The sequence below is a fragment of the Maylandia zebra genome, linkage group LG20 (assembly GCF_041146795.1).
Source record: "Maylandia zebra isolate NMK-2024a linkage group LG20, Mzebra_GT3a, whole genome shotgun sequence".
NCBI classification, from domain to species: Eukaryota; Metazoa; Chordata; class Actinopteri; order Cichliformes; family Cichlidae; genus Maylandia; species Maylandia zebra.
In genome coordinates this window covers 4,349,825-4,460,903 of record NC_135186.1, presented here as the reverse complement: position 1 = coordinate 4,460,903, position 111,079 = coordinate 4,349,825, and the positions used below count along the sequence as shown (strand labels likewise).

At 41.4% G+C, this 111,079-nt stretch overlaps 11 protein-coding genes across 15 annotated transcripts; 5 read left to right on the top strand and 6 right to left on the bottom strand.

The window, feature by feature from the left end:
- Positions 1-2,885: 2,885 nt before the first annotated feature.
- On the top strand, positions 2,886-12,177 carry spsb1 (splA/ryanodine receptor domain and SOCS box containing 1). Of its 2 annotated transcripts, none has more exons than XM_004554227.5 (3): positions 2,886-3,117; positions 6,593-7,473; positions 10,630-12,177. In XM_004554227.5, the coding sequence occupies exons 2-3, from the start codon at positions 6,780-6,782 to the stop codon at positions 10,755-10,757; spliced, it is 822 nt and encodes a 273-aa protein (XP_004554284.1). In that variant the 5' UTR covers positions 2,886-3,117; positions 6,593-6,779; the 3' UTR covers positions 10,758-12,177. The 2 variants fall into 2 exon arrangements, with proteins under 2 accessions (XP_004554284.1, XP_076734346.1); XM_076878231.1 differs by lacking the exon at positions 2,886-3,117 and adding an exon at positions 3,301-3,417.
- Positions 12,178-16,048: 3,871 nt separating this feature from the next.
- slc25a33 (solute carrier family 25 member 33) lies at positions 16,049-23,517 on the top strand. Its single transcript, XM_004554228.5, has 7 exons — positions 16,049-16,281; positions 18,019-18,192; positions 19,328-19,405; positions 20,521-20,621; positions 20,818-20,884; positions 21,582-21,862; positions 21,975-23,517. Exons 1-7 carry the CDS (start codon positions 16,241-16,243, stop codon positions 22,172-22,174), a joined length of 942 nt encoding a protein of 313 aa, XP_004554285.2. The 5' UTR covers positions 16,049-16,240; the 3' UTR covers positions 22,175-23,517.
- A 4,450-nt stretch (positions 23,518-27,967) lies between these two features.
- Positions 27,968-35,689, top strand: LOC101477188 (uncharacterized). The gene is made up of 8 exons (XM_004554229.6): positions 27,968-28,432; positions 29,008-29,046; positions 29,128-29,436; positions 29,576-29,884; positions 31,945-32,259; positions 32,380-32,529; positions 32,631-32,703; positions 34,789-35,689. The coding sequence occupies exons 1-7, from the start codon at positions 28,399-28,401 to the stop codon at positions 32,672-32,674; spliced, it is 1,200 nt and encodes a 399-aa protein (XP_004554286.2). The 5' UTR covers positions 27,968-28,398; the 3' UTR covers positions 32,675-32,703; positions 34,789-35,689.
- Positions 35,690-37,843: 2,154 nt separating this feature from the next.
- LOC101477476 (emerin) lies at positions 37,844-44,798 on the bottom strand. The gene is made up of 7 exons (XM_004554230.5): positions 44,458-44,798; positions 44,224-44,322; positions 43,654-43,685; positions 43,261-43,286; positions 43,078-43,131; positions 42,924-42,986; positions 37,844-39,051 (listed from the first exon to the last, which is right to left on the bottom strand). Exons 1-7 carry the CDS (start codon positions 44,537-44,539, stop codon positions 38,841-38,843), a joined length of 567 nt encoding a protein of 188 aa, XP_004554287.1. The 5' UTR covers positions 44,540-44,798; the 3' UTR covers positions 37,844-38,840.
- Positions 44,799-45,845: 1,047 nt separating this feature from the next.
- si:dkey-183p4.10 (uncharacterized) lies at positions 45,846-51,292 on the bottom strand. Of its 3 annotated transcripts, XR_013094834.1 has the most exons (10): positions 51,144-51,292; positions 50,919-51,065; positions 50,748-50,836; positions 50,581-50,667; positions 50,368-50,489; positions 49,801-49,913; positions 49,521-49,678; positions 49,345-49,441; positions 48,826-49,261; positions 48,597-48,735 (listed from the first exon to the last, which is right to left on the bottom strand). XR_013094834.1 is itself a non-coding variant. In XM_004554232.3 (7 exons), exons 2-7 carry the CDS (start codon positions 48,593-48,595, stop codon positions 45,977-45,979), a joined length of 2,148 nt encoding a protein of 715 aa, XP_004554289.3. In that variant the 5' UTR covers positions 48,596-48,735; positions 48,826-49,185; the 3' UTR covers positions 45,846-45,976. The 3 variants fall into 3 exon arrangements, 2 of the variants coding, with proteins under 2 accessions (XP_004554289.3, XP_004554288.3); XM_004554232.3 differs by lacking the exons at positions 49,345-49,441; positions 49,521-49,678; positions 49,801-49,913; ... (3 more) ...; positions 50,919-51,065; positions 51,144-51,292 and adding exons at positions 45,846-46,093; positions 46,179-46,298; positions 46,390-46,459; positions 46,536-46,602; positions 46,705-48,438 and having other exon boundaries at positions 48,556-48,735; positions 48,826-49,185; XM_004554231.3 differs by lacking the exons at positions 48,597-48,735; positions 49,345-49,441; positions 49,521-49,678; ... (4 more) ...; positions 50,919-51,065; positions 51,144-51,292 and adding exons at positions 45,846-46,093; positions 46,179-46,298; positions 46,390-46,459; ... (1 more) ...; positions 46,705-48,438; positions 48,556-48,595 and having other exon boundaries at positions 48,826-49,185.
- Positions 51,293-53,338: 2,046 nt separating this feature from the next.
- Positions 53,339-58,995, bottom strand: traf3ip3 (TRAF3 interacting protein 3). The gene is made up of 14 exons (XM_004554234.3): positions 58,837-58,995; positions 57,850-58,260; positions 57,598-57,742; positions 57,396-57,513; positions 57,267-57,294; positions 57,003-57,032; positions 56,413-56,508; positions 55,708-55,779; positions 55,320-55,460; positions 55,001-55,138; positions 54,775-54,910; positions 54,546-54,691; positions 54,119-54,235; positions 53,339-53,853 (listed from the first exon to the last, which is right to left on the bottom strand). Exons 2-14 carry the CDS (start codon positions 58,225-58,227, stop codon positions 53,653-53,655), a joined length of 1,746 nt encoding a protein of 581 aa, XP_004554291.2. The 5' UTR covers positions 58,228-58,260; positions 58,837-58,995; the 3' UTR covers positions 53,339-53,652.
- A 503-nt stretch (positions 58,996-59,498) lies between these two features.
- atp5pb (ATP synthase peripheral stalk-membrane subunit b) lies at positions 59,499-64,645 on the top strand. Its single transcript, XM_004554235.6, has 7 exons — positions 59,499-59,658; positions 60,233-60,269; positions 60,367-60,512; positions 61,045-61,208; positions 61,388-61,513; positions 63,813-63,992; positions 64,389-64,645. The coding sequence occupies exons 1-7, from the start codon at positions 59,631-59,633 to the stop codon at positions 64,464-64,466; spliced, it is 759 nt and encodes a 252-aa protein (XP_004554292.1). The 5' UTR covers positions 59,499-59,630; the 3' UTR covers positions 64,467-64,645.
- A 128-nt stretch (positions 64,646-64,773) lies between these two features.
- On the top strand, positions 64,774-75,949 carry eps8l3b (EPS8 signaling adaptor L3b). Of its 2 annotated transcripts, none has more exons than XM_004554237.3 (20): positions 64,774-65,053; positions 65,717-65,815; positions 66,071-66,183; positions 66,269-66,333; positions 66,435-66,593; positions 68,427-68,576; positions 68,661-68,746; positions 68,859-68,983; positions 69,180-69,301; positions 69,402-69,534; positions 69,639-69,724; positions 69,856-69,930; positions 70,767-70,912; positions 71,981-72,152; positions 72,576-72,619; positions 72,744-72,837; positions 73,444-73,560; positions 74,468-74,556; positions 74,652-74,784; positions 74,865-75,949. In XM_004554237.3, the coding sequence occupies exons 2-20, from the start codon at positions 65,778-65,780 to the stop codon at positions 74,904-74,906; spliced, it is 1,989 nt and encodes a 662-aa protein (XP_004554294.3). In that variant the 5' UTR covers positions 64,774-65,053; positions 65,717-65,777; the 3' UTR covers positions 74,907-75,949. The 2 variants fall into 2 exon arrangements, with proteins under 2 accessions (XP_004554294.3, XP_004554293.3); XM_004554236.4 differs by having other exon boundaries at positions 74,456-74,556.
- A 108-nt stretch (positions 75,950-76,057) lies between these two features.
- LOC101479547 (glutathione S-transferase Mu 3-like) lies at positions 76,058-79,201 on the bottom strand. Its single transcript, XM_004554238.3, has 8 exons — positions 79,117-79,201; positions 78,069-78,144; positions 77,917-77,981; positions 77,738-77,819; positions 77,496-77,593; positions 77,312-77,404; positions 76,560-76,670; positions 76,058-76,365 (listed from the first exon to the last, which is right to left on the bottom strand). Exons 1-8 carry the CDS (start codon positions 79,150-79,152, stop codon positions 76,279-76,281), a joined length of 648 nt encoding a protein of 215 aa, XP_004554295.1. The 5' UTR covers positions 79,153-79,201; the 3' UTR covers positions 76,058-76,278.
- A 7,029-nt stretch (positions 79,202-86,230) lies between these two features.
- LOC101479823 (glutathione S-transferase Mu 3) lies at positions 86,231-90,686 on the bottom strand. Its single transcript, XM_004554240.6, has 8 exons — positions 90,526-90,686; positions 88,078-88,153; positions 87,933-87,997; positions 87,760-87,841; positions 87,534-87,631; positions 87,338-87,433; positions 86,766-86,876; positions 86,231-86,617 (listed from the first exon to the last, which is right to left on the bottom strand). The coding sequence occupies exons 1-8, from the start codon at positions 90,559-90,561 to the stop codon at positions 86,528-86,530; spliced, it is 654 nt and encodes a 217-aa protein (XP_004554297.1). The 5' UTR covers positions 90,562-90,686; the 3' UTR covers positions 86,231-86,527.
- A 6,715-nt stretch (positions 90,687-97,401) lies between these two features.
- Positions 97,402-107,902, bottom strand: LOC112434020 (low-density lipoprotein receptor-related protein 1-like). The gene is made up of 8 exons (XM_076878232.1): positions 107,839-107,902; positions 102,117-102,276; positions 101,766-101,867; positions 101,591-101,661; positions 101,407-101,500; positions 101,240-101,278; positions 100,425-100,569; positions 97,402-99,330 (listed from the first exon to the last, which is right to left on the bottom strand). Exons 1-8 carry the CDS (start codon positions 107,885-107,887, stop codon positions 99,193-99,195), a joined length of 798 nt encoding a protein of 265 aa, XP_076734347.1. The 5' UTR covers positions 107,888-107,902; the 3' UTR covers positions 97,402-99,192.
- Between the last annotated feature and the right edge of the window lie 3,177 nt (positions 107,903-111,079).

Sequence of the window (111,079 nt, the reverse complement as noted above, 5' to 3'; positions counted from 1 at the left end):
ATTGCTGTGTAAGGATTTCTGCTTTACAAAAATGGACTCTGCTCGTTTTAAATTGCAAGCAGTCCTCTGAAACTTGAGTAGTCTTCTCACCTACAGCCATGAATCTATTTAAGTTCTCAACCTCCAGTACACTGAAAGAGGTGTAAGCAAAAAAGCCATCAGGAGAGCTTCATCAGTTGCAAATCTTTATTTACTCTCTGTGCACTTTTGTGAGCCGGCTAGGAGATAGATTTTTCTGCATGAAGTATTTAATAGCTACAGAAGCTTCATCAGTATGTAGTCTGCAACTGCATCCAAATGCTTTAAGACAGCATCCACCCACCGGTCCTCCTCAGAAACTGCACCTCGGAGCGAGTGAGGAGCAGAGTGTCTGACGCAGCATGCGATCATTCACCTTGACTGCGTGAGCCACTCGCTCGGACTTGCCTCGGCGCAGCTGTCCGCACACACAGAGGCAGAGCACTCCGGCAGCCATGGTTTGAGTGGGACGTACTATCGATCCTGCTGAAATGATGGTTTCTAAAAGGGAGGCAGTAAGCATGTCTGCACGCCCCTCCTCCACTTTGGAGGGGCCCTGAGATATCACCGAGCTCAGCACATTGCACCATCACCGTATGGGGAAAATGGGATTTTCACAGGGAGACGAGCTGAGGGGAAGGTAATTCAAGTCGCCACGCTATGCTCCTCACCAAGGATGTAAAATGAGCCATGTTACCTTCAGACGCCTCACAGAGTGGACAAACAAGGTCATTTTAAAAAGTCCTATTAATTCCAGGCCTTGACATATGCACAAGTTCTGAAGTTAACAAGGAAGTGAAGAAAAGGAAGATGGTTAATTAGCACTTTCATCCACGCAGCTTTTAGTGTGCAATCAGGACAAGCGCCACTGTGTGAATTATTATTCTGAATAAGGTGTAACTGATGTGGAGTTTTGTGCAGACTGTGCGATGCTCTAAACCTCATCCAGAAGGTGAGTATTCAGAGGATCCACTAGATGGCAACACTGTCCTTGTGTTTCCCAACATTTGCGCATATGTTTGCTCTGACTTTCACATTATTAGGAAATTCTGTGCAGGCTGTTATAGCAGGTCCGCTTCCACTCCATTCATAGGTGGCATGCACTGTACAGGAGCTTTTCAGAGATGTGAAGCTACTGCACCCTTTGCGTAGCAGATGACGGTTGTATGAAGAGCATACATGTCATGTTTGGTACAAATCAGTCATCAGTCGACACGCACGACTTTCCTTGGGGGGGGTCAGTGTGTCAGTGAGTTGAGTATGATTTGCGACCTACTGAGCGACACTGACTGATGGCTCCGAGGACCGCAGCTTACCTCAAAATCATTAGCTCCTTTTTGAAGCTGTCCAAGTGAAAGACAGCCTGAAGGTCAAGGTGAAGAAGAAAATGCATCAGTATCGTCATGACGGTCATATGGTGTCTGTGCATACTTACTAACTGTGTTAATCGCCATCACTGTTACATATCCACGCATAAGGACAAAATATTACATCATAATTAAGTTCAACGATACACAAGTGAACACAAAAGCAGAAATATCCTATTATTCGTGTTTGGTGTAGCCATTATAAAGAAGTATTTAGACTGAATATAAAACCTCCAGCACATACATGTGAAAAATATGCCTTTCTTTTTCTGAAAAGTCTATAACAGCAAATATAAGCTCTGAATTAACAATAAAGGACTTGTCTACCCTCCTTTTTTTCACTCTCTGTTTCTGTCTCCTCTTTATGTCGTTAATGCTTCTCTTTTTCCAACTTGGAACTCATAGCATGCCAGCTCCGGCACTGTATAGCTACACAGATAATGTGGATAATAACATAAAATGAAAAGAAAAGAAAAAAAAAAGACTAAGAAGATGAGCCTATAGAGAGTCTACAGCGCTCCTCTTGGCAAAGTAAATGTGTTTGGCACAACAAAGCATTCAGACCGTGATTCTGCTTAATAAAACACCCAAACAGGACAAGAAAAAACAATAAAAGTGAATAAACAGTTGATGTGTGGGGTCCTACTTGACTTCTTATACTGGAACATTTCAGTAGGTTTTCCATTTACAGCAATGTGTAAATTTTGTTTTCAAGTCCATGATGAGGTGTATGATTGTTTAGTATCTACATATGGACTCACTGCCACTTTGTTAGGTACATGTTATTAGTACTGGATTGTTCTTCAGAGCTGCTTTACACCTGGTTTATGCTTCGGCAGGAAATCTACCTCATAAACTTCCATGTGTGATCACAATCATCTGTTGTCTACTTTTGGGAAACCTGGGTGAATTGTTGCTTCAGTTTTCTGTTCTTAGCTGACAGGATCTGCACCAGGTGTGGTGTTCTACTGCTGTAGCCCATCTGCTTTAAGGTCTGATGTGTTGTGTAAGATGCACTTCTGCACACCTTGGTTGTAATGAGTGGTTATATGATTTAATTTTCCCTTGCTATCATCTCAAACCAGTCTGACTATTGTACTCAACAAATATAGTTGCAAAGCTCGTGATGAGTGTAAATGCATTTGATAAATATTTTTATATTTGTACACATCTTTGACCACATGCACAAAAAATTTAAAATAATTTAACCCATGATACTGGACTGTAGGACCATTTAAAAAAAATACATATATCTTCGGATTCATTTTATGAAAAATACACCTTTTCACTATCTTAAGACGCCAGAAAGGTTAGCATAACAAAACAGTTCTCTAGAAAGTGTTCATATCAGCAGTGAAATGTATTAGAATCTGATATTATAATTGGGTTTACATCTTCACTTCGGATTAAATATCGGCACCGCATATTATTTTAGATTTTTCGTGAATACATTTATGGCCTAAAGAAAATCAGCATAAACTGCATTACCAACACGAAGCCATCTTTGCTGTAGCTGCAGCCGCTCTGTGGGGAGGTCCTAATCTGGTCTAGCAGCTGGGAGCGTTTGACCACGTGACGCGAGAGCTGCTAGAGAGCAGCCATCACCATTTCACCTAATTCATGCCCAGCCTGGGAAAAAAGGTAAGAGCACAAGGAAGAGGAAAACTACGATGGAGTAGCTGAAGCCGTGCCTGGTCTCATCCACTGTGCTGCCGCCTCACAACTTAACAAGGTGTGTTTGCCGTGTGCTTTTCCTCTTGTGTTTTTGTGCTTACTGTGTCGAAACGTTTGTTTCGCTTCTAGTGTTTCTCTTTACATCACATTTAAATATCTGATATAAAAAAAATAAAACAACGCCTGCAAAGCCTCCTCCCCCAGTTTAGACATAGCGACACAGTTTACTGGTTACTATCTTCGTCCCCCCCTTCTCTCTTTTATTAACATTAGCCATATTGTGTAGCTGCTTCAGCTAACGCCGACGGTTTTTGCTGTTTGTCGGATAACAAATGTTTCGCAGGCGGTCGAGTTTCAGGTAAACAAAGAAAAAAAAAAACCGAAGCTAAAGAAAGGCCAACCGTAAGAAACGGTTGACTCACGCGCTTCTTCTGTTTGTAGTTGCGCGTGGACGGTTCCACGAGCTCGGACCACACGGTCGCCAGGTCCATTTAAAACTATTAAGCCCAGGCTGCTTTTACGGTAGCTAGCATGGCAAAACTCTGAGGAATAAGTGTCCAGAAGGCCTACATACGCTCATTCACACCCTGCTGCTTCAGCTGCCAGCACGCTTTACTTTCACACAGTAAGTTTAGTTTTTATTCGGGCTGTTGTAGATGCGTGTTGGTACCAGTTTAGTCAAGGCCTGGAGGTAGAGGCACTATTGTTATACCTGGCTTCTCTTATGCTAATAGTCTGTCCTCAGTTTCAGAACGTGTGTGCTGTCTGTTTAAAGCTGTTTAGTTAGACATGAACCAATCAACAAAACCTGGATATTCTAACTTGAAAGGCGATCTTCATATGCCTGTGTAAGGTTGCATTAGCTATAGCGTTGTGCTAAATCGTGGTGATGACAAACTACAAAAAGTTAAAACTCAAAACAAAGCAGACTATATTAAATTCTTGAATGCACTCCTGTGCGACACAATGACTGTCTTTATTAAAGCTTGACCTGTATGTATTCAGGAAATCAGAAAAACAGGCTGTGGTTTAAGTTCAGGTGGGCCTGGTCTAAATTGAGCCTTACAATAGAAACAAGTGTCTTGATGCATGTTCAGTGATGTCCAGATGAACAGAATCAACTTTCCCGGATAGAAACAAATGTTTCCTTGGCTCAGGAAATCCGGCGAGGCCTGTCCTTCTGCATTTTAATCAGCTTCAAACCATTTGGGGGGCCCACGAACCCTAAACAAACCCAGGCTAGGATCCCAGCCCAAATACACCCCTCCACAAGCCGTCTTTTATACTCCCTGTGGGTATGTTTGTTTTGAAGTCCAAATGAAATCAGGGACGACTTCTTATTGTTCTTGCATTTTTGATTTGCCTGCTAATGTTGCATGCGTTGTAAGGTGGCCCTGTGCGGTGGGAGGGGGGGATGGTAAACTCCTGGCACAGAGAGTGTGCAAATTAACATGTTTCACTCTCCATGAATGCTGGACAGCCATCGAAAAAGAGATTGTTTACATTCAGATGCTGGCCACCCACTGCTTGCTTTTTCTTCCCTCCTTGCTTTCCAATCACTAAAGAGACATGACCCATTTAAATGGTTGTTTACTTGCATTAGAAGAAAGGCCAAAGCACTGCTCAATGAACTCTTGTCTACAATTCAATTAGAGTGGCCTTCCCTGCAGCACCATTTTCCACATTACACAATGCTCTCTACAGCTTTGCTGCAACATGGGCAGAAACGGGAAGCCCAGAAAGCTGCAGCTGTGACACCTGGGCCCACAAAAGTCACATATGTCTTTGGGATATTATTTCCAAACTAATCTTGCTACTGATTGCTTCTGGGCTTATTAAGGGAAACCTGCTTCATGCTGTAAAAAGAAAAACTAGTATGAAAATTAAATTTGAAGACATAAATTCTTCATTTTTCTTTAACAGTAATGAGAAGGTAGTCCATCAGGCTTTTATTGTCCAGTTTCTCTGCTGAAACTATTTCTGCCTCAAAAGAGCTCCTGTCCAGCTGTGCTTCTCTAAAACTTTTTTTAAAACCAGACATTTTATTACAGCTTTTCCTGTTGCCCTCTGACTAGACAGCAATATAATAGGAAATGGCTGGAGTTTTTCCTGTCTTTTTTTCCCCCTGTTTGTGGAGGTTGTGGGAATATTTCACTTTCACATTTGATGCGTCATGTTATCCTGTGGAGAATGCTGCTTTTTATGCTCTTTTAACATTTCCAAAGCCAGCACTATTAGAAGATTTAATCGCATTTGTAATGCCGCAGAGCAAAAACTCCTGTTGATTTTATTACATACATTTTGTTGCATTCAGGGTTGGCCTATCAGCCACTTGATAAATGGTCGAAATTGGCAACGTCAAGTTTTCGTGAGTTCTCAGATGTACTTTTCTTTTTCAAGAAATGTTGGTAAAGTAATGCATGAAATTGAGGACAACTAATCAAATAAGACTTGAATGTTTTTCATGTTGTTTGTGCAACGTAATCCCAAATTAAATTACTTAGCCAAAAGGAGAACACAATAACATGGGTGTTTACCACTTACACATGCAGAGCTATGTACACTGCATGGATCTGGAGCTATATTTTATCCAGACGGTTAAATTTATGTGAAAAAATCAAGTTTTGTCGGTCTGCACAACCACATCGAGCCACAGGCATAGTCGGATTATGTGGTTGTTTTTCTACATCTATAATAAATGAATTCAGTTAAGCAAAAATTCAAAGCTGATTATCACAGTTTATCTGCTGCAGTGTGATGAACGTTGACTTCTGGGTAAAATAAAACTGAAGCATACATTTGTGCTCATATCAAAAAGAGTTTTAAGCAGACACATTCCTAATAGTATAAAGTGATAACACCAATAGGATAAATTTCCTGTCATGGATTTTATGGGATGCTGCCATCTCGCCCAAACCTATATAGCCATTTGTTTTATAAGACCCTGAAGATGGCATCTATAATCTGTCGGTTATTAAATGTTGAGCTGTAGCTGTCCAAACTGCCACTTTAACTAGGTCAGCCTATTCTCTGTGACGAGTCTAATCCATTATACAAAATCGTTTCAATCTAGCAAATACACTGTTGACTAAGTGATGAGAACTCGTTGGTCTTGTCTTTCTTGGCTGGCTCAGCATAAGAACTGAAACTGTTGAACTGGTTTAAATGGGGGGGGCGGGACTCTGCCTTGGTCTCACTGTATGAAAGCTGAAGAGTTTTAAGTTAAAGATAAATGAATGGCAGTGATGTCTTTTGTTAAGGTTGTAGAAATGTGGCTGTGGTCAACAGATGCCTGCTTCCTGTTGTATGATGATGTTATCTTGTACTTGGTTTTATATCTTTGGTCATATGACAGTGCCTTCTTTATGTTAAATGCAGTCAGTCATGAGAGCAAAGTCACTCTTGAGGGTACATAAGACTTGCTGTTTTCCTTATACGGATCCTGATGATGTTTTGTTTTATCTAATGCTGTCATTGTCTTAAACAGATTAGTTTGAACTTTGTTCTGCTTTCATTTCCTCTGACCTCATCAGGTTGGCTTCCAGCTCGTCATCTGGCCTTGGCTGTCTGCATCTAACAAAGCAAAAGGACAAACCTGCATCTTAGGTGACCGCAGGACACTGGAATAGAGGGTCTGTGGCTGATTACTCCCCCCATTAGTCTTTGAGGAAGCGGGGGGAGGAAGAGGAGGAAGAACGAGCTGCTATATCTACCTGTAGCATGGGGCAGAAAGTCCCAGGTGGCATTAAAACCATCGATATGCGGGATCCAGCATTCAGCCCCCTGAAGTTGGAGCTACAGGCCCTGAATCACACTAAGCCATCACGACTGGATCTGCTGCTGGACATGCCACCCGCGAGCCTGGACATCCAGGTCCAACACTCGTGGAACAATGATGACCGCTCCCTCAACGTCTTCGTCAAAGATGACAACAAGCTGGTGTTCCACCGGCACCCTGTTGCGCAGAGCACGGACGCCATCCGGGGCCGTGTTGGCTACACAAGGGGACTGCATGTGTGGGAGATAAGCTGGGCCATGCGCCAAAGGGGTACACACGCTGTGGTCGGAGTGGCTACAAGTGACGCACCTCTACACTCAGTGGGCTACACAGCTTTGGTAGGAAGTAATGCTGAATCCTGGGGCTGGGACCTGTGCAGGAGTAAACTCTACCACGATGGCAAAAATCACCCAGCAAAACCCTACCCGGCCTTCCTTGAACCAGACGACACCTTCATAATACCAGACTCTCTCTTAGTAGTCTTGGACATGGATGAGGGGACTCTTGGTTATATAGTAGATGGACATTATTTAGGGGTGGCATTCAGAGGACTTAAAGGCAGGAAGCTGTACCCTGTGGTGAGTGCTGTGTGGGGACACTGTGAAATACGAATCCGGTACATAAATGGACTTGATCGTAAGTATGAAATTTAAATTAAATATTACTCCCGTTCAGATTGTCTGTCATGTTCAGCTGTGTCATTGTGATCTCTTGTTTACTGAGCTCACCTAACCAGTGGGAGGATTTATTGATGCAATAAAAAGAGGTTTAACAGTTAGGGCTTGTCCCAGTGTCTAAACAGGCCATGTTACCAAAGAGTAGCATTACTGTATTTGTGTGGCTACCTCTCTAAATGTTATGTAAAACAGTACATATATCATTACACAGTGTGTTATCTTGCTGTTCAGTCCAGATTACTTAGAAATTTATATATAGATGCCTCTCTGGCTTAATTTGCCTGATATCAGACATAAAATGGAAGTTAAATCACTATTAAAGTCTGACATTGCATCCACTCTGGCAGCAATAGGAAATGTCTCAGTTTTGGTAAACAATTTTGGATCACTCTAAAGTAGAAATGTAATATATTTATATATAAGTATGTGGTGTCTCTCTCTCTCTCTGTCTTTGTCTACTTCAGAAGAGGCACAAGCGCAGGTTGTCTTCAAATCACAGGGCTGGTGTTTCAATTCCTGGTCCCTTTGTAGAAATACAGAATCATCCTTAGACAAGCCACCAATGTCAAGCTGCTCAAAGTATCAGGCCCTGCATGGCAGCTTCTCGACCATTAGTGTGATTAAAAAGTAGTTACCAGTAGTCAGCTATCACTAAAAAGGTGTGGTATATGCTTAGTTCATTCATTTATTGACTCTTTTTTTGTTTGTTCAAAAGAAGGAGAAAGATTTGTAAACACTAAGTGCAAACAAAAGCAGTCAAAGGTAACATTTTTTTCAAAGGTAACAAAAGCAAAGACAGGAGAGTGAGGACTTGTGAGACAACAAATAAAAAGTTTCAGAAGTTCACTTTAAGCAGTTCTTTGTTTCAAATGAACTTTGACCAAAATTAATTTTGTGACAAGTAAACTACATTTTGCCCTCTTCATGGCCAGATTTTAAAGAGACGGGCAAATAAAAACTTAATTCCAAGCGTATCATAAGCTACATGTTGCATTGTAAGAGGAAATCTGTTTTATATTAAAATTGCAGGTTTCTCAGGTTAATAGAGTGCATAGCAAACTCCTGTCAAGTCCCAGAGCTCTCTCCATCAAGTTAACATCTGTCTGAGGTTGCCTTTGTCTTACTTTCAGTTTTTAATCCTCCCTCTTTGCCAGCTCAGAATGGGGATTTTTTTTTTCTTCAATGTTTTTGGTTTGGTACATTTTCTGTAGGTATTCTAGTTGTTCCGCTGTCTGCCATTTCACCTACATGGGGAAACCTACTAATGGGTATCGGGGAAAATGACAACACTGTCTTCGTGTTTTGGTTGTTCTGTCTACTTCATTTTCTTGGTAAAGGTACCCTGTGTTAGGCTTTGCAGATTTAGTCATTTTTCTAATCCGCATTTCTCAATTATGGATTAATGGTTATGCCTGAATGAGCGAATGGTATCATATTTGACAAAATCAGTTTCTTATGTATCCCTTGTCTGAGGTGTTGTCTTGAGATTACCTCAGACAGCTGTGTCCTGTGCTGAACTAGTGCATGAACAGACATGCTGCAAACTTCCCTTTCTTGTCATTGCCTGTACTTTGGCTTGCTTTTAATCAGAACCAGGTGATCCTTTATGTAAGTGTACAAAAAACAACATGCTAGTTGTCCCATCAGACAAATAATAAGAAATGACTCCAGTTGGATTAATCCCAGTTATTCCTTGGCTCATGAGGTTTCAGTGAGGAAAGATGGTGCTTATTGAAACATGTTGTACTACCCGGATGTCCCAAGTGTTCTGTGTTCATTAGATTTTTATGTTGAGCTCAGATCTCTTGACCTAGTTTCAGCCTGAATAAAAGAAACTGTCATATACATAAAAGCCTCTTTGAAGTTGATGATTTTTTTTTTTTTTTTAACTGTTGTATTTGGAGCAGGGAGATCTCTAATCTTAAGTAGTCTTGTTAAACGCACTTGGTATCATTATATGTAGTTAATCTTGTGACTTGATCCAATGTGCAGAGCTGCCACAGCAGCTGAAGTCCACACTTTTTGTTGTCTCAAACAAGTCCAAACCTGGAGAAAATACGTATACTAGAGTTGCAAAGTTGAGATGAGATAGCCTTTATTTGTCAGTTGCAGGTCTTTTGCCCATCTGTTCCGCACATACACATTTTATGTTCTACATTTTAAAATATGACAAAAACTGTAGTGTACCAGTATTTGGCACTGAAGACTTTTGTCTTTTAAATAAACTGAGACGGCGTATATGTTGTTGCTCACGAAGTGAAATGTAGGCAGTAAAGTTAAATAACCTAGAATCTTTGTATCAGAAACTTCATTCTCCTGCTGCTACCTCCATTACTCTTAAAAAAAACAAAAAATAAACAAATAAACAAAAAAAAAACTGCCTGTATTACCAGATGATTCTTATGGGACAGGCATGGTTGTGCATTGGTCATATGCAGTTTTGCATGCACTTATATATTGTAGCTGCTTACTGTCGTCAGAGGGCAGTGTCATAAATGTGGAACAACTTGTCTGTGGGCAACTCTTGTTTGCATCAGGCTTTCTGACAGATTCTTGACTTCTGCCTGCAGAAGTGGAATTGAGCTAGCCCTACAAAAGCCAAATATGTGATCAATAGATTATTTTTTTTTTTTTTTAAAGGAATATTTTAGATGCATTATGGTGTACTCTACTATTTAACTTGTGTAAGCTGTCATATAAACAGCTGAACTGCATTTGCAGTGTTCTTTTGTCCATGGGGCATGTGTGGATCCCAGATGTGTTAATACTGTGTTAGAAATCATCCATTTTATTTCAGAGTGCATGTTTTGATGGTGTGAAGTGCCTTTGAATATCTCAAGCCTAAAAAACTTAAGCTCAAATGTGGAACATCATAATGACTGATGTATGGAGACATAATTAGTTTTTGAGGGGGAAGGTTAGAGCTCAAAATTTGGCTACAGTCCACTGAACCTGCTGCCTTCTCTAGAGCAGCAGCCTCCGGTTAAAACAATGTTATTGGACATGACACGATATGCACGCTGCCTTTTTGCTCGACTTATACATGCTCCTGAAATTAGCTTCTGTCTCTGCAAATGCATAATTTTAACTTTATCACCCTCTTTCTCTCCCCCAGCTGAACCGCTCTCTCTGATGGACCTGTGTAGGCGTTCAGTGAGGGTGGCATTAGGAAGAGAGCGTCTGAGTGAAATCCATAGACTACCCCTGCCAGCCTCTCTCAAGAACTACCTGCTCTACCAATGACGCCGCCGACAGTCACAACATTCTGAGCACACCCTCATTTCTTTATGTTTCTCTGGGATCATTCTCGGGTTAAACCTGTTTGACAGCATTGCTCAAGCCTCCAGGACTGAATCAGCCTCATGATTCTATGAGTACGCTTCCATGTCAGTGGCTGGACTCCTTTTCAGTTTCTTATCTTGTTTTTAATGACTCTTTCTCAATTGTATTATCTAACTTTATCAAATCAGGAATCACTGAGCACTATGCACACGCTGATCCAGGCGATGCCCTGGCAGTCACCAGTTTGTAGGTTGCTGTGGTCAAGGTAGTTAAGTGGTCAGTACCTCTGCTGTGACCTCCAGACTTTCTGATTTATGCATTAATGGCTTGCAGGCTCAGAAATGTGATACGCTGTAGTACTAAAACACCTAGTGATGAATTGGCTCAGCAATGCATTGCCTGTATCTGACCACAAGGTGGCAGCACATATCAATCTGTAAAACAACTTAAATTGAGCATTATAACAGAATTGTTTTTAGAAATCAGAAGATTTTAAAAGTGGTAGTGGATTAGAAAAAGGAAAAAAAAAAAGTGCTCCAGACACAACACAGAAAAGAGATGCTTACCACTCCATAGAGAGCGTCTGTAGTGCAGTGCGGTTAGTGCACTGTGAGGCCCCTGAGCTGCTCTGACCTCTCACTGTGCTATCAGGTTTCTGTGATCTAAAAGGGCCGCATCACTAGCCATCAGGCATCCGACAGGAATGCGATCAGCAGTAATTTTAACAGAAATATAATGTCACTGTGATTATTTGTAGCATGCATCTGCAGGAATTGTTTTCTCAATAGAGTCACGTCTTTTTATCATTTATCACTCCTGCTTTCTTGTAGTGCAGTAGTTTTCAACCACATGCCGTTGAGGCCCAAGAGTTTTTTTGTTTTTGTTTTTTTTGTTTTTAAATCAGTCTCTTCATCGGATGACTTCACTGGTTTGCACAAATTAAGCCAGGTAATGGGGAAAACAAATGAAATAGCTACTTTAGTGTAACAGCTGACTGACTCTTGGGTCCCACTGGCTCATAGCTGAGAACCATTGATGTAGTGTTTGTGTTTATTACATTAAAAAAGAGGGGCAAGGGGAGTTTGAGGTAATGGGCTATGTAGATGCCTGAATTCACAAGCTAAAGTTTTAAGGCACTGTACTGAGATAAAAAATGACAATCTTCAACGTGCTGCACAAATGTAATAAAAGGTCAAATTGCCAACGCAAATATCATAGACCTGTTGTCGCTAGTATTTTTAAATGTGCAAATGTGACACACATTCAGGAAGCAGCTGAACGTGGACACACTTCACTTTTCCTTGCTTGCAGCTTCCTTTTTTATTTGTACTTCTTGTTGTAGATTTGTTTGTAAGTATCTATTAAAGATGATTTCAAATTATATAGTGTGCATTGTTTTAACTGCAGCCAAAGCAGTACAATCTCCTGTACAAACTCCCTGGCTGTGTTCACAGTATGGAAACTACATTAGAAGTACTGTAACTAATGGTCATTATTAGGTCTCTTTACTTTAATAATTCTTTAAAAAAATTTTTAATTTTTAAAAAAATTGTTTTTTTAAGAATGAGACCGTTTTAACACTTAGATGACAGAGTACTGAGATTTGCTGTCTCCAACTCATTTGATGGAGATTAACCATTAAAATAAAGGGAGCAGAGATGGTGTCATTATAAACTGAAGTAGAGTTGTTTAGTTATTCCTATCTAAAATATAATGGATTTGTAAATAAATCATTCAGTCATTTTGGAATAGCTTTGTCACTGGATGCTTAAGGAAAGAATAGGAAACAAACGGATGCTACATTACCATCATCCTCCCACACAGGTGTTTTCACTGTTTGGTCTCAGTGTGTGGAGCAGTGCGTGGGTGTGTCCACTGAGTCTATGTTTGGACCTGTTTTTCTGACATGAAACAGGTAATTGTGTTACTAATCACAATAATTAATGTTTTGTTCCTAAACAACAGAACCTTCATTTATGTCATTAATTAGGGTTTCTCTGTTTAATGTTAACATAGCTGCTGTGACTCCAATTACTGAAATGACTTGCAGATATGAAAGAACACTTATGTCCTCCCAGTTAGATTTGAGTATTCCATTGATCCTATACTTTTTATGCCTAGTAGGTAAAAATACTACAAGCGGCAAATTTGATTGTATTCTTATGTGCTGGCTTTCAGATGGGACTGATTTTAGTGAACAGGTAGGAAAACATGAGTGTATATAATGACATTAATAATGGCTGAATTCCATTTCGCTGATTCAGAGAGAAGTAGTTGTGTGTTGAGCTAATGTCACACTGCGATGGCTTCCTGGGCGACATGGATATCACGAGCCTTTATTAATGATATTAATTACAAATGACTGCATCAAGGCTAAAGATTAAGAGTATTTTTGTTTGTGTATTTCTTTGTTTTTGTCTTTGTTTTTGTGGCAGGAAGTGTTGCACTCTAGTACTAAGTAAACAGACTTTTGTGACCTCACTGGACCAGATGTGAAGTCTTATCAGCCGGATAAATGGAAATCACCTGTGTGGAACAACAAGAAAAACAAGTTTACTTGTGTAAGCTTTCAACAACGAGGCAATTCAAGATATGAGCTAAGATAAAAAAAAGAGTGTTTAAAAAGTTTTTAATCTTGAAGTTAAACTGAAGATTAATAGTTAAATTAACATTGTACACTATGACAATCCAATGCTAGATAAGAAGAAGAAGGTTTGTTCTGCATAACCTGAGAGATCCAGAAACTGACTCATGGATTGTCTAAGTTCTTAGAAAACAGGATGCCATTATAAGGATCTGAGACACTGGCTCATGTGATCCACTGTCCTGTCTTTAGTGAGAATGCTGCCACAGCTCAACACTGGACTTTTGGTAGAATCCAGCTCATCCACACACACATACATACTGTATATCAGCGGTTTCCAACCTTTTTTGCGCCACGGACCGGTTTATTCCTGACAATATTTTCATGGACCAGCGTTTAAGGTGTCGCGGATAAATATAACAAAATAAAACTAGTACCGGTACCGAAAAAAAGAAAATTTATTCATAACACACGTGAAAAGACCCAGGAAAACAGAGTAAACGATAAAAACGATAACAAAATAATGCTGAAAACCGATAAAAACCCTGAAAACTATACATTTCACACCTGAGCCTCAACTCTCGCGGCCCGGTACCGGTCCGAGGCCCGGGGGTTGGGGACCGCTGCTGTATATGATAAACCATGGGGGACATCTTAAGCTTCTCCTAAAATTTGCATTTAAAGCTAAGTTACTGAGCTGATTTATTTGAAAGATTTTAGCCATACTATACAAAGACCATGGGGAACATTAGCTTTTACAAACTGGATCCTTTGACCCACAACTTTTAGGTACATAAATAGCACGAGGTCTTCTGAATGTCAGTGAGATGCAGAGCCACATTTTGTGGCTCCTGACACTGCATGTCCTACCACATTTCACAGCCTTTATTTTATTCCTCATATAATAAATACCAATTAAGAAATATATAGGTGCTGGTTTACAAGTTTAAAAAAAAGGTAAACAAACACACTCGGAGTGCTTTAAATGGTAATGGGTAAAACCAGTAAAGTCGGGAGCAGGCAGTGGTGGGATGGGTGTGGGTGGGATTTAACTTTCAAGACTGCATCAGTCTCCGAGGCCTGTGACCGTTTCTTTGACGCACAAACCGAGACCCTCCAGTGCATGAAGAGGTTTTAATTTAATTTAATTTTTTTTATACAGAACATACCTTATTAAGCAGCTCTTTTAGCAACAAAAGAAGACTGATTTGTGCTTAGAATGCTTAGAAATGCTAGAAATGTTAGTGTGATAGTGAACAACCTGTTTTAAAGATTAAAGTAAAATTGATTAGAAAAACCTGAAATAAAGAAATCAAAGCAAACATGGGTTTTATAGCTATGAACAGCCACACCAAATATGCATTTATTGCAACTGGTCACTTGATGTCAGCATTCGCAGTACTTAACTAACCATAAAAACAGTTGGTGGTTTTGATTTTTTTTTAAAAAACTTCTCTAATGAGACTCATTCTAATTCAAAGTATCAGATTGCACAACCCTTTTAAAACTACCTGTCAAAGTGGGTAGGCCAGAAGATGATTTATAGGACATGAAAGAGGAAAAACAAAACGCTCCTACGCAAATGTGTTCCTGTGTTCCTGCACTTTGGACTGAATCTATGCTTGTGCAATGAAAACTGATTAATCTAACTTCTCTGGGCCCCAACTGTGAAACGGTAACAGACCTAAAAAAACTAAGGCTTTCCAATAAATTCAGCATAGTAAAAATATATTTGTCTGTGAAATTAGACGTAGGAAGTGACATGATCTCCAGGGCACCTTGTGCCAGAGGCTGCCTCATTTTCTTCCAGTCAAAGTTAGCATGATTTGTTGATAACCCAAATGAAATAATAATACATATAAGTAAATAATAATAAGAAGACTAAAAAAACATGGAAATAGCAAGTATAAGCTAAGTTCCAGTGTCAGTGCTCTCACATCAATAACAAAAACATGTCAATACAGGTTTGCAAAAGCAATTTAAAACATGACAAAATGTGCCAGTGAGTCTGGTTTGACGACGTTGCGGCAGAGAGACAAATGTTGTTGCACAGACAAACAGCCCGCAAGGTGCAAAACAAGGTTACAAACTCTCTCTGCTACCTGTCCTCAGTGTAAGAACAGCTGCAGTAAAGTATTACTGCACACTATAACATGGGTGGATGGCTCATGCCACAACGCTGCATATCTATAGTATACAGCCATTAAGTGATATTTTGTCTTGAGTTAACTCAGAGGTCTTCCTGTTGATAAAGACTTGTTGTTTTTACTTTTTATATCCCTCTTTCCAGGCTCGTTACAGGCACATGTGCAGAAGCTTGAGGTAGCAAATGTTAGATAATTGGTCTGTGATATGTTTACAGATTAGCATGTTCGGTATTTCTGTCTTATGCCTTGCTTCTATACTGACTTTGATTCCTCTTTTTTTCAGAGCATACCTCCACCTATGCACCCACTAAAGAGTTGGTTTGAGTCATAAACTATATGAAGAGCAAAAGTAACACAAAAGTGTTTTTGTTGGAGTCAGGAGGCATCGATTTCTGCTGTTGATGCCAGTAGTAGGACCAGTACTTATGTAATAATAATTTGAATAATAATAACTTGAAACAAGCAAAGGCGCAGGGAGGGCGAACACATGGGCCTACGTCACGGACAACACCCACCAGCCCGCCCTCTGACGTCAGCACGACCGGCTCTTCAGGTCACCCTGTCGCTCCACTAAGCCTGTAGAGGGACGCAGGAAGACGAACAGGAACAGACTGGGAACATAAAACCATAGCAGTGTGTTCTCCTCGGTACAAGCGCGACTTTGTTCGAAAAAGTGATAAAAATATGTTGGACTTCTGAAAACAAAGAAAAATATGGCACAAAAAGACACGCTGCTGCATCTCTTCGCCGGGGGGTAAGTCTCATTAATGCTTTCGCTTCAAATTCACGGTATTAATAGCTCACATGTTAATACAACACGAGAAGCTTGGGCAACGTGTTACTTAATAGCTATATAACTACTTTAAACATGATTAATTTAAGGCATTTGTTATATGTGAGAGCCCACAGCCACAACATGCTGAAACAGAAACGGGAGCTAGCTCGTGTCGGTACTTCGTGACCATTTAATTATAGTCGGACACGTTTCTATTTTCACTTCAGCGGTGGGGCTTTTTGTGTCTTTTAGTAACTACATAAAAGAGGCGAGCAACGTTTGTGTTACCAATCCATATCTTAGACTAATAATCCAGGTAACGCCGCGGTGAACAATGAAAACCCCGGCTTTTATTCCCGTGGGTGAGCTAGCGTGCAGAAGTTTGCTAATGCCGGTTAGCTACCGTTAGTTAGCATTAGGATGTTAAAACGTTTGGAATTGTGGGATGTCGTAATATTTTTGAGGATGATAACATCGTGTTTAAAATTTTACACTGTGTAAAAACTAACATTGTGAAGCGTGTGTCGATATTGTGAAGTTGCGGCTATATGTAAGCGTGTCGTCGCGTTTGTGACGCCTGTGGTGCAGTCACGAGAGGAGAGCCTTTAGCTCTGTCATGTCCTTCTGTGCTATGTAATCCTGAAAAGCTGGACATACATCAATACTAGCGATGCCAGCACCAGCTGTTCAAATTCTGAGTATTTTTTTGTAATTAGGCTGATAATATTTAAGATTGAGAAGCCGTGTAGCATCGGCTTAGTGTTAAGGTCGCGTGTAACATCATTGGCTTGTTTTTTTAATGACGCCATTTTCCCCTTGAAATTGTTACGGCTGGCCTTAAGGGTATTTACTGATCTTGGCTTGTGAAATGCCCAGTGATACACATGTGGTCTTGAAAACACAATGAAAATTGAATTTACATTAGACATTATACATTAAAGTGGGGATGCCGGCTGAGCTTTTAAGCCAGCCTTTTCTGTTTAAAGTCGAGCTGGTAATATCAACTGTGCGCACTGTTCTATCCATTTCCCTGGGTGGCTCATCTTTGTGGTTATGATCGAAGCAGCTCTCCAACGCTTTATTTCAACAGGGTTGCGTGTATGTGTGTGTTTGTTGATTACGTAACGTCTACCTATGCAAGAGTAGATTTTTCTGTGCAACCCCAACAGGGGAGGATGAATGATTAGTGAACAGAGAATGCACAACTGGGTCAGGGGTTACTTTTGCTAAGATGTTTGACTCTGTCCTTCAGACACAGAGAAGCTTAATCTAATCTCTTCTAGACTTCTAAGCTTGTCAATGACAAGGTTACACGTTTAATAAAGCTGCACCAGAGAATGCTATAAAGACCTAAATAAATAGTTTGTGCAGAAATTAATGAGAATACTGTGTGCACTTTTCCAAGTGTAATTAAACAGTCTGAGCTGTAAAACTCCTTTGCCAGATGTGTCGGGTTAACGCACAGTGTTTCCACAGCAGACTAAATGACCTGTTCTTTGACCGTAGATGTTCATTGCACTTGGCCCAGTAAGCTCTTAAGCTGTTTTTATTATAAAAACACTCTACTCAGTCAAAGTATGGCCAAAAAAAATAGACTCTCACTACTCTAAGCAGGTTGGCTGTCATTTAATAGATGGACTGAGGAAGTATCACCTTCTCTGCTCTGCAAAATATTAAACGTCCTAAGGCCAATAATCCTGATTTTTCTATGTGCAGGTGTAGTGGTACAATGGGAGCCATCGTGACCTGTCCCCTGGAGGTGTTGAAGACACGGCTGCAGTCCTCAGGCCTCACCCTCCGGCCTGTCTTCCAGGTTCAACTTGGCACCCTGAGTGGCACGGGGGTTATCCGACCAGGGGGTGTCACACCTGGACTGCTGCAGGTCCTAAGGTAAGATGTTTGTGTTGTTGTCAGGCAAATGGAGCTGCAGCAACCTGTCTGAGCCATTCCCTGCGGCATTTGAATTTCCCTACCTGCAAATTAGGACAGTGTGTTCCTTTGTGACGCGTTGGGTACTTTATTATTATTTGTGTTGGCACACAACTGTTGTGTATTTAGGCTTGCCTGACCTGTCGATGTAAAGTGTTTGTGTGGTAATGTTTGAGTCAAATAGTTGTATAAACTCCTGTGAGGTTCTTATGTGGTCTGTGGAAGTGGGTTGGGAGGCTGTCATTTGCTTTCTGCTTTCGTAGTCTTAAAACGATGCCTCTAATCCTGTCCTATATTAAGTGGGGATTAGGGGCACTGTATCCTGCTCCTATCAACTCCATTTTACCAGCTTTTTGAAGAGACAGAACAGTCCTTTTCTATGAAGCTTTAAGATATGGATAAAACCAGTCTTTATGGCGTCCATTAAAGTGGTCCTTTAATGAATATGCTTGAGGCTGGGAAAGACTAGAAGCAGTTCCAGTGGGGAGGTTTTAACCACAGTGCCATCAACTTTATATAACACTCCGAGGACTGAACAGGTCGAGACTGGTGTCGCCCTCAGCAGTAGGCTATAAAAACTGCGTATTCTGTAAGACATAAACATCTCTTCTCACTGAGTAGAGGTTTTGAGTGTTAATGAGAGGAGTGGAATGCATGGACCCTGCTTGATTGACTAGGTTTACATTACAGAAAATAACCCACACTGAAGTTGTAGCCTCCCTCTTTGGTCAGTCCCACACAGAGTAGACTGTCACATAGAGATCAAATTTCCTTCAAAGAGTTTAAAAAAAACACTGGGAACACCGTCGACGTGACAAGTGAAACGCTGTCAGATGGACTGGGTTCAGTACCAGCTCAAGTGAACTGGGCTGGTGTAACACTCAGAGCGATTGCAGGATCACGATTGCAGCTATCAGATTAAATCCCCTAATAGAACCTGGAACAACCCTGCACAGACACTTGCTGCAGCAAATATGGAGACAGTTTAACATGTGTGGCAGTGCAAGGTTTTTTTTTTTTTTTGTTTTGTTTTTTTTTTAAAGGTCATTCAATAAATCTGTCTTTAATGTCTGGTGGTCCTTTGCTTCTGTTTTAGATCCATTCTTGAAAAAGAGGGACCAAGATCTCTTTTCCGTGGACTGGGTCCGAACCTTGTGGGTGTTGCCCCTTCAAGGTACAATGAATTCAATGTTAACCGTTCACATGTTAGTGGCTCTTTTTCTTTTTTCTTTTTCATCTGTCACCACATTCTTTCCATTTTTTTTATTTTATTTTAAAGTCTCAACAAAAAGTTTCTGTATTAGTGATACTTCCTGTTGGCAGCTAAACGCACAATGAGATGTTTTCTTTTTCAGAAACAATAAACAAAGCAGAGGAAGTAAAATGGAGCAATTATTTCTGAGTTTGCAGTTTTTAATGAGCATAGACACTTCAGAGTGTTTTAAACCACAACTTCTAACCAAAAACAAAAAGGAGGAGACCCTGCTTATGTTTCTCTTCTCGTGGTTGAAAACAAACTGTCTATAAACAGGAAGCCGTTATCATGCCAACAACTTCCGAGTCTGTCTGCCCCCTGCCTCGGTTTCGTGACTGAGCTGTTTTGCTCATCTGGGCGGGCTGCCTATACATTAGTAATTGTTTAAACTCTAGATAAATGGGCTTCTGTGAATGAGGTTTGGTATTAACAGATGCTGTGGCGAGAATATGTTGATATTGTTGGCTGTGAAACAACATGCCATTTGTTCTATTTTTAGTGTCAGCAAAGAGTCAGTACTTCTTCCTGTTTCCCCGGAGCTGATAGTGTTGAATGTAAACTTTGCTACACAACAGCAATAAAAGTGTGAAATGAATCGTCATAATACTTATGCCCTAAAAGCCGATTAGACTTTGGGACTATGTTAAAGTGAAAAAGGTTATTGATTAGTACAGGTACTTTTCCCTGTTGGTTAATTAGTAACCACAGGATTATCCTTTGGTCAGTAGTTCCACTGTCTCTCCACTCTTCAGGCCAGCTGATATTCAGAGCAGCTCTGTGGGCATATGTTGTGCCCAGTGCTTATTCAGCTCGTTCTGGTGCAATGACTGTGTGTTCCAGAAGCCAAGCAGAGAGGGCAGGGAACAGATTGCTCTGGATGCGCACTGTCAAAGGCTCACAGCAGCCTGAATGGAGTCATTACATAATTGTTATGAAACCACATTTACTTTTCTTAAAAAAAAAGGCATCCATAAATAAGCACGTTGATGCCTCTGTGCAGAGTTCTTAACAGTCTGTGTTTCTGTGTTTTTTAGAGCCATCTACTTTGCTGCATACTCGAAATCTAAAGAGCTGTTCAATGGGCTGTTTGTCCCTAATAGTGGATTGGTACACATGTCATCTGCTGGTGTTGCAGGTGAGACTTCTAAATTTGACATGCGTGTCATTAACATTAGTAAAATGTAACGCACTTCAGTTCTGTGCAAAAATGTTATCACTTATATTTGTATATCATGTGGACAGCTTCATCATTGGCTGCTGTTATGGGATCACTTTCATATATTATTGTCCAGGGATAATACTGAATATCCTCATTTTGCTCCTATTTTCAGCTTTTGTTACCAACTCTCTGATGAACCCCATCTGGATGGTCAAGACCAGGATGCAGCTGGAGAAAAAGTAGGTGTACAGTTCATTTCTTCTATCTCGTATGTATAAGATTTATTTAGTTTTTCTTTAGACACCGTAGTGTTCAGTTTCAGATCTGTGTAAAACGGTCTGGCCTATTCCAGAGTCTCAGTGGGTATGAATGTACTCCATATACCGTGACCTTAACAGAAACCTTTAAATTGAGCCTACCTTCTTGGTACTGTCCTTGGGTTCTGCAGTGCACGAGGCTGAGTGTGTGACCCAGCTCCATAAATACACACTGCTGACGCACTGACCTGCACGCAGAAGAGGAGTCCATATTTGCATTGCCAAGTACAGGGCAGTAGTATCATGTGAGGTCACAGGAGCAGGTCTGTTCAGGCTGTCTTTGAAGAGAAAACTCATATCTTGTAACACAAAGAGCAGCTTGTTGAAGGAGGGTTTAATAACTTAAAGCAACATTCAGTCAAGGTTAGACCAGCTGCTTGTTCATCCCAATAAGGAAACTCGATGATGCTTCAGTGTACAGTTGACTAAGCATTCACACAATAAGAAAATTGTTCTTTTGTAACTTTACATTATGACTTCAACTTTTTATTTATTCCAGTTCTTGGCCTCTGGTGTCTTGTGATACTTGTAACGGATGACTAAAAAAACCATGATTGTTCCATTAACCCCTTCACCACATGTGATTTTTGTCACTAATGAGCATGTCTTAACTTTTCAGAGCCAGAGGAGAGAAGAAGATGAATGCACTGCAGTGTGCTCGATATGTTTACAAAACAGAGGGAGTCCGGGGCTTCTACCGTGGCCTGACTGCGTCCTACGCTGGCATTTCAGAAACAATGATCTGCTTCCTCATCTATGAGACACTGAAGAAACAACTCGCCAAGAGGCAGTTCAGCTCGCCTAACGGTGAAAAGGAGAAAGGAGCGTCAGACTTCCTCAGCCTCATGATGGCAGCTGCTTTTTCAAAGGGTTGTGCATCCTGCATAGCCTACCCACACGGTAAACACACACACACCCACACCCATTGTTTACCTATTACAACATAACTAACGTCAGAGAAGAGGAAACTTAATAGTTAACCTTTTCCAATTCTTCTTGTGTGTCCCCACAGAGGTCATTCGGACAAGGCTGCGCGAGGAAGGCAGCAAGTACAAGTATTTTTTCCAGACAGGGAGGTTAATAGCAGTGGAAGAAGGCTATGCAGCTTTTTATAGAGGACTCGTTCCACAGCTAATTAGGCAAATCCCTAACACAGCCATCGTCCTCTCCACATATGAACTCATTGTCCATCTGCTGGGAGACTCCAAGTAAAGACATGTTTGAAACTGGGGATTTTCCTGACGAACTGTGGATGTCACGCAGAACCCAAAGCACACTGGGCCTATAGACTTTTGAAAATGCAGCACATAGTTTTTTTTTTGATGTGGTGCTACAAAGACTCTCAAGATGGAACTAAAGCAGGTTGTACTGTCGTCCAAAGAGCTAAACACAACATTTTATTGACATATTGTTAGCTTGTTAAAAATACACAAGAGGTCATGGTACTCATTGAACCTCCAAACCTGTGGAAAAAGGTCATCTTCTCTGAGGACTAACTTTAAGTTAATTAAATTATTTTTGTTCTGTTATTGTTTTTGGATCGTGTTTGTTTCCTTGTATCAGTGGAAATTCCACCAGCATGCACGATTTGACAGGTTTGAAGGAATATTATTGAGAAGCACTGAAAAGTGCAGTTCTAGATTATTTTCGGTTCTTGTTATACTTTGCCACAATCTGCTGGGTTTAAAGTTTAAGTTAACAGAGAAATGTATCATATTTTTTCATTAATATATTACACATATACAGACTTAACTGTATGTTTTCTTTTGTGGAAAAGAGAAAATAGGCACCTTTTGCAATATAATGAAAACATGGATGGTTAGTTGACCAGTGGCTCAATAAAATGCATCAGTTGGCTGACAAAATAGTTGTGTTGTAAAAATCTGCCTTATCTGTTAACGAGGATAAAGCATGAAGTATGAGCATTTTTCTGCGCAACGATACAAAAAAATCCCTCAAACTAAGTGGACTGAACGAGGCACTGAGCCGACTACGAGTAAACACGAAAGTGTCGCTTTATTTAGTCTACCCTGTGTGCGATCATCTTGTGTTTTATTGTCTACGTGTCTGAGTAAAGCCTGATGTTGTGTATGTGTTCATCCATAACAATGGCCAAAAAGCGTCACTGGTGTTGACTAATCAGCCAGTGAGACTGTTCTGTGTGATGATAGATCTAAGCAGTGGTTCTCAAACTGTGATGGGGAACAAATGCGAGTGGGTACACAGAGAACCTGGGGAGAAATAAACAAGTTTGTTTTTAATTCAATCTGGGCAGTTTTTACATTTTAGGTTTTTTTTTAATTGTTATTGACTGCCAAAAATTCTAGTGTGTGAACAGAACAAGTTTGAGAACCACCAGTTTAGGGGAAGTCTGCATGCATGTGGTTTTTGGGTTTTTTGTTCTAGTTTAGTTCCCAGAGTGTGTTTGCTTGTTTCACTTTTGAAGGTGTTTAGTTTTATTTATTTTTATATTATAAAAATGAGAGCGTTTAACGAGCATGTTAAAGACATTCAGAACAGATGTTGAAACACAAATAAAGCACTACTTAAAGGCAGTGAAATTTAAGTCATGTACACATCAAGATGTTTACCACAGCCTCATTGGGCTGGATAAATAAATTGACCAAAGAGAGAAATTCATGTCATCAAACTATAGCTTTTATTTAATTTCAGAGAACTCAAATTGGATTTTTAGTAAAAGTACATTCAGTGTAAAAGCAGAGCAGATGTTTGTGGGTTCAGGCTGATCACTGCTCCAGGGAATGGGAAATATCCAGTAGAAAACATGGGTAACGTATTAGCTGCAGGTGTACGAGTACCTATTTTGGAAACTGCAGTGTAACAGAAATGGCCCATTTTTGTAAACAGGACACAGATCAGAGAAGTTGTGAAATACTTAATAGCCATCAGCTGTGAGCAGCCTGCTTGTTACGGCTGGTATGATGATGGTACTGCACTCTGGTCACAGAATTATCAGTGACTGCGAAGTTCAAGCCTAGTGCCTAAAAGAGTTCAACTTTTAATTGAAAAATAACCATCAGGGTTAGTTTAAGGCCAGAATGACTGAGCTGGTGGTTGCTGCAGTCCCTCTACATATGTGAGAGACAGACATTTCCAGCAGAGCTTTTACAACTATTGACTTTTTTAAGAGTCAGCTTAATGTGTGAAACGTGTGTGCTCCTTCCCCATACATCACCCATTATCATGAGATATCATTTCCAAAAAATGGCATGTTTATTATTGAATAATAACAGGCTTTTATATCTCTTTATCAACATAGACAAAGGGTATTGTTTCAAAATGAAAGCAAATATTGACTTACCTTACCTTTTTATTTTTAGAGTCCACACAGGCTTCAAAAATAATTGAGTAAGGTGGCCTTGACTGCCATGTTGCATTTGGACTACATGACAACTGCCATCGCAAATTCTTGATTGGATGAAGTTCATTTCAAGGTCATTTTAAGCCTCTACAAGTAGTTTTGGATCTGCTTTGGCTTTAGCTCTGTTTATATCTGCATGTGCTGGGATGGGGTTGTCATGTGTGGGGGACAAAACCACAGCCTCATCATCTAAGACATCTCGTGAAATGAAAGAAAAATGCCATAAAAGCAGGTATTTGTTAGTCACACGTTTTGGGAAACCATCTGAGTGCTCAGTGGTGAATCATCAAGAACTTGTCCTTTCTGCTGCATTTTGTTTTAGTTGATTCACTCACATGGCCCTCTCCAACCAGCACAAACAGGTTTCTGACCAAAGGACTGCGGCTAAGGCTGTCATGTGGAATTCCCATTCTAGGAAACGTATACAGGGTGTGACTTCCTGATAGGTCACCCTTTTATAAAGGCTTTAAAAACTGTTTTTATATTTACTAGTAAAGCCCTTGGTAACTCACGATTATTTAAGTTAATATTTAAATTTGAGAGAGAGGGAGTTGCTCTAGCTCTGTTTTGCATTTTATCTCTCAAATACACAGAGCAATGAAAAAGTATTTTCTCCCTTCCTGATTTCTTTAAAAATCTTTCTCACAATTAACAAATTTTAATATTAGTAAAAAATAAGCAGAGTAAATAGAAAACGTAGTGTGCAACCTGACAACGTGATGCAGATCTCCCAAAGCAACATATCATATATCATATAAAAATGATAAAATCTGATTGAGTTGCTTTGCAATGACCTTAAACAGGTCTTCATGCTCGAAAACTGTCCAGTGAGGCTGAATTAAAACAACTGCAAAGATCCACAGTGATGTGAAAAACAAATACTTGATTGCAGTTCTTGCTCCCATGGGTGCCAAACCGTTATTAGACTTAGGGAACAATTATTTTTATTTCACACAGGGCCAGGTAGGTTTGCATTTCTTTTTTTCCCCCCTTAATAAATGAAACCATCATCTAAAAACTACATTTTGGATTTACTCTGGTTATCTTTGTCTAATACTACAATTTGTTTCGTGATCTGAAACAAGAGGCCAAATACTGTTTCACATCATTATATATACACACAAGAGGTAAGAGACTGTCAACAACATGTCAAACTTAGACGCAGATGAGCTACAGCAGCAGCAGACCACACTGGGTGCCACTCCTGTCAGCTAATTAACAGGAAACTAAGGCTACAGTTTGCATGGACTCTCTAAATTGGTACAACAGAAGACTGGAAACCTGAAAATCTGCTGTCACATTAAACCAAATTTTGTGTTTTGTATGTACTGTGATAGTACAGAGCCTGGCATTTCCAGGTATCTCTACAGCTATGAGTGGGTGGTTTGATCCAAATATCCATAGTATCAATATCAACATGGGCATTGCAACTAGATCGTTACACATTCACACACACTTCAATTTCAAAATGAAGGGAGATGCCTGCTGTGCTCTATTGTGTTTTGTAGTGTGCGATCATATGACTCAACAGTGCTGAGCAGACAGTGAGTGAGAGCATGATGGCAGGAAAAAAAGGAGACTCCTGTGGAATTATTTTGTGGCTGTAAATGAAAACACAGCAGACAGTGATGCGTGCAGGAAGGATTTTTTCTGCTATGACAACATTTTATACAAACATGAAAAACTGTGAAAATAAGAACTCGGAGCAGAAAACAGAAAATGAAGAGACGAGGAGGAAAAATACCCTTAGCACACTGGCACTGTCCTTCCAGAGAGGAAACGAAGATCCAGGAAACTTATAGCTGTGGTCAGAAGTTTGCATATTCTCATGAGCATGAATATCATGTTAATTTTGGGCTTTTAATGATTTCTTTGAACTGTTTTTTTCCAGGGTGGAATGATTGTACAGCAAACATCTTTAATGACTTTAAAAAACATGAACTGGGTGCAAAGTACAAATTAATTTGGAATTTTCTCCAAAGTATACATACAGGCTCAAGTATATACATACATTCCCACTAATAGTGTGTGAATGTGTGTGTGAATGGGTGGATGACTGGATATGTAAAGCGCTTTGGGGTCCTTAGGGACTAGTAAAGCGCTATATAAATACAGGCCATTTACCATTTTTACCATTTAATATTTAGTTGACATGTTGCACCTCAACCAGATTCATTTTGTAGTCACCAACAAGCTTCTGCCATACTTTTGGCTTGATAATTGATTGCTCTTATTGGCAGAATTGGTAGAGTTTATTTGAACTGGTTGGTTTCCTGGAACAGACTCTGCTTTTAAGTGTAGTCCATATATTTTTTAACAAGGTTGAGGTCGAAGCTTGGGAAGGTCAGTCTAAAAGCTTCATGTTAACCTGCGTCAGCCTTTCCAAAACCAGTTTTGATGTGTGTTTGGGAATTTGGAGGTAGTCGTCCTCCATCATTCTATCCACATTGTCCAATTTACCAGTCCCACTGGCAGCAAAACAGCCGCAGAGCACGATGCTACCACCACCGTGCTTGACAAATGATACAATGTTCTTATGTTTGAAAGCCTCACCTTTACCTTACATATTTTTTTTAATTGTGGCCAAATAATTTTTGTCAGCAAATTTCAGTGGCGCTTGAAGGCATCAATTTGGAGCAGGTGATCCTTTTTTCTTCTCAGCAAAGTGAAACTTTCTTCACTGTGGACAGAGACTTCTGGTGTTCCAGCAATTTCCAGTTCATGGCAGGATTGAGCTTTGGTTGTTCCTGAACATCCTAACCAATTTCCTTTCATCTGAGGGTGACAGTTAGGGCCTTCTTCCAGAACTTGGCAACGTGGTGACACATCTGAATAACTTGTACTTATGCACAGTTTTTTTGAACTGATGACCTTAGAATCTGCAGTTGTTTGGAAATGACTCCAAGAGACCTTCCCAACATATGTAAATCTATAATTCCTTGGACTTTGCCATTGTTCTCAATATTGGTCAGTCCAGTGACTGACCATTTGTAGTAAATCCTAATCACTAACAATAATATAATAACGCTTGGTCTTGTCAATTCAAAAGACACTGTAGAACCTTCAGCACCACTTATTAAAAGACTTAAGTGAGTAATGTACATATTAAAATCTGCTTGTACATTTTGGACCCTTAAAGATGAAAGAAAATCCAAAATAAAATCAAACGTGTGCACTCAATTCTGGTTTTTAAAGTAAAGTAATGGTGTATGCTGCACAATCAATCCATCCTGGAAAAAAGAACAGGGATGAATGCCCATTATGACTGTTAAATCAATGGGAAAGCAAAAATCCAAATATGTAGTGGTCATTAAAACGTATTGATTTTTAGCATATTAGTGATGCATTCATGCTATAAATCCTGACACCGTGCTTTACCCCACAAATTCCGCCTTCATAAGTTAAAAGTATCGGTATCTGTACTTGGTGATAATGGTTTTTGCAGTCCACCACTTCCAAAGACGAAAGGTGAGACCAGCGTAGCACTGCGGCTGGATGGTGACCCCTGTCTGTGGTAGAGAGAAGGAGCCGAGGCTGGGAGAGCAGCTGTGCTGTGATTCGTTAGTACCGTCTGGATAGGTTGGAGGATTGGTTGTTAGGAATTTGTTTGGGCGGGTCGCAGCAGAGCTGATCCAATCTAGCAGGGCCTAGCACGAGCGAAGAACTCAGCACCTGGCTGGCTAATATCACCGTTGACGTGAGTACGGCAGCCAGAAGGCACGTAGGTAGCTATGGACGTTGCAACGCTGTTTGCAACACCTGGATTCGTCACAATGAACAGCAGGAGACTCACTTGATCTGTGCGCAGGAATCCACTGTTCACCACTCCATTGTCTGCCACTGCTCATATCTCGATAATGTTTTTATCTACGGCCGCTGCTGCCCCACTGTTAGCTGTTTACACTCGGTTAGCCGTTAGCCCTTTCTTCCTCGTGAGTTTCTGCTTGGTTCAGTAGCCCACCCGAGTCTTCTTAGCCGATGTGTTTCAGCGGCTGTCTGCACCAACAGCAAGACAACGGGCTCCCTGCACAGCCGATGGAAGGCTGAGGAGAAGATGCTGATGGGATTCCTTTACATCCTTTTAACGGGTAAGCTAAAAATGCCTAGCTTGGCCTGTCTTCCAGCTGTATGTGAATTAGGTTGCTCTGAGGTTGGTGGCTCATATTCTGGTGATTATAAGATAACCAGGTAGGACTTTGTCGTTGGTTACACATTATATATGTATTCACCCACGTGAAACTAAAAAAACTAACAAAAAATCTGCTTAAAATCATATAAGTGGGCAAACTGATTTCTAACGTTACAAAACTGTTTCGTTAGCTTATATAAACAGTAACCACTATGGTATAACTTTTACTGCGAATTGCATCGGAATTGCTCAGCTAAAATGTTTTTCAATGTGACCTTCATGAAGGTCTTAGTGAGTGCTATTTTAAAATGGACAGTTATTGCAACTTTGATGAATTGTTGGGTGACATCTGAGGCATCTAGTCCACTGAAATCAGGTAGAAAGCCTATCAGGCACATCTTTACGGCTTCACAAACCATTAACGGATCACAAGGTTGTAGCTGTAGTTTCCCACTCCCACCAAAACTGGACTCTCTAATAATGAACAAGCAAGAAAATGGCTACTATTCTTTTGTTTTTGTTATTTCCTTTCAGGCCTGCTGGGTGCTCTGTGGGATAGAGTGACCGCTTTCGGTAAGCCTAGAACTGATTTAAACCTCCTGCATTCACAGGCTTGCACTTTGTATGTCTAAGTAGTTTCCTCCTGATCCTCAGGTGGGGTCAGACTAGTGGATGGGGACAACAATTGTTCTGGCAGAGTTGAGGTGCTTCGCCACAAGGAATGGGGAACTGTCTGCGACTACGGATGGGATTTCCGGGCCGCTGATGTAGTGTGCTTGGAGCTAGGTTGTGGCTTGGCTGAAAATGTCCATAATGGTCTAAGATTTCGTAAAGCCAGTGGACCTATCTGGCTGCATCAAGTCCAGTGCTCTGGACAGGAGAGCAGTTTATTACACTGCAGTGTTGTCCTCAACAGCAACCTGCACTGCACCCATGAGAACGATGCAAGCGTGAAGTGCTCAGGTGAGATCGAACAGTGCTGAGAACCAGTGCTGAGTCATTTCTGCTTTGTTGATACATAAAGACTCTGGACTGAGTGTCAGTGTCATAACTGAAAAATGTAATGTAATGTTGTGGTTATATTTTTTTTCTATTCTCTCAGGTACTCTTTTAACACCCATCCTCACCCTGATGTCACCCCACACTGTGTTCTTCCCCGGGGAGTCCGTTCGCTTTGTCTGCAGGGTTCTGTTGGGTCATCACCTCAGTGACTTTCACCTGTACAAAAATGGAGTGTCCACACCGCTGGTTACACAGAGAGCAGACCAGACCCAGAATATGATGGAGCTCACCCTGTCCGATGTAGAGACTTTCCACCAAGGCAGCTACAGTTGTGGGTACAGGATCAAGAGTGGCTTTCCTACAAGGCTTCTCAGTTCCCCACCCAGCAACGCAATCAACATCACTGTAGGTGAGTCACTGCTGCTTTGACAGTAACACTATTGCGCCATTGCCCTTTTCAGTTGCACATTATGTTTTGTGCAATCTGCTGTGGTGTGAATCTGAAAACTCAAGAACACTTCAGATGTCTTTTGTGTCTTTTTTTTTTATCATAAGAGCCTATGCAAAAGGATCAGCATGAACAGACTCGCAAAATATTTTCTGCACTCACAGAGTGCACAGAGGCACCTCGGTGGGAGACATCTTGATAAGGAAAACTGACCTTGAAGATGTACAGAGTGTTAGCAGGCAGACTGGTTCAGACTGGTTAGTCACACCCAGCATGTCTGCCATAAACAGATGGGTGCTCACACAGCAAAAACAGCATTTTAGAAGCGTCTGTGCAGATTTCTGTTTCCATTGTACGACATCTGACTGTTTATTAATGTGTGTCAGATTATTAAAATGTTATTGATGACTGAGAATGAACTCGACCTCAGTTCCCTCAACTGGCTAGAAATGTTCAGATTAGATAGGAAAATACACTATATTGCCAAAGTATTCACTCATCTGTTTACACACACTTAAAAAATTGAGTGACACCCCATTAAAACCCTCTATAGGTTGTAATATGATATCAGCCCACCATTTGCGGCTATAATGGCTATTCTGGCAAGGATTTCCATAAGGTCCAGGAGTGTGTTTATGGGAATTTTTGATCATTCTTCCAGAAGGGCATTTGTAGGTCAGACACTAATGTTGGACAAGAAGCCCTGGCTCGCAGTCTCTGCGCTAATTCATGCCAAAGGCATTCCTTTAGGTTGAGGTCAGGACTCTGTGCAGGCCAGTCAAGTTCTTCCACACCAAACTTCCTCCTCCATGTCTTTATGGACCTTGCTTTGTGCTATGGTGTACAGTCATGTTAGAACAGGAAGGGGCATCTGGGGGCCACTGTTCCCACAAAGCTGGAGCATGAAATTGTTCAACTTGTCTCGGTACGCTGAAGCATTAAGAGTTCCCCATAATCCCCCTCCATAAAACTTTACACTTAGCACAATGCAGTCAGACAAGTACTGTTCTCCTGGCAACCGCCAAACCCAGACTCATCTATCAGATTGCCAGACAGAAGCGTGATTTGTCACTCCAGAGAACTTGTCTGTATAGATCTAGAGGCTAGTGGCGGTGCGCTTAACACCACTGCATCCAACGCTTTGCATTGTGCTTGGTGACGTGAGGCTTCGATGCAGCTGCTCAGCCGTGGAAACCCATTCCGTGAAGCTGTCTACATACTGTTCTTGAGCTAATCTGAAGGCCACATGAAGTTTGGAGGTCTGTAGTGAATGACTGCAGAAAATTGGTGGCCTCTTCCAACTCTGCGCTCAGCATCCGCTGTCACTCTGTGACTTTTTACATGACCTACCAGTTTGTGGCTGAGTTACTGTCTTTCCCAATTCCTTTAATTTTTTTTATAATACCACTAACAGCTGAATTTGGAATATTTAGCAGTGATGAAATTGCAGGACTAGACTTGTTGCTCAGGTAAAAAGTCCAGTACCACACTGAAATTCACTGAGCCCCTGAGAGCGACCCATTGTTTTACAGCTGTTTGTAAAAGCAGTGCCTAGGGCAGTGGTTCTTAACCTTGTTGGAGGTACTGAACCCCACGAGTTTCATATGCGCATTCACTGAACCCCTCTTTAGTGAAAAATAAAATATGATTTATTTCAAATTCAAGACATATGTTTTTTATTGGTGCACAAAATGAGCCATGCATGTCACGGTGGAGGCTCTGCCGAACCCTTGAGACCGACTCACCGAACCCCTAGGGTTCGATCGAACCCAGGTTAAGAACCACTGGCCTAGGGGCTTGATTTTACACACCTGTGGATGTTGAAGTGATTGAAATACCCAAATTCAGTGATTGGAATTGGTGAGTGACTTCTTTGGGGAATTTTGTTTTTTAAAGTATTTTGACCAAAACTGAAACCATGTTGGATTTTTCTCCATTTGTCCATCTTTTTTGACATTATTTTAAAATTCTGACATTGATTAACCAGTTTCACCGTTTCATTTTTATTGGCTGGTCTACAGTGGAGCTCCTGACTCCCCAGCACTGGTACAACACGTCCGCTGAGGCCCCGGCTGGTTCTGTCATCAAAGGCCAAAGTTTTAATATCACCTGCTCCACCCTACAACAGTACCCCGGGGGTTCCTTCCAGCTGCGTTTGATCCGCTCTAATGGCACAGTGCGCCAGACTCTGCCCGCACTCACCCCGTCCGTCACTTTCACCTTTCCTAACGCCCAGAGCTCCAACGAGGGCTACTATTACTGCCTGTACCGGGTCCAGCTAGGCGGGCGTACCTTCGTCTCCAGAGAGAGCCAGCCCCTGCCTATAGCTGTCAGAGGTGAGACTTTGTTGCATGTCGATATAAAAAAACATGTTTTTTTGTTTTGTTTTTTTAAATATTCGTTTTATTTAGATATACAAGTTACACATACCTACAGAAAAGTCCTCTCGTTCTCAGATCCAGATCCCATCCTGAGTCCAATGGGTATCAGCTGGCTCGTGTCTGGTCTGACATTTGTGGTGGCTCTCATCATCATAGTCATTGTGGCCAAGGTACTGTGTAATAAGGAGAGGAAGCCCTCAGAGCTGGAGAGAGAGACCAGAACCTGTGAGTTCCTTTTTCACCTGCAGCAGAGATTTGAATAACTCTCTTTTCTGAAAGCATCCTGTGTATGTACCCAAGGGTAAGAAGTGTGCTTCTGTTGGCAGGTGTGGACAACACTTATATTGCTTTATCGACAAACAAGCTGTGATCTGGAATGCAGGCAGCAGATACCTGAAGGTATTTCAGTACATAATTCTTGCACGAACCACAAGGTGCACCGGATTATAAAGCGCACTGTCGATGAATGGGTCTGTTTTCATACATATGGCGCACCGGATGCTAACATAGCTGTGTCGCTAGCGATCACGTAGCACATCATTATATACCAGCTAGCCCAACTTCAGTAACCCTACAAATATCACTGTTGTTAAGTTTTCTGTCTTCATTTATGTTGGAAGTGATAGCAGAGCTGTAAGTTTTAAGTTTTTCAGAAATCTCTCAGTCAGAACATGCTATATGATGTTTAGGAGGAAACTAGCGAGCTAACTTCCTGCTAACTTCTAACTCCATTAAATTTTATACATTCTGTTTTCATGGATGCCTGGATGTTAAACTTAATTGTTACACCCGGTAAAGGCAAGGCAAGTTTATTTGTATAGCACAATTCAACAACAAGGTGATTCAAAGCAGCAACGCTGATCATTTTATTAAAGATGAAAGAATTTAGACAGTTTTTAACTCTCAGTGATGCTGCAGTGTTTTGGACCTGAAAGGGACGGAGTTTTGGACCCAGATTACTGTGCGAGGCTCCTGACTACGGTAGCCGTAATGCTCCGACAATCCGTCAAGCGGTGCGGCTTCGTAGCTTACCAAAGACATACTAAAACATTTTTTGACAGATTTTTGAGCGCCGTGTACCACATAAAATCGGTTCAAGGTCAGTACGCACAACCAGAATTCATACATAAGGCGCACCGGATTATAAGGCGCATTGTCGATTTTTGAGAAAATTAAAGGATGTTAAGTGTGCCTTATAGTGCGGAAAAATATGGTAACAATTTATCTTCTGACAGGGATAGAAGTTTATTAATTTTTGCCATTATTTGTTTTAAAAAACAGTTTAATGTGGTGTTTTTTAGTATATAAACTAGCGCTGTCGAAATTAACCGTTAACGCAAACTAATCTGCCATTACGGTCAACGAGATTAAATTTTTAATGCAATTAACGCATCTGGAGTGCAGTATGTCAAAAAATCTGAAATTTTTCTGTCAATGTATTTTGGGCAATTTGTCCAAGTGGAGGTACCCTGGCACATGTGCAAATGGGGAGTTGTTCTGAAAGTGACGGGCAGCTGAACCAATCAATTCAATATTGAAAATGATAAACGCACATTGGCTCGCTCAATGGGAAATTTGAGTATTAAAAAAAAACAAGACGGAACAGTCAACCGACATAAAGTATTATGCACATTGTGCAAGAAGGAATTTTCTTTTCACCGAAGCACTTCCAGCTTGAAATATCTCATCGACGTGAAGCATACATTAGCTGGGGATGCTGCTAGGACTTTGGCTAAAGCGTCACCCAGCTTGCGACAGTACACTCGCGCAGCATTGGGGACTCAGTAAGTCTACCTCGGAAATATTGACTGACACAATTGCCAAGTGGATTGCAACAAACTGCAGACCTATTAATGTCATTGAGAACACGCGCTTTACATATCTTTGGTTCCTCGTTTCAAAGACTTGAAGTGCCTCCCCAAGAGTGGCAGAGAGAGAGTGGATACATGTTTATGGAGTTTTTTGTTAACACGAATGTTCAAGATGTTCAATAAACGTGTTAAGTGTGTATATTTCCCCTTTTTTTCCGAGTCTGTTTGCACATGCAAATTTAAATGCAATTAATATGAATAAAAATGAATGATATTTAATCGTGATTAATCAAAATTAATCCACAGTAACCCTGTGATGAATCTGATTAACCATTTTTATTGTTTGACAGCACTAATATATATATATATATATTATATATTAGTGTATGTTGAAGAAAACTATTCAAATTCTCTTTGGATTTAAGCATACATTCTTTGTGTTTACTCTGCATTTACTTGATTATATTGCATAAATGTCAGTTACAAGCTTAAATACAAAGTTGAAAAAAAAATGTAATTGCAACCAGGCTATTGATCAAGTAAATAAAATACAAACATGAATTTCATGTGCGTTATAGCCACTCTAGTAGTTTAATTTATTGCTTATATGCTTTTGTAGAATTTGTGTCTTGACTGACTTATTGGAGAGTAATATATATTTCCCCTTTTCAAGCCAATTTTCAGGGCTCTCCGTGTGTCCTTCATGGATCTAGATGGCAGGAGATGTAAAAACAGAACCAACCAGCTTGGCTCCTAATCTACCACACCTTTTGGAAAAGGTGCCAGCTGGAACCATTTCACTAAATCCTGGATGAGACAGTCTTTACTTGTGATTACCACCGACCAATCTAACGCTGCGTTACTTCGTTCGTCTTTGTTACTGTGGCAGAACAAAAGACCTGAGTGACCATTCAGCGTTGCATCGTTGTGACACTACCACAGAAGACTGTGTCTGAAATCCCTCACTATAAAATGTATGGGATCACTACATGCTATTTAGCGGACTCATTCAACCCCACAATGCACTGCAAACAAGCCCAACACGGAAGAAGAAAAATGGCTAATATGAGAAAGGAAACAAACTGCCACAGAAGTATGTGCATTAATCATTAGGGGGAAAAAAATCCTTGGTGTAATATATATTTATCACAAAAATGCATGCCTGTATTTATTTAGTCGACACCTACCCATCATATTTGAGTAGCATAATCCTCTACACAGGACTCAATGACTGTAGAAACTATTTCTGGATCCAAGTCGATAAAGACTCAGAGTAGCTGTGAGATTCACTCAGACATGACTATTGCTGTGATGTATGAGGTGGAAATTGCTACTAAAAGCTAAACTGGGGAAACTGTGACGTAGGTATCTATGTATATGTAGTTTTTTTTAAAAAAGTGACGCTAATGAGAGGCATTAAAGGCTCGATGCATACTTGCCTACAGATCAATGATCCTTAAAGAATAAATTGCCATTTTTGTATGTAAAGTTCAACACTACTATGCATCTTATGTCATTAACAATGTAATGAAGAGGTTGCTGTTTCAGAATAAACCGTATTCTGTTTTGGATAATACTGTGCACGTCTAGTTAGCCCTCTGCACTTTTACTGCATTCTTTAACATTTGCACACTAGAAATCATAAACTTGCACATGACAACTTTTACGAATTTGCTGGTTGTTTGAACATTTTGACGGTTTATGTGTGTGACTGTCTTGCAGGCGCTTGAGCAACTGCTTAGATAATGATAGCCCACGATGATTACCATGCAGCTTAGAAAGTGTGTGTAAATGTATTTGTGCATTTTTATTTTTATTTTTTGTAGTAAGTGGGAGTGCTAATTTTAGTGCAAAGTGGATTTGTGGGGTGGGGTGTGGTTGAATAGTCCACACAATTACCTCCTACCTTATTTCACGGAACACTTTTCCTTGAGTTTGTTGGAAAAAGTCAGGAGGTCAAGGAAAGGTGTGAAGGAGATTGAAGGAGGGCTTCTAGCAGTACTGTGCAGTGCTGAAACTACAATATCCAAAATGCACTTCTTAATTCACCCGCATGTGTTCTTTACCATGTCGTTTCATGCAGGACTTATAGCCTAACAAAATGAGACTACATCTTATTTTCTTATTTCATAGCTGGATGGAGATGCAACACTCCAAACCTTCCAGCTCCCTGTTCACTTATCCCGGCTGACATAAAGCTCCATGATGATCCAAAAGTGTGGCAGTACAGACACTGCAAATGCAAATCGAACTGTTGTGTTCCTTAAAGATCTAAACAGCTCAATCTTATATAAATAAACCTGTTCTTCATGTCAGGTAATTCCCACCAAAACATACCTAGAAGCAGATTTTATCACAGTAGCAATCCTATTAGTTTGGGAGTGATAAACAGCCTGTTGTTGAGAATTCAAAAGAAACTGGTAATGGAAATGGACATATTTTAATATTTACATGATCTGTGCCAGGTTGTCACTTTTCTTAACTGTTTTCATGATGGTCGTATGATGCATCCCTATGAGATTAACTCAGAAGCTTGGTCTAATCTATCCTATGCCAAACACATGAAGCACTGAAGCACCTTTCCTTAGTATTCAGAGAATTTGAGTAGCTCTTATTAAAAGCTGCCTCACAGATGCAGATACGTCTGGGTCACTTCCCTCATGCAAGAGCGCTGCTAAGCAAATCTGACTATTCAGCTGCACCCTAGCATTCATGCACCTGTTTTTCTTTTCCTTGGTCCCTTTCAGTGTGCTCTGCGTATGTGTCCCCTGGGGGTCTGAACACTAAAGGTTTCAGTCAGCCAATGGCACAGTGGCTTCATAGTGTTATGGAGGTCACTATGCTATTGATTGAGCAACTCTTCCACACCATTGTTTCTTTTTGGTTTTTTCAGTGGCCTAACTGGGATTTCGGGATTATGTTTTTTATTATAGTACAAAAAATTAATTTGCCATAGTACTAGAAAAGAGGAGCAGGAGCAGCGACGTGTAAAAGCCTGGCTGATGCCCAGTTAGAGTATTGTGCTGGTGATTGTGGAAACCAAATAAGTACACTAAACTCATGTTCAAGAAACCAGCTGGAGATGATCTGAGCTTTGTGCCATGGTACAAGATTATTATATGCTCATGTTACTTGAGCCAAATTCTGACCGTACCACCCAAATACTGAAGCAGAAAATTGAGACTTGTGCTTTTCCGGTCTTCTTTTGTTGAATTTTAGCGAGCCTTTGTGAATCCCAGTCTCAGCTTGCTGTTCTTAGCTGATGGGAGTGGCACCCAGTGTGGTCTGCTGCTGCTGCAGTCCATCTGCTATGCATTCAAAGTTGCTTATCTACATACCTTGGTTGTAATGAGTGGCAATTTGAGTTATTCTTGTCCGACTATTAGCTCAAAGCAGACTGACCATACTCCTTTTACCTCTGGCGTCAACAAAGAAAACTGCTGCTCACTGGATATTTTCTTTTTGCACAATTCTCTGTAAACCCCAGAGATGGCTGTGTGAAAATCCCAGATCAGCAGTTTCTGAAATATTCAGACCAGCCCATCTGGCACCAACAACCACGCAGTCACTCAAATAATCTTTCTTCTCCCATTCTGATGGTCAGTTTGAACTTCAGCAGGTCAACGTCTACCTACCATGTTATGGGCTAATAAGATATTTGCTTTACCAAGCAGGTGAATAGGTGTACCTAATAAAGTGACTTCAATAAAAAACAAAATACCTAAAGCTTTAAATGTTTACATATATAAGCTTCGTTTTTAATAGTTACAATTTTGAAACAGGAATACAAAACAAATCACAACAAACCCGGCTGATGTTAAAGTTGGATTATGTAGTACAAAAATATGATATCCAGCTTAATTATACTGAATCAAATCATAACACTGGGGGCAACAGCTCGTCTAGTGCACCTTTTACATTTTTAACCCCACCCAAACTTTTTTTTTTAAAATCTCCAAATACACAGAGGCACTTGCATTACAGCTGGTTTGAAAATGTCCAAAATATACTTGATAACTGAAAAATGGAAACATTGTTGGACCCGTAAACTACAAATATTTAAAAATACACAATGAATTCAAAACACCTGCATTACTAGCAGTATGTTGAGGGAAAAGGGTACATACTGAATAACTAAGTGGATATGCAGGTTGGGTTGACGCAGTGCCACGAGTTTTTGTTTTGAGGGAAATAGCCTGTCAAAAAATATTGAGAGAAATGTATGCATGTTGTACAAGTTTGATGTTTATTTAAGAAAAACAAAACAAAACCCTGCCACCCAAATTTTGGTCATGCAGACAGATTCACTGTGAACTGCAGAGGCTAAAAGAGACAATCAGCTGAAGCTTTAAAATATGAGCTTCAAAATCTTGCGTGATACTCTTTGGATGTTTTATGGTCAACTGCGGCCATATTTGGACTAAGCTGTGGACGATCATCTCTTAAAACCTCGACAGATCACTTGAAACTGCAGATGGAGGGACAGTTTGTGTCCAGATAAAAAAGAGGAAGATTTTAGTGTGTTTTAAAGTGGTGGGCTGGTTGATTCGAGTAGTGATAATGTACTGAAGCTCAGTGACAAATAAACATTTTGCCTAAAAGCATAAGCAGAGAATGTACTGCTGTTAAAAACACAATCTTGCATAAAATGTCTAAAATGCATGCATTTAATCATGTGCATTCCTTAAAATTCAATATAAGGAAATAATGGTTTTAAAAAAAAAATCATTTTATCCCTTTGGGGGTTTCATTTGTCTCCATAGTGGAAAAAACTAAGTAGAGGAAGACTGCCACAGCCAGGAAGAACACAAACTGAACCCACAGTGGGATCAGACGTGATGACTTTGGTGCATCTGGAACATCTTGACCTGATTTCATGGGTGGCGATTTAGCGTAGGTGCTTCTGTAAGTGGACGGAGTGTCATACATGTCGGGTCTGGAAAGGAAATCGGGGGAAATCATGCATCAGCACATAGTTAAAATTCTGCATCTCAAACTAGTATGATATCGCTTGTTTTTATCTGGCATGAAAATTGCTCCCACAAACTTTCAGTTTGATAAGAGGTCAGTGCAAAATAATTAGAGCCTCCTAAAATATTACTGGTGTGCTTTTGGACTGATGGTAAGACAGAATAAGATGCTATGCATATTCTAAATTAATGCTAAAGGAAATGTTAGATAATTTTCTGACTACATTACAAGTTATTACTCTGCATCAAAGATTAAAATTCAACTTTAGTAACGTGTGAACTTAAAAGTTTCAAATTAAAATGAATTGTATTACCAGTGCATCAAAATGTTACATTGTAGCCTGTCTAATTACACTTTCTTTTATACACTGTAATTGGTTCACTTTTAACAACACATCATTAAACACCAGAGGTGGGACCAAGTCATTGTTTTGCAAGTCTCAAGTAAGTCTCAAGTCTTTATCCTCAAGTCTCAAGTCAAGTCTCAAGTAATGTCAGGCAAGTCAGAGTCGAGTCTCAAGTCACTGGTGTAAAAGTCCGAGTCAAGTCACAAGTCTGAAACTTTGAATTTCAAGTCCTTTCGAGTCTTTAAAAAAAACAAAACGAAAAAATAATGTTGCAGTTATATGCTAAATGTAAATATTAGACCATGTAATTTTAAAATCTGTGTTTTTCTCAACACATGACAAAATAGTGAACTTAGAAAATATACACAAATTGTGAAATTGCACCTCTTTAAAATGCAGCTCAATTAAACCTAGCTCCAAGAATAATTTTCACCGACAGTTCTGAGATAAGCTGCATGTTATTCTTGGATGCGGTTGTAGGACCGGCTTTAAAATCGCATGACAAAAATATCATACACATTAAAAAAAACTGTATCACCAACGTAGCCTGGACAACATTTGCTAGTTAGATGAAGTCAGCTATCTCATCTTAGCATATTTATATGCATATTTATAATCATACGGTTCTTGGAGTGAGTGCATACACTCATGAAGTTTAGTAACTTCAGGTCACTGCAACAAGCCCAGGTACAGTTTACCGACGGATGGGTGCAGGACCTTGAAATGCACCGTGTAGAACATAGGTGTCAAACTCTGGCCCGCGGGCCAAATTTGGCCCGCAGCCTAATTACATTTGGCCCGCGAAGCCATACCAAATTACTTTCAGAGCTGGCCTACTGGTATTATACAGCTAATATATATATTGTTTAGTATTAAGCTTTGCTTGTTCCATATTCAGTTTTTCAGCAAAACGTGTTTGAGTCCATAAGAAAAGATTCATTCAATAAATATTAACGTTAGCCCGCGACTTTGTTCCAGTTTTGAAATTTGGCCCACTGTGTATTTGAGTTTGACACCCCTGGTGTAGAACGAAAGACCATCGTACGTATCATAAGTTTACCAGTCTCACAAATCGTCGTCATAAATACACATTCGTTAACCGTTTATTAATAGGACCTTTGAGCTCAACGGTAATTAATTAGTAGTGGAAATAATTTCTGGTACCCATCACAGAAATGTAGCAGTGACAACAATATTGTATGCTGTAATCGTACTGGGCAATTAGTGATACAAAAAACCTGTTTTATCCTGTGAATAAAAGTATATGTTTTTGTCAATGTACCATAATAACAGAAGCGAAACGCAATATTGTGTCAGGACAATTCACTATTTATGCACAATAAACAAAGGAGCATAGCGCGACAATTTCTGTTCAGCGCCAGACTTGCTTGTAACCTATATCACTAATTATGTTATGAAAATGACGTATTAACTACAACAGCAGACTGACCTTCGTGTAAATGCTTGGAGCAGACTAACCTATGAGCTGGAGGGTTCTGGGACGTTATATTTGATCTTTGAATGGCTGCAATCCAGGCCATCCGTCGCGTCTTTGTTACTTCGGAAACATGGCTCGAACAATTTCTCTTCAACGACGTAATCCGATAACAACCGATCTCTTTACCCGTCGGCTTCCCGTGGCTGTCATGCGACCGGCTATTGCAGTTAATAATACAACAGCTTCTTGACATTTTTGTGTTTCTTTTTATCGCTGTATAACTGATTTCAATTGAAAGCCTGCGTGCGCTAGTACCGCTTGCCACGAGTTCCCAGAATCCTTTGCGGTTCTACCCGTGAATGATGTCACATTTTCAATCTCTATATAATATGCATGTTAAATTTTATATTTGGGGTAAAATATCAAGTCTTTTCAAGTAAACCGGTTCAAGTCCAATTCAAGTCCCAAGTCATTGGTGTAAAAGTCCAAGTCAAGTCACAAGTCTTAGAACATTTTTTCAAGTCAAGTCTAAAGTCATAAAGTTAATGACTCGAGTCTGACTCGAGTCCAAGTCATGTGACTCGAGTCCACACCTCTGTTAAACACCATATCTGCCTCTGAACGAGGAGGAGGTGAAAGCGTAAAATAGCAAGAACACTCAAAGAACAAATAACCAAAATCATAGACATAAGGTTTGCCCTGAATATAAGTTTCTTTCTAAATAATAATATATGATCCAAGAGTTTTGATGCGTATGGGTAGTTTCTAGGAGGGTTGGGCATTAAATGCAGCTCAATACTGTACACTATGGTGGCCTTATAAACACAAGTCAACCTCTGGATTTAACTAAGTGAATAGCAGAAACCTTTCACTAGATAATTACTGCAGTTATTAATGTGTTTCTGCTGGGAGCAGGTTATTTAGTCCTGACTGAAGCACACCCATGTCAGAAAACATATCCTGTGCTTGTGAGAAAAAACAAGATGGACCTGATGGGCCAAATTATTAGCCCTGGAGCAAGCAAAGAGAACAACTAAAGAGACTGCTGAAACTATTAAAGTTGGGTTAAAATTATTCAGAACATTATTTAAACCTGGAAGTTTTGCTTGGGAGCATAATTTGCATAATTTTATCCATGATTTGTAATCGTGGATAAAGGTCAAGTGGTTTGATGACTCCAGGTCTAACCTGCTCTCGAGGGATTGCTCATCAGGAAGAGAAGAGAGGAAGCAATGCACCCATCATGCCTAGTGCCTCCTGTACAAGCCTGTGGGGGCATTGTTATGATCTGGGGTCTAGGATCAGCACAGTTATGTGCCCAAATTAAGAGGTCAGCTGACTATCTGAATAAGTGTTATGACCAGATTTTTCCATCAGTGGATTTCCCCTCCCCTGATGACAATTCCAGTTCATCACACTGAAACTAAAAGAGTAGTTCAGGGAGCACAAGACATCATGAATCCTGACATTAACCCCACTGAGACTCTTTGAGCTATGCAGAGAAGACTTTACGCTGTGCTCCAACAATACTGTCATCAATACAGGATGTTGGCAAAAAATTAAAGCAACTCTGGATGGAAATAAATGTTGTGGGACTGCATAAGCGTATTGAAATGATGACACATCCTCACAAGGGAGCTGCCATATTAGACCATGCAGGAGGCACAGCATGAGATAACCACTCACTCCCTGTGAGCCCACGGGACAATTACCTGTGCTATTCTCATAAAAGCGCAATGGGACATCATACAGACTTTGCACTAGAGAGCTGTCAGTCTAAATGATTCTTTAATGTGACATGGATATTTTGATTTCACAACTTCAGAGCTGCAGATTCTTAAAACTAAAACCAAAGCATATCCTTGTTTTTAAAGAAGATGAAAAAAAGCAATGATTTGAAATTCATTTAAACTCTTAACTCTTAAGGAGGTAATGTATTTTGAATGAAAAAGCATTCCGTTGCTATTTGCATTTACCCGGTGGCTTAGCATTTTGAGGTTGAAGTTTGTCTGCAAAAAAAAAGAGGTATGACCATAGATACAAAAATACTTACTCGTTACCATAACTGCTTCTGTTGTATTCAGGCTTGGGCTTCGAGTAGTTCGAGTAGGATGTCCTGTAGAGGGAGAAAAAGGTTAAAAAACAATTGTTCATGAAGGGTTTTTGTGTTTCTCCCAGAAACAGCAGTTTGTAAGACTTTCACTCACTCGTGCTGATAATCTCTCTCATTCCACTCTTGTCTGGCCCTTGGGTAAGCCCCCCTGGACAGAGACACGCAGCAGTTACTAACTTAAGATTGTTTTGTTTATTTAAATGACTGAACAACAGGGGGGATAAAAGCAGGAGAAAGGGAGTTCACAGGATGGTGGAGGATTTGTGAGAAAACTGACCTGTCACCTGAGGCTTCACTTTTGGTCTGCAAAATAGAAACAAGAAAATTATGAAATGAAATGAGTACTGTTCCAGGTCAGACAGGTATGGCATTTTGCTACGTGTAAGTACAACTAACACATTTCTGCTAGAATCAAAATGCGTCTTTTCACTCCAGAGTAATGCAAAACAATTGAGGCCCCACCTGAGGCCTGTACTACGAAGCAGCATTTCATCTTATCTACCCAACCTCAGGGTTAACTTAGCAAGCTGATAACTAGCTTTGTGTGACTGGTTCTCCTGGCTGCTGATGTTAGCCTAAATGAAGTCCAGATAATGGGAAGACAAGCATAATATCTTGAACTCGCTTTTGCAGTACAGACCTCTGGAAGGAGTGCGGAAAAGATACTTACGGGTGTCCTGTAAACATAGGTGACTTCCTCCTCTGAAAGAAAACACAAATATCATGTTCACTACACTGTTTCCTGCACATTCTTAACTCTGACTGTAGTGAATGACGTGATCAACAACCTCTCATTTGAAACAGAACAGTAAAAAGCCTAGCCAGCTGCTTGGCTTGGCTAGGTGTTTCTTTGTGTGGAAGACAAAAAACAACAACAAAAACAACTTAAATATAAATACTAAAATGAATTATTAAATGCACTAAAACCCTACAGATAAATACATTTTTGTACTGAAAAAGACCCCACTCTTACTATCTAAAATTAATTATGAAGCTACTGTCAATCATTACCTTTTTATTTGTTTATGTCTATATGTTCAATTGCTTTAAACGAGCTTAGGACATTGTATCTTACTGGCCTGCCTTTAAATAATAAATAATATTAATAATTACACAGAAATTACTACGATGTAATTCCTTTACTAATTTATAGTCTTTGTAATTACGATAGTATAGAGTTTCCACGCCTTTTAAAGGACACGAGACAAATTTGACACATATATGAAAATGTGAATCGCACCCTCTTCTCTGTAGTAGGTTTTGTCAGGTGATGGTTTGGCTCTTTTGCCTTTAGCCATGGCCTCTTTCAGTTTCTTCTCATACAGGTTTCTCGTAGATTCTGTGAACAAACAGGACACGGGGAACCTTTATTACAGGTAAAACTATTCATCTAGGAAAGAGCTGTAAAGTTAGCTGACACGGATACTGATTCAAAAACGGGCGCATAGGAAACAGTTGTATCTGTGCCACTCACCGACCACAGGTCCGTGCTTTATTCCGTATTCATCGAGCAGGTCGCTGATTTCCTGCGCAGATTTGTCACTCAGGGAAGACATTTTCGCTTTGGCTTATTTAAAAATGTGTTATTTATCTCTCTCTGGGCTCTCCTTTCGGTTATGTTTTGCTTGTAGTTAGTTTCAGTTACCAAAAAAAGAAAATAGATAGACCTCCTCCCAACGATTATGGCTGAGCGCTCGTTTTGTTGCACGATTTGGCGGGAAGAGCCTCAGTAGAGCGTGCGGAGTCGAATGTTGGCGTGGGAACGTGGAACACCTCAAACCCCGCCCTCGTTTATTGAGCCAAATGTTTTAAAAAAATCGCACCTTAACTAAACTTTTACATGTTTCCGTTTCCGTTTGAGGAACTCTTCTTTGTTTATTTTTTTCTTCCTTTTAGTCGATTTTCTTTCCAGAACCGAAACAGCGCCACTACTGGGCTAATGTTAATAAGACTACTGAGACCGAAGTTTCTGATATAAAATGTCGACTTTTTGTTACACGAAACAGTTCACAAAAATAGAAAATGATAAAAATCTAATGATAAATAAATAAATAAATAACATCATAATATTTAAATATTTAAACTAGTCATGTCCACATGAATTATTGAGGAAAATCTAAACGAAATCTAAAATCTTAACACTGACAGACACCAATTAGAAACTATATTCATGAATACGAATCAGCCCAATTTACAAAGAAATACAAAGAAAATATAATGTATATGATGTGCCTTAAGGTACCTTATATATATATATATATATATATATATATATATATATATATATATATATATATAAATATATATATAAATATATATATAAATATATATATATATATATATATATATATATATATATATATATATATATATATATATATATATAATATATAAATGTTTTATCTTGTGAACTATAAACATGTAGGATTATAACTTCCACCTGTGTAAAAAAACAAACAAAAACAACACTTTCTTCCACTGTGAAAAACAACAATGAAACAATTATCAAACGCAAAATCGTGTTTAAGTTCTTGAGCAGCACCACTTTACAGATAAGAATCTCCAACAGGACTCACATGAACCGGAAACCATAGTCAGAGCCCAACTTTAGCTTTTGCCTCTAACATATCTTTGTACTTCGTTCTTTTCTGGTTTATATTTGTAAACTAGAAACCATTGTTACGGAGTAAAAGGTCCCACAGGATTTCTCTCTGAGATGTTGTGGAATGAAGTTCTTTCTACTAAACTTAATTTATTCCAGGCATGGTTGTCTTCACGAAAAAAATGGAGGACTGTTTAACCTCAGCTCAGAAAACATCACTGTGAGCATACCTTATCTGGAATTCATGCAATTTAGCATCATTTTGAACAAACACAGCTCTTTATTAAGCAAAAAATCTGCACAACGACACATACTTAACTTTACACTGCATTCTTTACAAACATGTGCGAGCACACAAACAAGTTTTAATGACCAAGGACGTTCCATAGCCCTAAAAGAAGAAAACCTGGTTGAGCCATTCTCCTTGATCCGTAGCCAACCAGAACATCAGCAGTCCCATTCCGGTCAGCACACCCATCTTCAGTATCAGCTTCATGATGCTGCCACCCTGTGGGACCAAAGTTTAAGCACGTGAACTGAAAATAACCAAATCACACAGAGCAGACATTCAGTAATGAGCTGTGATTTCACACCTTGTGTTTTTCTGTGCAGGTTTGTGTGTTGCTGAGGTCTGGCTCACTCTCTGCTAGCTGAGCTTTGGGAGGATCACAAGCAGGTTTCATTGGCAGGGTGTTGTCAGGCTCCCTTGGTTCCTGACCACAAACGAAACAATTAAGTCATGTGTTCATTTATGTGTATGCGTGCATGTCTCCACAAGCAAAAAAAAGAAGAAGATTTTCTTACATCCGATGACTCTGTGGAGCTCAGGTCCTCCCTCCCGCCGTCTGTGGAGCTGCTGAGTGACTCTTCATCACTGCAGGGAACAAGAGGAAGCAGCGTTTTGGTTGGGACGGGAAAAATAAGGTTTACACATCAGGAATTCTCCTTACCTGTCACTTTCATAGCGAATGACTTGAGACAATGGCTCTGCACAAAACTGAACTTTTATCTGCCTCCCTGAAAAATGCACAGGGGAAAACAGGTTAATTTATGAAAACGCTTTCAAAATGTTACAGAACTTATTCTGATTACATTTAGAGACTTGTCCTCAGCACTCACCTTCTCTTTCATTCTCCTCATCGCCATAAAAATCGTTGAAAGCTTTGATTCTCTTCTCTTCTTGCTCCCAGTTCCTTTCTTCTTCATAGTCCTCCCCTTCCAGCTTTCCCTGCTGAGAGATGCCAGAGGCCTCAACATTGTCAAAGAAGAAGCTGTCATCGAGGGATCCCTGGTAGGAGGGGCTTTTAATTTTGAGAACTTCACTCTGTACCTCAGAGTAGCTGATGTATTCTGGGTGGTCCTGGTTAACACCTGTGGGAGTTGTTTCTGTCATGTCTCCTGTGGTTAACAGGTATTCAGTCAGAAGGCTATCAGTATTTAATACATCAAATTCCCAGTTGAGGATATCTGCTCGATCTGCTCTGCTCGTGCCATATATCTGACTGTCGGCCGGCTGCTTGTTGTTTTCAAGCTCTTGAAGGCACCTACGAGCCCCGTCGTCATCACTGGAGCTGTAGTCGCTCTCAGATGTGTCTTCTTCATCGTCAGACTTGGTCGCGGCTGTGCTGCCTCTGTCTCCAGCTGCTACGTCCATGCTCATCAGATTCTCAGCATCCATCTCTAGATCTCTGCTGTACAGATACCCATCTTCCTTCTCATCGCTGTACTCGGCGTGGTCCATCTGTGTAATATCTTCCACAGGTCCTTCCATGAAAGCATCCTGCTGCGTGTATGAACTGCATTCAGATGTACCGGGCCCAAAATCTGGCCTGCTTTCCTGATTTTTTGTCCCATATTCTGCATATTCACAGGAAGAAAAGTCTGAGGGGTAATCTGCAAAGCTCTCACCTGCCTCTTGGTGCTCATCCCCTGAGAAATCTTTCATTTTCTCTGCATATTCCCCTTTATCACTTTCACCAGTGAGCTCCTGCAGATTTTGCAAGGATATGCAAGGAAACTCTGAACTAGCTTCCTCAGGATCATCCCCGTAAATGTTTTCCACCTCTTCCTCCTCCTCAAGAGGCTGTCCGATAATATTTTCCTCCTGTTCGATTTTCATGCCCTCACACTCAGAATCAGATGATGTGTCTTCTTCTTCTTCTTCTTCTTCTTCTTCTTCTTCTTCTTCTTCTTCTTCTTCTTCTTCTTCTTCTTCTTCTTCTTCTTCTTCTTCTTCTTCTTCGCTTTCTCCCTTGTCCTCTCCTACCTCTGCAGCTTTTATCACAGTCTCATTGCCTCGGTCAGGGAATCTTTCCAAATAGGACACGTCCCTGTCGCACTCAGCCTCACCTCGCTCCTCGTTTCTAACTTGAGGGTTTTCAGCATCCTCCGGGGCCAGAGGTTGTCCCTCAGCAAAGATCTCGTCCTCCTTATCGCTGTCGTTGAACTCATCACTGCAGCGCACTGACATCAACAAATCCCCTGATGTCTCTGCCACTCCTATGTCCTCTTCCACACCCTCATCATCTTCTCCAGAGACGGAGCCTTCGTGCGCAGAATCTCCATCTGAGCTCATGTAATCCTCCTCTGCTGTTTTGCCACCGTCCACGGCACCGATCCCCTCACCTTTAAAATCCTCCTCATCTGTTTCATTGTCCGACTGCTCTTCGTAAACATTTTCAACCGTCTCTTTGGTTTCAAACAGAGCTGCCGCTTCACCTGTTGCTTCCTGGAGCAGTGCCGCCTCTTTATTGTTTGTTGTTAGGTTTTCTGTCCCGTCTTCATCAGACTTTTCTTCAAAAGTTAAATTCTCAAAGTCCAAATCTTCGTCCGGGAATGGAGGAACAGATGTCTCTGTAAAAACAGCATAATCTGAATAGTAATCTTAAAAACAAACAAACAAAAAAATGCAAAAAAAGTAAAATATGTGTATCTATAAATGCCAGAAATAACCACATATGTATATCTTACCTGAAAATGCATCTGTTAGGAGATCAGTAAAATCTTCCATCTTTACAAAGACAAAACCAATAACTTATCTTAGAAGTTATATCGAGACAAAAAATTAATGCATTGGCACAGATAATCTCTCGTCTCAGAAAGGAAGAGCGCACGAAGTAACTCTCATCTGTTGTAGCTACAAGCAGCTTCCTGTCAAACAGACCGTGCAGAGGTTACATATTTAAACTGAAACATTCAGTGAAATGCACGACACAGAGTCTCCACGTGATGTTTACCTACCATCAAGGATGAAGATTTAAGATGATTTTCTCAGGTTCCTCTGGAAAGCAAAGTCCAAAAGTGATGTTTTGTGTTTTCGCGTTGCTGCAGGAACGTACCTTCATGAGCTCATGAAATGATGTCAGCTTTGATGTGGTTTTGGTTTCAGGGGCAGAATATAAACTCCAGCAGTGAAGCACGCAGTTCTTACTTGCTGAAAAAACTCGAGTTTATTGGTGCAACTGAGAGGAGTGCAGTGCCAGTTTAGGATCATTATAAAAAACTAAAAAACAAAAACATAGCTCTGTATTTTGTTGGTTCACATCATCCACTCATTAAAATCAAGCAAAACACTGCAAAAACATTAGTGATTGGTTTACAGCTCATGGCGGAGGAAGTAGCGGTGGTTGGCCTTCAGGTCAACTTCTACAGGAAAATGGTCGCTGACCTCAAGAGCCTGAAGTGTCAAAAGAACAGAACAAAAGGTGAAGTTAAGTCAGAAAATGAACTCGAGGGAGGGGTTTCTTTTGAGAGGTTTACCTCTGCCTCAGTTAGATGGAAACGCTCTTTAAAGTTGAAGGGCTGAGCTGAAGCTGGGACTACACTGGAAACAACCTCCGGTCCGTGCACGATGATCCTGTTTCACAATGAGGAAACTTTATAGTTGGGCATAAGAAACTCCAATATATGTGCACCAAGTCACTGTAGACACCGACCTGTCGTAGGCACAGTGTGTCTTCTCCCTGACGGTGGTGTCTTGCTCGTCTCCGATTAGCCAGTGAAATTTGGGGTCACTCCTCAGGCGCATGGCTCTCCATCCTTTGGTGGTGATGTAGCTGCACCCAGCGTTCAAGTCACCTAAGATGATCACATTCTGAAAGCACGCCATTAAAGGGAAGTTAAAAAAAATCATGAAAATTCTTACAAACAACATGATGAGGAACCAAGATCTTGCTAAAGAAAGCAAAAGGGATTAAACGATGTGTTTCAACCTACATCTGTCTTCCACTTCTTGTAAATCCTTTTGAAGACAGCGTACAGTTCATCGAGCTCCTTCATGGCGGTTTTCGGACTGGTGTGCTGCCCTATCAGGACAAAATCCTTCACCACTGAAAACAAAAAACATCACAAAGCGCCGCGGTCCAGTCTGACTGTGTGTCTCTCATTCAGACCTCCAAATTCAACAAAGGTGCAATTTCTCTGTGACGTTGATGGCTGCGTGAACTTTGCTGGATCTTTATTCACCTTTGATCAAGGTGAGCTTTAGTAGCAGCACAATTGTTTACAGTGTAACAAGATTCACTGAAGATTAACCTACAAGGTTATAACCCAACACTAACAGTCTGTGACACCTCTGGAACAGTGGCTCATCGTTAACATTGTTGTGAAGCAAATAATTAGAAAGCAAAAATCATTTAGAAGCCAGAGAACCTAATCATAAATCATTAAGTCGTTTAGATTTGCCTAGAGAAAACGATTCTGGATGACAAGTCAGAATCATTTTTTATTTTTGCCAGCACAAAGCTCTTTGAAGTTTCATGTTTTTCCCCCTTTTAACCTTACATGTAGTGGGGGAGTGAAAGTGGATGATGAAGGGCCCTCTGGAGAAAACATCAGTTTCATTGGTCCCCTTTCCTTCGAGTTTAGGGTACTGATAATGCTCTTTGACCTTCAGCACATTGCTCCTGTAAGTCATGGGAGAGGAAAGCACACTAGGTTTAGCCTGATCATATAAGGAAACGGCTCAAATGCAATGGGAAATACAGCATGAATTACCTGTAAATGTAGACATATTGCTCCTTATAGGCCTTCCTCCCGAGCCTTTCACTTTCCACGTAAGAGTAGGGGTTGTATTTGTCAAACCTGGTTAGAAAATAACATCAAAATTAAAGTTGGTCAGTGTTATTAAATGACACAGAAGATTCACCACATAAGCCTTGTACCTGTTAAGATCCTTAACCAAAGCTTGTATTACTTCTCCTTTAGAGTCTCGGACCTCCTGAATGAGACACAAGTCACACCGAGAAAGAATCTTGGGAGCAAAAGCAGAAAAAACAAAGATCCATCAGCTTTGTTCAGCTATCAATCTAGGTGTTTTTGTAGACACATAGTACCTTTAGCAGAATCCCCATAACCTTCTTGTTGTTTGCCTTGGATTCTCCAAAGCTCTGAATATTAAAAGCACAGATTTTAAGGGACGACGTGACATCCAGCAAACACAGCCCAACAACAAACAGCAGCCCTGTGGTCCTCATCGTGCTCTGCAAGCACAAAGAAAGTTTGCAAGAGCCTTACTTGTCATGTTTTAAAGTACGCTACAGAAATCTTCAGCCCCTTACCTTCAGTACGTTTGTCACCGGGAGACTGATCTCAGGCCAGCAAAGAGCCATCTCTTCAGTGACCACGGGAACATACAGGTAAATGTGGGCGGGGGAGTCAGGGGGTGCAGATGTGTGGTGGATATGCTGTGTCAGCGCCTACTGAGAATGGAGCTGTATCTGGAACAGTTAAAAGCACCATAATGAACAATGACTCCGTCCAACTCAGAGAGCTCAGCTCTGAGTGCGTTTTGTCTCCAAGTTTGAGCGTAATCAGACAATAGATGCGGTCATGTGTCATGTCCGCTTCATGAACATGTGTGTAGAACAAATCCTCCTGTCAGTTTGGCAGCTGGTAATTACCACACGGTGCTGTTAAAAAGAACATTCTGATGACTGGTGCAGTTTTTACTGTGATGGCTCTGCCAGTGTGAGGCAGAGTGTGCAAGAGCACTCTTATAGGTGTAAAATAGACAGTGTTTTCTTTTTCCTTTTGGGACTACAGATGAAATCCGCATAGAGTGCCATTAAAATGGGATGAGCACTCTTAAAAATAGCACAAAGAAAACAGTTTATGTACGTTTTGTGTGTATGTGTTGTTATATTTTAACATTGTTTTGTCTTTTGTGGCTTTTCTTATTGTTGTTGCTTTAGTACCTTCCAGTAATTGTTCTATATTACACAGCAAAGCATTTAATATGATGCAGTTAACATTTACATGTATAAAATGGGCCAGCGCAGTGCAGTGGTTAGCACTGTTACGTCCCACCATTTAAATTCCTGATTGAAGCCTCCTGGTTGCCCGAGGCCTTTCTGCATGGAGGTTGTTCCAGTGACTCGGGCTTCCTCCTGCAGTCTAACGAACATTAGGTTATATGTGATTCTAAATTGGCTGTGGATTTGAGAATGTGTGGGATCTGTTCAGGGTTTTCCTCCCCCATCGTCCCCATGAGCTTAAGTGGATAAGTAGCTAAGAAAATTAGCCACAGATTTATAAAATCATTTTTTTTGCTTAATATGATGCCTTTTATAAATTAAACAACCTGAGAATCTGAAATAGTTTTACAGCATTGCACATCAATAATAATGACCCAGTGTTTTATATAAATAATGTAACTGGGAGGATTCATTTTGCTGCAGAGTGAATACTTACATACTTGCACTCTCTGGCCACTTTATTAGGTACACATTGCTAATACTGGGTTGGGCCTTCTCTTCTGTCTAGATCTGTAGTAATTCCTCATGGCACAGACTCAACAAGGTGCTGGAAACATTCCTCAGAAACATGATGACATCTACATTTGTTGGCTGTACACGCATGATGTGAATCACAAGTTCCACCACGTCCCAGTGGTGACTGTGGAGCGTGGTGACGCTGACATCTCGTATGTTCAGAGATGCTCTCCTGTATACCTTGGTTGTGTGCAGAAAAATCCCAGTAGATAAATGGTTTCTGAAGTACTCAGACCAGCCCATCTCACACCAACAACCATGCCACAAAGTCACTTAATGCCCTTTCTTTGACATTGTGATGCTCGGTTTGAACTTCAGCTGGTTGCCTTGACCATGCCTGCATGCCTGAATGCGTTCAGTGGCTACCATGTGACTGATGTATTACCACATGTGACTTGGAAGATTAGATATTTGAATTAATGTGCAGTGGAACAAGTGTACCTAATAAAGTGGCCAGTGAGAGTATATAACTAATGAATGAATATGCTCTTAAGTAAGATGTGGTGGTGTTACTCTCAGTAAACTGAAGGACCTTAAAATGTCCTGCTGAATATATTAATTTAAAAAATAAACTTTAATGAAAATTATAGTTTACCTACAAAGTAGCTCATTGCTGTCAAAATAGAAATGACGCTCATTCCACTGACACACAGGTATGAAACTCACACTCCTGTCATCCTCTATGATCTCAAACTGGTTATAATCTGCACCAGTGACTCCATCAAAAATAGCTTACATTCTGGTTAACCACCTCTTCTCTCTCAAACCTCCCAAATACAAAAAATCTTGTGTGTTCTCTGAACAAAAAACAATTATATGTATATATATATATATATACTAGTGTAAAACACTGTTTAAGGTCGTGACCTGAGATCAGTTTAATGTATCGTGATTTACATTTGCCCTTTCTTGGGGGCACACTGCATCTCACGCTATATATGCTGTGACATGTTTCAGTAATTCAAGACTAAATAAATCAGTCATTTACAGTATAAAAGACACGTTTTATTTTCCGCTGTTCTCATAGTTAAACTCACAGTCTCTTAAAATGCAACATTTTCCAACAGTTTGGGCAAATTTAAAATAAGCATTGCCGAGTTTCTTTACTTGCACTGGAACTTTTTGCTCACTTGTCCCCAACACCAACCCGACGCAGCCTCACAAACATCACACAAACACCGAGTTCCAAGTCGAAAGAGTTTTTAAATACAAAAATGTCAACAAATTACATTCTATATAAATCTAATTTTGACATAAAGCAACAAAACGTCAACAAAAAACAAGATTTGGAGCAATGTCATATTGGTCTGAAGCAGCCCGAGTGTCGAGGAGAGGCCATTTTCATGAGATAATCTTCAATACGTGTCTCTATGTCTGAGTACAGGTCCTCAACTTGCTCCCTGAAAGGCGGATGCCACAGCCACAGCATTACGACCCCTGCTACAGTGAGGAGTAAAAGGAAGAACAAGCACAGCTTCCACCAGGATCCACACGGTGTCTAAACAGGAAGAAAAGAAATAATTTAGTCAGGTGGATATTAAATCATCAGCAGGCAATGATAACTCATGTGCATGAGCAGCTGCTCAGCTGGTTACTGCAGGGCAGCTGAAGCAAACTGATAGTGTTGAAAAGCATAGTGGGGCAGAGTGTTAGAATTATGTAGTGGTTTAATTACTGGCTGATAATATAAAGGCAATGAGAGCTTTCGAGTGCTGCAAGGGCATTAAGTCTCCCTTAAATGATCTCACACACACTCTACTCACTGGTCCCCTGCGGCGGTGGCTGAGCTGCCGGAGTTCGTCTCTGCACTGCGACAGCCGGGCCTGGCTGGACTGACACTCCTGCTCCATAGCGTGCAGCTCTGCCTGCAGCTCCTCACACTGCACGCACACAATAAAGAGCGTGAACATGCAGAAATGCTCAAAATGCACTCTAAATGCTGGTGATCCTCAGACAGGCACTTTTCAAAATGTACTTGCATGTGTGATAGCACTGTGGTTGGAATGCAAACATACTGCACACGATTACCTTGTATATAAGACAAAAACAAATAATAGGGGTAATATTTTTACCTGCGCCTGTTAGTGACTTTGTGAAACACCTAGCTGGGACATTCCTTGTGTGGCAAGCTTGGATTAAAGAGTCAGACTTGTGAATGAGCTACAGTTTACTGTAATGTCCATGTTTTACCTCTCTCTCTTTGAGCTGGAGTTTCTCCTGAGTGTGGCGGAGCTGGTCCTCCAGCTGAGAGTCTCTCCTCACCGTCAGCCGAGGCTCAGGTTCCTGTGACGCCAGACACTCCTGCATCATGAAGTCTTGACTCTCCTCTTCGCCATCTAGGGCACCGAAAATATTATAAACATATTGAATGTGCACTATTTAACAATAATCCTAAAAAACACCAAACGTGATGTCTTGCCTCTGAGTTGCTGGATTTCTTCTCTTAGGGTCTGGTTGTCTTCCTCCAGCAGACAAATGTTGTACTGTAGGTCCTGCTTTTCTTGTCTCAATGAAAGCATCTCATCTCTCAGCTCACGCTCTCTGGCTCTGCACAGCTGATAATTCAAGAAATAAATTCACATTTCTAACATTTATAATTAAACTTTTGACCGCGCACTCATGCACGTTGTCACAACCTAACATACCTCCACTTGGCTGTGCAGCTGTTGCAGCTGTTCATTACTGAGGTGCTGGCTCTCCCTGAGTTTTCCAGAGCTCAGCTTCAGCTCCTCATGAAGGCTTTGCCATTTCAGGGCCTCTGCCTTTGCTGTAATTAGCGCTTCCTGTTGACACAAAATGTAATGTTTTTAAAAAGAAAAGTCATCTGCAAATACTCAAATTAGGAAACTTGCTTCCAGGTCACCAGATGCTGAGTCTATCAACTAAAAGGCAAACAAACTGAAACCTCAGTGACATTTGTTTCTTTTCTGCGTGGTAAAACAGAGAAAAAAAAAGATTTTTGACCTGCAGAGTCTCAGCCTTGCTGAGGGCCTCAGTTTTCTCCTGTGTGGCCTTCTGCAGGGCAATCAAGGCCTTCTCTTCATATACCATCCTCTGCTTTTCCATCTGTACCACCAGCTTCTTTACACCATCTTTTGGAAACTTCTGCAGGGACACAACACTGCTGAGTTAGTTGTTAACACCCAGTGAGATCCAGATCAAAACCACAGAGACTCACACTTAAGATGCTACACTATCACCCTGTGACAGAATAATGCCAGAGCAAGGCTAGTTACTGGAAAGAGTAAATGTCTGACTTCTTGGACAGTAAATAAATAATAACAACAGCAACAAATCACCACCAAGATATTGTAAAAATTAGTGTGGTTTTTACAGACTAAATTACACTCACCTGCAGACAAGCTTGCAGCTGCGCCTCCAAAGCCTTGATCTTGTTTCTCAGCAGATCTTCACTGCAGCGAGACTGTGTGGGTTAGAGAGGAAATGAATGACTGTCACGCTCTAACCTGCAGATGGAAAATTAATGGTTCATGTGCCAAAAAGCTGTGACAGCGCGTTGTTTCTCCGAACGCAGGTGCATAAGGGGAACTCGAAGCAACAGTGAGCCTCAAGGGAGATCACAATATCTGCGTGTGATACAACGCACTTTGTTATAAGTGCAAAAAAGACCCCTCATGATAACATACCTCAGTGAGAAACAACAGGTGGAAGACCTAAATAAATGAGACTGAATAAACTGTAGATCAGGTTAGCTGCTAAAACAAAATCTAAAGAGGAAACAAAACTAAAAACAACATCAATATTTTCCTTTCATTCATTGCAACCAGAGTAGCCAAAAGAGATGTAAAGAGGATGCATAGCACCTTTAACAGCTACTGAGTGGCACACCCTTCCTGTATAAGAACGACAGCTTGCACTCGTCCTATGCAGTATAGAATTGCGCGGAAGCAGGAAGCTCCAAACCACAGACTGCACAGGCCTTCCTGACACAGCCGTAATATCAGCCAGTGCACCAGAGCAGAAAGAAAAACAGTGTGGCCTTATAAAGTGCGAAATGTGTGTTATTCGATGCGTGTAAACAGAGGGAGAGCCTTACTGTCCATATTTTGTTGGATGAGTTCACGAGGTTTGTCGTGCTCTCCTGGAGTTCAGCCAGCTTCTTCTTCATCACATCTTCTCTCCACAGAGCCTCCTGCCAGAAACCCAGCAGCAGCAGAAAGAGTTACACTAACGCACAAAGACAGTTTTCATCTGCTTTGGACTGCACAGGTCATCGGGTCCTTATGTAGCATCAGAGCACATTAATAAATGTATTACTTAATATTGAAAGCAGTAGTGATGACAGATCAAATGTGATGAGAGCTTAACCGTTTAAAACCAAGCGTATTATATCCGATTAGTGAGTTTTGTGAGTTTTTGACTTCTACATCATCAACGTGATAATTTTTCTTCCCCCCAAAAATAAAATAAATTGCACTTTACAGTTTTAAGGAATAAATTGCAAAAATAAGCCTAATGTAGCTAATATGATACAACTTTAACCTCTAATTATTATTTCTTATTTCAGAAGGGCCACTAAACACAAAAAATTTGACTTTTCTGGCATCTATTCCTACGTTCAGGCTTTAAAACCTTAAAGGATTCATGAATCACAGGATGATTTTAGGATAAATATTGTTTGCTTACCTGTAGGTAGTCAGCTAATTTCTGAATATCCTATTAGGAGAGAGATAAGAGACAGTAAAAACAGTAGAGCTTTATAATTAAAGAAAAAACTTTTGCATCAGATTATAGAGCATCTATTTCCCCTCAGATTAGCCTAAACTTTATTTCGACTAATCATGTCGTGTGACGCTTACCTGACTCGACCCTAGCCCTCACCTGTGGCCTGTGCTCCCACGCCTTTTAATCTGTCACCTAATTCTAAAACAGCAGGACTGTGAAACTTACTGATTCTTTAACGGTGATGAGTCCGGACCTGCACAGAGGACAGTTTCTCATCAGAGAGAGAAGACATCAGAGATGCTTTTGCAGTAAAATCGCGGTTTAAAGGTTAAACTAGAATTAAATGAGACTCACTCTGTCTGCACGCCGGTCTCTCTCAGTATCTTTTTCTGAAGAATGCTTTCAGTTTGTACAGATGATTTCTGGTAAATCTTCTCTGTTTTGATGAGTGTTTTTGTGGTTGTCTTTTGTGCTGTATGTGGAGAAAAACAAGGCATGATTCAACAGTCCCTGGTCAAGATGTTTTGCGCTTGGCACGATGATTTATTCTTTTTACCGTTTACACTCGTGTCCTTTTTATGAATACTCTTCACCCTGTGCTGCTCTGATTCCTTCACAGATGGCGTGGAGGTAGGTGATTGCTTCTTTGCATGACTTTTGTCCTGCTTCATCACTGTTATCTGTTCTGACCACAGTGAGGCCTGAGGGAATGAGAGGAGAGCGACGGGGAAGGCATTATTCACAGCAGACCTATGAAGACATAAATCTGATCTGGTGATAAATGTGCCAAATTGATGCAATCTTTTACCCATGTGCTGGTGCTTGGATCACTGCTTATGCTGCTGTTTGGTGTCAAAACCATGGGCGGATATCCTTTAGCATTCTCGGTGTTTGTTGAGCTTGAACTGTAATACTTCATTGAAAATATCTGTGAGGGAGAATTTCTTCTCGATGAGCCTTCACGCCACACTGGGCTCACCGATCTCCTCCTCAGAAACTCCAACTGCCTCTTCTCTTTCAGTTCTTTCTTTATCTGCCAGGTGGTACTGTCTCTGGGAGGGCTGCGGCATGAAGTCACATTGTTACGTCCTCGCAGGTACTCACGCTTCTCTGCTCTGATGTCCAATATTCGGTCAAAGTGTTTCTCCGGCGAGAGTTGGAATCCACTGATGGTCAGGGCGTCCATGGCAGCTCCCCTGGCTGTTATGTCGCCTCAAGCCTGCGAGGACAGCGTGGCTTATCAGGAAACTGGTTACAGTCATTCACAAAGATCAAATTCATGGCATGTTATTAGCTGAGTACTATCAAGTGATGTTGCGAGTAGCTAAAAAACAGCTTTCTTTTAAGTTGCAGAAACATTGTGATGGCTAAAGGTTATAAATGAAGAAACTCAAACTGCTACTTACTTTAAAGAAAAGGTCTGAAATGTAGCTTCCTACCAGGGTTGGTGTAAATGAGAATTTTTCAAGTATTTATGATATTTTTATTCTGGAGAGACTTAAACAAAGAAAAGTTATGTGTATGATGAGGTCATGCTGCAAACTGATGTGAGCCGTATACGCATTAAAAGTAAACTGCCAAAAGTGCCTGATGTTTAGAAAGCTGTGTGTGTGGAGCAGAGGCGGTTGCAATAGTAGCTCAGAAATACTAATGCAGAAGCTGAACCTTACAGGAGAAGCCCCTTAATTACAGGGTGAAGCACTTCTCATCGATAGACTAGGCCCTGGCACCTGCAAGATGATAAAGCGAGGACAAACTGCTGCTTATTAAGCAGGAAACCATGGTTGAGCCTTACCTACTGGGCCATCTCATTCAGTGGGGAGAGCGCTTCATGAGGTTGTTGATAAGTCATCCATTTTCTCACTCTTCTGAAATAGTGCCGGGTTTTTTTTCGTGCCTGTGTTTCACATGTAGCTGTTTCTGTTGAGCATAGTTTTTACAGGAAGTGAAGAGAACCACAGCGTCATATGTTCCTCTATCTCACCAGCCACTCACACAAAACTGATGCCATACACGGGTGGGCCTCAAGATTACAGACTACACAACTAATTCCCCCTGTGTGCAGCCTGGGATAAAACACTTGGGAGATTGGTGTGTGCGTGTCCTTTATTAGATGAGTAATTTTATTATTAGCAAATGATGCATGTGGGCTTGAACACTTTCATTAGTTAGTTTTCTTGTGCATGCTTGTGTGTATGTAACAGTTAACTTACATAACAATAACACTAAATAGCAGTTTGGCTTCATATTCTGTGTGGTGCCGTTTTTGTTTAAAGTCAGCAACCTTTCAAGATGAATTGATCCAGAAAACTTGATCTTATCATAAAAAATGACCCCAAATTCTCTGCATTAACTCCTTAATCACTTCTATTAATCCATTTTCAATTTCAGGGCAGTGTGTGCGTGTGTCTTTGCACGCAGTGCCCACTAGAGGGCGTTGACTCCACAAGCGCTTCTGTACTCTCGCGTTGTTTCACGAGGATTTCTCCTGTGTCCGCCATCCTTACGGCTCTTTGCAGAGAAGGGCACAGAGAGGCCGAAACAAGAGTGCCCCGGTGTTGTAGGAACTTGGTACTTCATCCTTCAGACATGCTGTCCAGGCTCGTTTTTGTCTCAGGTATGCATCAGAACAGCTTTTAAAATGACAATAAAGGCCACTTACTGCTGGTGCCAGCAGACTGTCAAGCAGGAGGCAGGAAAGTTTAAAGTGAGCTGAAGGGTAAAGTGAAGGCCGCACATTGAATGAGACATGCTAATGCTAACTGTCAGCATAGCTTCAAGCTCCTCGGAAATGGTAGCAATTTTATTGGCTGCAGATTTATATCAGACGTTATCAAAGGTAATCCTGGATATTTCAGTGTTTCTGTATTTTGTTGTTTTAATTATTTGGTCACAGGCAAGTTAATCGACGCTACGTTAGCTAACGTTAGCTCTGCACGCCTAAATGTCACCTTATTGACAGCTAGCATCGGTCGGCTTTCTGCCCTTTCTGCGATGTTTTATGGAAAAGTTTGTGTTAATTTTGATGACCTCACAAACTGATCGCCCGAAGCCCATCAAATAGCTACCAACACTAAGTGTTATAGTTCTGTGTTGGACTGCTTACACCGTTAATGTTTTCAGAAGTTTGTTGTTAATGGTGTTTATTGAGAAAACAGTAATTAACACTTGTACTTTTTTGTGGGTTTCAGCTAGTGCCCTGAAAAGCAGTGGCCCCATTGGAGCTGGGTATGTTTCATTGTAGTGTTGAATGTGTGTGTTTTAATACCAATATTCAATAACATATCAGAAAGAAATGCTTAGTAATCGTGGTTTTCTCCCTCAGTGTGGTCCATGCATCTCGCTGTCTGCACACATCATCCCAGAGTCTTGCTCCGGTGCCCCCTCTGCCAGAGAAGGGAGGGAAGGTCCGCCATGGCTTCATCCCAGAGGAGTTATTCCAGCTGCTGTACCCCAAAACTGGAGTAACAGGTGTAGTCTTTAATCAAAAATGATCATTTAATATTATTCATATGTTGTCTTAAAGAAAGTGAAAAGTCACAGAAAATTGATTGTGTGGACACAGTATTTTCACTGAATCAACTGGATTCTTCAACTTCTCTTTTTTGCAAGGACTACTTAAAGACTGGTATGTGATTATGAGCAAACAGCAATTTGCTTCCACTGAAAGCATCCAGATGATTGGTGAACGTGCTTCATTTGACAGAAACAGAACTTTTGAAAACTCCTGTTTTTGTGAATGCATTCACAATAAGTATTTGTTTAAAAAAAAAAAACCTGCAGCGTGAATGTTTTTTTTTCTTCATACCTTTACAAAAAGAAATGAATAAGCTAATCAAAAGCAAGTAAGAACAAAAGTGAAAAATAAGTCTAACAATTAAACTTTTTTCATAGATGGTTCTTAAGATTCTGTTTAAATATATCAACAGTCTCCAACGATCTTAAGTGCAATGGTAGTTACACATCTCACTTTTACTTTGTATTTCCCCTCCTCTCTCAATAGGACCCTACATGCTGGGTGCTGGCCTCCTCCTGTACATGCTTTCTAAGGAAATCTATGTCATCAACCATGAGACATTCGCTGCAGCCTCCATAGGAGCTGTGATCATCTATGGTGTGAAGAAATTTGGGCCAAGTGTTGGAGCTTTTGCTGACAAACTGAACGAGGTAGGCTGATAACCACTGCTTTTCTTTCTTTCTTTTTTTTGTGGTTTCATATCCCTTTTGTCAAGTTTTATTTATTTATTTTGTTTGGACACAGTGGAGAGAGTACTGTACCAAAGGACTTTTCTCTTGTGCACGACCTTTCCAATGACCCCAATATTTTCTGCTGCTTTTGTCTTCAGGAAAAAGTGGCCAAGGCTCAGGAGGTGAAGGACGTCGCCATGTCCAGCTTGGTTCAAGCCACTGAGGATGAGAAGAAGGAGCAGTGGCGAGTAGAAGGAAGGGCGATGCTCTTTGATGCCAAGAGGGTAAGCATCACCATCCTTTCATTTCTGTTTTTATATTCCAGTATCTTAACTTAAGTATTCCAGTTAACATCATTTTGACAGCTGCCACCTTCAGCTCCAAGAGCAGAAGAATTATAACCTTGTGTGGGTCTGTAGTGTAGTGGTTAACACATTAGCCCTAAGCAGTCACCACAGCTGGTAGCTCTGTATGTTTGATTTAGCAGATATTTTTACACCTGATGCCGTTTCTGATACAATTCGAAGTGAAATCTCTCCTACTGGGATCAAACCAGGGAGATTCTGCTTCTTAGGCAAATCCATAAACAAGTACACCGTGCAGCAACTTTTCCATTAGTACCTACTCACGCCGGCTTGGCTCAGTGCGTTTTTTAGGGTTTTTCCATTAGGTCATAGTACCTGATACCGGGACCATTAGTCCTTAGTACCTACAAAAATCAAAACTGTCATCTTTGAAACTCTGCAAGGGAAATGGCTACAAAAACCAATGCCGGGTTCCCCGACTCTGACGAAAAGCCACTGACCAAGCAGCAGGTATCACATCACTTTGACGTACACCTTTGTTGTGGCGTTCGTGTTGCGTACAAATGATGTCACGGGACGTTTAGCCGTGTTGCAATAACAACACGGTGCATATAGGTGGTACTAGACAAGTACTAATGGGTAAAGAGGCTTTAATCTGCCAGTGTCTACAACAGAGACTACGCCTAGTGATAAAATAAATGATTACATCAATATTTATTTATTTTTTGATCCTTGGTGAACTTGATGATCGTGGCTTGACACATGACTAATGGTCATTTGTAACATTACTCTCGTCTTATTATACAGTGCTCCATTTTCTTTTCAATGTCAGTTTAAAAAATTTTTTTCCATCAGTTTCTCTGATAATTTCTCTGATTGAAGTAGGCAGTGCTCAGATGGATTTATTGTGGCTGAAGTAAACACCCGTTTGTGAGCGCATGTTGATCCTGAAGCTGAAAACCTGGGTTAACAAAGAGTTGATACCAATTATCTGTGACTGGGTTTTAGGTTTTATCAAGCAAGCTAACACAATGACGGCCCGGCTGTGTTGAACTTGCTTTGTAGTGTACCCCACAGTACTCTGTGGGAACCAAACGGTCTGTGGCGAGACTTATTTTTTTGTTAATGTGAGTTGCTCATCACTCTGGGTGGCTATACCAGTGTTGATAATAACTGGGTACTTTCAAAATGACATTTTTCAGTTTAATGATACCACTGTTTGAAATATGCTGAATAATATGTAGGTTAGACTCGTTCTCTCATGCAATTTTAGTGTAATTAATTTGGCAACAAAAGGAAAAATAATTTGAGGCCATTCCTGGCTTATTATTCCATCCATCCATTTTCTGCCGCTTATTCAGTTTTGGGATGTGGGGGCAGCAGTCTGACAGAGATGCCCAGACTTCCTCTTCTAGCTCATCTGGTAGGATGGTGAGATGTGTCCAAACTCTTTGAGAGACATCTCTCCGATGTGTCTTGGGTCTTTCCTGGAGCCTCCTCCCTGCCGGACATGCTTGAAACACCTCACTTAGGAAGGTCCAGCAGGCGTTCTAGTCACATGCCTGAATCTAAGTTGGTTCCTTATGATGTAGTGGAGTAGCATTTCTGCTCCCTCCTGAGTGACTGAGCTCATCACCCTATCTCTGAGAGAATCCAGCCACCCTTCAGAGGACGCTCATTCTTTCAGTCACTGTCCAAATCTATTAGCCACGGGTGGGTGTAGGAACATGGACTGACCGGTAAATCAACAGTAACCGTTAGTCCTGGGCCTAGCCTAATATTTATCTAATTTTAAACAATTTTTCAGCATATTTATTTATTTATTTATTTGTTTGCCTCCTCCAGGAGTAGTCTGTGAAAAGAAAATGTGTAACTTGTTGAATCCAACCACATGATGGTGCTCATTCTCACACAAATGGAGAATTTCCACTCAAAATAAACTCAGTATACAAATGTTGCCAGATTTCGGACTGACAGTACCATTTTAACATATATAGCTAAACTATCTTGTATAGATGTCACAATAGAATGAATTTAATTCTTTAGTCTGTATATAAATGCATTACAAATGTCACAGCCCTAATTTGTTTGGGACACAGCACTACATGATTGAAGTCTATGTCTGAACATGTCCTGACTGAAAACACATTTTTTTACTTCAGTTATATCTTTTGTTAAAAGTTTTTTTTTAAATTATTTTGAAAAAGTATCCCTAGAGCTGGAATTTCACATTAAAGCTGTTACAGTTAAACATTCCTATCTTCTGTTTTCCTCTCAGAACAACGTGGCCATGCTGTTGGAGACCAACTACAGGGAGAGGCTACATATGGTGACCAATGAGGTGAAGAGGCGCTTGGACTATCAGATTGCGCTGCAGGACCTCAACCGTAGGCTGGAGCAAGAGCACATGATTAACTGGGTGGAGAAGAGCGTCATCAGCAGCATCACACCCCAGCAGGTCAGTCTTTATTTTTCTTATTTCTTTTCTAGCTTAGGGTGCTGACATCCAATAAATAAAAGTTATTAAAGAAAACCTTTTTATTTATTTTTCATGAAATGTCAAAAAAACCAAACAACAGAAATCTTTAAGGATTTAAAAATAAAAGTCTCATATTTGGGCCGTGATGGTTTAGTTTGTCAGATATTTCATGTTTACTGATTTGCTTGTGTTTGTTTTATATCGGCAAAGCTCGTGTTGGCAGAAAAAGTCTTGGTGGAAGATTTAAAAAATGTCAATGTTTTTTCTCTAATTTGTTATATGCATATGTATTTTTACTGTCTAATCAATTCACTTCTAGACCAACTCCTTGTATGTTTCAGAGTTTTAATATCTTTTTTTGTTTTGTTTTGTTAGGAGAAGGAGAGCATTGCCAAATGCATCACAGACCTGAAGGTGTTGGCCAAGGCCACTCAGGCCAAAGCTACAGCCTAAACTGTCATCGCTCTACAGAAGCCTCCTCTAGTCCCGGACTCATCGCCCGAAGACGAGACGTCACCTTTCTTTGCAGAATAAACTATTCTTTCTTTATAGATTCTCTGTCAGCGTTATGGGTGTGTACAGTATTTACACGTCAGCAGATGATAAAATAAATGGTTCTCTTATCATCTTCAGCTGGTTGTGTCTTTCTTATTCAGAGTTTGCTCTATTTTGTGAGTGACATCACAGTTTTATATCCATGGATAGTGGCACAAGAATAGGAACACTTGAGACCTTTGATCCCCCTGTAGGAAGAGGAGGAAATGCTGCTATGAATAATTTCAAAACCTTTGGCCTCATAATGTGCCACTACCTTTTTTCCATGCTTCAAATACTTATCCTCAAGTGACAAATTGGGCCGGCCCTTGCGATCTGTCACTCCCATCACGTAGTTGCACTTTGATCCTGCTGCTTTCACGAGGAAGTTAAGGAAATTTTTCTCGAAGCTGTTTGTGAGGAACACACCCGTTATGAGACCTGTTGGTGCCAAATTCGTTTGAAAGAAGGGAACGATGACACCGGAGCAGAGCTGAGGCTACAAGGTAAAACGGCATGCAGCAGTTATGTGAAGGTCAAGTGACAGGTTATATAGGAAGTGGTTTAAAAAGGAAAAAGCTGCTGAGAACAGCACTGTGTCCTGCTCTGAAATGTGACGTTGCTTTTACAGAAAGTGTGTACTTGTTGCCATGAAAGCTCATCACCTTCAGTCATAGCTTAAATATACATAACCAAATAAACTAGTCTTAACCACTCGATGTGTTTAGATTCACATCGAGTGTATTCATGGTTTGTGTATTCATGAGTCTTCAAGATAAATTATTATTGAGACTGTTTGCTAATTTAGTCCTTGGACTTAAAGCAGTTCTTGTAATTGATTTACTTTATATTAACCTCTACTTGCTTGATTTGTAACTCTGCGTATATTTATATTTAATCTGTGTTTAATTTTTAATGGAAAAAAAAGCACTACCCATGATAACATGGTTATAAATAACAAGAAAACAGGCCTCGGTGGTGTCACTTGTATGGAAAAGCCTTGTTGTAGTTTTCTATGCTGAAGCAATAAAAGCACACTGAACTGAGGAAGTGTTTCTTTGCTTATCAAATCAATTTGAACTCTAAGTGCTAAGAAGAAATCTTTTGCTCCAAGCTGTGAGAATCTGAAAACTTTCCAACGTAAACAAATCATTTTGTGTTTCTTACAGGTTCAAGTGGTTTCTGTGTGATTCCTCCCAGTCTAAAGTTTAAAGCCGGGGTAGACTGAAGATGTTTGGGAACAGTGCCCCCTTCTCCTATTTCCCAAAGTTGGTTGATTTAATTTTCCTTTTCAAGTTCACTAGTTATGTTTAATATGCTATAAGACGCTGATTTGCGGTGTTTCTGATACATACCCGTTCACACCCTTACATAATAAAACAGCACAGTGCCATAGTAACCCTGAAGCTTACTTGAGCTGTGGACTGCGGATAGCTTATCTTCATATCGCTGAGCTTTGACTGAGATGATTTTATGGAAGTGGAAGGAAACTGAATGTTAAGGAATCATTTCTTCTTCTTCAGGGGCTTCACATCGGAGGACCTCCCTCCGAGGCGGGCTTTCCAACAAGATGAAATTAGGGAGAGTCCGCTGAGGAGAAGTGACTCAACCAGACCCAGTGGAAGATCTATTTACAGTATGTCCAGGCATTACAACACCTCATATCTAGGTATACATATTTTATGATGATATTGCACAAAATCGAATGTTCTTTACATCAGTACAGAGAAAGGAGTACTCGGAGACACTGAGCAAAAATCCTGACAGCATCAATGTCAGAGTGGAGGTAAATGAGTATAAACTCTACATCATCATGGACACATACACCTTACTAACAGCACAACATTTAGCTCTCATCATCACTGACCCTCCTAATTGAACCCACAGCATCTTTTCACCTGTGAGATTGATGGCCAGGAGGTGAAGACCGTGGACGACTGCGTGGCTAAGCTCAAGAACCTGGATGCCAAAGGTCGTCTGTGGCATCAGGAGATGATCATGGAGGTTCAGGGACCATATCTTCTGCTCAATGACATTGAGACCAAAGTAGGTTCATCACTTCTAGAAGAACAATGAAATGTCTGGAACGGACATTATAGTATGATTGTTGGACAGAGTTTTGAGTCAGCACACCACCACAGTGGATTTGAAACCCTCAAAATGTGACTGAAGTGAGGATTTTCAGTTTTAATTCAGGGGGTTTAAAAAATTTGCACTGATATTATTGATATATATATATATATATATATATATATATATATATATATATGGACAGGTGATTCCCTAACGTGTAGAACTCATGGACATCATCAAACGCTGTGTTTCACCTTCAGCTGCTGCTTGTTTGTGGGTCTCTGCCTTCAGTTTTGTCTTTAGTGACTGAAAAGTTGGTCGGTTGAAGTAAAGAATATTATTTATTTTCCTCTCTTGGTTTGCTTTGGGTCCATTTGCACTGTGAAGTGCTGTCCAATTAACAGTTTTGCAGCATTTGGCTGAATCTGAGCAGAAAGCACTTCACAGTCCATCCTGATACTTCCATCAGCAGTCACATCATCAATAAACACTAGTCTATTGGTGAGGGATCCACTGGCATCCATACATGTTCACGCCATAGCATTGCCTCCATTGTGTTTAACAGATGTGTTATGTTTCGATCACGAGCTATTTCTCTGTTTTTCTCTGTTCCATCATTCCAAAGATTTTTCAGAGCTGTGCAAGCTCTCTAAGATGTTTTCTGGCAACGTTTAATCTGACCTTCCCGTTCTTAAATATAACCAGTGGTTTTGTATGCCTAACTTGTGGGGATAGGTTAATTGGATAATCCAAATTGCCACTAGGTGTGAATGTGCGAGTGAATGTGAGTGCGAATGGTTGTCTGTCCCTGTGTGTTGGCCCTGCGACAGACTGGCGACCTGTCCAGGGTGTACCCCGCCTCTCGCCCTATGACAGCTGGGATAGGCTCCAGCGCCCCCCGCGACCCTGAAAAGGATAAGCGGAAGCGAACGGATGCTAAAATAATTAAGACATCAATTAACCGATGCTAAACCAGATTGTTGTGGCCACTACTAAAGTTGTTGCTGTCTCTGATTATTGGTTTACTTTGTTTTGTGATCTTAATGATGGCTTCCCACATTTACATTGACTCATAATTAAAATGACAGTGAAAAGCTATAAAACACAAATTCATCCCTTTGAATTAACTTGAGATATTAAGTCTGCTTCATTTGTCATTAACTAACATGGGAGCAGGCCTCACCTGTTAGCTGTCCAATTAACTTTGGGCCTCTCCACATGGGGCACTGTGTGTCTGTAATTCCTAAATATTTTATGCAGCACTTTTATTAAACCTCTCGAATTAAAGCGGAAAGTCTGCACTTCAATCACGACTTTATTGATTTAAAATCTGCTGTGGTGATTGATATACAGCAGCAATAATGCAAACTTGTCTGTGCAGGAAGTGAAATGGTATAGTAATGTTACTTCATTGTCTCAGTTTGTTAGTAAAATTATGTAAGTTTGGGATTTGAGGCCACTATTTAATGTTATTGTTCCACTTCATCCCAAAGGGTCCTGATGGGTTTGAGATTAAGGTCACTTTCTTCAACAAAACTAAATATAATTCTGTGCTGTAGCAGTAACACCAAAGAGTATATAAAAGTGCAACCAGGTGAAGCGAAACCGTTACACAACCATAACTGTTTAAAGCGCTAAGCTGTGTGTGAGAAAAATTCTCTAATTATGAAATGGAAACATCTGAAAAACATGTAAAATATGTATGAGCAAAATAAAATGCCAGACCATTTTTAAAATTCCCCTTTTCCCTCTTTTTAAAGACTTTCAGTGTTGGCTATTAACGTTCGATCAATCTGATTTTGACAGACAGAACTGGACTTGGTACCTTTGAGCTGTATCGTGCAAATCAAAGCTGTGCTGGACAGCTGCGACTTCAACTCTCTGCTGGCGATAACTGTGCAGGAACGCAGCAAACGCAACCGCCAGTGCTTCATGTTCCAGTGTGAGGAGACTGGGGTGAGTTAACTTTGACCTCCTCAAAGTCGCCAGAGATCTGATGATAATTGTAATGTCGATTTTTCTTCCCGTTTGCTCTATCAGGCCGATCTGATCAAGAGCGACCTAGATAAGGCAGTCCAAAGAGGAGGTGGTAATCTGGACCAACACAGAGAGCCTCTGGATGTCAGGTAGGGTGTTAAAAAAAACGAAAAACCTAAAACATGGGTAAGATTTAATTACAGGGAAGCAGGAAGGACAAATGTGGAAAGTACAGTACATTCATTAATCATTTCTTTCCAGGAATGAATTTGAACCCATGACACAACATAGGCTGGGAAGTTTCCGTCAGACTGCGTCCCCCTTTATGCAGGAAGAGTGGAGAGCTCCAACCTCAGACTTCATGGCCCCATCGTGGCGAGAGCCGGGTACAGTAGAAACATAAAGAAATTATCATTATTATCCAAGAGAAATTCAATTTATTTAATGAATTCACTGCGACTGAAATTCACTTTTTACATTTCTTCTCTGCAAATAAGAAATAAACTCAGTATTTTTAGTATTCCGAGTTTAAGTCACACCAGCTTCTGTTGAAATTTTTTTTCTCTCTTTGTTGCAATGCAGATCATATGCCTTCCTCACGTCCCTATAGTCCACAAGTAGAACCAATGAACCATTTAGACCCGTATGACATGCAGAGCAACCCAGAGATGGACCGTGATAAGACAGAGTCACAGAGGAACACGGTTAGTGCTGTGAAAACTTCTGTATTTTCTATGAATTATTGAATCTTCCTGTGGAATTATCTGTCTTATCTTGAGAGTTTCATATGATGCTTTCTTTTAGGACATTTTGAACCATGTTCTAAATGATCTGGAGATCTTCGTGGGCAAAGTTACAGCTGCAGTAAACACACCTGGACAGCAGGGGGACATGGGCAAGAAGAAGAAGACAAAGAAGAAGAAAAGCAAGAAAAATGGTAATAGCCTTCATCAGTCTATGTTTTTCACAAACAAGTAACCTATGAAGGATAACCTACAGATACAGGCAGTTTAATAAGTGCTTAATGTGACTGCTTATCAGAGCCCTCGGGACCACCCCTCAATCTGCCTTCTTTGGATGAATATGCCTTCTTTCTTCAGAAAGTCAAATATGGATTCAATCTGCTGGTAAGTCCTTCAGTTCAGTCTCTGCACATTACAAACTAACGTGAGGAGTTTTACAACAAACTTGTCTAAATGCTTACAGTTGTGACTAAAAGCACTGGTGTGTGACTGAAAGAGTCGTTATCATATTACAGGCCCAACTGGACGGCATACTGGTCAATCCTTCTGCTCCTGAGTTTGTCCACGTGCTCTTCTCAATTTTAAACATGGTAAGCTCACTACTGCTACGACTGCTGCTATATTATGCACAGTGATGGGAATAACGGCGTGTGTCAGAACAATGAGGCGACTTCTGTCTCCAGGTAGAAACAGGAGTGATACACCTGCTGCTGTCAGACCTGCAGGTATGAGGTTGTGATGTTCTCCTTTATAGTGGACAGAAATTACTTTTTTGGAGTGGCACAAAGAATTTGTGTGGCATCTTATTGAATGCAGAACAGCTGATGGTTCTGTAAATAGTTTGAAATGGTTATTTTAAAAAAAGGTAAATGGCTGCAAATAACTTTGTTGTTTGCAAAACCTGTGCATAGGATTTTAAAATTGACAATTGCATTTAAAGTTATGAAAGTTTGAAATATGATTCAATAGACATGTTTGTGGTTGTTACAGTAAAAAAATCACTTTTTCTACTCAGATTTTATGTTTTCTGACTGAGTTTAGATCAATTGTGTTAATACAGTCTGTCAAAATAAAAACATGACTGTAAATTCAGACACGTGAGTTTGCGCTGAAAAGAATGATACCAAACAAGGCAAAGTAAATAGTTTTTAAAGGTGAAATGTGGAGGGAAAATCAAAAGTAGTAAAAAATGGCCAATTATACCCTGGACCCCAGAGGGTTAAACTTTTTTTTTAAAGTAACGCAATAGTTACTTTTCAAGTAATTAATTACTTTTAGAAGCTTGTAACTCAGTTACTAACTCAGTTACTTTTTTGAAGAAGTAACTAGTAACTATAATTAATTACTTTTTCAAAGTAACTTGCCCAACACTGATAAGTCATAGTGCTTGTTTGGTTATAACTAGATTCTTTCTTTTTTCCAACAGACAGTTCATCAGTATCCGTTTGACCTGCCTCCCAATGTGATCTCCCCCTTGCTGACAGACCCCGCTATAGGCCTGCTAAAGCAAAATGTCACCCCGGAGGAGAACCAGCTGTGGATGTTTCTGGGAGAGTGTTGGAACATCTCCAGGTGAGGCAGCTTTAACAGTCCTCTAACACTTTTACTAGTCTTTTTATCAAGCTTTGAACGTTCTCATATATAGCCCTTTAACTTTAACTACATTTATACCTTCCTTGGCACGCCCTAACTTGTTGTGGGCCGTGTCTGTTTGCATGTGCTGTATTCAAATTGATTCCTGTGTGCAAAAAGTGTTTAATTTGGAATAATCAATGTAAAACATAGAAATACTAAGAAAGAACCATTCCTTGTTTTCTGAATGACTCATGGATTCATTTTTAGTCAGAAGAGCTTTACGGTTGCTAAGTTGTGAAAATAAACTCAGACTCTGTGTTTATGCTCATCTGGAAGGACACCTGCAGCTGAGAATCATGTTCAAAGTTCAACAACCTCTTTAACATTTACAGCGAAAGACTTGAGGGATTGTTGTGCAACTTGTTTACCAGTTTTTTAACCACAGGCTTGACTTTTATTACAAATGAGAAATGGTTCACAAATATTTAAAGATTACTATTAGTCTGACTACACTTAGCCAAATGCCTCACACACAACCCAAAGGTTCTCTATTATTTATTTATTTACTGCTGATCTATGCACTATGAATAAATGAGTAATAAATAATATAAATAATTTTATATTATGGTAAACAAGGAGAACACAGTATAAAAAAAGAACCTTGCATTCATGAAGCTGTATTTTAAAACATGGATTTGAGCTTTACAGTTGTTGATGGAGCTAAAAGCGACCATACTTGGCCAAGAAAGTATTGCACTTTTTTTTTTTTAAATTATCAAATTCATTTGTCAGCTAATTGTAATGAAAATTATTTAAAAGGCACCAACAGCACAAACATGTTTGAGAGGCCCGGTTCAGTTGAAACTGGCTGACAAATGACAGAGTTGTCTAGCAGATTTATTTAAAATTTTAAACAGATGGTTAATAAAAATAAAATAAATAAGCCCTGTATCAAAAAGTAGCTTGTGCAACTTTTTTTTTTTTTTTTTTACCAGGTTGTATAAGTGTTATTTTCATGGATGAAGTTGTGCATTTTATAATTCCTGCCCTCTGTTTCACTTGCAGGTCTCGATGGCCGGACGATAACGTCCCAGATTACATCCCAGAGTTCTATGATGGCTGGCAGCCCCCTCCGCCCCCTCCTCTACCATCCCCGTCGCCTTTTCAGAACGGTCCAATGAGCAGAAGCAACAGCCAACGCTTCTCAGGCCGACCGACGCTGCGGCAGCCAGACGAGGTACGAACTTATTATGACCCCCTGGTTCATCCTTAACAAAGAAGCTCATCAAACAGTGTAGCATACCTGGGTGTGAACTCAAAGTATTGCAGCAGTCATGCCCTTTAAAACTTTTTGTTTCCGTGCTGATGCTTAATTGTTATGCTGTAGCTCCATCTGCTTTAGGAATTGGTTTGGTAATGTGTTTATAGCCTGGTAGATTAGCAGATTGCTTTGAACTGTTGTTTTGCTTACCTGAGTTTGTCTCCTAAACCAACTGCACAATCTCCACTAAGTGGTTGTATGAATTGTAGTCACTGCTGCCATCTGGCACTCAGCACCTTTAAATCTAAATTTTCATGGCAACAGAAAAACAATATCGCCAATGAGGCCATCATCAAGAGGTTTTTCAGTTAATCCTGGTGTATTTTATGACTTTTACAGTTTATGGGCAACAATCCATGGGGTCCATCACCTCCACCAGCACCGTAAGTGTTGTTACACAGCAGTAAATATGGCTTAATGATCACATTTCTTCAGTATACCCAACACTTTTTCCTCCAATTTTATGCACTGCCAATACGAAGTGTATTTCGTCTGCTGCTCTTTCAGCTCCAATGAACCACCCCAGAGCATGCGTGTCATTTACAACTTCATGGCCAGAAACAACCAAGAGCTGAGTGTTATGAAGGGTGAGGTGGTTGAGGTGAGATCACAAATATTATTCAACAACTGCAAATACAAGATTTATTCTTACCTTTTCCAACACAGTATAAGAATTGTCTCTAGCTTTAAATAAAAGCAGGATCTGTAGTGTTTATCTGATGTAGACTGTTTTACATCATTGAAATTTAAGAAAACAGAGTAAAAAGCAAACCTTCATTTACCGGGAACTGGATGAGGATTTTGTTTTAGGGATATACCATCACTCTGAGGGGATCTGGATTATCAGGTATCATTATCAATGTAATGCAACAGTAATTTGGGGCATTGCAAACTTAAATAAAACTTAAATTTAAAATGTGTTGTAGATAACTTTTTCCAGCTCCAAAAGAAGAAAAAGGGGAACTGCAGATCTTTTCAATTCCTTCCAGCCTTTCAGCCACTGTCACATATTTTCCAACCAGTATTGTAACTATTGTGAACCTTATAGAGGAAATTAAAATGCAAAACTAGAATCTGAAATAACTCTAGCAAACACTGCAGCTGCAGCACAGAATGACTGACAGATAAGATTAATATTTCTTTAAACTTGGAGTTTCATTGCCAAAATCCAAAGTATTTGAGATATTTGGATTTGGATCTTTCACAGGTGATCCAGAAAGCAAAGCAGTGGTGGCTTGTTCGTAACGCGCGTAACCAGGAAGGACATATTCCTCTGAATGTTTTGGAGTCGTTAGGGAACCCCGAACCCGTGGACGACCTACCGGTGAGCTGAGCCGCAAGCAACCTGGGAACCCATCAACAATTATCTGTTTCCAGCAGGACGACTTATCATAACTGTTCTGCTTTTCTTTTCTTACGAATTGGGATGAATGTTAAATGTGGAAGAAGTTTAATGTCATGTGGTTTCAAGATTTTGGCAAATGCTTTTACTCTTTGAATCTCCACACTGTTTACTTGCTTGCAGTCAAACAGCTGCTCAAATAGACAGACAGATACTTTATTGATTCCACAAGGGAAACTGATTTGTTACAGCAGCATAATAAAGAGTAGAAATGTTACAGTCTACAATAAACAACACAGTTAAAAATGAAAGTGCGACAGGCGGCTGGTAAGGGCCTTACACTATGAGATAGTGCAGGAATTAATAAATTTACTACAGTGATAAACAACAAAAAAAGTCAAATTAAGTCAGTTAAAAAGGTCTGAGGGAGAAGGAGCTCTGCTGCCTCTTGAGTGTGGAGTGGAGTGGGTGTGATGAGTTGTCCATGATGGAGAGCAGTTTGTTCAGTGACCTCTGACGCTAACGGACTCAAACGCCTCCACATTCTGACCAATGATGCTTCTGGCCTTCTGGATTAGTTTGTTGATCCTGCTGGCATCTCTGGCACTGATGCTGCCCCACCCACCAGATAACGGCAAAACAGATGGCACTCGAAAGGATCTCCAACATGTTGCTGCAAACATTAAATGATCTGAGCTTCCCTAGAAATCGAGCAATGTGGTTTTCCATCATTGTTTAAACACTACCCGCCAATCAGAAACCAGAAAGCCTCATGTCAAAAATACTTTGTGCCTTGCGTTCAGATTGGGCATATTCATAAGCGTGTACATAAATAAATATGTTTGCTCATAAACAGCCTTCACATTTGATATTTCAGTCTTCCTTCCAGCGAGATCCTCGCGGCCCTGTCACCCTGGACAGGTCCTCCTCACCTGCAGAGGTGCAAGCCTGGCTTGAGTACAAAGGCTTCTCCAAAATGTGAGTGGCATTCTCCACGGAGTAACAGACAAGTTCATGTTTGCAATCTATATAACACTTGCATTTAATGTCATTTTATTTCTTCTCTTGTACAGCACTGTCAGGAGCCTCGGGGTGCTGAGTGGACAACAGCTTCTGGGAATGAATAAACAAGAAATAAGGACTGTGTGTCCAGAGGAGGGGGGCAAAGTCTTCTTCCAGCTGCAGGCTGTTAAGTCAGCCATTGCAGTAAGTAAATTTGTTATAATACGCACACACTCACAGTTAAATGTTAGCATGTAAGTAATAATTTATCCTGTTTCCTGCAGCTGGCCAGTGAACCGTCAGGCATGTACAACGGCCGCTACTAACGACCTGCGTCACTGCGCCGGCCCTTCAGATGTTTCTCATGTGTGCAATTAAGGGTGTTGAATTTAAACTGTCTGAATTGATTTCGCTGCTTTTCCATAAATTAAACTGTAACAAATGTTGATTTGCTGTTTGAAGTGGCAAACTCGAAGATTTAAATTTTCAATGAACATGCGCAGTGCTCGCCATCAAAGGTAAAAGTCCATTGATGGAGTGGTGGGAACAGTACTCAGACGCAAAGGTGGATGTCAGAGACAGGGGGGGTTATCTGATAACTGTTATCTAAACCGGTGACATCATTCTGCATCTGTGTGGTTACTGTTTGCCTAGCAACAAGTCCAAAGTGGACTGGAAAAAATGCTTGTGGACACAAATGAAGAACGGTTTGGAGTTGTCTTTTCAGGAAACTGGACAATGCTATGGAGAATTTAGCCCATGATGAGCCTGCTGATTAAAACAATGCAACATTAATATATTTGCAGGATTAAAAACATTGTTTTTGGTGGTTATCTTCCTTAATAGAACGCTGTATTAAATTACTATTATTTTAATTAAGCATTTTCTACTGCTGCAGCTTGGCATGAAAAGAATTTAACTGGTAAAACAGTCAGTCAACAATTTTCTGCTACTATTCACCCAAAAAACAAACCAAAAAAAGCCAAGAAGTAACTTTCATCCACATCAAACTGTTAAATGAGCTGCACAGCTCTTCAGTGAGGATACTATTTGCTTTCACTGCACCCTGCTGTTCACAGACTCGTACTGTGCAGCATAAAGTCAGATCACAGCTACTTACAAAATGATGGACCAATTTATTCAGTTATTTCCTGACCAGTAAGCACAGCTGCTGCCTGAGGTATACGAGTTTGCCACTTTCAAAGGAAGCGTCTATATATATATATATAAAACGTATCAATGACAGCAATTAATTGTCAGTTACTCAAATACTAGTTTATACCGTAATCTTGCTTTTTTGTGCTTCCAGTAATTTCGACTTTGTATAGTTTTTCCTGATGAAATAAAACGAGTACGTATGTAAACAATGGCTTCATCCAGCATTTGCCTCATTGACTGTGTCGTGTGTGATCAACAAAAACATGAGAAACAATCGTGTGTTTTGTTGTGAAAAAACTGAATCGCCAAAACAGAAAAGTCAGAACAACAGTTTCTTTAATCTGTTTAAAAAAAAATGTCCTCGTGATCAGTGCAAATTATTATTTTTTCCCCCACAAACCTAAAACCATAACTGAGTTTAATGGCTTGAACATATTTTTGGCTGTGTAATGTGATTAAAGCAGGGTACAAGCAAAGTTAACATTGATGTTATTTCAGCAGTTGCATTAATTAACATTTTTCAGGACTTTCTCGGCCTTGTTACTTTCCCCACTGGGCCATCCTGTTGTTTATCGGACACTTCATGAATCTTGGTGACTTCATGTAGGCAGCAATCCTCTCCAGAGCCTACAATGATATAGGAAGACATCTGGTTAAAAAACAAAGCAAAAGCTACCTAGCGGTGAGTTTCAGTAATGTCATTGACATGGGGGCTCCGGGAAAGAAGCCAAAGTGACTGAATAACTTTGTAGTATATATTTGAGAAAATACAAAGTGTAAATTGCACTGATGGTATCTGATGAACACTGAAGTCTTCTCACCTCAAAACGTTTCATTAGATCATTGAGGTTCTTGAAGTTCTCCAGGCATTTAGGCTCGAGGGCCCTGTGTTCATCCAACAGCTCGTACATAACGAAGTCCACAAAAGTGATCTGTTGAAGGCAGCAGAATTTATAGTATAATCAAACAATAATTCATGAGCAGCATTAAACTTAAAGAAAGCCGGTCCTCTCTGCGAAATTTTATAGCCTATCAAAGTTCAACATTTTGTTTTCCATTCACAAACTTACTGTCTGGTTCGCTTTCATCGCTCTAATCATCTCTAAACAGCCCAGGTGTAATCAAGAACCGGTATTTATGGAAGTTTGTTTCTGCCACTTAAAAAAACATTTTTGCCATTTACAAATACAAACTTTGGGTTATTAACTCAAACTTTTGGACTATTGAAATAATAACCTGACTTTTGATAGATGGCATTTTCCCCCAGTGGTTTTAACAAGCTTCCATAGTAGTCTTGGCTCAGGCAATAAAATGTGTTAATGGCTAATTGCAGAGTCAGCAGTTTGATTTTTGCAATGCAAACATCCCCCCTGACTCCTGTCCCACAGAAACAGGTGACAGTTTAGACTTGCATCCACAATGATGAGCACTTCAGAGTGGAAAAAACAGCCTACACAGAAATTCCTTTTCTTTTCTTTTCTTTTCTTTTCTTTTCAAATTCCGCCCCCTAGTGTGGGCACTGAATACAAAGCAAATACAAAGAGACTCCTTTCTTGTTTATGGAGTAGCATACCTTGTCACCAACAAACCACTTTCTTCCTCCGAGGAAATCCGAGAACTGCTTCAGTGTACACTGCAGATTCTTCAGGTAGTCTGGCTTCTGATCCTGATGTCAGAGAAATGAAATTGGCTTTAGTAGAAATTAGCAGTTATTAAAATGGATATTTTTTCTTTCTTCTTTAAAATTTAACACGCACAATGTTTAAGTAGGTCAGCTTAATAAAGGCAAGCCTGAGGTCCATGGCCTGATTCTCCAGGACGTCCACTCGGATCTTTTCATCCTCAGTCTCTCCACCTGTTATCAAACGACACCTTAGAGGTCCGAGTTACTTAAAAGCATTGGCAGTATTAGTTTGTCAATTAATATAATGTAAAAATCTACAAAGAAATCGCCTCTTTTGAACAAAGTATTAATTTGTTATAAATTTTTAAAACTTACACATGTTGTGCTTACGAGCAATGTATCTCATGATAGCATTGCTTTGCGGTATTTTCCTGTTTCCATCGACCAAGTAGGGTAGCTATGGTGAGATGTGAATTGCAGCATTAGTGTTAGCCGATGGTTTAAATTTGCAAACTTTCCAAATAATTTTATATTTACAGGTTAAACTCTCTTACGTTGGGAAAGTCCATTCCAAGTTTGAATTTGACGTCAGTCCATTGGCTCTTGTCGTAGTCGGGAGCTGCGTAAGAAAACATGACGTGAGTAAACCCGATGCTCAGCCCGAATTATGACAGATTTGTATCACTGGGTTAAAATGCTTAGTTACCTTCCCCACAGACGTATTGCTTTTCCTCATACTTGTCTCCGGTGTACTCCAGCAGGAGGCGGATGTGCTGGCCAAGCTGCAAATGTCCAATAATCAGGTGAGACACACATATCTGTGTTTTTTAGGCTAGTATACTGCTAGAGTATTTGAAAGTGTGCAATTGGATAGCAACTGGAATCTTGCAGTACTGACTTAAATAATCGTAGTCTCACATGGAACGCAGGAAAAAGATTATTTGCGCATTTACGCACGTGGCACAGTAGCAGTAACTTCAATAACTCACAGATTTGCGTTGTTCTGCACATCCATTTTTAGACAAATTTCTTATTTATAAGGTAGAATAAGGCACCTGGGCTGTATTGGTCCAGAGATCACACATACTGAACCACAGTCAACCTACTCTAGCTTCTAACGGAGGTTTCATCAATTTTCCTTCAGACGTTTGCCATGCCAAACACGCGTGTAAGACCTACACTGTGTTATGTGTAGATACGTCATTGGTTCTCTTCGTTTTGGAGGACATAACTTGTGCTGCTCTTGGCAGAATGCAGTTTTCATTATTAAAAATGAATTTTGTGATGAGAAATTAGGAGGTTGGTCACCTGCAAAACTTTTGATCCACATCAATCCATTTTTGCAAATTTCATCTGATTACATCAAAGTGTTCATAGAGTCAACTCTAACATGAAATAATATGAAAGAAAACCGCCTTGCAACCATCTTAAAGGGTTGGTTACTTTAATGCGTAAAAATAAAAGGCAACAAAATAACCTCATTATATCTTTTGGACCTGTTAAAAAGGTCAAAATTAGGAACAGTTGTTTTATTGACAGTACCTTTATTGACCTCAGCTGCTGAAGATAATCTAGATTTTTTTATTAGCTCTGTTTGATATAATAACTAAACAGCAGTGCTACAACAATCAGTCAGCCTCCTTTGACCCTGTATGCTTAGGGTGACTTTATTACACTGTAAATACAAACTCAACATTTCCTGGATTTGTTTCAAAGTAGGAGCTCTTTAATTCAACAATGAAAGTAGAACTTACCCCGCGAGTATCCCAGTAACCCAGTATCATTGTCATTTTGAATCCCTTTTCCAAATGTAGCTGAGGGAGACCTGGGCAGCTGCGGTGGTGCAAAGTGTGGTTGGTGAGCTGCTGTCTGCAGCCTATAAAAGGGGACAACAGGTGGGCCGTGCTTCTCTTATCTTTTGGTTCATGGATACAATAGATCTGCTGCATGATGCTGTGTGTGTGTGTGTGTGTGTGTGTGTGTGTGTGTGTGTGTGTGTGTGTGTTGCTCTCAATGTCTTCCTTTCATGTAAATGTCTCATCTACACATCTGCATTCTTTATGATAATGTAATATATGATAACGAATATCCTCCACTAAGAATCTGCCCTGCATGAGACTCGTCAGTGATTGACACAGACTATGTATGAATCTGTCTTTGTTATCAAAGAGATAGCTGAGTCACGGTGAGTCTGCAAATCGGGATTCACAGACATCTAAAGAACAAGACGAAGACCGATATGAAGTTCATTTTTGCCAAGTCACAGTTCAGTTACCAGATTTACACTACTGTCTTTATCAGAGGACAGACTTTGCACAAGCTAGTCTACGTGCAATCTTGATGTAATTTCTCGTGCCAGATAAAACCTTCGATAAAACAAAGGGTCGTTTTGTTAAACGTGAAACGTAACTTAAATATAAATCCTGTCTTCATTGTGTCCAGTACACGCTGACAGGTCAGGTCATCTTTTCTACTCATTCTTATTAAAAATGAAAGTCAAACATAAGAAAAGGCACTTAGAAGTCCCAGTAATGTGTATTTTTAACAAACACAACCAGGATTACCGAACCTTTTTACAAACAGCACGTACATGTCTCTGGGTGGACACACAATGCTTTGAACAATCAGTCATACTGATGACACCAAGACCCAAACTGAAAGGAGGAGTTTGTAGAGATGGCTCACTTTCAGTTCCCTAAAAAACAAACAAACAAACAAACAAACAAAAAAAAAAATTGGTTTAACTTGTGCAAGGACTGAACACGGAGGGAGAGGATCAGCATACGTCACTGACTGTACTATTACTCAGAGATACGTTACTCAAAATTTGATGCGTTTCTTAGTTCTTTAATTTTGAAGAGATTGAGGTTTATAATTGGTTTGAGCTTTCTGCAGAATGTGACCCACATCAGGGGTGGAGATGAGCTGGACATGAAAACAAAGCAGTCTTTGTTTCACATCTTTTTACTCGCTCTGTCATATTTCCACAGAGCTCCAATGATTATCAGCTACTAGCACAAGTGGTTACTCCCTGTGTTCTTAATTAATAATGCCCTCAATGCTTGTTACTTTAGAAACCACTTCTAAATGCATTTGCTTTGAGAGTAAGAATATTTGAAGAATACTGAAGATGGAGAATTTTCGGGGCCTCCTCCAGGTCCCACAACTATTCAACCACGATCTCCATTTTGACCATGGACATTATTAAATGGCCGTTATATCGCATTTTAAACCAGTTTGGCTGCTTTCCACCTCATCCATCTTTTTTGCAGCACCAAAAATATATTACGTTAAAAAGTTCAGGACTGGCTGTGTTAGCATTTTAAATTTGTCTGTTTGCTGTAAATTTATTTGCTACATGTAAACAAAAATGTTAATGGAGCAGGTTAAACTTGCTTTATCAAAACCTTTTAATGAACTTGAAGAGACTCACTATAGACAGATAATATAAACAGAAAAGCCATTAAAATAATATTTGAATATCTCATTTTCTAGTCTTAGATTTACTAAGTCAGGCTGTATCTGATTGTAATCTTAAACTGTCTCAAACAATCAGTGGAGACTTTGTTAATGTTCATAATAAACATGGAAAAAATTGTTTTGCGCAGTCATGATGATTTCGATCTTTGACCGCTGCATGCTAATCAGTTTGTCCTTGAGTCCACGTTAGTGTTTGTGCCCAATCTGAACATATATATTTTTAAGCCTTTACTGAGATATTACTGCTAGTGCAGAGGCATAAGTGTGTATTTTGTTGATCTAAAAGTAAGCTGACCCTAATGGCTTCATGCTGTAGCTTGCTTTCCTTTGCTTATTTTCAGATAGGTGGCCAAACCTGTCATGTTATTTCAAGTTATAAAAGCCTGCTATCTCAGTCTACTCTATCTCTCTGGCAGCCTTCTACTCGTATATGGTCTCTACAACCTTTATTTGCTTGGCACTCTTATGGAACGCTTTCATGTAACATCTCAGTCATCCATATATGCCCTGCGCTCCTGGTGCCTTGAACTTCCACCCTCCATCCTACCTTTACAAAATTATTAATCAACATTGCTAAAATTGCAAGAAATTCTCTCTTTGTACAGTTGATGCAGATGACTTCCATCTTTGATCAGTCAGTGTTGGAGCCAGTGTACATGCAAACTTTATTATCTGTTAACATTATGAAAGCTTGAAAAAGAAATATGACACAAACTGTGAAAATACAGAAAAACAGACACTTCAATATTCTAATCGCCCTCTTCTTCAATGGTATCCTTTTGTTTCACACCAACCGTCTTCATGTCCTCCTTCACTGCAACCATGAATCTTCTATGTAGTCTTCATCTTCTCCTCCTGCCTGGGTGCTCCATCTTCAACATCCCTTGTTCAAAATACCCACGATACCCTCTCTGCACATGTCCAAACCATCTCAGCCTTGCTTCTCTAACTTTGTTTCCAAACTGCTCAACCTGAGCTGTCCCTCTGACGTACTCATTTCAGATGTTTTTTTTGGTTTTTTTTGGCCTGTCCCGTTTGGCTCTTTTGCCCTCAGAATTGTTGTCTAAAGGCAAAGAAAGATGCCCAACAGATTTACTTTACCAAACTGACCATCCCAGCCTTGCCGTAATGGTCCATTTGATTCACCTTTTATTGTTTATTTTATTTTCACTTACTGAATACGGGACAGACTTGACTGGGGGAAAGAAGGGGAGAAAGAAAGAGGGAAAGAGAAACAGCTGAGAAGAGGGACGGGGGAGAAGGGCAAAAGACAAAAACCAACAGAACGGGCAGAGAAAAAAAAATGCATATATCAATCACCTGGATCACCTGCTGAGAAAGAAAAAAGAAAACAAGCAGAAGAGAACAAGAGTAATAGAATAAACAACATCACAATGATATATGGGAATATGACAGTAAATACTAAATATTAAACATTATTGTGCAGCACATAAGATCAACAGAACACAGTGTGCTTTGAGGTAGGAGCCAAAAAGGGTGTAGTTTGTGGGTGTGATCACCCGTGTGTACACCTGTGAGCATGGACGCGCTTGTTTTTTGTTTTTTAAAAGGTTCCTTCATGTAATGATCTGCTAGAGGGTGTGGGGGGGCCACAGCCCCGTCCTCCAGGGCATGAAGCAGGTGTGGAGGAGATCAAAACTCCAGACATCCAGAGGCCCCCAGAACACAAGAGACCAAGGAAGACCAACAGAGGGGCAGCTGCGCCACTGTCCCAGAAAGAGCTGAGGAGAGTCCCAGATGAGGGCTCACTCAGCAGCCGCGGAGCAGAAGCCAGGGGGAGTTGCAGTGACGCGCCCGTGAGCTCCGCCGGCAGCCAGCTGCGCCTGAGTGACCGAGCCCCAGGCCGAGAGGCCGGGGGCACCCCACCTCCGAAGTGGCCCGAGCGAGCCCCAGGCTCCAGGCCCCGATAAGCGGCCGCCAAGGAGTGAGCCGGTGTGTACCTGGACGCCCATCCCCGGACACAAAGAACCACCAACGCACCGATGTCTGAGGGAGTCCGCCACTGGCAGGGGAAGTGGTGGTAGGGGGAGATAGGCCTCCAAACCTTGGAGGGCCTGAGATGTCCCCAGAGAGGTGGCGCCTGACACCCAACCTGACATATAGACACAGACATACAGGCACACACAGATACAAACATCCATTCCCACCCTCATGCTCTCATATGCACTTACTCCACACTCAACCAACGTGGAGACAGACATAAAGAGACGTTGTACACACGATCACACTCCCCAAGCGTACTCTACAAACCGGGTCTAGGTGCCCCCGCCCCTGGAGGGGGGAACTGCACCCAGACCCAGGTGGTATTACCCTTTTCCCTGTGGTGGGGGGAGGCAGACCGCCCCGACTCCGCAGCAGCAGGGAGGCCCCACACTCCAGACCGCAGCCGGACGGCCAACTCCTCCTCCTAGCCCCCCCGCTCCAGCAGGTCGCAGAGAACGGGGGTGAGAGAAGACTCCAAACCTCCCTCCACCCGCTCATTGTAGTGTTGATGCATGTGTGTTCTAAGGTGCATTTAAAACCCAGGAGGGCATGGAGCTACCTGCCAGAGAGCAGCAGGTAAGCGCATGGTCCCTCCTGCTAGCCCTCAATGTCTACGTGTATTTAAAATTGAGAGGTGGGCAACGATGCCAGGGGTGGGGTGTACACCCTGATGGTACTTTGGACTCCGTATATCGTGCCCACCCCCAAGATCCTATATGTATGTGTAATGAGAGTGTGAGTAATGTGAATGTCTAAGTTGTGGGATAAAATTGAGGCAGAGGCAGCCAGAAGGGGACAGAGGGGGGGGGGGGGGGGGGGGGTAGCCTCCTCTGCACCCTGGTGACATACCCCTACTCCAAGGCCCTGCATGTGTGGGTGGTTGTGGTGGAGCGGGAAGAGGGAGGCAGCTGGAGATGGGGAGGGAAGGAAGGGAGGGGCAAGTGACCCCTCCCTGGGGCCAGCTCCCCCGCTGACCCCAGTAGGCACCCCCATACTCCGCGACCCGCCAGGGAAAGGGGGCCCAGGCCCATCCAGACCGGGGCCCAGTGCAGCAGCGCCGCCCGGCCCCACAGAGCCCGGGACAGTCCACCCAACCCCACCACAGAGAAAACTGCACCCACCCCACCATCCACTCATCTTCCAGACTACATAAGACAATAAACACCCAGGCTGAGATCTTCCTCCACCTCTCCTGTATCTCCCCCTCCTGCAGAGGGAGCTCCTGAGGAGAGGAAAGCTCCTGCAAGATGTGACAATCTCCCCCACCAGTTGAAGAGCCCCCCAGGTGGCTCGACGCACCGGCGGCACCCTGCTCCAGGGCTGGGCCCCCATGCACCCACCCGCCCACAACCCCGGCAACACACCAACCAGGACCCAAGCCCCCGAGGCCCGGTCCGGGTCCCAGCCCAGAGACGGAGCGCCCCCAGAACCTCACGCTCATCCCGGACCCACCCAGGGGCAGCCAGGCTACCAGGTCAGTAACCCACGTCCGTCAGCACAGACCCTCCCCTAGCCCCGCTGCAAGCAGCCGCGAGGAAACAGTCACCTGAGAGCCAACAGAGCCCCTAACCGGACATGACCGCTACCCCGGGTTGAGCCCCCCAAGGAAAATGCCTCCGGGGAACCCCCCGACGCCCTAAGCCTGTCCCTACCCCCACACCAATCACAACAGTGAAGGCGGGACCAAACTATGACCCCCCACCCCCACTAGGTGATGGAGCTGATCAAAGGAGCCCAGAGCAATTGATCTGATGTGGTGGCAGAGGCTGTATCAAGGCTAATGTAATCTAATAGATAATTTCTATATTGGTTAGAATATAATATAATATAATATAATTATTTTTATTTTTCCAGTTCATGAGGACTGTTTTCTTGGCTATGCATAGGGCAGTGAAAACCATATGGGCGATATTCTTTTCTGAAGTGACATTATCTAAGTTGCCCAACAAACACACTAAGGGGGAAGTTGGAATGTTACATTTCAGACACTTCGATAAGTCTTCACATATCTCGCGCCAAAACTTCTGAACTGGTGGACAGAACCAAAGAGCGTGGATATAATTGTCCGGTGAATTGGTTTGGCAGTGTGAGCAGTTGTCGGTAGACGTAAAGCCCATCTTGAACATCCGATGACCTGTATAGTGCACTCTATGTAATATTTTGTATTGAATTAATTGAAGACTGGGATTTCTAATTAGATGAAAGGTTTTTAAGCAAATCTGAGACCAGAAGTTTAGGTCTAAGTTAACTGATAAATCCGCTTCCCATTTTGCAATAGGAAGTGATATTGATTCATCTGTTTTAGAAAGCATTCTGTATATTTTGGATAGTAATTTGGGGGGTTTAAGAGTAAGAAATTGAACCACACTTGGTGGTGTTTGTAGTTCAACTTGACCCGGTTTAAATTTCTTTTTTACTATGGATTTAATTTGTTGATATTCTAAAAATCTTTTCTTGTTGATCCCATATTGTGTAACTAGTCCGTCAAATGAAATAAATTCTGTTCCTTCTAGTATATGTTCTAAGTATTTGATTCCTTTATCACTCCAATCTGAAAAGTTTATCATATTATTGTTTTGTAATATGTCAGGGTTGTTCCAGATAGGTGTATGTTTGCATGGGATTAATGAAGACGCCGTCAATTTTAGAAACTCCCACCATGCTGTCAGAGAAGAGCTGATGTTGATGCTTTTAAAGCATTCATGTCGTTGGATGTTTCAGATCATTTCAGATGTTAATGACGGTGTTAATGAGAGCTGGGCAGAGATGTAGGATTTACTATGCAAAATGTAGAGAATGTTTAGTTCAACATTTGTCACACGACAAAAGAAATGTCAGAATTATGGTAACCGTTTTGACACAAAAAGACCAAACATGTTGAAAGATCAAATTCTTGGAAATATTTTAGAGCTTTTTTGTAATTTTGCTTGTCTTCAGGAACAGTTCTCCAGGCTTCTTAAAGGACATTCAGAGCACTTATTTCAATATTGGCTGGCTTTTGTCCTCTTCTCTATTGAGACATTGTTAAAAACAATGCCTCATAAATTTTGACAAGATCTCCAACACCACTGGCTGAGATGCAGCCCCAAACCATGACAGAGCTTCCACTGTGTTTTACAGATGGCTATAGGCACTCATTGTTATACCGCTCAAACTGCCTCCATACATTTTTTTTTCTAAATCCCCCCTTCATTAAAAAATGGCTCCCTGACAGCCACCATTCCACAGAAACCATTTCTGAAGAGGCTTCAGTGGACAGTAGATGGCTCAAATCAAGAACCGGATGCATTTTCTGCTCTCGTGCTGCATTAAACTACATCAGATACATTTTGATGCGACTTGCTGTGCAGGACATTACGCTAAGATTGAAACACCAACAAAGAGTCAGAACAAAATTCACTTTAATGTGCCAAAAAACAAACAAACAAAAGGTTATAAATTCTAACAATAAGTGCTTTCATTAGAAATGTTTCAGTACAAATTAGTCCGGACCGCCCCAAATCTGAAATCATTAATGGTTTTACAAACGGCATGTTACGTAATTAAACACCATCAAATCTACCAGTCAGAGAGCAAAATGGCACTTTTTTTTTTCCAGTCATGACTTTGGTGTTAATTTGACAGTTTCATTAATTAACATTTTTCAGGAATTTTCCAGGGCATAAAAGGCACTGTTATTTACTATTTGTTTCCAAATTTGGCCATCTTGTTGTTTATCGGAGCCTTCATGAATCTTGGTGACTTCATGTATGCAGCGATCTTCTCCAGAGCCTGCAATGACATAATGGCCGTTGATTAAAATAAAAACACTGGAATTTTAAGAAACGAAAGGAAACTCCAGAGCCAACACCACACAAAGAAAGGTAAAAAAATAAAGGTTAAATTACATCATTAATGCAAAGACTTTGACTGTTCTCACCTCAAAACGGTTTAAAAAGTCTGTGAGGTTCTTGCAGTCATCCAGGCATTTGGAATCAAAGAGCCTGTGTTGGTCCAACAGCTCGTACATAATGAAGTCCACAAAAGTGATCTGTTGTGAAGAAAAGTTGCATAAGCATGTTAGAAGTAACAGAATCTGTGGTGTAAATCAAACAATAAGTCACCAGCCACGTTAAACCTGCAGAGAATCGGACACTTCTGCAGCTTTATGAAGCCCTAGAACACTAAAGTTCAACACTTTGATTTTCTATCCACAAACTTACTGCCAGGTTCACCTTCTCCTCCAATTATTTATAAATCAGTTTAAGAACCAGTATTAAATTTAGGCTGCATCCTGCCTAATACTGATGAGCTAGCACAGCATAAAAAGTACAGGTTTTTCTCTGCACAACTAACAAAATAATTTATGTTCACATCTAAAAACAATGTACAATTTAGAGTGAGAAAAAGGGCCTCAAATTGTCAAATTCTGCCCCCAGTTTGTCTATTAAATTTAAATCTGTAAAAGCAGCTTTAAAACAAGACTCCTCTCATATTTATGGACAGGTATACCTTGTCACCGGCAAACCACTTCCGATCTCCGAGGAAATCGGAGAACTGCTTTAGTGTATTTGGAAGCATCTTTAGGTAATCAGGCTTCATCTCATCCTGAAGAAACCAGAGAGATGACACTAGCGTTAGTGGAGTTTTAGGGAATTCAAAGAATATTTATATTTATGGATATTTTTTATTTTAATTAAACACTCACAAAGTTGGTGTAGCATAGCCTCACAAACCCATTTCTAAAGTCCATGGACTGGTTCTCAATGATGTCCACTCGAACCTTTTCACCCTCAGTCTCTCCACCTGTTGTCAAAGTTTACAAGATTCACATAAATAATAAAGAAACTAACAGTAATATTAGTTTAACATTGATTTACAATATAACTTGGAAAAAAAATCTTCTCAAACAAAATGCACGCTACTGTACTTACACATGTTGTGCTTACGAGCAATGTATCTCATGATAGCATTGCTTTGTGTTATCTTCCTGTCTCCATCCAGCAAGTAGGGTAGCTATAGTGAGATATAAATTCCAATAATAATGTTAGCTGATTGTTGCATTCTTCACAATTGAATTTTTAGTCGCACTTTAAAAAACTCTTACATTGGGAAAGTCCAGTCCAAGTTTGCTTTTTACATCAGTCCAGCAGGTCTTGTCATAGTTTGGAGCTGTGAGACATGAATTAATTAATTAGAGAGTTATGAGTTTTTTCCCCCCTTTAAATCAATAGGCTGAAATGATAAGTTACCTTCCCCACAGACATAGTATTTGTCCTCGTACTCTTCCCCAGTATACTCCAGCAGGAGGCGTATGGGCTGGGCAAGCTGCAAAAAGCCAAAAATCAGAGTTGAGAGATTTTTTTTAATGTACATTAGCACCTCTGAACTGTAAAGTCTGCATAAGAATGTGGGCAGAGGACATGCATTGGACTTCACTTACGTAATTTACAGATTTACTGTGGTACAAACAAAATGGGCCAGTGTACACGTTTCATGAATCTGATGCCAAATTTACAGAGGGCAAGAATGTTTCCATGCACATTTTCGTAAATGAAGGACATAATTTCAGAAGTCTTGTGGTTTGTTTAGCTATAACCTGGAAGATTTAAGCCCTGCTGTGATGATGCTTTTGGAGAGAAAAGACTTTCTCCTGTCAGCGCTTCCAAACAAGACACATTTGTTCAGTCTTTTTCCCCATTTATACTCTCATGAACTTTAATATTCAACATGTTCACTGAGGCCTGCAGAATCTTGGAGATGTAGCTCTAAGGTTTTTTGCAGTTTCTCTGGGAATGGTACGGTGTGACCTTGGGGTGAATTTACTGGGACATTCACCCTTGAGAAGTTTAGCTTTTACAGTACTGCACCTGGCGCTGTGAAAACTCTTCACATGCTTGTACATGCCCAGGACACTACAGTTTGGCTCGTGTCACGCCAGCTTCAAAACATCACCCAGGTTTAAAGCTGCAATCGGATCCCTAATTCACTCAATTCTTTGCCACATTAAAGAAAAGAAATAAAATAAAAATATGAAATTAGAGATCATTATGGCTCAACACTTCTCTATGATTACACTAGTAGCCATTAGTTAATTCCACCTAGAGTTACTCACAGAAAAGACAAAAAGACTTGCCGAGACAGTTTAGGCTATTAGAAAAGCACATGTTCAGATGGGTATTTTCTGGGTCAATTTTGGGATTTTGTTTGTATTATTTCTGTTATGTTATTTTGTCTGCCTCCTTAACAGCTTAACTTTGTAAATAACAAACTTTCAAGTCAACTGCTTCTTTTGGTGTTGAACTAGAAGTGAACATTGAACACAGACACTGACAGAGCCCTCCTAAGTGTGAATACTGAACCTGATATAATAAGGATTGTAGAGCAAAGCACAAATGTGGAAGTTCTGTCCAGCTTAAACCAAAATAAAATTAACCCTCTTTTTAAAAAGGTTTTTAAAAAAAAATAGTTTTACACATATACATAGGTAATATATGGCTGTTAAACTATACTGCACCACCTTGTCCTGAGGTAACTTTTAATGGAGCATGTAGAATTGGATTGATCCAAGATTGAGACGATTATAGCTAATTGAAGCACAGGTAAAAGACTTCTTGAACTCCACTTGTGGTGCAGGAAAGACTACTGCAAATATAAACCATGATACATGAAAATGATTCCAATAATCAAAACCCAAAGTAAAACATTTGAAGTAAATCTTCAAATCAGCTACATTGACTTTTACTCTACTCTTTAAAATTACAGCATTATAGCTACAAGTTTGTCTAACAAACAAAAGATCCCTGGTTCGGCCCTAGGAGGAGACAAATCCCTTCTGGGGTTGTGCCAAGGAGTGCCCCAGGTGCAAAAACTGCAGAATAACACGTGCTCAGCTACCTGCTCAAACAACCCCCCTGTGAATAAAGAAGCTCTATAGCTGTATCATCAGCTTTAGCTCTAGATTAATTACGAAAAATATTTAAAGCGGCCACAAAGAGACAGTTTGCAGAGCCTTCTGTAATGCAAACTGCACAAAATTCCCATGCCTTATGAAAAAACGTGAACATAACTAATAAATATTTTTATTTTTTAACGAGAGGCTGTAAGGTTAAGCTCTCGTGGCTTGTTCAGATGGCTTCATATGCCAGTAAGTCTAGATTAATGGGAGGAGCAGAAATTCATGAGATTTTGCAGACAGCTGAAACCATTTAGAGACTTGAACTCTGCTCACACGAGCAGCCCTGGCACTGTGTGCACACGTCCCTGTGCTTTGACAATGTAAGAGGTTTAGAAATGAATATGTCCCACACAACTAACCCTACACTAAAGTCTGACTCGTTGAATAATGTAACCTCAAATGTTACTAGCATCTCGGCTCTAAATAGCGTAACACGTCAGCTATCAGGCTACACTGACAAAGATAACAGTTTGTGCAAAGGCACGCCGAGCTCGGCTGTTTTGCAGTTACATAATAACTTAGCGAGCTTTAAACAGTTTCTATAAACAGTTACACATCTTAAAAATTAAACACACTAACGCTATCCGCTAAAGGTTAGACGCCACCGAGGTTTAAAAACAGAAAAATGGCCATGATAAGACGGGAAATCGGTATTTTTGTCGATTAGATGGAGGTTCAGCCGTTGCGAACAACTGCGGGCTGCACACATGGAGTTTTTCAGCTCCCTGTTAGCTCCACTTACCCCACGAATATCCCAGTAAGCCAGTGTCATTGGCATTTTGAATCACTTTCTGAGACCAAATGGAGCCGAAAGAGACAGTAGCTTCTGCAGCGGAGCGCAGGTCTGCACGAAGGCGGGAGATGAGCCGGTGGAGGGGGACAGGCGGAGCAAGTGGGCGGGGCGAACCGGGCGGTCACACATTGCTGCTCTGATCCGGTTCTTCGGTTTATGCATAAACAACTACTGCACGCTATGTGATTCTGTGAATCTCGTGCTAATCTCAGGCTTCTTTGTTGTCTTTAACAGGTTCTTCCTCTTTTACAAACAACATCTTCAGTTCTGCACAGTGCAGGGCCGTGCACAGATGTGGGTAGGTGCTCAATGTTATTAACAAAGGGCACATAGAACCAGGCTGAATACCAACAAAGCACATTCATCAGGAATATAATATGGAATCGCATCATACTATATCACTGTCATCAGGTGGGGGAATGTAGCCTGTGTTTTAATGATAGGGTTCAATGTTGGTGTTGAGGGGTTGCTGCTGCTCCTGATAGTGCTGGAGGGCAGGGCTGTGTTGATCTGAGACTGTAGACATGGTGGCTGATTAAACAAGTATTATGGGATAATAATAAAATGCAAAGATCGGTAACAGTGCTTGGAACCTTAATGCAACAGATTTTAAAAACGGTGGGAAATAAACTAGGCTCTGTCTGTTACTCACTCTTTGCCTCTCTCCCTACTTCCATCTCCACATCTGATTTGTCACTCTCAACTTGCTGTCCATTTGAGAACAAGGCACGATTTGCTGTTGCATTAATGTATTATTTAATTATCCACACTTAACAACTCTGGCACCTAATCCATAATAGAGTAATGATAGAAAAACGTTAAAGAACCAAACCATTACAATTGTGTTTATTACTCTTTAAATACTTGAGTAATAATTATATATCCATAAAACATGCCCACACACATGCACAATGACATTTACATCTTCTCCATAATGTATATACTATGACACAAGTTTGCACCATTGTGCTGATCCATTATTATTTATTCCTGTCATGGTCCTGAGTCTGACGACTCAGTGTTTTGTGTTTCCTTATATTACTCCATGTTCTTGTTTATTCTGGTCATGTCTTTTGTTAGGGTTTGCCATTTGTTAGGTTTCTGTTCTGTGCCTGCCTGCTCACACTTCTCTGTGTTCCCTCTGTCCATGGTGTCCCTGTGTCTGCTCGTGAATCTGTCTGTTAAGTTCATTGTTTTATTCTGAAAGTCTCTGCCTCATGTGAGTGTGTTCAGGTTACATTTCCCCTGCCTTGTCAGCTCTGATTTCTCCCCGGTGTGTTCCCCTCCTGTCTCCCATCCCTTGATTACTGCTGTGAGTATTTAAGCCCTGTGTGTTCTCCTGCCTCTCCTTGTTCGTCTGCGTTATCTCCTTCTGTCATCCTGTGTGGTTCCCCTGCATCTGTCTACGTCTCCCTGCATCTCCGTTTGTGTCTCTAGGTTTCAGATTTGTTTTATTCTTAGTTTTCCCAGTTAGGTTTTGTCTGTTCTCGCCATCCTTTGCCTTTTGTTGTACGTCATCCTCCTCAATAAAAGCCCACTCACATCACTAGTGCCTGCATCTTGGGTCCTTTAATAAATTACACACGGCTCGCCCCGCTAGCTGTGACAGTTCCTAGTGCTAAAATAACAAAGTAATAAGAACAACAACAACAAAAAGTAATACATATAAAATAATGTATTTATGATGATTCAATTTGTTTGGCTATCCATTCTGCGCAAGGCAGAAAGCTTATTAAATGTTTAAATCGTAGAGATACAATAATGTTGCTGCTGTAAAATCAGCCTTTTGACTCTTTTGAAATATGAATCTAATATAATCTGTTTCTTAATGTATTTTCTTTAAAATACAGTGTGTGTTTTTAATATCATAATTAGAATAATCCATGATTATTATAATGCCATGAACCATTGAGCAAAGCATATTACTTGATACAGATACAGTGGCTATTATTCACAGAACAAAGTTTTTAGCCAGGCTGTAAACATATTTATTTCTGCTGTTAATTTATTGTAATGGACATGAACATTTTAAATACTCTTTAAATAAAACAAAATTAAATGTTCACACTTCAGATGTTTTGGTAATCGAATTGTTTTACTTGATTGGTCGATGGTAATTTTTTATGGGTGAGATTTTTTATGGGTAAGAGAATCTTGCTGATTCTCCTGGAGTGTCTCGTTTTGATCTGGTTTGTTAACACTGGCCTCTTTTTCTGAACTTGACTGCTGTACTGTCTCATACCGGGCTTGAGAATTGTCTTGTTTGGCAACGTTGGACTAATTTTCTTGTTTCTTTCTTGTGTCTTGCAGAGCCTGCAAAGACTCCTGAAGTAAGATATTTTCTTTTTCTGTTTTCTGGAGTTGGTTTTTGATGTTTGTGTTCTCCTGGTTTTGCTTCGATGTGAAGCTTTGGTTTTTTCCAACTCATATTTTCGGTTTTGGACCTTCAAATCCTTTTTCTTGGAAAGAGCCTCACTGGCGCAGAGTTTTGCTTTGAGCTCTGCAAACTCACAGTGGGCTCTTTGTTCTTATTTTTGTGTTTTCCAACTTCTTCTTCTAGATTTGAGTTTTGAGGAGCTGCTCGTGGTGTTGTTCGATCTCCTCCTGCTGTTTTTTACATTGGACCTCCAAATCAGCTTCTCTAGTTCCTTAGAAATATGGTATCATATTCCTCTTCTGTGGAACCAGGCTTCCAGTTTGGATTCGGGAGACTGACACCATCTCTACTTTTAAGATTAGGCTTAAAACTTTCCTTTTTGCTAAAGCATATAGTTAGGGCTGGACCAGGTGACCCTGAATCCTCCCTTAGTTATGCTGCAATAGACGTAGGCTGCCGGGGGATTCCCATGATGCATTGAGTTTTTCCTTTCCAGTCACCTTTCTCACTCACTATGTGTTAATAGACCTCTCTGCATTGAATCATATCTGTTATTAACCTCTGTCTCTCTTCCACAGCATGTCTTTATCCTGTCTTCCTTCTCTCACCCCAACTGGTCGCAGCAGATGGCCCCGCCCCTCCCTGAGCCTGGTTCTGCCGGAGGTTTCTTCCTGTTAAAAGGGAGTTTTTCCTTCCCACGTCGCCAAAGTGCTTGCTCATAGGGGGTCATATGATTGTTGGGGTTTTCTCTGTATCTATGAAGCGCCTTGAGGCGACTTTTATTGTGATTTAGCGCTATATAAATGAAATTGAATTGAATTGAATCTAGTGGTTTTCAAGTCTGAAGAGTGTGTGTGGAGCTTCTGTGGTTTGTGTCGAAACCTTCACACTAAGCTCTGCAGCTGTGACAGCTGTGTTGCTGTCTTCAACCGTAGTGTGACTGACTTCAGGGGTGAAGTTCTCCTCTGTATTGCAAAGATCGGTGACAGCACTTGGAACCATAAGAGGAAAGGGATAGGTGCTCAAGCCCCCTCCGCCCCCGCCTCTGCACATGCCTGGCACAGTGCATCCATGGATATGGATGGGCTAAATTATGATTTATAAATCCACTTCATGTAAGCCAACTTTGAATCTTGTATGTGAGACTTTTCGTTTTATTCAGACACAGCTGAGTCATGGTGAGTCGACATATGTCACGGCTGCGATGGCAGACGTGTGGGGTTGTGGTAAGGACCCAAACGCAGGCACTGACGCAGATGCAGTGAGTGAGCTTTACCTAGTGAGGTAAAGAGGATACAGGAGGAACAGAGAATGGCATACAGAGAAACTAGGAAAACCCTAAACTGAGAAAACTAACAAAACTGACCTGAAACCTACAGATGGACCAGCAACAAGCAGCAGAAAACACAGGGCTTATATACTCACAGGGGCAATCAGGGAATGGGATACAGGAGGGCAACAGCTGTGAGAAATCAGAGCTGACGAGACAGGGGAAACGTAAACTGAACAGACTGACATATAACAAGGACCTTCAAAGTAAAACAGGAAATACAACAGGTATGCACAGACATGAGCTTAACACAAGACATGGCAACAGGGAGGGAACACAAAGACGTGGGACCAGGGCAGGCACAGAGACACAGAACAAAAGGAGCTCGAAATACAAAACAGAAACAAAACCTGAGACTAAGAAATTCCCAACAAGAATGAACCTAAAACATAAGATAATAATCAAAACCAAAACCACTGAGTCCACAGACTCTGGACCATGACAACATATTTGGACTCCTACACAGACTCAAGTCAAGTAGTCAAGTCAAGTATTTATTTATTGTCATTGTCAAAGAACAATGAAATTGCGTTTGGGGCTTCCGTACAACCCGTAAAAAACAAACAAAAAACAAACAAACAAAAAAAAACAAAAAAACAAAACAAATACCCCTTAAAACCCAAGTGTAAATATTTAACCCAGTGTGACTTCAGTGCAATGAGACAATCCTTAGCAACAACATGAGAACAAGACAGGTAATGTTCGTAGGACATTCAGACAAAGACCTGAGAAACATGACAAAATGCAACAATGCAACCCGTTCAATATTATTGTACTGTGAGATATGATGGTTGTCTATTTAAGAAAGGGGGGGGGGGGGGGGGGGGAAAGAGAGAATAAAGATATAATGCACCAATGCAAACCAGTTCAGTGCTATTAAGAAGTTGGATATGGTTATTGTCCGTGAGAGGGGGGCAGAGAGGGGAGGGGGGCAGAATTCAGGAGCCTCACAGCCTGTGGATACAGGCTGTTGGCCAGTCTGGATGTTCTGGCCTGTATAGACCTGTACCTTCTCCCTGAGGGCAGCAGGTGGAAAAGGTGGCGCGCAGGGTGATGTTGGTCCCGCAGGATACTGTGCACCCTCCTCAGACAGCGAGTGGGGAAGATATTACTGATCTCTGGCAGAATTGTTCCAATAATTCTGCCAGCTTCTTTCACCACCCGCTGGAGTGCTTGCTGGTCGGCCTTGGTGCAGCTGGGGAACCACACTAGAAATCCATGCGTCAGGACGCTGCTGATGGCACAGTTATAGAAGTTCAACATCAGAGGTCTGGGAATGTGTGCGCTCCGTAGTCTCCTCAGGTAGTAGAGGCGCTGTTGGGCCTTCCGTGCAACTAAGGTGATATGGTTGCCCCAGGACAGGTCCTCGGTCACAGTTACCCCCAAGAATTTAAAACTGCTCACCCTCTCCACCGCCTCACTGCCAATGAAGAGAGGCAGATGGTTGTTATGACCCTTCCTCCGGAAATCTACAATGATCTCCTTGGTCTTTTTGGTGTTTAAGACCAAGTTATTGTCGTGGCACCATGACTCTAGTTGTTGCACCTCTGTCCTGTAGTTTGTCTCATCGTTGTTGGATATAAGTCCGAGCACTGTGGTGTCATCGGAAAACTTAACAATGAGATTGGACGCGCAGGAGGAAATACAGTCATGGGTGAAGAGAGTGTATAGCAGAGGGCTCAGAACACACCCCTGAGGGGCACCGGTGTTGACCACAAGGGTGGAAGAGGTGTTCTTACCCACTCTGACACTCTGTCTGCGGTTAGTGAGGAAGTCCACAATCCAGTTGCACAGAGAGGAGTTGAGTCCCAGTTGGTGGAGTTTGGGACGGAGTTTATATGGCCGGATGGTATTAAAAGCCGAGCTGTAGTCTACAAAGAGGAGCCGTGCATAGGTGTTCCTGTGTTCCAAGTGCTTCAATAATGTGTGCAGCACTATGGCGATCGCATCCTCAGTTGACCGGTTCTCCCTGTATGCAAACTGGTGAGAGTCCAGAGATGGTGGAAAAGCAGCTCTGATGTGTTTAAGACACCTGCAAAAGCCTCCTGCAAATAACAGAGGAGGTGCGATGTTATAACAGACATTCGTGGACTGTTTCGCAGCGTTACGCCAAGTCTTCGAGACGCCTTCAATCAGACTTAATATTGTTTATTTTGATTGTATCTGGGAGCAAAGACCATCACTGTACTGATTCTTCTTGTCAAGCTAGACAAACCAAATTACTCCAAAGTTTGATGTTCCGCTTAAGAAGTGCCTTTTTGTGTTATTTCTCGTCAGTCAGCCATAATTTGTTTATTTTACATCTTTCATTTGGTAAAGATTGTATTTTTTACTGCCTTGTAATATAACATTAGCCTTATAATCCTGACAACAATATGCAAGTTGAAGGCACAAAAAAAGCTTAACGGTATGTTAGTTCCTTTTTACCTCTAGTACATCAGAACAGCTGACACGAGAGTTCCCAGAGTTTTGTGCCTTGACCAAGTGGTGGTTAAAAACAGAATATTACGTGCCTTGACAACACTTCCTGTCACACCGTGCGTGACAGTTAGGAGGTGACAGACGCATGAAGGAGACTCCAGGTGGACTACTGTTTCAAAGGCACACTTGCTGTTTGGTTAGCCTGCTCTAAATGTATTATTAACAGATGAAGGATGAAGTGCATTTAAAGCTTCTTTTTCTTATCCGTTTTAATACAGATTATTCCTCCTAACAGCTTTAGAGACTTGCATGACATTGGCACAAAGGGAGCAATACATCTTAACACTACTTAAATTTGGCTCAAGATTGTATAAAACACTATTCTTGTGTGTACTGAAATCAAAAGAAACATACTTTTTTTTTTTAAGAAAAAGCTATTCTTGGGATTGTCTGTTGACTGAAAGACAACACTTCCTGTTTAATAAATATGATGATTTATGTAACAAGACCAAAGACTTTCATTACAATTCAGAAGCCTTTCCAGATTAAGCAACATCCAAACAAGTGCTTTCTACATGTTTGTGTTTTATTTCTTCATTCTTTAATGATAAGTGAGGCTATTTCCTAATGTACTGAAGTATGAAGTAGACTGCTTCTCCTCTCCATCTTTCCAAATGACAGACACGGCCATCGTACATTTCTACTATAAAAATCCATTTAATTCCTTATATCAAAAAGAAATCGAATTATAACAAAACAATCAGAACCACAAACGTGGGTTTTTGCCAGTTAAAGAAATTCTCCAAATGAAATATGATTGTTCCAACTTACATGGCGATTTAACAGAGCAGGATGTTAAAAGCAAATAAGCAAGAAAAAAAAACAGAATTTAAAGAAAAAATGTGATGAATACTGTTAACATTTGAGGACTAAAGCCAGAGTTTCCTCTTGGTTAAGTGTGTCTGTGTGTGTGTGAGCACCATGCAGTGATATGGTAGGTATGGCTGACAAGCTGAGGTGATTAAAAGCAATACGGTGAGCAGTGAGACATAGAGCCACACTTCCCAGACTAAAAATCCGGATGGTTAGCAGCAAAGCAAAGGAATGGAGAAAGGAATGCTTATCAGGAAGCCGATCAGTCTCCTTCCTGAGAATGCACTTAACAATGAGCATTAACCTAAATTACATGTCCATGTAATTACATACAGTGAAGGAAAGAAAAAAAAAATCCAACCTCCCACAGAAGTACGTACCATCAGACGGTCTCCCTGGCCTTTCCTGAAAGTATGTTTACAATCAAAAGACGAGGAACAAAAGTTGAAAGCAACCGTTCTCGGCTAATTACTGGTCGCAGGTTCTTTTTTTTTTTAGAGGATGACCGGAAATTCACAGAAGCTTGTCTCTACTCCAGAAGAGTTTCAGAACAAAGCCCCAGCTCCTGTCCAGGGTGTCCTGCAGTAGGCTAATCCAAGGCCACGGATATCATCCCAGGCTTTTTCATCCTGGAATGTGGACTTAATTACAATCATCTTCATCCAGCGCACACTAACACACTGCCATGATTCATTCATCGGTGACACAAAGTATGTCAATTATACAATGACTTAAAAAAACAAAAGAAATACATTAAAAAGTACAGACTGCTATTTGTTACTGATGTTTGTATTCCTGGGTATATTTTCAAGACACTTTGTTAATAGGTTCATATATATGGAAATATATATATTTATAATATATATATATATGTAACTTTAGTCTGTGCAAGGAGGTAAAAGACAATCACTTGAATGTAGCTCTTTGCAACAACAGATCAGATGCCGAGTCTCTTGTGCATACACGTGCAGTTAAACATCACCTCGCCTTTCCCTCTAAGACCTCCAGTAGCAAACATACATATACACAAAATGTGAACCAGCATCCAGGAAGCATTCGTGGTGAGCACTGACGCATCTCCTCTCTTTCATGAACAACGAAGACTTGGCAACATTTTCTAGGATGGAACAAAAATGTTTTTTTTCTCTTTTCCCCTACACAATTTATACAAAAATAAAAAAAATTAAAATTGTTCCACTGCCATTTGTATCTTTTACATTTGCACAGAGGTAGTGGCTGAATGCGTGAGAAAGGTGTGTGTGTGTGTGTGTGTGTGTGTGTGTGTGTGTGTGTGTGTGTGTGTGTGTGTGAGAGAGAGAGAGAGAAGTTGTGAGGAAGTGAGCAAAATGAAAAAGAACTGGATAAAATGTCTATAAAATGGTTTCTTTTCCGTCACCAGAGGATTTGTTTTCCTTTTTGTCAAAGAACAAAATATAATACTGCAATCACTTAAAAAAAGTAGTTCTTCATTTTATACATTTTATACAGTGTTCTCGTTTTTATGTTTTTTTGTTGCTTTTCTTTTCAGTTGGTAAAGGCATAAAATGAGAGAGCTCGCTGGCTCTAGGTTGGGCGAGGCAGGGCAATGTTGGCAGAGTTCAGTCCATGCCGAGGTCTATGCCAGGGGGTCGCTCATGTCCTCGTCAACCTGGGAGAGGAGCTCCTTCTTTTCATCAGTGCTCGCCAGAGAATTGCGGCTGTTGTGGGCACCCATGTACAGGGTGGCATACACTGGGTTCGTGAAGTTGGTGGGCTGCGGAGTGAAGAAAATTTCTCAGTGACTCAGGCAAAAGAAATGAAAAGATTTGGTATATTGTGAAAGAAGCAGTATTTTTCTTATTCAAATAGGCTCAGCTCGCATAAATAACAAGATGTTTCCCAGCTCAGCTGAAACCCTGGCAGACATTTGTGGTTTGTTATGTTTTCTGTGTTTGGTTATTTGTTTCTGAAAGTCTGGGCACTAATCATCTGCCCCCAACAAACCAGTAGGTGTATTTCCAGTGAAGAACTTGCAACTTCTTTTTAAGCACTCAGGACTTTATGGACAATTCCTCATTTGATGTTTTATGATTGTGGTGAAAAGTGTTTGAATATAGTGACCATGAGGGCTCCAGCATAAAAGCTTTATTCAGCTGCTCCCCTTATTCACAGTGGATTTCCGTTCCTGACACCCCCAAGGGATTTTTGTCTCCAGCTGGGATTAAACTGGAGATTTTTTCACTTCTTAGGTGAATGTAAAAGAAATGGTATTTATATAGTGCCTTGTGCTTTTATCTGCTGAATGCATTCACACACACAGAGGTAACTCAGGGTTCAGTATCTTGCCCAAGCATTGATCTGTATACAAACCACTCGAGCCACAACGTGTAAACCATGAGACTATGGAGCCACTCATCAGAACTAAAGTATATGATTCACATAATTCTAACAATATTCATTCCAAAATTCATTACAGATGCCAGAAGTAAATACCATAACGACACCCACTGGTTTCCTAAGTCTTGCTTTAAAGCTTTTGCATTTGGACTGTGGTGATCTCGATGGCAAAAAACTGGATATAAATGTAGAAAAGTGATTACAGATCAGTCAAGACAGAAAACTGTTTTTCACTAGACGTCCAAAGGACAGGAATATATTGAGAAACCCAGCTACTTTCATCCAGTGTTCTTTAGATCACAAAGAAGGGTCTATTTACTGTCTATAATGACTCCACAACCAAAACCAATTCATTAAAAAAAAAAAAAAACTCACAAAAGGACTCATAAATGTGGAAATATCTGCATGGTTAGCCACTACCAGGCATTTTCAGATATTTTGTAATGAAACTGCTTTTTTAAGCTTTGTTACCTTGTCTGGGTCTAAAGCAAAGTCGGAGTCCAGAAGTTCCCCAGCATCATCATCAGGATCTCCTTCATAGATCTTATAGGCAGGGTTTCCAATCTCAACATTCATGGCCCCGTTGGTCATTCGGTGGTGCTGGAAGCCCTTGGCACTGCAGAGAAACAGATCAACAATTATCTTAGAAGCAGATTCAGACCCTTGTTTAAAAGAATTGATGTGCTAACCTCAGAAGAAAGCTAGAGTGACTAAAAGGTGTCTTATCATAAACCCATATCATAAATTCACTCAGCACTGGCTATGTACAATTGACAAGAACAAGACAACATATATCAAAGGTTTTCAAATGAGCTTTTGTGTCAAAAGGCCATTTGATCAAACCTATCGAATATACTGCAGCATGTCCATTGCGGAGAATGCTGGATTAGATTGCAAATATTCGGCTGTTTGCAAGCATATAAACATTTTTCAGAGATGCACAGTTATACATTTTACTCTGCAAGCACATTGCCTGAGCCTAATATTTACAAATGTAAACAGGGAAAGGCATGGAGGACAATGGGAGGACGTCAAAAGTTCAACTACTCGTGCATCACCAGAGCTATTCCAGAGTGAGTAGGCCCCCTGTGTTGTTGGGTGGGAAACCCCATGGAAGCCAAACAGAAGATGGCAAGCGAGGACAATGGAAAGATTTCGGCACTGAACGACAGAATGGACAAAAGGATAGACAAAAGCATAGCAAAGGCAGTCTGACTGTATTTTAGGGAAAGGAGAAGAGAGGAATTGGGGGTCAACAGGTGAATTATGTAACCCTATCAAGTTACCGCGAGCACTGAGAACGAGATTTGCCCGGGCATAGAGACCTGGGAGACAGGGAAATAGATGGTTATCAAAAGGTAAGAGAGAAAGAAAGACCAGAACGGTGAGGACCAGATGACAAATGGAGTTTGAATTTTTTAAAGATGAAAAAGCGTCCCGAACTAGTACTCACCCACGCATTCTCTGCTTGTACCACAAGATGGCACCAACCACCAGCAATGCCAGCAACAGCAGCAGCAGCACTGGGACGATGATTGACGCAGTACCTATGAGTGAACAAATAATGATAAGCAAATAGGACCAAAGTGCATGTTCTATGAACAAACTTTGATTTGGTCAGGGAGTGGCTGACTTACTACCACTAGAAGTATGAGACTCTATAGGAGCTGTGATATCACATCTGTATCCCCTCCATCCAACAGCACACCTGGTTATAGAGGTACACAGTGGATATGTGGGTAAGTGTGCTAAGCGGACATTAAAACAATAAAATATTATATATATGCCTGTTAATGTCTACTGGGATCTTACGTGCACTGTGGCAGCAGTGTGCGATTGTCTACTGAACACTGTCCATGTGCGCAGTAGTTTGAACAGGTATAGCAGCTGGGTTGGATCTGACCATTTGGACAGCTTCAAACATACAGGAAAAAAATATTAAAGAAGATCCTAATGCAGCAGAATAACAATAATAATAATGATTCCCACGATTTCAGAATGATATATTCCATGCTGTGCACTGTTAGGAAGCACAAAATCCACAGATTGCTGGGTGACCTTGGGTGAAGAATATTCTGGCAGTTCAAAATAAAAGCCAGCAAATATTTACAAATCCAAGTCTAATCGATGTAGCACAGTAACCACGTCCCACACGATACTCACCTGCAGGAAACCTCCCCTGAGGCTGACGTCAAACATTTGCCCGTTCCGCAGAACTGACATTTGTCCAGCTCACACTGGTGCCCGACGTACTTGGTGGGGCACAGACAAAGTTTGGTGCCGTTGGAGGTCTGTAAGCAGGTTCCACCATTCTCGCAGAAGCCTTAACACTTACATCACCATGGCAACGGACAGTTAACCCATAACAACGCATGTAAACGCATGGCAATGGACAGTTAACCCATAACAACGCATGTAAACGCATGGCAACGGACAGATAACCCATGGCAACGGACAGTTAACCCATAACAACGCATGTTAACCCATGGCAACGGACAGTTAACCCATGGCAACGGTCAGGTAACCCATGGCAACGGACCGGTTACCATGGCAACGGACCGGTTACCATGGCAACGGACCGGTAACCCATGGCAACGGACCGGTTACCATGGCAACGGACCGGTAACCCATGGCAACGGACAGTTAACCCATAACAACGCATGTAAACGCATGGCAACGGACAGTTAACCCATAACAACGCATGTAAACGCATGGCAACGGACAGATAACCCATGGCAACGGACAGTTAACCCATAACAACGCATGTTAACGCATGGCAACGGACAGATAACCCATGGCAACGGACAGTTAACCCATAACAACGCATGTAAATGCATGGCAACGGACAGTTAACGCATGGCAACGGACAGTTAACCCATGGCAACGGTCATATAACCCATGGCAACGGACAGTTAACCCATAACAACGCATGTAAACGCATGGCAACAGACAGTTAACCCATAACAACACATGTAAACGCATGGCAACGGACAGTTAACGCATGGCAACGGACAGTTAACCCATGGCAACGGTCAGGTAACCCATGGCAACTGACCGGTTACCATGGCAACGGACCGGTTACCATGGCAACGGACCGGTAACCCATGGCAACGGACCGGTTACCATGGCAACGGACCGGTAACCCATGGCAACGGACAGTTAACCCATAACAACGCATGTAAACGCATGGCAACGGACAGTTAACCCATAACAACGCATGTAAACGCATGGCAACGGACAGATAACCCATGGCAACGGACAGTTAACCCATAACAACGCATGTTAACGCATGGCAACGGACAGATAACCCATGGCAACGGACAGTTAACCCATAACAACGCATGTAAACGCATGGCAACGGACAGTTAACGCATGGCAACGGACAGTTAACCCATGGCAACGGTCATATAACCCATGGCAACGGACAGTTAACCCATAACAACGCATGTAAACGCATGGCAACAGACAGTTAACCCATGACAACACATGTAAACGCATGGCAACGGACAGTTAACCCATGGCAACGGTCAGGTAACCCATGGCAACGGACCGGTTACCATGGCAACGGACCGGTTACCATGGCAACGGACCGGTAACCCATGGCAACGGACCGGTTACCATGGCAACGGACCGGTAACCCATGGCAACGGACAGTTAACCCATAACAACGCATGTTAACGCATGGCAACGGACAGTTAACCCATAACAACGCATGTAAACGCATGTCAACGGACAGTTAACCCATAACAACGCATGTAAACGCATGGCAACGGACAGTTAACCCATAACAACGCATGTAAACGCATGGCAACGGACAGTTAACCCATAACAACACATGTAAACGCATGGCAACGGACAGTTAACGCATGGCAACGGACAGTTAACCCATGGCAACGGTCATATAACCCATGGCAACGGACAGTTAACCCATAACAACGCATGTAAACACATGGCAACGGACAGTTAACCCATAACAACGCATGTAAACGCATGGCAACGGACAGTTAACCCATAACAACGCATGTAAACGCATGGCAACGGACAGATAACCCATGGCAACGGACAGTTAACCCATAACAACGCATGTAAACGCATGGCAACGGACAGATAACCCATGGCAACGGACAGTTAACCCATAACAACGCATGTAAACGCATGGCAACGGACAGTTAACGCATGGCAACGGACAGTTAACCCATGGCAACGGTCATATAACCCATGGCAACGGACCGGTTACCATGGCAACGGACCGGTTACCATGGCAACGGACCGGTTACCATGGCAACGGACCGGTAACCCATGGCAACAGTCCGGTTACCATGGCAACGGACCGGTAACCCATGGCAACGGACAGTTAACCCATGGCAACGGTCATATAACCCATGGCAACGGACAGTTAACCCATGGCAACGGTCATATAACCCATGGCAACGGACAGTTAACCCATAACAACGCATGTAAACGCATGGCAACGGACAGTTAACCCATAACAACACATGTAAACGCATGGCAACGGACAGTTAACACATGGCAACGGACAGTTAACCCATGGCAACGGTCATATAACCCATGGCAACGGACAGTTAACCCATAACAACGCATGTAAACACATGGCAACGGACAGTTAACCCATAACAACGCATGTAAACGCATGGCAACGGACAGTTAACCCATAACAACGCATGTAAACGCATGGCAACGGACAGATAACCCATGGCAACGGACAGTTAACCCATAACAACGCATGTAAACGCATGGCAACGGACAGATAACCCATGGCAACGGACAGTTAACCCATAACAACGCATGTAAACGCATGGCAACGGACAGTTAACGCATGGCAACGGACAGTTAACCCATGGCAACGGTCATATAACCCATGGCAACGGACCGGTTACCATGGCAACGGACCGGTTACCATGGCAACGGACCGGTAACCCATGGCAACAGTCCGGTTACCATGGCAACGGACCGGTAACCCATGGCAACGGACAGTTAACCCATGGCAACGGTCATATAACCCATGGCAACGGACAGTTAACCCATGGCAACGGTCATATAACCCATGGCAACGGACAGTTAACCCATAACAACGCATGTAAACGCATGGCAACGGACAGATAACCCATGGCAACGGACAGTTAACCCATAACAACGCATGTAAACGCATGTCAACGGACAGTTAACCCATAACAACGCATGTAAACGCATGGCAACGGACAGTTAACCCATAACAACACATGTAAACGCATGGCAACGGACAGTTAACGCATGGCAACGGACAGTTAACCCATGGCAACGGTCAGGTAACCCATGGCAACGGACCGGTTACCATGGCAACGGACCGGTTACCATGGCAACGGACAGTTAACCCATGGCAACGGACCGGTTACCATGGCAACGGACCGGTAACCCATGGCAACGGACAGTTAACCCATAACAACGCATGTAAACGCATGGCAACGGACAGATAACCCATGGCAACGGACAGTTAACCCATAACAACGCATGTAAACGCATGGCAACGGACAGTTAACCCATAACAACGCATGTAAACGCATGGCAACGGACAGATAACCCATGGCAACGGACAGTTAACCCATGGCAACGGTCATATAACCCATGGCAACGGACAGTTAACCCATAACAACGCATGTTAACGCATGGCAACGGACAGTTAACCCATAACAACACATGTAAACGCATGGCAACGAACAGTTAACGCATGGCAACGGACAGTTAACCCATGGCAATGGTCAGGTAACCCATGGCAACGGACAGTTAACCCATAACAACACATGTAAACACATGGCAACGGACAGTTAACCCATAACAACGCATGTAAACGCATGGCAACGGACAGTTAACCCATAACAACGCATGTAAACGCATGGCAACGGACAGATAACCCATGGCAACGGACAGTTAACCCATAACAACGCATGTAAACGCATGGCAACGGACAGATAACCCATGGCAACGGACAGTTAACCCATAACAACGCATGTAAACGCATGGCAACGGACAGTTAACGCATGGCAACGGACAGTTAACCCATGGCAACGGTCATATAACCCATGGCAACGGACCGGTTACCATGGCAACGGACCGGTTACCATGGCAACGGACCGGTAACCCATGGCAACAGTCCGGTTACCATGGCAACGGACCGGTAACCCATGGCAACGGACAGTTAACCCATGGCAACGGTCGTATAACCCATGGCAACGGACAGTTAACCCATGGCAACGGTCATATAACCCATGGCAACGGACAGTTAACCCATAACAACGCATGTTAACGCATGGCAACGGACAGATAACCCATGGCAACGGACAGTTAACCCATAACAACGCATGTAAACGCATGTCAACGGACAGTTAACCCATAACAACGCATGTAAACGCATGGCAACGGACAGTTAACCCATAACAACGCATGTAAACGCATGGCAACGGACAGTTAACCCATAACAACACATGTAAACGCATGGCAACGGACAGTTAACGCATGGCAACGGACAGTTAACCCATGGCAACGGTCAGGTAACCCATGGCAACGGACCGGTTACCATGGCAACGGACCGGTTACCATGGCAACGGACAGTTAACCCATGGCAACGGACCGGTTACCATGGCAACGGACCGGTAACCCATGGCAACGGACAGTTAACCCATAACAACGCATGTAAACGCATGGCAACGGACAGATAACCCATGGCAACGGACAGTTAACCCATAACAACGCATGTAAACGCATGGCAACGGAGAGTTAACCCATAACAACGCATGTAAACGCATGGCAACGGACAGATAACCCATGGCAACGGACAGTTAACCCATGGCAACGGTCATATAACCCATGGCAACGGACAGTTAACCCATGGCAACGGTCATATAACCCATGGCAACGGACAGTTAACCCATAACAACGCATGTTAACGCATGGCAACGGACAGTTAACCCATAACAACACATGTAAACGCATGGCAACGAACAGTTAACGCATGGCAACGGACAGTTAACCCATGGCAACGGTCAGGTAACCCATGGCAACGGACCGGTTACCATGGCAACAGACCGGTAACCCATGGCAACGGACAGTTAACCCATAACAACGCATGTAAACGCATGGCAACGGACAGATAACCCATGGCAACGGACAGTTAACCCATAACAACGCATGTTAACGCATGGCAACGGACAGATAACCCATGGCAACGGACAGTTAACCCATAACAACGCATGTAAACGCATGGCAACGGACAGTTAACCAATAACAACGCATGTAAACGCATGGCAACGGACAGTTAACCCATAACAACGCATGTAAACGCATGGCAACGGACAGTTAACCCATGGCAACGGACCGGTAACCCATGGCAACGGACCGGTAACCCATGGCAATGGACAGTTAACCCATAACAACGCATGTAAATGCATGGCAACGGACCGGTTACCATAGCAACGGACCGGTAACCCATGGCAACGGATCGGTTACCATGGCAACAGACCGGTAACCCATGGCAACGGACCGGTAACCCATGCCAACGGACCGGTTACCATGGCAACGGACAGTTTACCCATGGCAACGCATATAAACGCATGGCAACGGACCGTTAACCCATAACAACGCATGTAAACACATGGCAACGGACAGATAACCCATAACAACGCATGTAAACGCATGGCAACGGACAGTTAACCCATAACAACGCATGTAAACGCATGGCAACGGACAGTTAACCCATAACAACACATGTAAACGCATGGCAACGGACAGGTAACCCATGGCAACGGACCGGTTACCATGGCAACGGACCGGTAACCCATGGCATCCTCACCCCTTCCTGTTACGTGTTGCATGTTGTCCATTGTTTATTTACCTCTCACCAGTCGGCAGCGTCCGCCATGTTTGTCTGTGCTAAATGTCATCTGCGGTGTGCTCAACAGCTATTTGGTCAACAGGCTCTAGAAGAAAACAGAATCAAACTTACGTGAACACAGTCTGTATCCACACTTTTGTTTCCTCTGTGACAGCCATCCTGTTTGGTAATCTGCAAACTCAAGAGCTTGTTGACCACTGTATCGTAACCAGAGTGGTTACTTTGTAATGTCCTCATTGTTTAGTGTTACTGATTTGCCAAAATCACCGTCTCAAAGCCTTCAATTTCTCCGTTTTGAAGCACAACTTCTAGCAGTTGAAATACAAGGCTATGGGAATGTGGCATTCCTGCCACATTTGCTAATTTTGTAGCTCTTATGGACAATTTCAGCTTTAACCCAAAGTTTTAACTGCACAAGTGTTTCCAGATTTTCTGGATTTGAAAATTATAACAATAAACACTCAGTTGTCAGTTTATTAGGGAGCTCAAACTAATGCAGACTAACAACAGTCCTGCAATAAAGGCAACTTTTCATAGTTTCATCTTCATTGTAAAAAAGAGGAAATATGGTTTGTGGTGCTGTTTTCATGTACTGCATTATACAGTAAGGTGTTCCTATTTGCTTTTCTTTTTTTAGCTTAACCTCATTTACAGAAATGAGGGAACAACTGATATAAATTAGGTGTACCTAATAAAGTGAGAACTGAGTGTACATCCTCTGCTCTTCTTGCTTAAAAACACTCTTAAGAAATTGAGATGTAAACAGAAGCAAATGTCCAGATTGACCTCTTGGTCGTCTAACATGTGTGTCCCCCTGTCTCTCACCCCCCCTCTCCATGCCTACTCACAGATCTCCGAAACCAGCCTTTCCTGCGAGCGGACGCGTTGATCCGGAGCGGTTGGAAGAGACCCTAAACCACTTATTCGTCACTTATAGTCCCCTCCCTATTGTAACCCTTCCCTTTGTCCCAGTGGCGCATCTCAACCCTGAGGCTGCAGATCACAAAGACTGAAAAGCGAGGACAGGACAAAGCCCTTGTTTTAGCCCGGTAATTTATTTATTTATGGATGCCCTTTTACAACCACTTTAAATGAGCAGGCATGATTACAGAAGCACAACGCGCTACTACTCCTTCGTCACCGCGAGCAGAAAGCTTTCCCTGCTCTGTCGGCACTGACCTTTGGGAGGGTGACCAGAGCACAGGTGAGGCCATCTGAGGGCTGGAGGAGGAATTGTGCTTTCACTAACAATTGCCTGCTAGCATGTGGATCTTAATGTGGACATTCCTAAAACCCATTAATATCCGAAGGTTACGCAGTCATAGCAGGATTTAAACTGGGAGGCAGCCAAGATAAATTGCCGACTCTTCTGCTGCTGCTGGGACGCCTGCCTTTAATGACCAGTCTCTCCAGGCATTTGGCGGGAATGGGGGTGAGTGCCACAGGTCTGAAATCGTTCAGACATGTGACATTTGACTGTTTTGGGATGGGAACGATGGTTGCTGCTTTGAAACAGGATGGTACCAGTGAACAGGACAGCGAGGTGTTATATATAGAGGTGAAGACGTCCGCCAGGTCCGCAGCACAGTCTTTTAGCACCCGGCTCAGCACTCCATCCGGCCCGGCCACCTTCCTGGTGTTAATGCTCCGGAACACACGCCTCAGCTCATGAGTGCTCAGGACCGGAGCAGGGTCGGTTGAGGGGAGAGGGGACAGGACAGGGTCGGTGTTCTCCCTATCAAAGCGGGCATAAAAGAGGTTTAGGTCCTCAGCCAGAGTAGGACTATCGGCTGAGGGTGATGGTGTTCTCCTTTTGTAGTCCGTGATAGCCCTGATGCCTTCCCAGACCTGCTTTGGGTTTGTGATGTTCTCAAACCTGGCCTCGATACGCCTCCTGTGCTGCTGCTTGGCAGTCTTGATGCCTCTTCTCAGGTTAGCCCTGGCAGCACTGTATGCCTCCTGTAAGTTGTTGAACTCTGTGTGTCATCCAGGGTGGATTATTAGGGAACACACGGAGTCGTTTCCAAGTTGTTACATTGTCCACACAGAAACAGATGTAGTCCAAGACAGTGGAGGTGTAACTGTCCAATGCGACACGATTGTCAGTGTCCTGCACCTTGAATACCTCCCAGTCTGTGCAGTGGAAACAGTCCTGAAGCATCGGAATAGCATCCTGCGGCCATGTTCTCACGGTTTTGGTTGTAATCCCAGTGCTCTTGATCTTTTGTGTGTATATTGGGTGTAGCAGAAGGGAGAGATGGTCTGACAGTCCCAGGTGGGGATAGGCCTGGGCTCTGTATGCGTTTGCCATGTTGGTGTACACCTGGTCCAAAGTTCTATCTCCTCTGGTAGCACACTTCACATTTCGGTGGAAATTGTGAAGTACAGATTTCAGGTCCGCGTGATTAAAATCCCCAGCCGCAATAAAGACACTGTCCGGGTGTGCTACCAGGCTGTTATTGATGCTGCTGCTCAGTTGTGCTAACGCTAGCTTAGCATTAGCATCTGGTGGAATGTAAACAGCGCAGATGTAAACGGCACAGAGCAGAGCAGAGTCCAAGGTTTTATGGTTTTACAGCCTTAAGCAGAATTTGAACTAGCACCCCCAACCTCAGCTAAAGCCCATATTATATTATATATATATTATATTGCCCATGATTGTTTATTTCTGTATTATAAATCTAGCACAGGGATGTCAAACCGACTTTTTGTTTCATGTTGTGGGCCACACAACAGCCCACTTTGACCTTTTGTGGACCAGTGAAACTGCCCTTTCTCTCAGTGTAAACTTTAATCCCTGAGATATTTTAATACAGGCTTAGTCTGTAGTCTGCTTAGTCTGCTTATGCCTCTTGCCGGCTCTGATACAGAGAAGTCTGAAGATCAGAAAGCTAATTCATGCATAATTTACCGTGTGTCTGTGAAGGTTCTCAGTCATCCAGGTCATCGTAGTCAAAGGAGCTTGCAAAGAAAAGCGTCTGGACTTCTTTAAGTTACTTGAAGACGTTTCACCTCTCATCCGAGAAGCTTCTTCAGTTCTAAGGTCAAATGGTGGAGAGTCCCAGATATAAACCTAGTGGGAGTATCCCCCCACAGAGGGACAAAAGGACCCTCTGATGATCCTCTAATCGCCTGAGCAGAGGTGTGAAACTGGGTGTGGGTCCCAATCAGCCAGAGTTTCGGGTGAGTTCATTGTGAAACCTGGCCCCACCTTATCATGCAAATTCCTGAGATCAGATGG

Bases quoted from the DNA above. Each gene is read 5' to 3' on its own strand.
- slc25a33 (XM_004554228.5), top strand. From the start codon at position 16,241: ATGGCACAAAAAGACACGCTGCTGCATCTCTTCGCCGGGGG. The intron at 19,406-20,520 runs GTACAATGAATT...TGTGTTTTTTAG, and splicing joins GTGGGTGTTGCCCCTTCAAG to AGCCATCTACTTTGCTGCAT. The intron at 20,622-20,817 runs GTGAGACTTCTA...TCCTATTTTCAG, and splicing joins GTCATCTGCTGGTGTTGCAG to CTTTTGTTACCAACTCTCTG.
- si:dkey-183p4.10 (XM_004554231.3), bottom strand. The intron at 48,439-48,555 runs GTAAGATATACA...CTGTTTTTACAG, and splicing joins CCTAACAGATGCATTTTCAG to AGACATCTGTTCCTCCATTC. The intron at 46,603-46,704 runs GTGAGTGCTGAG...TGCATTTTTCAG, and splicing joins TGAGGAGAATGAAAGAGAAG to GGAGGCAGATAAAAGTTCAG.
- LOC101479547 (XM_004554238.3), bottom strand. From the start codon at position 79,152: ATGACAATGATACTGGGTTACTGGGATACTCGCGGG. The intron at 77,594-77,737 runs GTAAGTTTTAAA...GTTTGATAACAG, and splicing joins TGCTCGTAAGCACAACATGT to GTGGAGAGACTGAGGATGAA. The intron at 77,405-77,495 runs GTGCGTGTTAAA...CTCTGACATCAG, and splicing joins AGCTGACCTACTTAAACATT to GATCAGAAGCCAGACTACCT.
- LOC101479823 (XM_004554240.6), bottom strand. From the start codon at position 90,561: ATGCCAATGACACTGGCTTACTGGGATATTCGTGGG. The intron at 88,154-90,525 runs GTAAGTGGAGCT...GGCTTTTTGCAG, and splicing joins CTTACTGGGATATTCGTGGG to CTTGCCCAGCCCATACGCCT. The intron at 87,632-87,759 runs GTAAGTACAGTA...CTTTGACAACAG, and splicing joins TGCTCGTAAGCACAACATGT to GTGGAGAGACTGAGGGTGAA.
- LOC112434020 (XM_076878232.1), bottom strand. From the start codon at position 107,887: ATGACATTTAGCACAGACAAACATGGCGGACGCTGCCGACTGGTGAGA. The intron at 101,662-101,765 runs GTAAGATCCCAG...CTCTATAACCAG, and splicing joins ACACTGCTGCCACAGTGCAC to GTGTGCTGTTGGATGGAGGG. The intron at 99,331-100,424 runs GTAACAAAGCTT...TTCACTCCGCAG, and splicing joins TTGCTTTAGACCCAGACAAG to CCCACCAACTTCACGAACCC.
- atp5pb (XM_004554235.6), top strand. From the start codon at position 59,631: ATGCTGTCCAGGCTCGTTTTTGTCTCAG. The intron at 60,270-60,366 runs GTATGTTTCATT...TTTCTCCCTCAG, and splicing joins AGTGGCCCCATTGGAGCTGG to TGTGGTCCATGCATCTCGCT. The intron at 60,513-61,044 runs GTGTAGTCTTTA...CTCTCTCAATAG, and splicing joins CCCCAAAACTGGAGTAACAG to GACCCTACATGCTGGGTGCT.
- eps8l3b (XM_004554236.4), top strand. From the start codon at position 65,778: ATGTTTGGGAACAGTGCCCCCTTCTCCTATTTCCCAAA. The intron at 65,816-66,070 runs GTTGGTTGATTT...CTTCTTCTTCAG, and splicing joins CCCTTCTCCTATTTCCCAAA to GGGCTTCACATCGGAGGACC. The intron at 72,838-73,443 runs GTGAGATCACAA...GATCTTTCACAG, and splicing joins TGAAGGGTGAGGTGGTTGAG to GTGATCCAGAAAGCAAAGCA.
- spsb1 (XM_004554227.5), top strand. From the start codon at position 6,780: ATGGGGCAGAAAGTCCCAGGTGGCATTAAAACCATCGATATGCGGGAT. The intron at 7,474-10,629 runs GTAAGTATGAAA...TCTCTCCCCCAG, and splicing joins GTACATAAATGGACTTGATC to CTGAACCGCTCTCTCTGATG.
- LOC101477188 (XM_004554229.6), top strand. From the start codon at position 28,399: ATGCTGATGGGATTCCTTTACATCCTTTTAACGG. The intron at 29,047-29,127 runs GTAAGCCTAGAA...CCTGATCCTCAG, and splicing joins GGATAGAGTGACCGCTTTCG to GTGGGGTCAGACTAGTGGAT. The intron at 29,885-31,944 runs GTGAGTCACTGC...GCTGGTCTACAG, and splicing joins CGCAATCAACATCACTGTAG to TGGAGCTCCTGACTCCCCAG.
- LOC101477476 (XM_004554230.5), bottom strand. From the start codon at position 44,539: ATGTCTTCCCTGAGTGACAAATCTGCGCAGGAAATCAGCGACCTGCTC. The intron at 44,323-44,457 runs GTGAGTGGCACA...GTTTGTTCACAG, and splicing joins AAAGCACGGACCTGTGGTCG to AATCTACGAGAAACCTGTAT. The intron at 43,132-43,260 runs GTCAGTTTTCTC...GTCTCTGTCCAG, and splicing joins AGTGAAGCCTCAGGTGACAG to GGGGGCTTACCCAAGGGCCA.
- traf3ip3 (XM_004554234.3), bottom strand. From the start codon at position 58,227: ATGGACGCCCTGACCATCAGTGGATTCCAACTCTCGCCGGAGAAACAC. The intron at 57,743-57,849 runs GTAAAAGATTGC...TCATTCCCTCAG, and splicing joins ATCCAAGCACCAGCACATGG to GCCTCACTGTGGTCAGAACA. The intron at 53,854-54,118 runs GTGAGTAGAGTG...CTTCCTGTTTAG, and splicing joins GCCACCGCCGCAGGGGACCA to ACACCGTGTGGATCCTGGTG.